Source organism: Rhopalosiphum maidis, chromosome 3, assembly GCF_003676215.2.
Source record: "Rhopalosiphum maidis isolate BTI-1 chromosome 3, ASM367621v3, whole genome shotgun sequence".
Classification (NCBI taxonomy): domain Eukaryota; kingdom Metazoa; phylum Arthropoda; class Insecta; order Hemiptera; family Aphididae; genus Rhopalosiphum; species Rhopalosiphum maidis.
Genome location: NC_040879.1, coordinates 41243093 through 41364988, shown reverse-complemented (window position 1 = coordinate 41364988; position 121896 = coordinate 41243093). Strand labels below are relative to the sequence as shown.

At 24.3% G+C, this 121896-nt stretch overlaps 8 protein-coding genes across 10 annotated transcripts; 6 read left to right on the top strand and 2 right to left on the bottom strand.

Annotated features, from left to right (window-relative positions):
* Positions 1-1038: 1038 nt before the first annotated feature.
* LOC113558933 lies at positions 1039-8056 on the top strand. The gene is made up of 5 exons (XM_026964523.1): positions 1039-1169; positions 4717-4994; positions 5213-5362; positions 6958-7087; positions 7769-8056. The coding sequence occupies exons 1-5, from the start codon at positions 1068-1070 to the stop codon at positions 7982-7984; spliced, it is 876 nt and encodes a 291-aa protein (XP_026820324.1). The 5' UTR covers positions 1039-1067; the 3' UTR covers positions 7985-8056.
* A 422-nt stretch (positions 8057-8478) lies between these two features.
* On the bottom strand, positions 8479-12875 carry LOC113558465 (endoplasmic reticulum-Golgi intermediate compartment protein 2). Of its 2 annotated transcripts, none has more exons than XM_026963921.2 (8): positions 12465-12875; positions 12107-12237; positions 11661-11816; positions 11377-11596; positions 9740-9993; positions 9532-9654; positions 8697-8834; positions 8479-8619 (listed from the first exon to the last, which is right to left on the bottom strand). In XM_026963921.2, exons 2-8 carry the CDS (start codon positions 12216-12218, stop codon positions 8558-8560), a joined length of 1065 nt encoding a protein of 354 aa, XP_026819722.1. In that variant the 5' UTR covers positions 12219-12237; positions 12465-12875; the 3' UTR covers positions 8479-8557. The 2 variants fall into 2 exon arrangements, with proteins under 2 accessions (XP_026819722.1, XP_026819723.1); XM_026963922.2 differs by having other exon boundaries at positions 12107-12227; positions 12465-12874.
* A 1832-nt stretch (positions 12876-14707) lies between these two features.
* Positions 14708-17215, top strand: LOC113555833 (structural maintenance of chromosomes protein 3 homolog). Its single transcript, XM_026960393.1, has 12 exons — positions 14708-14845; positions 14919-14960; positions 15048-15104; positions 15194-15319; positions 15399-15481; positions 15591-15729; positions 15804-15923; positions 15987-16097; positions 16217-16360; positions 16432-16502; positions 16778-17027; positions 17090-17215. The coding sequence occupies exons 1-12, from the start codon at positions 14708-14710 to the stop codon at positions 17213-17215; spliced, it is 1407 nt and encodes a 468-aa protein (XP_026816194.1).
* Positions 17216-21639: 4424 nt separating this feature from the next.
* LOC113558463 (uncharacterized protein PFB0145c-like) lies at positions 21640-26687 on the top strand. Of its 2 annotated transcripts, XM_026963920.2 has the most exons (10): positions 21640-22020; positions 22168-22435; positions 23600-23805; positions 23898-24169; positions 24231-24393; positions 24462-24614; positions 24863-24997; positions 25085-25231; positions 25353-25584; positions 25645-25799. In XM_026963920.2, the coding sequence occupies exons 2-10, from the start codon at positions 22198-22200 to the stop codon at positions 25797-25799; spliced, it is 1701 nt and encodes a 566-aa protein (XP_026819721.1). In that variant the 5' UTR covers positions 21640-22020; positions 22168-22197. The 2 variants fall into 2 exon arrangements, with proteins under 2 accessions (XP_026819721.1, XP_026819720.1); XM_026963919.1 differs by lacking the exon at positions 21640-22020 and having other exon boundaries at positions 22027-22435; positions 25645-26687.
* A 12789-nt stretch (positions 26688-39476) lies between these two features.
* On the top strand, positions 39477-62031 carry LOC113555581 (serine/threonine-protein kinase Genghis Khan). Its single transcript, XM_026960020.2, is given in 33 exon segments — positions 39477-39794; positions 44238-44304; positions 44377-44547; positions 44872-45062; positions 45134-45214; positions 45819-45967; positions 46803-47097; positions 47740-47862; positions 47932-48235; positions 48981-49105; positions 49632-49738; positions 49823-50042; positions 50109-50209; positions 52358-52499; positions 52639-52763; positions 52828-52939; positions 53412-53560; positions 54228-54334; positions 57324-57502; positions 57573-57777; positions 57850-58136; positions 58208-58354; positions 58425-58560; positions 58649-58902; positions 59439-59519; positions 59521-59620; positions 59683-59871; positions 59957-60142; positions 60206-60453; positions 60524-60608; positions 61018-61137; positions 61467-61627; positions 61695-62031. Coding segments are annotated over 32 exon segments (5028 nt in total). The 5' UTR covers positions 39477-39794; positions 44238-44267; the 3' UTR covers positions 61806-62031.
* Positions 62032-85100: 23069 nt separating this feature from the next.
* On the top strand, positions 85101-87035 carry LOC113555836 (E3 SUMO-protein ligase pli1-like). The gene is made up of 3 exons (XM_026960397.1): positions 85101-85113; positions 85766-85972; positions 86047-87035. Exons 1-3 carry the CDS (start codon positions 85101-85103, stop codon positions 87033-87035), a joined length of 1209 nt encoding a protein of 402 aa, XP_026816198.1.
* Positions 87036-95514: 8479 nt separating this feature from the next.
* LOC113555837 lies at positions 95515-96086 on the top strand. Its single transcript, XM_026960398.1, has 2 exons — positions 95515-95804; positions 95876-96086. The coding sequence occupies exons 1-2, from the start codon at positions 95515-95517 to the stop codon at positions 96084-96086; spliced, it is 501 nt and encodes a 166-aa protein (XP_026816199.1).
* A 7764-nt stretch (positions 96087-103850) lies between these two features.
* Positions 103851-111903, bottom strand: LOC113558747 (E3 SUMO-protein ligase pli1-like). The gene is made up of 3 exons (XM_026964274.1): positions 111685-111903; positions 105001-105207; positions 103851-104926 (listed from the first exon to the last, which is right to left on the bottom strand). Exons 2-3 carry the CDS (start codon positions 105182-105184, stop codon positions 103938-103940), a joined length of 1173 nt encoding a protein of 390 aa, XP_026820075.1. The 5' UTR covers positions 105185-105207; positions 111685-111903; the 3' UTR covers positions 103851-103937.
* Between the last annotated feature and the right edge of the window lie 9993 nt (positions 111904-121896).

Genomic DNA, 121896 nt, shown 5'->3' with positions numbered 1-121896 from the left:
ATAATATAATAATTATGTAAAATGTAATAGTACTCACACAACGAAGAACGACAAACCACTGGGCATGCTAAAATTTCATTTGATTTAGCTAAGTTAATAAATATAATAATAATCAATATTTTTAATAATATAATAAATTATCTGGTATCATAGTCGTTTGTGTTGAAGACACATTACGAAAAAAAGCAATAAAAAAATGTAGGCCCTCATCCGGGATCGGACCTGAATACCTGATATACTGTTTTTAGAATCTTCATTCTTCATACGATATATATTCTTCATTCGTATATCTTCACTATTACATAAACCCACATAGTAAAGTGTATTATTTTTATTTTATTTAAATACACACCTAATATCAGTTGCATGACTGAAAGATGATTCACTTTATTCGCGCGTACTTGCTACACGCACAGTTTTTTTTAACCACTACATGGGAGCTGAACTGTTTGCACATTACTTAGCCCCTTAACTATTAAGCTATCATAATTTAATACCACGGAGTTAAATAATATTTTTGATATAATGTTTTAAAAATAAATACATATTTCAAGAGTTTATGTTTAAATGTTTAATAATTGTTTAATTGTATGCGTAAAAAACTGTATTTAGATGGGTAAGTCTTGTAAAATAAAAGAAAAAATACCATATAACTATATAAGCGCCAGGGCATTTCATAGAAAAATATTTCAGTAACATGAAAACAATTTCTAGGACCCGGTACCCCGTAAAACCTTCTAACGGTGATCGACCATGACTTGCCAATTTCTGGCGTTTAGATATGTATCTTAAAAGGATAAGCTAACTGCTGAGAAAATGTAAACTTCACAAAAAAAGGATGGTTGCTCACGGTTATTGTTTGTTATGTTAAATCGATAACGCGTTGTTATTCATGTATCTATATGTATTGTTAATAGGTAGCGTATGCATTTAATTATGGTAAATAGGTAGAAGTGAGATGTAGACCCTCATACTTAATGTTTGTTCTGAAAATGCAAAACGTCTAAGACTATTCAACGTTTATGCCAACGAGGTTACAACACTATCGTTACAATTTGCACTGCCAAATGGACAACATTAACATATACTTCAAAGAAACGAAGAATACGATACTTCCCTGTTTATTTAATTTTATTACCAATGCAAACGGTTTGTCTGATGTAACTGATGTAAGTATTACATTATATTTACCCTGTACGAGCTGTACATATACGTAAAAAAATATAAATGTATACTGTATATGTATAAGGTATAATAAAGTATACCTTATACCTGTATGTTTTTTTTACTTTTTTATTACAAAAATTCTTCAGTGAGATCAAAATAATTTTCTATTGCGTGATATTTCACGCAATAATATACGCTATAATATTCTATATTCTTTTCAACTGTTATGAATATACATTTTTTAACTTACCTATATATTTGTTTATGTATATTCAATGATAGGCTGAATATATTAATAGAATATAATTATTATATCAAAATATACTGCTTGAAATGTACTATGAAAGTATAAACATGTTAATAGAATCGAAGTGTTTATTCATCCGATAGATATATCTAAAGAAAAATTTGAAAAATATTCATGGAATATGCAATTAGTATCCATGCAGATATTTGTATACTATTATACATACAAAAAATGCGCCTTTAAAGTTCTCCCAAAGACGTTCCTCTAATAAATGACATGTTCTTCACCTAAAACAAATTGTATTATTGTTATATTATTTTATTTTAACATATTATTATTTACTATTAATAATAATAATTTTAATTATTAAAACAATATTTATTCTAAAATCACAACAATTTTAACATTTAATAGCAATACATTATATTTTATGATCAAAACGTGTACTTCGTACTTATTAACACCTTATTGATGTATTTTGTACTTAATACTTAATATATATGTTAGGTTAATTATAATAGATATTTGTAATAAACAAATATTATTATAATTTTATTGGCGTATCAATATATGAATTAAACCTTGAGAAAATCCAAATTAAAAAACATTTTTTTTTTTATATTTATTAGTACAAATTATATAAATTTGTTTTTTTAAATAATTACGAAATATAAATTGCATATATCATTAAATACATAAGATCTCATAAATTTCCAGCATCACTTGGTGAGTCTACTTTAATTTTTCGTAAAAAATATAAATATAAATGTTTACTAGCGAGAAGCAAGTAGCCGTTGTACCTAATGTATATCATGTATAATAGGTGCATGTAGTTTTGAACATTTTATCAACAAAATTAAATAAAATAAACAATTAAGCTAAAACGCGTAGAGCTCAACTGTAAGTTTCGTTTAGGTATTATCATGGGTAAAACTTACTTATGGAAATTTTCAGTGATTATAAATATGCAAACACATGAATATATGCTATAACTAACGACAGCAAAAATATGATAGGTAAATAAATTGTTATTATTTAATTAATCGAGTAGTGACTTATGGTTATGGAAACTCATACGCTCATTGACTACATAGTGCATATACATGATGCAGAAAATAACGACATGCATCATAAGAAAAATCCGGACTTTTGTTATTATTGAATAAATTTTGTAGACCTATATTTTATATTTAGCTAAAATAATCAGAAACGTTTTGTATTATTTAAATAATATTAAATGATAAATTTAAAAAAATTGAATTATTAATAAATCATCATACAACTAATTTACTTGTAATACATTTTAAACTTCAAATGTTCACAAAATATATAAAAATCGCAAAAATTTGCAAGGAATTTTGAAGTGAAAAATTCATAAAATGTTTGTAAATTATACTTAAGATTGAAAAATCCAATACAAGATTCTCCATAATTTTTCCTTCAAATAACTGTAAAAAAACTCCAGCGTCAATATAGAAAACATTTTATAAGCGTATGAAATTTAAGTTTTTATGAAATCACGTAAAATAGCAATATATCCTAAGACGATTTAAAATATTTGTTGGTATTCAAAAAGTATAAACCGTAGAAAATTTAAATTTTTACCATTAGTTGAAAAAAATAAATTACTTGTATCAAAAAAAAAAAAAAAAAATGTATAAGTAATAATATAATACATATATCCTAGACTGACAAATCATCTCCGTTCAGAATCGTTTTTCGTAAACAATGGTCAACAATATCTGTCATTTAATTCAAATTTAACACATCTATTGACTATTATATAGTGTACTCTCCACCTCTACTATACAACAAAGCGATACCCACTTGCCCGCCCTTTTTTAAACATTTAATTTATTAATTTTAAAGTTGAAAATCGAAGCACTATATACTACTCTAAAAGGTGATGACACAAAAAACACACATCATTGTAAAACCAATAACTTGGCTCAAAATCTTATACTAAGAAATTTCCGGTATAAGTAAAATACCAGTATTATCAGTATTTATAATAATACCTAATAATTATAATTATTATCGTATTTTACTCTCTAACACTTAAACTCTTAATTAATTTCTTAAAGCGGAGCGATGATTGTGGGTATTAATTAGGTACTATTGGTTTTACAGTAATAAGTCATTAATCAGTGTAATACACATTACACTTATAAGTATCGTCACATCGGGAGTAAAAATATAAGATTTAAATTTGAAAAAATATACACAACAGAAACAAAATTATAATATAGCATAGTATAGACGTATGGTGACATGGCGTATGTCTATACTAAGTATCTAAGTATTAAACAATTTAAATACCTACATTTAATTTATTTTTATGCCTATAAAGACTACGATTTCCTAGCCTTGTTTAGTATAATCATTAATCGTGTATACTATTATAGATCTGCGCGTTAAAATACAACTGCAGATGCTTCAATGCCTGAAAAATTCAGGGTTCGCAACTTCACATGCATTTACATATTTTTTAAGAAATTATGCATATGTATCAAATAAGATATAAATTCGTTTCATAATTTTTGGTAGGTACCATTATTGGTATTTTACAATTATTCAAGTCCAAACATTTTTGTTTTATATTTTTGCATATTTGTATTATATCAAATTCAAATGATGTAAGGTACCTACATTAGAGTTTTTGTTAATTTAAAATAAATAAAAATTTTAACTATAAAATATAAATCTTATTTATAAATATTATTTGATATGAATTTATTTTGTCGGACAAACCCTTTAAGTTTATACTATCAGTCATCGGGGATGATAGCTTTAGAGCTTAAGACGGTAGAATGATTTTCTATAGAATTACGTCTGTATACACTCATCGTGTTAACGCACTTTTCTAACAGTCGATTAAATCGCAAATCCCATCATATGTTTATCAATAATTATTTACTGTTAATATATTTTGATAGAATTAAAATTAAATTCTTCTTAAGTTTAAGAAAAAAATGTTAAAAGTTTTAAACAATAAATAATATTTTTATTATTATCATATTAAACAATAATACATATTATTATATTATAATTCATTTTTGAATAATTATGTATTTTTAAACCTTATATTTCCATATAAATGTAAATTTTATTTAAAAAAAATGATTGCATATTTTACTGATAATTTAACATTTTTAATGCATATGGCATATGGATGCATCTATTGCATTGTTTTTTTAGTGCATATTATAATTCTAAGCTCTGCTGATAATAAATATTATTTTGATATGATTATTTAAAAAAGTATTTAAACAACGAATTTTTTATTAATTGTTATAAAAAAGTATTCCACTGTGAAGCACAACATAAGTTTGAGCATCCAATTTGTTACTGGAATAATTGAAGAACTGGAAGCGAATAGCAAAGCAATTTTTAAACGAAATTTAAAAGGAGATTTCAATAATGTCACCAATAATTATAAACACAATACGATAAATAAGGAACAGCAAAAATATGAACAAATTAAACGTGACATTCAGACGAAGATCGGTAAAAAAAATCAAATTGTACATTACTTCAACGCTGTAGATCGACAATTACAGTTTGTCACGAAAAAAAAAATGTATGTAATTTATTAAAATAAAACGTATTTATTTATTATATTTAGTAGGTACTTTATAAATACTTTATTAATAGAAAGTACGTGTATAATATCTTATGATGAGTTAATATCTGTAGACAGTGTAGACTGTAATTAATATTACCTAGCTGTCTATCAAAACATTATCGATTAGACAAATAAAATGTCTAATATAGGTACATTGATATTATTTTTTTTAGAATGAAATCAGAAGCAGTTATTATTGCGATAATGAAAGAACACGAACATACAATTGTGAATTTACAATTAGACGCAAAAAGCTTGTTAACAAAAATTGAGTCAAATGCAAAAAATAACGAGATTAAAAAAAATATTCGTATGCAAATCAGGTAAATATAGGTACTTAATAGAGCTCTGCACGGACCACGCTAGCCCAGTCCAGCTCTTTTTGGCCCTGTCCAGAACTGGGTTTTTATTACAGTATACACTTGGCGTAAGTTGCTTGGACCGAGTCAGGCTTACGCTTACGAGCTCATATTCGTATTTCAAATAATAACAATAAATGTAATAATTTAAAAACAATTAATTTTAATTAAAAAAAAAAAAATCTATGTTAGGCAAAAATAAGGTTAGGTTGGACTAAATTTATTTTAAAAACGCTTACCAAGTCAGAGATTGGCATGTAAACTTTCTTGATTTTCAATTTTTAGAAATTTATTAATTGTATTCAATATATATGTATAATGTACTTAATTTTCATTTTAATTTAGCGAGATATATCTCTAAAACCAGAGAGCGGATTTTATTGTTTGGGGTCTTGTTAGATTCACATTGGCTAGGAGAAGTTCAGTGATGATTTTCAGAACTTTATCTTTTATAGTTAATTCACAACAGAGTTTCAAAAAAAATGAAAACACATTTTATTAGGCGTTTTTTTTTATGTTTTTCAACTTTATAGGTTTATAGTGAGTTAACGATTGAAGATAAAGTTCTGAAAATCTTCACAGCACTTCTCCTAACCAATGTAAATCTATTAAGATCCCAATCATTATATCGCTTGGGTGTGATACGGATCTCTCTCATTAATATTTTATATTAAACTATCCACCTACTCATTACTTTTTATAATTTTCCTATTTAACAAAAATTCTTGAAGTTTTAAAAATTCAGACTTTTTTTTTTCAAATACCATAATTGATTAAAAATCTAGAAAGTAAAAATGTTTGACCGACTTAGAATTTAAAATAACGGTTCCACGCAGAGCTCTAAGTTAATTCTTGGAATATCAATTTGTAATCCTATCATTTAAATTATTGTTTATTAATGTTTTTAAGTGTATTTATCATTATAAGGGCTCGGGACTTAAAGCATTTGCTTATTTTTATGGATTGATTTAAAATGTAGCAGAAAGCTATGGAAGTGTATGTCATATTACAACACGTTCAATTATGAAATTTTAAAGTGCTACTTTTTGGCTTTTTTGACCAGTTTTTCTACTTTTATAGTTTTTTCAGAAAATCCCCAGGAAAATGTCTCAATAGTGAAGTTTGATTTTTTTATAATATAAAAATTTATTTTAATTTTTTAGTTAGAAACTTTTCCTAATCATTTTGTTTCAATATTTTTTCTAATATTTAATTATATTATTTTTTAGCACAGTTACAAATTATGTCTAGTACTTACCTACATAATCATGTAAAAAAGTTGGTTTTTTCTTATTAAATATTCATGCTCAAATTTAAATTTTTTAAATGCTTATTTGAGTGCTTATAATCATGATTTTAAGCGCTTATTTTAATGATTTTAATTGTTATAAGTCTCGAGCACTGATCATTATTATTGAATAATGTTTTATCGCATAGATAAGAGCAACATGTAAGGAAACAAATTATACCTAATACCTATATAGTATATTATATTATTAATTAATTATAGCATGGCATTTAAATCAAATAAGATTTCTTGTGATAATGTTATATCTTAGGAATGATTTAAAAATCAGAAAAGCTCTAATAGTGAATACATATGATTCAGAGATGATGGAAAAATATAATAATGTGAACAAATTTAATTCAAAAATAAAAAAAATTGAAGATACTATTTTTCAATTGCAAGTAAGTAAAATAAATGATTTTATCAACAGATAATACTTAGATATAGAATTATACTTATTACCTATATAGGTGTCAACCAATAGGTCCAAACTATACAAATATATTATTCCGTTATTATCTATTTATCTAAATCCAAGTAAAAACTTTATAATATAAAAGTAATATCAAGTTGTAATAATGTTTAAATTATTTGTACCTGTTAACCTGGCTATATCTACAACGCCATCTGCAGCAAACACTACTGAGATGTTACTAGATTAATATTAAAACATTCTAAAAATAGGTACATTTATAAAAAGAATGTTAAATTACTGCTGATTGAGAACTCCACATAAGCACTGATGTTGAATAGAATATTAGATGACCTATTTGGTATTGACAATTGATTTTATTTAATAGCAGATAGTCAATTAAGCATGACAATCTTTTCGTTTGGTATAAACAACTCAATGTAATTTGTTCATCTATGGTTAATTATTATACCTACAAATCAATTATAATAAAATTCATAATATTTACTATACATGGCAAACACTAGGTTACTATGGATTTAGTGTTGGTACTTTTTATATTGTAGCTGATTCTGGAATAAAATTAACTTAGATACAACTAGAGACGAGTATGATTAGTATGATAAATGATTACTGTAAATTGGTTTGGAATTTATTTTTTTATTTTTAGGAATCCATTTCATATCAAATGCCATTTTACAATAATGTGGTACTTGAAAAGGAAGAAGAAAATGATAGAATTTGGCACTCAAAATTACATGAAATACAGCGTAAGATAGCAGCTCGAAAAATACAAATGCATTTTAGAAGATACTTAAACTACATTAAGACTCGTGATATTAAGAAAAATAAAAAAGGGCAACATAAAAAACCCAACCGAAAATAAATAAAAACATTTACATTTTCTATAATTTTATAATCTAGATATTTCAAATAAAATTCACAGTTTTACACTTTTCTTGGAACATCAAAACCCGAGTTAACAGGCATTTAATTTTATAATTATTATCAATGTTTAATACATTTTAACGTTTAATTTTCTTAATTTTCATTTAATTTTTTATAACTTCATGAAAAACATTAAAGAATTATTTTTAGTTTAATATTTTATAGTATAAATTTCATATTTTATTATTTGTATTAATTTATTATTAAGTTATTGCATGAAAAACTCAATACATTTGTTTTAATACAATAAATGTTTTGTTTTTAAATAAATTGCATATATATTATATGTTTACATATACAAATACATACATGTACGAATACATGCTTTGAAAAGTGAATATATCACAGCTCCAAAGTCTATCTTAAGTTGATTGTAGCTGCACCCAATACATTTTTATATCCTTGATTAAGTAAAAATAATTTCAAAATAAATTAAATAAATTAGTTTTATTATGTTATAATAATAGATTAATATTTATAATATCAGATCTTTTCTCTTTAAGTGATGTTATCAATTGTAAAAGAAAGAAAATATTTTTTTAGTAAATTTATCTAATAGAATCTTCATAAAATCTGAAACAAAAATAATTATTACAAATAAGTTATAACTCGTACAAGTTTATAGTAAAATATTTTTTAAATATACTTACTAAATAATAAAAATAAACCCCCAATAGTTGATGCTAATTCAATAATTAAATGAAACATAGTAATTTTATTTGCCGTGATGATAAATTTGAGTGCATTTATATCATATTGAAAATATATACCAGGCATGCCATGACTTCCTAAGATTTAAATCTTAAATTAGTTATATAGATATGGATGTATCAATAAATTAGACATAAAAGATAGAAAAGCTTATCATTACATAATTAAACAACAGTATTAATGACTGCAGTGAATAGCAATATTTTTTATCATAATTTAGCTTTTTATTAAATAATTTTTTAGCAATTTAAAATACAAAAAGTAGTACAAGAACAAAATTTCAGATAAAATTTCATAAATATGGAAATAATATCAAAGATATATAATATTTGTATGTTTAATATGTATTGATCTATGCATACAAATATTTCAAAAATATTGTAAGTTTTTAAATATATATACATTGTACATTCTTTTTTTATCATTTCTATCTTAATATAAAACAATTAAAATAGCAATGCATAAAATAAATAGTTAATAATAAATTTAATATTGTATACAATATTTAGAAAATTATAAATTTATATGAACAATATTTTTATTTTCTTAAGTTGAAAATAACTTATAGTAAAAAATGTAAACACATTTTGAAGCTAAATTTAAATTATTTTATTTAATGTTATACTTAATTGTGTTTACTTAAGATTACAAAAATAAAAATTAATTATAAATATATGAATAATAGAATTTAACACAGAACCATGAATTAAAAAATAGAAATATAATTGAAAAATAAGTATTAATAAACATAAAAATCTAGACCCTTATACTAACCAAGGTTATGATCGATTTTTCTTTGTATGTCTTTTGCTGAATACTGATATGTTTTTATTTCGTTTGAATGTGATTTAACATCTGTAGCTACCACATCTATGAAATATTTATAGGAAACAGCAACTATATTAAATACAATTATTTATAAATTAATATGAAGAAATTATACAAAAGATGTGTCAATTTAAAACAGTTTATATTTCTTTACTTTCATTTGTTTCATACAGTTCTCCTTCTAATGGATATATTATCCCTTTAGTCGGAACACCAAATGAAAATTGATTTATTCGATGAGAAAAGTTAATAGCCTCTGATCCAAAAAATGGACCAGTAAGATGCACATGCCCACCTGGAACTATTAGAGATTTTCCAGGAGTTATATGGAAATTTCCAATAACTTTATTCAAGATCAATGACCCATGTATGCGACATGCATCAGGTAAAGTATTTGGTTTATCTGTTCTGGAAAATTTAAAAAAAATATATTTCTGTACATTCTAAACATATAAAAATATAATGTAAAATAAATAATAAATTTAAAAAAATATAACGCTTCAATGTATACTATTATTGAGAAAGTGTACACTTTTTGTCAAAACAAACAAAGCTAATATCTTTACATATTAAATTATTTTTAGTTTTTTCTAATAAAACAGAAATATTATTTAAGATAATATCAGTGTAATATTAGATTTCTCTATGGCCTAAATGCAATATATTTACTTTCAGTACAACTAACCTTATTTTATTGTGAATTAATTTTATATGGTGGCTTTTATACAATATTTTAATTATCCAGCAAGATATGAGCATTTGTAAATTGTATTATTTTTTGTTTACTTTATATTTTTATAACACGCATAAAAATTGAAATATCTCAAAATAAGTTAACATATAAAAGTCAATAATGTTCTTAATTTCAAGTTTAATGATAGGTTAATATACCATTGTTTTTTTTTTTTTTGTAGACTTCATAATGGCTATAAGATATACATACTTAAAACTTTTGAAGATAGTCTTCTATGAATATTTATTAAAGTATTTTTTTAAAATAAAAATAATTAAAGTTTGATAAAAACAAGAAAGGAAAGTAACAATACATTCTATTTTTAGAAATTTAAATTCAGAAAAATTATAAAAAATGTAATATACCCATAAACAGTATAAGGTAAATAAAAGGTCATTGATCTCAAAATATTGAGTTCTCAAAATATTGTTTGATTAATCATCTAATACTTACTTAATACCATCTGAGTATTGAAAATTATAAATAATAATAAAATATTTTGTAACTGAAAATATTAATAGATATTGTTTTAAAAATTACCACATCTGTTAAAGACTTTTTTATAAATTTTAAGTATTTATATATATTGTATGTATATATTTATCAATATCTGATAGTAATAATAAATGCTAAAAAAATAAATATTTTGAGGTAAGCAAAATGTTTTTTTACTTAATAAGCTTTTACCTATCTGTGTGAAAAAAGTATATCTATGAATAGTTTTAGCAATAAATCACTGAATAATAAACAATAATAATTAAAAAATTAATTCACAATCTAAAAATAGTTTAAACACGATAATATATGATAAATGAGCTTATTTAACAAATTGTTTAACAATAATTAGTGTTAATTAAAATTATTTTTCTGTTATGAAAATAGGTATTTTAATCACTAATATCATGTTACATAAAAATTGATCAATTTACTAGTTCAATAAAATACAATAAGCCAATAAATAATTTTAAAAGGACAATTAGCTCACTATTGTTTGATTTAACATTTAATAATTGTTTATGCAATTCGGCATAAATATTATTATATTATTTTTAACTTACCTAACAGAAATTTTATTTTTTAATGTATCATAATCATCAGACATCCATAATATGTCATTCATTGAATGATATTCTTCTCTTAAATATGAACTGAATTCATGCATTTTATCAAAATGCTGTTGCTGTTCTTTTGTCATTTCCCACCAAGTATCATCAGTTTTTAATTCTCCAAATAACATCATATTTTGTCCTGTTGTATCAACAATATCAGCACCTATACCTAAAAAAAAATATACAACATTTGATAAAAACAATATTGTATTTTAAAATTAATAACCACTTACTGTCACAAGTCGATGCAACAGTAATATCTATGTTTATTGGGAGTTTGGATTCATAGTCGGTATCTGGTACAAATCTGTATATATAATGTTCTTGTAAAAAATATTGTATTTCAGAGATCAATAACCATAATCCAAATATAGAAATCAAAACTGTTACTAAAATCATATAATAATACAATTAGTTTTCAAAAAGTGTAATAATTATAGGTAGTTTAGTTTTATTACAATAATGAGAGAAACTTAAAAACAGGTAATATTGGATAAATATATTTGTTGAACGTCAGAAATACTTGTGGAAAATGCCTGAATTAATTTTAGTATGTGTAATATAAATACTTATATCATATCTTAACTTCAAATATAAATATACTACATTTTCTGAAATATTTTGTTTCAATTCAACTATTTAAGCAAATTATTAATTATTTTTTTTATGAAGATCTTACATATAACATTACTATAAGTAGATGGTTCATAAATTTCTTCTTGAACCTTAGGGAATGAATCCAATTCTTTCACAATATTAAGTGCTAATTTTTTTCCTCTGTATCTCAACATTTCAATAACCTACAACAAACTAATATTCATAAAAAATTCATTATTATAAACTTATACATAATTATTAAAATATTAACAGTGTATATGTTGCTGTTATTTCAAAAATAAATCAGAGGACATAACTATTGAACAAAAACAAATAACATAAACCAAATATTTTTTTATAGTAAATATATAAATATTTAAAATAAAAAAAATAAAAACTGTTCAAATAAATTATTCCTTAATAAACTTAAATACACTTACTTATGATGTTATTTAAATACTATCAACTTAATTCCTATAAGCTAGGTGCTTGGGTGTGCTATTTTTTATGTAACAAATGGAACTATAATAATACAATATGAGTGATATAATTAATATCTACAAAAGTTTATAAAATAGGAATACACTTTTAGCAACATTTTAAGTAAATGCTGCATTACTAAAATAGTTAAAATTATCACTAAACAAATAACAAAAACTGAATTTGGACAAATTAATATAGAATATTACGTTATTAATATGTTAAAAAAAAAACGTAGTCGTATAATAGAGAAATCTGAGAAACTGCTATTTGAGTTATCATCGTCAACGTGTTATCATTAATTAACAACGTATTTTGTTTTATTCTGTATATTTTGTACCGATCACCACAAAAAATTTGCCACGATATTTTATCTACATCGTGATTCGTACTATCACAGTATCACATACAATTGTTTACCTACGTAAGTCCGAAATCATATGATTATAATTTAGTATTAGTTCTTCCTATATCTGTATTACGCTGTACAATAAATTTGAACTTGAAATTAATAATTGTATTATAATAACGTCTGGAATTGTACCTAAAAAATAATGATTAATTTCAATATGTCCAAAATTGCCTTCAATAATCAACATTTTGTCTTATCTAGTGATATCACGTCATGATTCTATACGTTTGTCATATCTATACACTAATGAGTAATGTAAAACATTGTGATATAAAACTTAAAACCTGGGAACTCGGTCTACCGTGTAATAAGTGTAAAGTGTTATTGATTACTCATTGTAATGGATGTATTTAAATCCAATGATAAATAGTGATCTATCATTATCATTACTTAACACTTGTCATTTAACAACAATAAGAAACGTTTTTGAGCTTGGTTACTGTCAATCGGTTAATATTTCTAAGAATATTTTGTAAAATATTTAAATTTCTATTATTATTATTATTTTCAATTCGACAACACGCAATAAACTGAATTCATTTTTGGCTAGAACAAATCACATAATATACTTAATAGTTAATAGTATCTAATTATAATAATATTAATATATTACAAGAACTGTACTTATAAGTTATAAGTCAATACCAACATAAGTATACGGTAGAACCAAACAACAATCATAGAACGGTGTACATACATAGTTTGTGATCTTATGCATATTTTAAAATGAATCTAAAATGTTCATTGGGTAGATGTAATTAATAATATGTATAATGTTAATACATTTCTTTTCCTTACAAATAATGTTTTTAAATAGGTGACTACAAAATAACTAAAATCATTATTTTTGTTTAAATATACAATTTTGTCAACATTTGAAATGTCTATAAAAAAGTTATACATACCGAAATCAGCTAACTGTTATTCAGATTTTAAGATTTTTGTAAGTAAAAGTAATGACTTGTAATCCTTATATAAAATTTTTAAACTTTAGATATTAAAATTTAAAACTTAAAAAATAATTTACGTTTATATATATAATAATATGAACTTCAGACATTTATAAAGTAAATTACTTTTCCAATATTTTTAAGTACTCTCTAGTTTATAATTAACAAATTGTTAAACTTATATGCAGCCAAGTTTAACTAGTTGAAGTTTCTTCAGTAGAAATTCAATAAAATAAGTGATTTTTTCATAGGTATCTATTATATACAGTAGTGTATCGCATCACACCAATTTATTGTTCATTAATCATTATACTGTAATAGATTATGAAATAATACTTTAACAGAAAAAAAATGACAACCAATTTTAAAACTATAATATATTCATCATCATTGCCCATCGCTTTGCTCAGAATCTAAAATAAATAACTAAAGAAACGTAGGATTTATGATATACAAATCTGCTATAATTTAAACTTTTAAATATCTAAAACATAATTCTCCCAAAAAAAATTAAGAGAAGATCTTTATACCAACATTATAGAAAAGTAGGTATTTTTATACCAAAAGTCAGAATGCTGAACCTCTTCACCAATAATTATATAATAAAGCACAGCAATTGATTTTAATAAAAATTTCTAAGACAAATTTATATGATTATAAATTTAGTATTTATATAGTTGGCCAAAAATAATTACAATTTTAAACTAATAAGACAAATAGACCTATAAACTTACAATTCCCATGGTAATTTATATAATTTGTTATTATCAATTATGATTTATTATTAAAAAATAACTAATTAATTTTATTCTATAACAAAATATTTATTAAAAAAATTATAATGAGCGATAAATGTAAGAATGAAATAAAAGTAGACATAAGAAATGAAACAATTGAGAACACTTTAAGAGATCTAAGATTACAAATATCATTATTAAAACATCAGAATTCAAAAATCAAATTGCAATTGAATGAAGACGTATGTGTTGATTAAAAACTGTTCAACTATATAATTACTTATACATAGGTAATGACATTTTTGTAATTTATAGATTCAAAAAGGGTTGGCAATGACAAAATTGTTACAAAAAAGAGTATGTTAACAATTAGTTAAAAAGTTTTTGACACTAATAGAATATTATACATGTGTATTTTCATTATTATATGTTTACTTTTTATAGAAACCTTTTAATCGAACAGAAACTGGTGAAATAATATTTCCCGGGAAAAAGGAAATGGTATAAAATACATTTTATAGGGTACTTTTATATCACAAACTTTTATTACTAAAATATATTATATTGTGGTTTATTTATTTTTCATTGAGGAATTTAAACTGGATGTAATGACAAGAGAAATTTTGAAGTTAAGAACAGTATTAAATGGCTTGAAAAAAGACCGTTATAAACTAAATTTATCTGGAAACAATAATAAAACCAAATTCAACTGTTTTGTATGTTTACATTTAGTTAGATACCTCCTAATTAAAAAATTACTATTTAAAAACTATAAGTGATTTTGTTTCTTTCTAGGAGTCTAATAATGAAGATAATATAAATAAAAAGTTAAGTGAAGAACTTTGCGAACAATATAACACAATGAAAGACACATTTGAGTAAATTGTGTTTAACTTAATTTTTTCTTATTTACATATCTATAATTTTATAATAAACTGTATATCAAAAATAAACTTATATACTGCTTTTTTTTTAATTTGTTTAAAGCAAAATTGTACTAGAAATATCAAAGTACCGGGTACTATTAGACATTAAAACAGAAGAAATGAACGACTATAATGCACAGTTAACAAAAACACAAGAAGAATTTAATAATGCAGTCACGACATTAGAACAGATAGAATTGGTAGGTTAAATAAACAGTTTAATTATCGTAATAGCTATTGATATTTTTAATAAAAACATAAAAATTATTTATAGAACACTCAGGGTAATGTGGAAAATGCGCGAAACGAATTTAAAGTAGTCAATGATCGCTTAGATGGTTTGAAATCGGAAGCCCAACAACAAATTGACGAGTTAAACGCTACGAATGAATCGGTTCGTGTTTCAAATAAATTAACCAAATTAATATGATCTTGTAAATTTAATATTGTTCTTTAGTACATGAATGGTCTACAAGAAAAAGAGTATCAAATAGTCCGATCTAATAACCTGGACAAAGAAAAGGCAAAGCTGACGGCAGAATTCGAATCTGAATTCAACCGAGTTAAAGTTAGTTGTACTAATAAATGTTGATTTCGATTATATAAAATATTATATCAACTTAAGTCTTCAAATTTTCAATTATTTTGTTTAGAAAATTTCTAAATTCTAACCCTATTTTGTAATAGGAATATTTCAAAAAACGGCTAAGTCAAATAGAATTTTTACCTGCTGCGTTACAAGCAGTTCAAAAGCAAATGATTGTTGAAAAAGAATTAAGCGCTTCAATTGAAAAAAATATTGAAATTCTCAGTAAAAAACTAAAAAATATTGTAATGGCATTTATATTATTTATTTAAATTAAATTTTAAATGTTTATTATTATATTGTTTATATATTATAGAGCAATGATTCTTGTAGCGACTCTCTTAATAATACGAATCAATTATTAAAATCTAAAGCTAAACATCTTAAGTATGTATATACAAAACAAATAATACCTGTATTATCTTTAGTCTACTTGTACAAATATTATAAAATATCGTTTTGTGTATTAGTTTCGCACGTGAAATTAAAACTCGTTATTTCTTTTCAGATTTTTTTATAACATTAATCGTATTAACTATTAATTATACGAATCCAAAGAAAAATGAATGAAATAATTTTAGTGCGCCTAACATTATAAATAATTTACTATATCTAATAATATATAAATTACCTAAATAATAATATGTTTTATTGGTATATAGAATCAAACAAGTGCAGTTGGAAAAGATTTTAGCAGAAAAACTTCGTTGCTGTGATGAGACAAAAACATATAAGTATCAACAAAAATCTGTGCTAAGCAAGATAAAATCCGAAACAAAGTTAAAATTAAACGATTTACGTCGTATTTTAAAAGCACCAGCTGAGGAATACTTAAATACCATCGATAAACTTCAAAATCAAATATCTAAAATTGAGGCATATTCTTGTTTTGAAAACGACCAACTAAATCATGTAAACACTTTAACTCGCATCGTTGTTTGTGACAACGTATTTATCTTTATTTTTATTATTAGTTGTCTTCAATCATGCAAAAACCAATTGACGCATTGGCCAGTATTTTAAATGAAGCAATAGAACAAATCACCACAATAGGAAATCTACAGAATGTACTTACTGACTGTTCTAAAATATGTTTGTAAAATTTGGAATTATAATCAACTTAAATTAATGACTAACAATAAAAAGACGGGTTAGGTAACTTTTTGTTTTAATATATTCAACTACTTGCAACCAATATCAGTCATTAAAAATATCTCTTCAATAGATAATTTTGTAAATCTTGAATTTTTCGTAAATAAATGAGAAGTATCGTCCAATAATATATTATATAATGTATTGAAGAGTCTTGGTCGGCTTCCGGTAGAAAGTGTTTTATTTTCGAGACTTAACAGTAATACCTGAATTATTAAACCACAGAATATTCTGTGATTAAACTGTATAGTTTATGATACTACTACGGATAAAAATCCAGATTATTTGTACATAATAATGGTAATTTAATATTATTTTCAAATCATAAACAGTATATTATATTTACTTAGGGCATGGACTAAAATAGAAACTAATTAGACCTATTATAGAATAACGTTGTATACGATAGAATTCTTTAGCTTACTTATGTAATATGTAGCCAATTCGTTTGTTAATAAAATAATAATCGTGATAACTGATAAAGTTCATACAGAGAAAAACGATAAATTATTGTGGTGTAATTAATAGTAAACTGAGACATTGAGTAGTGTAGTAGGTCAATAATAACGTATGAAGGTATAGCAAACGTATGTAATTTCGCTTTAATTTAAGTATCTACCTACCTACATAAAACATAATGTTAATAAATTATTAACTTATAACGTATATAAGTCAATATCGAATAGCGGTAAAAAATTCCGGAGTAAAAAAAAAAGTAGAAAAAAAAGTCTGGTACCTATATATAATATTATAGGGCTCGGAAGTTATAGGAATTGCATATTGCTCTGTATGCTCTCAATTTATAGCAGACCTAGCTAGAAATCTGAAGTATACAATGGCGAGTTAAAAAATTGAAAATTAAAAATGCATATTTTGCCAATTTTAGCTAAAAAGGTGCGTATTTCTTTGATTTTATACGCATATTATGCATATTTCATATTTTTCTAAAAAAATTGATTTTTTTTCTCAACCTGTATATTTAAATTTATGTATATTAAATTAAACTTAACAGATATTAGAAAACATTATTTTTTTTCGTAATTTTAAAATACTGAAAAATATTTTTTATTTTATTTTCAGCTCAATAAGATATCAAAATGCCAACCAGATATAATTTTTTTTAACTATAAATAGTTTTTATGTATATTATTAATTTACTAGCAACATCTGATGTATTTTATTTTTGGAATTTAGAACAATTTTTTTTGCATATTTAACATTTTTAATGCATATTTTGCAATTTGTTCGTGCATATTTTGTCTTTTTTAGCTGTTACAACTTCCGAGCCCTAATATATAATAATATATTATATAGAATAATATATTTAAAAAAATTCTGGTATATATTATACAATGTGATCCGGGGAGAAGTGACTGATAAGTTTCATATCTTCCATAATAATATAAGGTATTCTAGGTATTATTCAGTAAAATAATATACCCAAACAAAAAACCCATACTAAATATTGAATTATTTGGAGTAACACGAGATTTATTTTTAAAAATTCTAACTTTTGATAAAAAAATGTTTATCTTTTTCAATTTAATAATAATAATTTGCATAATCTCTGGTTTAATTGCGTATATGTTGTTTGATAGGATAATTAAACAGCTTTAAAATACAAAAAAAATATGTTAAAATTTTGAAAAGTTTTGGAGAAACATAAGAAAATATGTTGCATACAACCTGCTAAAAGTTTGGTTTTGTTTAAAAAAAGTTAAATTGCCTATAATTTAAAAAATAAAATATTTAGACCCCCTTCTTTAAAGGGTATTTCTTCATAATTTTAGGTATACTTTCGTATGACGTCGGCTGGTCACTTCCTTCCGGAACACATTGTTTATGTATGTATAACAACAATATTTAAAAAATAAAAATTACTATAATTATAATGTTAATAATATTAATAATAATGTTACTAATATTATGACTCATTAGCATTTAACTATCGTCAAAAAAACAATATACCTATTTAAAAAAAAAAATATTCGACAGAAAAAATGACTTAAACTTCAGCAAATATCTGACTCGGGTTGTCACAAGTTTTTTACGATCGTGATTTTATTTCGTTTTTAAAATTTTCAATTACTTGAATTTGATTATTCCCTGCGTGGTTGTGCGCAATTTGAATTAAAGGGCTTGTTAACTCACACGATGAAGATTGAAGATATTAAATATTATAGATTTATAGATACTATAGTATTCCTGGGCAATTATACTTTGTTTTCTTACTGCATTTTCACCGTCTTGTTTTTGCTAACAAAACAATTTGTTGTTTTTTGCCTTTTGTTGAAAGGCAGGGCCTAAAATTGTGTGCAGTAGCTAATTTAAGTATGCAGTATTTTTTTGGCTTTTATAAATTTTTATTTAAATAATATTCAATATTGATTATTGAAAATTATTAATTATAGTAGAGCACGGATGTTGTAGTAATAAAAAATTAGTAAAATTGATTGCAGTATTACACTAAAAAATACCTAAAATTGCACTAAAAAATAACAGCGTTTTGTTATAAATGTTTTAAATTTACTGTTTTATCTAAAATTCTACCAAAAACATAAATATAAACAATTCAGTATTCTACTCGAAGTAGCTGAAGAACAAATTATAACAATATAATGCATAATTGTTAAATAGTCATATTTCACAAATTATTTTTTTGCTGTATATTTAATACAGCAGTATTAACTATTAACAGTAGGTATTTAACCTACCAATTTGAAACTATGTTTATTTTATAAGATAACATAGATGTGTCGACTATATAACTAAAATAGTTGTATATAAATGAGTAAATTTAATAAAATTGCAAAACATTGCATTTAAAACTTTTAGATTTTAGTTCGTACTTATATGACACGCATTTAAAACGTACTTAGCGATATATTGAAAAAGTAGAAAAAAAAGTTGCAAATGCAACAACATCCGTGTTCTAATTTATAACTAATTATTAATAAGTACCAACAATAATTATGCAACGAAGTTATATATATAGCATGATGTATTGATGTGCATTATGCACTACTAGGTCTATGTTTATTATTTTAAAATATTTTGGAATTAGGTGTGAAATAACAAAGTACCCTAATTTTAGTCCCTGTTTAAGGGTATGTATGAAATATGAATAACCATCACCCATATCTATTTTGGTGTTTTTTTCGTTGACTTTTACGATTTTTAGGATTTTTTTCTTCGAGATCGACTTACTAATTAATCTACAAAATGTCGATCTAAACTTACAAAAATGACAACTTTTCAGTTAGCCATACGGTAGGTTATAGTACAGATAACTATGTATTAACAAATATCGGATGCAAAGTTGGTTATCATTCGAATATAATTCTATTTAGATAATATTTTATTCGAATAACTCGAAAACAATATTATTTGAATAATTTTAAATTATGATTATCAGAATAAAAAATTATTCGACTAATTTTCAACACATAGTTATTTGAATAATTTTCAGTAATTTTATCTTAGTTAACACATGGTTGGTATTTTGGTAATTAAAAATTTACGTATTAAAAAACAATAGTTATAGCAATGTATTTTAAGTTTATGATTGTAAATCTTCTTTTATTTGAAATAAATAGAAAAATACTATAAATGAAACAAATATAGAACTATCTTAAGAAGAAACTTGAGAGTAAAGAATTCGAATAATTTGTATAGTAGCATTATGTAAAAGTCATTAAATTACATTCTTATTCCAATAATTATAAAACAAAACAAATTTTTTATTTAAATAATCATGTTTGAAAATTATTCGAATAATTTGAAAAAAAAATAATTCGAGTAATTTTTTATTCGTATAATTTATCTATAAAATATTTTGCCCAACTTTGGTTGGATGTGTAGGCTAACCAGTAACGAGTAAAACTCAACAAACCAGATAATCAAGATAAAAGCAATAATAGTATAATAGTATTTGATTGTTAGATGCAACCAAAAGCTAAGAAGTTCATATTTTTAATATTGCCGATATTGGTATCTACCTACAACATATGCGGGTATAACGTCCTCTTAAAATATATTTATAAAAATAAAAAATGTATGTTAATATACAGAATATACCGGTATTAGGTACTATAAGAGCAATAAATATATAAAATAAAATACCTTTAGCAAAAATATAGACGAACCATCTCCGCTCAAAATCGTTTTTTCGTGTGTAATGATTTATCATTGATTTACAATTTAAATATTTAACACATCCAATACAATGGCCTGCTACTATATTTTTAATAAATGATCGAGGGAAGATTTATGCGATTATTTTACTATTGTCGGTCGTAATTTTTAACAATGAACGATATTATTTATTACCAAAACTGAACACCCACAGACAGTGCAGGTTTGGCCACCCCTGGTCTAGACTGACGGCACGTGTACTGCATGGGTGATCCCCGAACCGCAGGCGGTAGACGGCAGACGGCAGACGGTAGACAGTAGACACCTATAAATTACATATGTTGTATTATGCGGGTTCGATAGTAAGAAAATAAACGCGATTGTCGTTGCACGTAACCGCGTATCGACTTTTCCGCAGTCGATGGCGGAGTACAATTTTATTCGACCCAACAGTTGTGATCATCGCGATTCATTATAACATTTTATCTGATATTATGCGCGATAATTTGCGCGGCGGTGCCGACAAACGGTACCGGAAGGCGGACCATTGCGAATAGCGGAATAACGGACGTTTCTGAGTGCTGCTAGCGATAACGGGAAATCACTGTGATAAGCATTTGTGATTACACGATATTTTATTACTTAATAAAATTATTATTATTTACATTTTTATAATTTTAAAACACCTATTTTATTGACATACTTAAATACTGTTACTGGTTACTGCTACTACTATCATTTTTAATACGTATTTAAACTGAATCAGAATTTCAGAACGATAATTCACAAATTCACAATGAATTCAACCTCGGACCTACTCATAAAAAACCTAAAACCGTTACCAATTCGCAATCCATTTGGTCGAGTAAAAAAAATGGGTGTAGACATCGACAGTGTTATAAGCGAAATAAAATTTGATCAAAAGTTAATAAGTGTGTTTAACACGTATAACAAGTATATAAATTTTCGGTTTGACTATGTTATTAGAACAAGTATTACTCAGTTACCTGACGAATTGAATCATAATGTCAATAGTAAGTATTATTCAAAATATTTTAACTAAATAACACTGAAATATTAGTTATGTAACATAAGTAAAAAAAAAAGTCTTAAATTTGAAAACACCTTAGTAACAATATTCAGTAGTACCTTATATATTCTTACAAAATAAAATATAATTGATTATTTTTTTATTTAATGTTAAATTTATATATATACCAATATTGACTACATTTATGTATAAATTTGTGCAAATTATTGGAACTGAATAATAATAATACTAATAATTGTATAATACTATACTAGTTTTTATGATAATTAGTTAATAAATTTACATAATATAGCCATATAGGCATATATTTAAATCAAATTTAGTCCTTTCCCTAAACTAATATTATAATATTTATTAAACGCATTAGGTACCCAACTAACTGTTTCTTTAATAAAATTAAATACCAACCTTAAAGCCCTAAATATAAATTAATTATCAATTATTCTATTATATTATATTAATGTATTATTAAATTGGGATAATTGTTTTCTTGCGTACAATAACAATTATTACATAACATACACAACAACAACAAAACTTATATATACTAACTTTTATTCAGTTTCTAATATAGTATTATAGTAATATAAAGTATTTATTATTAAAATTGGCTTTTGCTATATTGGTTTGCAATGCTTACTTTAAGAAAAATATTTGAAAAACCTATGTAAAAAAAAGGTCTAGAACTCGCTAATATGAGGATTGCGATCATGGTCTTATTAGTTTGTTAAAATGTAGCCAATTGGGAGTTTCTTGATTGTATATCTCTATACATTTTATAATGTAAATGTATAAATTTACTACCTTCTATTATTATATAGTTTGCAATTTTACAATAATATATTGTACTAACATAGTTGTTGATACAACATAGGTCTTCAACATTTTAATTTACAATTTTATTAAAATAGGTATAAAAAATGTTTTTATCATAACCCTCTAAGAAACGAAAAATTGAAATAAAAGCTTATTTCTATAAACATAATTTATGTTCTTTATAATTGTATACAAAAATTACGTTGGTTTATAAGATAAAATTTTATAAAATAAAGAAAAAACATTTTCCAGGCCGGGGATAAATGTACCACTCTGAACCCTTCTATTAATGCCATTGAAATTTTAATTAATTCATTTTTATAATTTTTAGATTCTGAATTTGATTCAAACCAACAAATTTTACTAGATTGTATAAATAGTAATAATAGTTTAGATAATGTTACAAAATTGCGAGAAGAATTAAAAACTTTAACAACAGAAGTAAATTTAAAAAGAAAAGAATTGAGTATAATTACTATTAATGAGGATGGATTAAAAAAAAATATTAAACATTTAGAAGATATTATATCAATAAAGGTAATTATGTCATCATATTTATTCTCATATTATAAAATATTAATTTTTATAATACATAATTATGTAAATCACTAAAATTTAAATCATTTTAGAAAAATTTTATTAGCGACACTGCCAGCTATGCAGAAATCAGATGCAATGCTAAAGAAAAAATTCAAAAAGAGTACAATAGAATAAATAAAAAATATATTAAAATTTTAAGTCAATTAAATAAGTCAAATAAAATAACAAAATCAAATTATAGTAATGAAACTAGTAAAGATATGAATTACGGGGAGCGAACAAATAATAGACTATTACGATATGAAGAAAAAATAAAAAAAATGGATGATATTATAAAAATAGCCAGTGATAGTGCGGAAAAGTATTTTTACATATAAATTGTAAATTGTTCTCAATAAATAATAATGAATGTTTTGTTTTAGATTACTACAATATCAAATTGCTTTAAAAACTTCTAATGATCGTTTAAAAATATTTAATGACCTATTAAATAACCAAATAAAAAATAAACAAGATGTTTCATTACTATTAATACAAAATGAAAAGAGAATTAATCAATTGAAAAATAATTTATCTAATTTGGGAGTAAGTATTTATATTTTATATTTAAGTAATTGATTTTAAAATGTTCTATATATTTTATGCTATTTTAGGTGTTATCAAGCATAGAAAAAAGCAGAGTCCATGTATCATCAAATTTAATTGGAAATGATAATTTAAAAAAAGAATTTTTGGATTTACAAAACATGAGAAACGAAATTTTAAGCTCACGTCCTAGAGGAATGTTTAATCTTAAATATCAAAAAGTAGTTTTTACTATGCTTTTTATTTAATATTATTTTAAGTTAATATATTTTATATACATGCAAAATGGTTAAATCATATCTAAATAAAAATAAATTAACGTTAATTAAAATTTAAGTATTAATAATGATTTGGTTTTAAAGCTACTCAACTTAACATATTATTATTATTATTATTTATTTATTTATTGTATAAATACCAATTTAAAAGCTTAAATAATTGTATTCCTGATAATACTTTTGTTTTCAAGGAAAATAATGTGTTCAAAGAAGATATTCGAAAATATTTAGAAAATGATGAAGCAATTAATTCAATAGATTATTTAATTGAATTAAAAAATAATATGTGCAATAATAATATAAATTTATTAAATTTCATTCAAACGGTAATAAAAACATCATAATAATATGGCATCACCAAAGTATTTTTTAAAAATATTTATAATATGCACAGAAATATTATTTGTTTACAGAATTCAAATGAAACAAAAATTTTCTGGAAATGTCTATCAACATTAAATATAGATGACCTTAAAAAATTGTTGGTGCATTATTTTATTAAAGTTGTGGATTTAAAAGAGTCTGGGCGAGAAAATGATGAATTAATATCTAAACTTGATGTGAGTATATGTATCTACAAATGTATATTTTTTTATATACAGTTTGCTAGTTTGTATTTTTAATACAAATAATTATATAATACACAATAATTTAATATTTTTAAATGTAATACAATTTTAGGCAATAAATGATAGACAAAGGCATACTATTGTATCTTTAAATAACAATTATCAAGAATTCCATTTGTCAATTGAAAAAAAATTCATGGAATTAAAAAAATATTATCAAGCAAAAGTTAATATGTTATTCCAACTAGTTCAAGAAGAAAATAATGCTATTACTATGTTTAAAATGAGACAAGAAATCATAGGACTTAAAAAGAAAATAATTGAATTGGAGAAGTTAAAAATAGGTTAATATTATATATATAACCATATACATTTATTAATTAAATAAATATAAATTATTATAGTAAAACCCAAGGACACTTCAGTGATTCCAGAACCCCATATCTGTCTAAATCTTTTAGAGGCATCAAAATCAGAATCCGAAACTATGTCATCTGCCAAAGTAATATACCATAAAAATAAACTGAAGATACAAAAAAATAAATCCAAATTAATTTGACATAGATTTTAAAACAGAAAATATATAGCTGTGTTACTTGTATTAATTGTATTACTATTTGTATTACTTACTTGTACTAAAAAGTATAGATATTCTTGAGCTTTAGCTTGCATTTTAACTTCAATTCTTTTTCTATTTGGGTTTAAAATTTCTATACCACAAAACATTTGAAACTGCACTATAATATAGATTATTAGTAAGGCTCGGATTTATATGTATTAAAAAAATCAAAATATATAAATGTACATTTAATAAAAATCACTTTATACATGACAAAAAAAAATTAACTTGGAGATTAGAATATCCTTATGTATAAAAGCACAGCAAAAACTGTAATTAAATGAATTTTTATTGTCTGTAAAAGTAGTATGTTGTTTTAATTTTTGTTTTCTTATTTTACTCTCTTTATGTTTGGCGATCCTTATATGTTGTATTACTAAAAAACATTCAATAGAAACAGATTTTTCACTTTAATATAAATCTCATAATTGCTTTTAAAATGTTCATTAGGAAATTCTTGAAGATTTTTTTTAGCTTTTCCATACTAGGATGCTAATACTTTCGGCATGATTTAAATACAAACATTCGAAATTACACATCTAAATATGATTCTAAGAATAATTAGATACATATGTGATACCTTCGTTAATATATTTATACTGTCTCATTGCCAGTACTTCGAGTACAAACGTTATTAATAAAATAATAAATAACAATCAATCATTTATTGGAACTCTAACTCGTTTCGACCATATATTAGGTTCAATAATAATTATTGAAAAAATAAACAAAATACCAATTATTGGTATTTTGTTTACGTACTTTTGGAAACACAGAAAATTGCATACTAAATTAAAAATAAATAACTAATTATCTCAAGATGTAGGAAAAAATTAAATCATTGAAAAATATGTAAAATTAAATATAATTTATTTTATTAAAAATTTTTGAAACAAATTTATCACATCTAAATTAATTTATTAAATCACAGTAAAAATATGTATTTACATATAAATCTGAGCCCTAATTATTAGTATTATGAATTATTTAATATTATACTAGTATACTACTATATTATATTACTGCATTGCAATATTATTAAATATATTATATAAAATGCCCAAGGGTTATGAACTAAAACGTCTTGTACCTCTATCTAGTTACTGCAATATTACCCCAAGCTCAAACTTTTTCTTATATTTTATGATTGTTGTTTACTTATTATACCAATATATAGTTACCAATAGCTATTAAAAAGTTAATACAAATTTATTAGTTAACCATTTAATTGAAAATGATTTTAAAAAATACGCTTATTTAGATAAATTACATATTTATATATTTAATTTTTATGATTTTGTTAATTTAACATTAATAAATTTTTACTGAAATGTAAACATTTTTAAAACCGCTTCCCACAAATATGTTTGCTCGGAGTGATCTTATATGATTTATATTTTATCAGTATTTACTATTTTGTATCTTGTATTTTATTAAATACAGTCATTAAATATTAAGTGTTCTTTTTTTACCTTAGATTTGTTTATTTCTAGCCTTAAATAAAATGAAAACTTCACAAATGTAGTGTATAATGTTGATGTGGTTTGTTTTAAATACAAAATAAGTAGAAAAAATACTATTAAATCATGTTAATTGTTTTTATTAGGTATATATTATAATTTACAATGTATCTAGTTTTGAACGTTTGACATAAACATGATATTTAATCAGAGACAATCATTCTAAAATTAAATAAATGTATAACATACATAAATATATGATTTAAGAATAAACATAGGATTAAAAAAATCACCTTATATTTATGTATGTGTATTCTAGTTAAAATGTATATTGTCCATATACATTTAATTTACTTTATAATACAAGTCACATTAATTAGAATTCTTTAATTATTATATGGTTCTAAATAATTAAATTTAGAAATTTTGAATACAAATACAAATTATTTTCAAATGTATTTTCATTGTAAGAATGCTAATTATTGAGATTATATTTGTTATCTAATTCTATAGATAATAAAAAATATTTGACAAAAATTTGGTTGGAGTAATTTTGAAGTGTGTTTATACACAATGTTATTGCACATGATAAAATTTAAACAATATAGGTATTTAGGTTCTGAAAGTATTCATAACTACAATCTATGTAAAATGAAATGTAAATAAATAAATACTAGATACCCTGATTGGGTTTGGAAGCTACAGAGAAAATCGTGGCAGGCACTCAAATTATGGACTGGTTATAAGTTTTTGGCTGTAATTTTATTTTTTTTTAATAATTATAAATTAGTATAAACATTAGTACAAAATATAATTGAAACAATTTTTTTTCCATTATTTAGATTGTTTACTTCAGATAAAATTAACTAAAATGTATAAACACTGAACACTAGCTATATTAGATCAGCGTCGTCTTCTGGAAATCAATTTAAATATCAAATTAACCTTATAATTTTTTTTTCATATTCATATATGGTATACTTTAATACATCTATTTCCTGTCTCCTGCAATATATTATATTTAATTGGCATTGAAATATATAACATTGTTATTTGTGGTATTACACTTTTACAGTATCATATTATTATATTTTTATTTGATTACAAAATAAGTTCACATCAAAAATAATTACTTATAAGATCTATTATCAGTATAATCATTAATTTATAATTTCTCAAGGTTTTTTTTCAGTAAAACATATACTGTCTAAAATACAACATTAAAGATAAGAATTACTTAAATATTAATTAATTACATCCATAAATTAAAAGTATCAATATAGTGAATTATTTTGTTATATCAATTATAGCTATAGCACTTATTTCAGTCAGGTATAGTTCCAGAAATCCGGTCAACATCTACCATACTTATATATTTTCTAGGTTGTGAACATTTTGAAAATTAAGCAACCAATATAAAGAATTAACAGTGATTAAGAAAATATGAATATACAATCAAACTAATTTCAACGCAAAGGTTTATATTAAAAATAATTATATTGGCTTCATTCTAAAAATAAAACTGTTATTGTTATAATTATCCACTTACTGTAGGTTAAATATTACATTAATATGTTGTAATAGGTAAAATATTATAATTTGTGTAGTTATTTATATTCGTTTAATATGGTAGGTATTAAAGTATGTGATTATTTGAATGTAGAAATTAAAAAATTATAAGTTAACTATAACAAAATAGATTATGAGATTAGGCGGACTACAGTAGGCATGGTGCGCGGAATATTGCTAAAATACGATTATTATCATCATACCTATCTAGTATCTATTTTGTCATGGAGTTAACCTTCTTAAATTATTCAAAAAACAAATTTAGCCATACTTAAGAGATTTTCAAACTTCATAAGTAAAATGTTGCGATAATGAGAAATGATGCAATGTTACAAACTTAAAGCATATTATTATTTTAATACGAATTTCCAAGTTCCAACATTTTGCTATAATTAGAATTTGTAGAAATTGGATGTACATTTATAAATAAATAAACTATGGTTAGAAGTTAATAACAGTATACCTCCTGTTCATTCATAAATCATAACGTTTATTAACACTTAAGAACAAAATAAAAACTCATAAATTATAATTTTATAATGTAAAAAATATAAATTACATATGTACTGTTAAAAAAATATAATTTTTAATATACCTAAAAGTTATTCATGATTTTTTTTTTCAATAAAATTAATGCATAATGAATTTTAATTAGATACGTTTACTTTAGATAACTCCATAACAATTTTTCAAACCAGTTGAACTCCATGTTGGAATAATCTAATTATTAAAAAAAAGTCTGTCCTATAGGTAACATTTAAAAATTAATCATATTAGGTAGTTGATTTTACCTTTTAAATAATCAGACATTATTTTACGCAATTTATATTTATCACAATTACCTAGGTGCCTACCTAAATATAAACGAAACCCTTTTTTTTTATATAATAACAATTAAATATTAATAATAATTGTGTGTCATGTTAATTTTTATTAGATAGGTAGGTAATATTTACTATTTGATTATTAAATTATTGCGTAGGCATATCTTATATCTACAACCTCTTAGTTATTATTTATTATTATTATATACTTATACCAATGTAAAATGTTGAAACAATTGAATTATCAATAATAATATTCTAATATTATTATTATGTTATAAATGATTAGTGCACAATCTATGTTTAAGTTAACATGTTTTCATAAATAATTGTTTGCTGCTATTATAATATACACTTCGTCAGTCGTATATATAGATCGAAGTGACAAGGTGAACTGAAGTTTGATGGATAGGTACTATATATATACATTACCTACGACGTCAGCTAGCTATTAGCTATACTTGTAAAATGTGTATGTTATAACTTAAATTTAAATATGTGTTTTTATTTCTGAACCCTAGACAACTTGTTAAGATATTACCAATATTTTCTTGGCATATATTAACCGACATTTTTTTACAATGACCTAAATCGTAGGTACTTGTCCTTAACATATTTTAATAAAATATAACAATAATATTATGTTTAGGTATATTATACATAAGACGTAATAACAGTATAACATTATGATTTTAATAAATATATTTATTGCAAAATATATTCATATAATTAGGTCAGCTGTGTGAGATATGAATTAAATATAACTAGGTAATAAGATTTTTTTCTATTCATGAACACAATAATTCATACAATTATTAATAAGTAGGTATAAAAACAAATTTTTTTTATAATGAATTTTATTGTGAACTTCAATACTAATTAATTTGCATAATAGTATATAAATATTTGTTCAATAAAAATACTACCTACTCATATTATATCAATATATTATACCACGATACAAAAATATAGCTATAGCAGGTAGGTACTGGTTAAAATATATATGTCTATATAACCTACTGGCTACTATATAAATTATACAAATTATTAGTTGTTTTTTAGTTATTACAATCGCTAATTCTATTGGTTACTTATTCCGATATGCGTGGGTTGAAAAAATGTTCATAACTATCATTTAAACTCCTTCCCTGCGTTTGCGACTGCCGATTGATAAGTGATTTGGTTGTAATATTGCGGTAAGTTTTGTCCTACCAATGTTATAGAATGCTGACCATTGTGTCTAATACTTCAGTAATAAAAAAAAGTGGATACTTTATTGTATAATATAGGTGTCAGCCATTGTAAAGGATGTGTTAAATTTGAATTTAATAATTTCATGTGTATAAATAGTTCAATAAAGAATCAAAATATTTTAAAAATTACAATATGATGATAATGAATAGAAAATGATAATATAACGTTTGATGAAAATTTCAAATATCTATAATATGAAAAACAAATTTTCGAAAAGTAAATAAATAGTTCAAAAATATTTTAAAATTAATTAAAAATAACATTGCGAATAGTAAAATGAATAATAATATAATACAACGAATGTTTTTGATTTATAACAAAATAATTAACATCGTTATTTGTTACACTTAAAATACATTATTATGTTAAAATTTAAATTAAAATGTTTATAAAAATTATAATCTTTATATATTTTTTAAATTGTATGGTTCTATTATGAAATACTTTTGACAAATCTTGTATTAAATTTTCAAATCTTAGATATAAAATGAAAAGTTTTTATGAATTTTTAACTACAAAATAGTTTGAAATTTTTTGCGATTTTAACAAATTTTGTCTTCAAAATAAAGCTTCAAATGTATACCTTAAAAAAAAATTGTGCCTATGTATTTTTCATATTTTTATATAGATGTAAGAAAAACTTATGTGGAATATTGTATTCAAATTTAAAAAAATTTGATACAGCGAAAAATTTTTTATCGACATTTTAGTAAAAAAAAATTGAAAATTTTTTATGCCAAATAGAGGATCAAAAAGAACAAAATATTTGGAAAATATATCAAAATTACTAACATTTACAATTTATTTAGTAAAAGTAATATAATTCATACAATTTTTAATATCCATACTTCGAATTTAAAAATTGAATATATAGATGCAAAATTCCATATTAGTTTTTCTTACACGAATATATAAAATAAAAAATGATCGAAGTTTCCTATATAATTTTTATTAAAAATTTAAATAAAAACTAATAAATACGTTAGATAAAATATAAAATTTAAATTGGATATTATTCACGCGTTAATTAACGATTTCTCACAATTTAAATGTTTTTATTGTGATTCAAAAATTTAAGGTATTTATTGTAGAAATATTTCATTATTTCGCAGTTAGGTACTTAAATTGTAATTTCTTATACTTAATTAAATTTTCAAAATATTTAGATTAATTTTTAGATTTTTATACTCTTTTATTATATTGGCATTTAAAATTTTTGAATTTAATTATTATTATTTTTTTTAGGTGTTGGTATTTATTTATTATTACTACACATTAATTTATCATTTAAAAAATATATTGTGTATATTTTAATAATATCTTACGAATATTTTGTTAAATATGTTATGAAATATTCTGTATAATTATAGGTTTTAGGTTTTATATTTAAAATATTTATTACCTATACTAGCTATACTTATATTATTGTACCTATATTTATATAATTAATCATGTGATTGGAAGCAGTGATTTATTCTATCAATCGGTACGTTGGAAATAGAACACGTCTATAATCCTATATTTCTATGTTAGACAATAGACAAAGACTGAAAATCACCACTTCCAATCCCCTTAATTCACATGATTAATAATATAAGTATAGCCAGTATAGGTAATGTACTAATGTACATCATAACAAATTTTCGTTCAGCAGAATACATTTTGTGATGTTAGCTTTAATATTAGAGTAAATTTAACTATTATCAAATTTTAATGTAAGAATATTATCTAGAAAATGATTTATGCTTTTATTGATATTATCATTTTAAAGTGAGTTATAGCTATGTAAAATATTACAACTTTAAAATGTTCACAACTCACTTTAAAATTATAATATCAATAAAAGTATAACGCATATGTAATTTTCTAATTTTCTGTAATTACTCTAATACTAAAGCTAACATCACAAAATGTGTTCTGTTGAACGCAAATTAGTTATAATGTATACGTTATTAATAAGACAGAGACAACACATGTGGGTATAGCGTCCTCAGGTCCTTTCAAATGAAAATGGAAGCTGGAAAGCTAAACATTTAGTTAATAGGTATAAGGTATTATTATATTATATCAGTGGTTCTTAACCCGTGTTCCGTGGAATACTGGTGTTCCTTGGACTTGGTATAAGTGTTCTGTCAAAATTTTAAAAGCAGTAAGAAAAATATTAAAAAATTAAAAATGTATATAGTTACTGTTGTATTTTACGGCTGTGTTCCGCAAAATCCTTATAAAATGTTAAGTGTTCCATCATTCAAAAAGGTTAAGAACCACTGTATTATATACTTACTACGACTAGTCAACGAATATATTAATATAGGTACATTATACATAAATAAAAATACAATATTTTTTCGTAGATATATTCATATAAAGTGTGATTATTTAAATTTCTGTTAGGTACTGCATTATTTTATAAATATTAATTGTATAATTTAATATTTTTATAATATAATACATAGTCGTAAAAAACATATATACATATTAATATATTATTCATTTATTCTTTTCTGTTTTCCACGAGTAATTGCATTAGCCAAATAGGTATGGCTTCAGTGGTTTTATTATGTCAATGTCAGTACAATTTTTATAATTCTTGAAATTTCTTACAGTAGGTAGCTATAAACATACAATAATAGTTAATATTGTATTATATAATAATTTATTAATATGTAATTTTCCAACTCAGTGGTGACTAACTATACGGCCCGCGATCATTTATTATTAACCGGCCCACTAAAGTATAAAATAAAAACTCGTCAGTACATTGGTATAATTAAAGCTTTTCAAATCTCTAATTGATTTTTCCATTTTTAATGTTGTGCCACTTAAAAAAAAATATGATAGTAGTGTATTGCGGTGTATTTCCAAAACAGTGGAGCATTGGCATTACAAATAAACTCACATATACGCGATTTTAAAATTATTTTAATATAGATAAAGAAAATATTGAAACTTATTTACAATAAGAAATCATTAATTTTCAATAAAATACTTATTTGAAAACACAATTTTAACATTATTCAAGCTTAAAAAATCTTATTGAGTTTTATTCAAATCTATCAAAGAAGATTTTCCAAACGTTCGGCAGTTTGTAGCTAAGATCTGTTGTGTATATTCTATTTAACTTATATTTATGAGCAAGTATTTTCAATTATAAAAATCAATAAAAGCAAACTTCGGTTTCTCATAATAAATAAACATCTATCTCCATGTCGTTCTTTGGGTAAATTCATGCACATTATTAAAAGTATTTAAATTCTTGGCCTACCAAGAATTTTTTTATGACTCTTGGAAAAAAAAAAGTTGATCACTACTACTTTAACTTATTAATATATATTTTAATCTTTACCAAATAAAATAGCACTAGAGTTTAATACTGAAAAATAATATTATTTTAATTTCAATTACCCAATGGCCAATATGAGAATTGTGCCAATAAATTATTATGAAATAACATTGCCAAAATATTCCTCGTCATCGCTCCAACAAATTTTGTAATTTTAATAAAAAATAATAAATTAAATTGAAATGTTAGGTATCTATTATATACATTAAATATATTTTATTGATGAATATCTTTTTTTTTTCGGATTATAAGGTTAATGTATATAAACATTAAACTTATTTTTAATTATTGATACAATTATGCAATAATATGTATTGTATAAATAGATAGGTCCTACTGTCTAGGTCTAGGTACTTTTATTTTATCTAACGTTTCAAACAGCATCATTTTTTTTCATATATCTTAATCTTTCACACAAATTGTAGATGTATTAACCAATAGTTATTAGATAAATTTTCTACTTTATTAAATCATCCGTTAGTGGTTCTTTTAAGTGTTCTTTTTTAAAATATATTTCTTCAGAATAAATTATTTGGGCAATTTCACTATAAGGTCAAATTCGTCTGCATAATGAATAAGGAGTATGTATCTATTATGAGATGTTTTACATAAATTAATTCAAATTGTTTGACAAAATAAATCAAAAGTTCACGAGCATAATCTAAGTAGTCATTCATAATATTACTATTATTACTCAATCAAATAATCATGGCTATATTGAATGTCATAAAATGGTCGAAATTGTGTTAAATAGTTTAAATACAATTTGGCCTGTGTACACTACCACCTAGATTGCCAAACTCAGTTGTCTTAAATCTATATAGGTAGGTACCATTCACATCAAGCTCGTCGTTTACGAGCAAATTTATATGGTACATACATAAGGACGTAATGATAATAATTTTTGTTACCAAACTTGATAAACGAACATTATCACATTTTTTCATCCCACTATTGAGAAATAAAAAAATAAAATATGAAGAACTAATAATTATACATTTTTAGGTAGGTACATAATTTAGCATATGTTTATCTCAAAAGTAGATAATATACTAAAAATGTACTTGATTTCTTATAGTAGAAGTTGCGTTAAAAATTTAAAAATTGCATTATAATAGTTATAAATTATTATTAAATATATATGTCGCATCTATATCGCGTTATTGTACGTTTCATGAAATGGACAACGTATTACGTATACATCCATTTCACGAAATTGAACCACGAGTTCTCCACTTCACGTAATTACACAATATGAGTTATACATCGTAAAATGGATACTTAAACTAGTTAAATTGTCATAAACGGAACTTGTTCCGTCATTTGGATGTCCATATAGCAAAATTAAAAAAAAAATGTTATTATTATTCCTAAAAAATCATTTATAATTATTTTTAGAAATTTTATTTTATTATTACATTTTTTATACTAATATAGATAATAATATATATATTATAACATAGGCGAAACTACGGGTGAGGCCAGTCAGGTCATGGCCTGACCTAATACTGACTAAAAATTTGTATACATATATTATATATTTTAATAATTATTTATGCATTATAAATAATATATTTATACATTTAAACGTGTACATTTGTACGTTTCATATAATAATATAATATCATATATAGTATACAGGTACTACATTTATATGGGTACAAATGAGGATTATAATATAACATAATAAAGGAAGTGATTTTTTTTAAATGACTTATAGTATATTTATTTAAAATTAAAAACTTTATTTTTCGCATATGAAATTTGTGAAATTTTTCGTTTAAATGTTTCGTACCTACTACATGATTATTTTACCGCTCATACCTATAAGAACTTAGAAGTGTACAAATATGTGGACTTGATATAAATTCTTAAATTAAAAAATTGTACATACTACACAATATGAACATAATAATAACATTTATTTTTAACATTGATTATATAAATATGGAGTCGTATAGTCTATTCAATGTAGTCGAATAATCGGTTTTATTAATTATTGTTTAATTTAGACATTTGACGTTTATTTTTATATTATAACAAGTATTATTAGGTAGTTAATTTTACGTAAGAAGTCTTCAGTTGGTAATGTTTGTTACGTGGTGATATACCCGTAGAAAATGATTGTCAATTAAACGTACTTTAATATTTTCATATTATTTCTTTTACTATAAATTCATATTATTATCATTGACCGGCGATAGCGGTTATTCACAAGACTCTTGCGTTTAACATTATACAAAATTATACAGAGGTAATTATTAATTAGAATATTTTTTTTTATAGATAAAGGATAGCCAAATATTTTAATTATTATTTAAAATATAATATCATATTATTGTTATGCACATTAATATATCACCAAATAGTTTATTTATTATTAACCCCCGTTAGTCACATCGCTGTTTAAAAGACCGGGCATTTATAATTTTTCAAATTACTCATTATAAATAATTTACATTATTTCGTGTACTTTAATACCTTCATTGTCCAAGAAGTCTAGCTATCATTTAATGTTATTTAAAACAATTATCTATTGTTTGTTGAATTTATATGTATTTTTAAAGTCACAAACCTGTTAAAAAGACCGCGTGTGACAACTCGGATAATAATTAATTTTGTTCAATATTATTTTCATCAATGATTATTTTTTTAGATATAAAAAAAACGATCATAATCGTTTCTTGAGTTTCTTCTTGATCTTATCGATAGTTATAATTTAACAATTTTATCGCTTTTCTGTTCATATAATTTCATTGAAAAATTCAATATTTTTGTCATTTTTATTTTATATTCGACACGTAATACAGGACAAGCGTGTAAATCATCAAATTTTAAATGAAAACAATTCGGAATAATTTTAAAACTACGTATATAGTAATATAATCTTTCATTTAAAAAAAATTCATATATAATATGTATTTTTTTTAACATTATATAGCCATGGACATTTTAATAATAATTTAAATAGTAAAAAATAAATTATAATTTGTGTATATCTTTAATAAATGTATTAATTATTAATTTTTTTATTTATTATTAAATATTTAAATTGTAAAGAAATATTAATTATATTATATACACCAAATATATCACCAAATAATCATATAATATCATTATATATTCATTGCATATATATTAAACAAAATAGCTATAAAAAGTTGTCAATAGAATTTTTTTTATATTTTTTATTTGGCCTGCCCTACTAAAAGTGTCTAGTTTCGCCTATGAATATATATACACTTAAGATTTATATTATTAGAAAATATAATAATTTTATTTTTTAAGTTAATAATTACCTACATAATTTTTAACACTTGTCTTATTGTCGTATACTCGCATGAACTGCTTTTCATACCATTTTTATGTGAATATATAGTCACTCTGCTGCTTTGCACTTTGTACATTGGTTATATACATAGGCATGCGCAGACCTGAATTTCGGGGGTGCCTACAATATTTTCGGGCCCTTTTCTTAATTTGGGCCCTCTCTTAACAAGACATAGTATTAGCATTTGTACATAGTACATATTTTAATAAATTATAATGCCTGAATAAACATAACTTAAATTATATCACATATTAATCAGTAGTATATTACTAATAGCAAGTTATAAAATATTTCATTAGATAAGTTGGATCTAAAATCTATTTTCAAGATAATTGCAATATATTTTTTTTATTATTTTTACTTTTGTAGTCAATAACATCTAGCTGTTATAATCATAATAAGTTTCACCACGAAAATTTAAAATATTTTATGTTGTATTATTTTTTTTATCCCAAAATATATTTTTTTTTACAACATATTTTAGAAAAAATATAATTTTTATTCTAGTAACATTAGTTGAAATACGGACTCCATATATGCTATAGGACTTAAATTTTAGGGCCCCAATTACACGTCAGGGGTGCCCAGGTACACCCGGAACCCCCTGTGCGCACGCCTATGGTTGTATATTGTATAATTTCCGTGCTGCCTCTCAGAATGAAATACTGAAATACATATTAAATTATTAGAATTAAAATTGGTTGTAATCGTTGTATGATATGCAATACTTTAGAATTTTGTATAGTAGATAATTTAATTTTAATTTCTTAAAATGTTTAAAAAAATAATGATTTGTTTCATACAATGTACCTATATTACGAATATTTGATTGGTACCAGAAGTCCAGAATTCTTATGTTAGAAATGCTATAGCTTATTTTATATTGGTATTTGGCGGATTGAAAACTTTAATTGGAGGCTGGCGCAATGCCACTAATGCCAGGTATAATTCATTAATTGTAAGGTGTTTTTATACGTATAATATACATAGCAATCATACCAAATGACATTTGCAACTATGCAAGTATATGCACTACTGCAGTGTATACACTAGATATCCTAGATAATATTTAGATATATTTAGATATTTAGGCTCTCTAGTATACACTATAAAGACTCATATTATAAAATTATCTATAGTCTATACTGACATAGACCATTATATTTGATAGTGTCATAATTTATCAATACCTCTAGACATTTTAGTACTACGGCTTAGGACCTATCTATACAGCAATAGATAATAGTTATATCTTATATACTTATATATCAGAAATGTTTGGCTAGGTATGTATCTTTAGGATAAAATGCTATTGCTATATAATACATATATTATGTAATAAAGTAATAGAACAAATTGTAGTAGATCTAATATGCTGGTTGATCTATTATTATGGGTATTAAATCTAAATTGGATGACGATCTAAATGGAGAACTGGAGAAGGACTGGTGCGGAGTAATTAGTGTAGATGTACGTCTATAATATAGAGTGGGTATAAGTGTTAAATCATGTACTAATACTATTATTATACACGATTCGGTCATTCGATCACGCCGTACAACCACTGTCGTCTGTCGTGCTAAATATGCGGGCGGGCAAGTTGCAGCAGCAGCTGGTGCCCTCGAGGCCTCGACAGTCGACACCGCCGCGCTATAATCGTTCGATTCGGAGTGGTCCGGTGCAACGCGCACATCAGAATGCGTTTCGAAAGGTCAACGCGCCCAAAAATAATGGTACCGTTGCGCGGCGTTGCGTTGCGTGCCGGTCCGACTCGCGTTGTCGAAATTCCCTCGTCAACAGCGCGCAGCGTATGAGATTATACGACGTCCGAACTCCAAACGTTCGTGATACCGCGGGTAACGAAATAAGAAAAAAAACTAGGTATTCTTCAGTGGCTAACACCGAGCTCCGGACGACGGAGGTAATTAACAAATTACCAAAACAGGAAATACGCGACGAAAGAAACGTAAAAGAAAAGACGTTGCGCGGCTGTTACACGTGCGTCGAATTGTTGATCCTATCAGTCGTGATGGACGCATCGGGTGACTGGTCAGTCGGTCTCGGGATGGCGCGGGGTACCTGAATACATTGACGTCGTCCGAGGCACTGCATACAACGTACTGATCGCAAACAACAGTATAATAATTAATTCCGGTGAGTAAATAATGTATAGTTAGTAGTTTCTGCATCCATAACAACGTTGCATCCAAACGATTAACTGTTGCGACGTTCGCGTCGGTCACCCACCCGTAGTCACCAATAGTGGTCAGATATGGTTTTTGTTTTTATTGGCTCACATATTTTGTCAAACTGTTTCTACACTGATCGTTGGTTGACTATTTAGTTACTACCATGGGCGCTTGCCTCAATGCAGAAAATTCAATTGCACACATAATGTTTGATTAAGTTAAATACAATGCTAACTTTGTAATGCTGTACTCAAAAACGAAATATTTATTTTAACTTTGAATGTATTCTCATGATTAATTGCAATTTCAATAAGTAATAGTATAGTTTTTAATGATGTGTTAATATTATTGTAGAATATAATGACTGAATCGATCAATTATTTAAATGTATGGTGTATATGTAGGTAGAATTAGTTGTTTGAGCTAGAATTTTGGTATTGTAGAAGGTACTAAAATTTAATTTTAATTTGTTCATAGGTATATTTATTGGTAAACAAAACACAGCTCATATATCTTTTAAATTCTATTTAAAATGTAAAAAATTAGTATATTACTAATGTATTGTATATACTAGTATAATATTATCAATAATTAATAGTTTAAAAACAAAATATTCTGTTGTTATTTATTGTAGTGTACCTATTGAAATACTATAATTTATGGTTTTTGCATTATTGAGAGGCTGATATTGGATGAATAGTTAGGTAATAATCTGTTAGTATTATGAAATAAACTGTAATTGTGTTATGTTTGAATTTTGATATTTACTGTTAATTACTTTTAATTTTTTAAAAGTATTCTAAGATTTAATGTACTTATATTTTATATGATTATAGTAGTATCTATTATTAATTGTTATTTATTTAATTTAGTACTACAACTCCTAAAAATATTTGCTTTTTCAATAATAAACTACTTTTTTTTTCTTGATAAAAATAAAAATAACCAATATTTTGATGTAATGGTTCTTAAAATTATTAGTTAGTAATAAAAAGAAAGACTAATAAACAAATTATAAAATATTAATAAATATAAATACACAGTTGTTGTATTTATATTCAATTAAATCAATTACTGTTTTACATAATTAAAAGGAGGTTTATGAGTTCCTAGGTGCATTATTTATGAATTATAATTATTAAGAATTATGATAAAAAAATCTGGATGTTGATTTAAAATATATCGTTTTCTTTAATTATTTTGATCTTTGTGAACTGTGTTCTAGGTTATAAATGTCATAATTATTCATGTAGGATATCTATGAAAAAATAAAAAAATGTATTTAAATTAATTATTATTGATACAATTTTATAAAAATAAGTCGAGTCTATTTATTTGATGATTTTTTTTTTAAATTTATTGTTTTCAGTTTTTTTAAAAAGTTATTGAATCTGTATCATTGTTTATCTGTATAGCTTGAATTAGTTACTTTATTTTTTTTCGGTTTAGTCATTGGAGCTAAACATTTGAAATTATAATTCCATCATTCATATTTAGTCTGATTAAATAAATAATAAAAAAAATTTGAGTATTTTTTTTAAGTTATATTAATAAATTGTACTCTGAATTTGATTTTTATCAACTATAACATTTAGAACGGTTAATTTAAAAATTTTTGAAACAACCATTTTTTAACTAAGAAGTCCCTATATATATTTATTATTTTAGTTTGATTTTAGTTTAACTTTTTATAACCCACCAATAATTTAATTACATAATCTTAAGTGTTTGAAATATAACTTAACATTTTGTTCTTTAATAACTAATATATTTACTTATCAGACAGTTTTGTGTTTTTTATGTGTTGAATAATTAAAAGTGCTTAATTTATAACTTTAGAAGATTATAAACTTATCAAAATAAATTAAAACATGATAAAATTTGGACATCCTCCAGTTGTTAATTTTTTGGTTGGTTAGGAATTCAGCAAAATTTAATATTAACTTATTCACAAATACAAATGGTACTTTATATAGACATAATATTAACTAAGTATGTTCAAGTCTTTTTTCTTTAATATTGCAGTTATTAAAAATCTGTTTTTTAGCATTGATAATGAAGATGTGTCCTATAGTGATACAATTTTTTTTCAGTAAATTATTTAGTGAACATATAATGTTTTAAAATCAAACTTTAAACTATTAGTTTTTGAGTTATTTAACTTTGTTAATAGGTGGATGACAATGAATTTAGAAAATATGAGGGCTATGGCGAATTATACATATTTTAGTAATAAATATTAATCTATCTACATTTATAATTTGTAAAAATGATCAAAGTATAATAAATCCAAGATCCAATATTCCATTTTCAAAGACTTAATCTTAATAGAAATATTTTATTAACTCAAAAATTACTCATTTGAATTTTGGATTAGGTACTTTTTTTTTTTAAAGATGAATTACAAATAATTTTAATTAAAAAAGGGTTTTATTTGTAAAATAGAAATTTGTATCTTCACAGGATACTCCTTAAGTATTACAAAAACACTTAAAATAAATTGTATTTAACTATAGTAAAAAGGAGGCAAAATAAGCTTGGCAAATTAATCTATTTATAGTTTTTATTGAAAAATAAAACATATAATTTCATCATCCTTAGAGACTTTAGAAAGTTATTGTTACTGATAAATATATTGGTATTAGTTTCTAAACTATGTATTTATTAGGAAGTATTTAGTATAGAATATAATATTATGTCTGCGATAATAATATTATGTTTTATGTTTGTATCATGATTAAATGTAATCTACGTTATTATTAGAATATGTTTTAAGTAATTAAAAATCATTTTTTGTTTTTCATTAAGTGTTATAAATATATATTTTATTAAATATGATTGTTATAAATGAGTTTATAATGTATAAAAAGTGAATATTTATTGAATTTTAATTTTTACATTAGAGTTATAAAATAAAAAATATAGATATTGCATACATTGAGTAAATCTCTTAGCATAATTTAATTCTATGATGTATTAAATTAAATTTCATTTTATGTATTCAATTTTAAAATAAAATCTTTTAATTTTTACATTAAGTTATGACTAGGTTAATTTGGAAGGCTGTAGAATAACACTTACCTATTTAAATTTGGTTATTTATTATGAAATTAATTAATAATAAACATAAATAACTTTTATGTTTATAGACAAGACATATTTAAGTTGTAGAGTTTCTAAGATTAGTATAATATATTTAATACTAGAATTTAATAAACCTGATGTACAAGTACAATCATGGATGTATTTAGGTTAGGTTTTTATGTAGGAATTATTGCTTCGACTTAAGATATATTTCTTATCACTTATCATTTATTTACTTATATACTACTATTGATACTAATTTTCATTATTCTCTTGGTTTAATGTCTAATAATTTTTGTCTATTTTTTAATCTATTATGATATAATAGTTTTAAAAAAATGAACACATATATAATAGTTCCTATGTATTGAAAACTGAAACCACCCTATCACATATCAATATTTCATATTTTTAAGGCCCAATAAATTGCATGGTTTGTTCTGGTAAACTTGTGACTTATTGTATTCCCATAGGAAAAAATCACACAATGTCAAATTGCAAGATCGAAGTGGGTAGGTTTGGTGTTTGGACGTGTTCTCTACAAACTTGATGGGCAATATGTGATTGGGTGATGAAAAATTTCATGGACTAAGTGATTGCATGTAGGGCTAGTAGGGGGGCATATGCCCGATATTATTTTTTCATGTTCAAACCTCAACCTCTTCTGAAGAAAATGATGTTTTTTTTGCATAAATAAATTTGATCTATTGCAGTTTTAAATCCTGCATTCTTTTGGAGACACTCGTTAGTTATTTAATAAATAATCATAATAAGCCATTCATGATTTTTTAATCCTTTTCTTTAGTTTATGCTTTATATTTTTATATATTTATATTTTATATGTATTTAACTATCTATTATTTATTACTTGTATGTTTCCACACAGTTCAATATTTGTTTGAGTTCATTATCTTGAGTTAGAATCTCATTTTATAATTTAAAGACATTTTTTAATTTTATAAGCATTTAACAATTGGATGGTCTGGATGTAAAAACATATTATTTAATATTGTAAAAAAAATATATCATAAATTAAGTGCTTAATATAGTATAGGTCTTTAATCCTTAAAGTTTAAGTTATCATTTACTGATTTCAATTCTTAGTTTTATTAAATTAAACTATGATATTAAACATATATTTTACTTACTATTTTTTAAAGTAGATTTAATTAAAAAGCATAGCAAAAATTATGATATATTTCATTGGTATGTGAATTACCTCAGGTAATATATTTTTTACACAAAATTCAATTTCAGTTACTTTAAGTATAATATATCAACTATAAAGTATAAATATAATTTATATAAATGTATATATTTTTAGATTTTTTAGTTGCCAAGTCACGGGAATGCCATGTCGGAAGTTGTGACTGATATAAAACTTTTATCAGGTAATATAGTTCAATTTTATATTTTTATTAATTACATATTTTTCATTTTTTTTTTTTTATTAAATTTCTTAGGCGATAATCGACTGAGACAGTTGGAAGCATTATTTTTAGGAGGTCCAATACAAGGACAAGGAAAATGCTTCAGTATTGAAACCCTTTTAGATGTCTTGCTTGTATTATATGATGAATGTAATAATTCATCGTTACGCAGAGAAAAGACTGTATCTGATTTTATAGAATTTGGTATGTATTAATTATTGATTATTGATTATTGATAAAAAATAATAGATATCTGCAATTTTTTTATTTTTACAAATTCGTTCTTATTAATTATTAGCACTGAATTATACCGAAGTGTTTTGTCAGTTGTTGTGGTTCTTTCTTGATCACGCCTTTAAATTTTTTTAATATATTAAATAAATAAATGTTATCACTTACGTTTATTGTGTCGCATATTATATTATGTACAGCTCATAGAATGATTGAAATTAAAAAAGAAAAAAAACTGATCATTTAGACTATTACTTAAAATAATATTTTAAATATGTGTTTTACTTATAATTATAGTAAAACCTGTGGCATTATGTGTTAAGTCATTGCGTTTGACTAGAGATGATTTTGAGACCATCAAAGTAATTGGCCGTGGGGCTTTTGGAGAAGTATGTGTTGTACATATGAAAGGAACAGATAAAGTATATGCTATGAAAATTCTTAATAAATGGGAGATGCTTAAAAGAGCTGAAACAGCATGTTTTCAAGTAAATTAATGTTTTGAATACTAATATGATAAAATGTTAAATAATTATTTATATATTAAATGAATTTTCAGGAAGAAAGAGATGTTTTGGTGTATGGTGATCGTAGATGGATAACTAACTTACATTATGCTTTTCAAGATGAAACAAACTTGGTAATTTTTTAAATATTATAAAATACAATTAAAAGAATATACCTATACAAGTTATAAACCATTTATATTGCTTATAACTTGATAATTAAAATTTAATATCCTATTAAATATAATAAATGGTTTTTGAACGGTACTAAGATTGACAACAAATTTTTAAAAATGTTGTTTATGATTAGCATATATATATATATTTATACACAGTTAAATATCTCCAACTAGTATCATAGTAAATTTGTGTTTAGTAAAAGCATTGTTGAGTCACTATTTTTATCATTGATATATCTTTATATGTAGATTGATCTTTCATCTCAAAATTATGTTATTAAACACAACTGTGTAAAATATTACAATTTTTAAATGCTTATAATTAATTTTAAAATTTAAATATTAATAAAATCATACTTAATAGTTAATACCCTTTATATACCTTTAACTTTAATAGCTAAATTGTGTATCCCTTCTAATAATCTATTTCACACCGTTAAAAGTTGTAATAGGTTTTATTTTGAAAAGTTTAGTTTGAAATTATTTACTTGTATTTTAACTTTTAATGTGTAGTATGATTATAATTTAAATCAATTTTTTCATTAAAAATGTATTTCAGTATCTTGTTATGGATTATTATTGCGGAGGAGATTTATTGACTTTATTGAGCAAATTTTTTGATCGCCTTCCTGAAGACATGGCTAGATTTTATATTGCTGAAATGATATTAGCAATTAATTCAATTCATGATTTACATTATGTTCATAGGTGAGTTATAACATTTTTTTAGAAATGTATTAAACAACCAAAGTAGAGTTTCATTGTTGCATGAAAATAAAATGCTAAAATTAGATTTATTGAATAGTAATTAAATAAAAACTCTATTTCTTTGTTATTGATACATTGAGTCAAAGTATATAACTAATGTATATACTGATAAAATTTTCACTTCATGGTTGTTATTTGTATTGATTAGAAGCCATATTTTCTAAGGTTTACAAAAAAATTATAGACTTGATTTTAGTTTTGTGTTTGTTCAATATTGATCTTAATGTAGCTCATTTAAATCTGTAAAATTAATATACAATACCACTTTGTAAAAAATATTATTTAATATTAACAAACAAATTAAGTTGTATACTCAATGTATTAAATATTTCTAAGAAACCAAATATATAATATAATAATCGGAATCAGCAGATTTTTATGTATTTTAACAAATACAGTAAATGTCTTACCTTTACATTTGATAATTGGTCATTTACATATTTAATTGAATATTGAAAATCTGTGTCATATTATTATTGTATTATTGCCAATAACTTACTTGTATTGTATGTTATGTATAAATAAATTATATATGATATAATATGAATATTATAATGAAAAAGAACTGTTATTAAAAATTATTTCAGATTCCAAAAATTGATTCTATAATGTCAAAAATATATTAGAAAAATAAATTTTAAATATGCAAAGTTAAATAAAGTTATTTAGATTCATATTTGTTAATACAACACATTTTTTACTAAGAAAATTATCATTTAAAATGTAGTAAATAGAAATTTATTTAGAATCTAATAATATAGTATTAAATTTACAGAGATATTAAGCCTGATAATGTATTATTGGATGCTAATGGTCATATACGTTTGGCTGATTTTGGATCATGCTTAAAAGTGGGTTCAAATGGTTTTGTTGAAAGCAATGTTGCTGTTGGCACACCAGATTATATATCTCCTGAAATATTACAAGCTATTGAAGATGGACAAGGTTGTTATGGACGAGAATGTGATTGGTGGTCATTGGGAGTATGTATGTACGAAATGATTTATGGAGAAACTCCATTTTATGCTGAATCTCTTGTACATACTTATGCTAAAATAATGAATCACAAGGTAATTATATTTATTTTTTAAAGAATTTATCTTATATTTCTCTTCCAATTGTATTAAATTAACATTTTGAAGTATTGTAAAAACTTAACACTGATTATAATGAATTTCAAAGGTATAATATTATTTTTATTTTTCATTGTTTATTTTGATATTATATAATTATAATTTTATAAATGTCAGTATTATATTTTATTTCAATATTTATTAATTTTTAATTTATATATTCAATTATTTATACTAATTCATGAATAGTTACAAATTTATTACAAGATTCATTATTTCTTTCTTTTGCTAATTTTTATCTTATAGATATAGTAATCTGAACGACCCAAAATGTGCGGCCAATAATAATTAATATCATATTTTACTTGCTTTTTATTAACTAATTTAACTATAACTATTGAGAATATACACTAATTTTACATTATATATTATTTGTGTAGTGTCTTATATTTGTTATTTTTTATAATAGATGTATTCATTTTCTTTGATTGATAAATATTTGTCAAAATTAAATTAATTTTTATCCTAATTTTCTTCTACTATATAATTTCATGACTTTTATATTTCAACATTTGACAAATTGAGATTTTAATTGTTATGATCAACAAAAAAATAATTATTTTCCAATCTATGTTCTAGAATTGTTTTGATTTCCCAAATGATCAAGAAGTACAAGTTTCCGAAGAAGCAAAAGATTTAATGAAAAAACTCATTTGTAGTGCTGAACAAAGATTAGGACAAACTGGCATCAATGACTTCAAAGTAAGTTAAATTATAATACTCATAATAATTTTAATAATTATAATTTTATTTTAAAATTAAATTTTCCAGGAACATAATTGGTTTATTGGTGTAGATTGGGATACTATTAGAGACAGTGTAGCGCCATATATTCCTGAAGTGTCTAGTCCAACTGATACCAGCCATTTTGATGTTGAAGAAATTGATATTAAAACTGATATATTTCCTCCTACTCCTTCAAATCCTATATTTTCTGCTCTACATTTACCTTTTATTGGTTTTACTTTTACTCAAAATAGCTTTGTATCAGATCTTGGATCTATTGGAAAGTCACTTTCATCGGGAAAAACAACTAAAAGAATGCGATCTCAAGAAGGAAAAAGTGAAGTAGAAGGTTGAAATAATATTATTTGATTTTTTTACTAATTTAACTTTGAAATAGTTCATCAGTATTTCTTTGTTAATTAATACTATTGAAAAGTTTACTGGAATATATAGTATTCAATATTTTTTTTCTGTGTTATGAATTATTGTTAATAAAATACAAAAGCTAGGTCATTTTTAGTTTAGTTTTATTGCTTAAGTTATATTAAACAATAGAATACTAGTTCTATAATAATTTACAAAGGTACAATTTCTTGGCAATGTTTAACACTAATTAATTGCTTGGGATATAGTCAGTGTTAGATGCAGCAGGAAGGCAGCCACTGTTTTACTGTCTGTTGAGTCTAGATGCAACAATAAAATTGTAAAGAAGTATATTTTTGATTCAATGTTTTAAAGTCTAAGAAATAAAAATAATAATATTTTATAATGATTTGATACTGTATCACATATACATATACCCACATTTTAATTTTAAAATAAATCAATATAATATCAAATAAAATATGTTTTATTTGTTTTATTTTTACAATTAATTTTTAATATAATTTAAAGAACTGGAGGATATATCATTGTATTAATAAATTTACTCAAGTAAAAATGAAAAACAGAATGTCAACTTTTAAGATGTAGTCCTTACTAAAGACAGATTATTTTCAATTACAACATAGTTTTATAAACTAAATAAAATAAATAAATTAATATAATATAATTTACTATATATAAATATTAATTCACATTATATTCATGTTTAGATTCCGAAGATCAATTAAAAAAATATAAAGAAAATAAAAAAATTCATAATGCTTCTTTTAGTGATGAAAATGAATTGGATATTATAATAAAAAAATTTCAACAAGAAAAAGAAGAACTCCAAAAAGTAAGTAATTGATTATAACCTTAAATTTTTATTTTTATATTTTTTTTTGATTGGGTATTTAGTATTTATTATTAATAAAAAAAATCAACGGTCTATCCTAATTGACGAGTGGAACAATAAATTTGGTTTAATAACCACATCTAGCCTGCATAATATAGCAATAATTATTTAGTATAATCAACAAAAAATGTATTTATTTATAAATAAAATATAAAGATCCTACAAAATTGCATTTATACAAATATTGATTGATAGTTTACTATCAATCAATATTTGTAAAGTATTAAATACTAAATGCTTAGAAAACATTTTAAGTATAAATTAGTAAATTACAACTATTGTTCTATTGAGTTTAATGTAAAAATTATAATTACTATTGTTTGAAATATAAAACACTATTATTTCTTAATTCAAAATGTAAGTTAAAACATTTTAGTAATATTAGTTACAAATGCAGTTAAAAATTTCTTTTATTTTTAATACTTTTAAATTGTTTAGTGTAATACAGTTAACATTTTATTTTTAGGAAAAACAAGAAACACAAGAAAAATTAAAAGCTCAAGAAATAGAATTAATGGATGCCATGGGACAAAAGAATAATGCTATGACTGAATATGGTCATGTTACTAATAAGTATGTGTATAATATTAATTCTGCTGATTAAGAAGAATATTTTCTTGTGATGTTAGTGGTTTATAATTGTTTCAATTATTTTAGGTTATCTGAACTCAGACAACATAAACAAAAGCTCTCTAGGCTTGTTAGAGATAAAGAGGAAGAATTAGAAGAGGCTATGTCAAAAATAGATATATTACGTCAAGAAGTTCGTCGTTCAGAAAAAGTTCGTAGAGAACTTGAAAGTCGATTAGAAGAATCTATAGCTGAAGTTATTAATGAACGTAAACTGCGTGAAAAAAATGAAGAAATGTACCATCAAGTAAATAAATTATTTGTAATATTAATTGATATGAAGATAACTTTATAATAAAAATATTATTTTTAGTATAAGAGTGAAATTGAACGATCTAATCCACCGTCATTTGCTAGCAATAATTTTGAAACTAATGAAAATGCTAACCAAAGAGCAATGCAAGAAATAATTCGGTATGTAAAATATAAAAAAAAATTAACACTTGACGTACCTATATAATGTGAACTTAAAATATTTTTTTATTTATTATAAAACTATAAAGAAATATTTTAGATTCAGGACTCGTTGTAAAAGCAATGATATGTATTTTTCAAAAAAATTTTTTGAAGACCTTTCATGTTTTGGTATGCTAACCACCGGGAATAAAATTTCATGTTTAAAATCTTAGATTTCATAATTAAAAACAATTTAATAACTAAATTATTAAATTAAATAAATTAATAAGTATCTGAGAATCTGTAATCCTAACCTATATTAGAAATAAAACAGTATTAAATAATATCTTATAATTCGTTAAAACAGGATTCTTATATTTTTGTCAGTTAAGTTTACATTTAAAAGTGTATATCAGAATTCTGCAAAATGTATGGTTCCATATTTATATTTTTTGAAGCTCTGTTTCTATGTATAATCTATACTAATGGTTCTCAACCTTTTTGTTTTCATTTTTATGGTGTTATTATTAATGTCTACCTCGTTAGTTTCATAAAATGATGAAAAAGATTGAAACATCTCATAATTTCCTTCCCGAATACGAGTTATCCACAGCTGTATTATTTTTTTAAATGCATAAACTTTATTATACATTGTGAAAATTGTTGTAAGCGGACCTTGTAAACTTAAATTAAGAGTATTTATCATGTTAAAATAAAATATCAGATAAGTAAGTAAATTTTGTGATCCATTCAGTATTGTGTATGAATAAGATATAATTGCTTTTTTTTTTTAACTAAAAATAATTCGATTTCTTTTCTTAACTCAACAAATTTAGCCAAGACTTTACCGAGGGATGACCACCAAACTTTTGCATGCATTAATAAAAGAGAATGCCTAGATCCTATTTCCTCTCATAGAATTGAAAATAACCTTGAATTAAAGGCATTGCATTTTATAAAATTAATTATTTTAACTTTCTCACTCAATACTTCATTCAAATCTGGTGACATTTCAGTCGCAATTGAAAACCGGTTTTGTTATTTTGTAATTTGTACGACTAGTTTATAATCAATGATGTCAGAATCTAATAACAAATACTTACAAATAAATATTTCCAAGTGTGAAGTCTGGTTACAATATATAAGGTTTAACTTTATCGTTTAACCACTACTCTGGAAATATAATTTTTCCAATATTATATAGACCGGCATCTTTTTTTTATCATGGCGGTTGAGAACCACTGATCTATACAATATATATTATAATATTATTTTATTATATTCTATCTATTACCACAGTAAAGTAAAATCAATAAACCTATACATTTTACTTCATATTTTGAGTTCATTAAACGTTAACTCACAATATTAAACTTTTCATTATAGTTCATCTATCTAATATTATGATTTTTTTTAAATAGTATAATATTATGATAAAAGTAAATTTATAATTATTTACAATAGTCTAAGTGAAATGTGCAAGTATAAAAATGTTCAACTACAATTATACTAATAATTAGTGTATAGTTTATCTTTCCTAATAAAATTGAAGTTACAAAAAAAATATTAAAATAAAATTTTATATATTATTCAAGAAATCTTTACTTGTAACATCTTCATCATATTGATATTATATAAGGTGGTAAGCAATGACATACCAAGAGCCATGTATTTGTTTTTTGCTCCCTACTTTTATAGCATTTTTGATAATATTTTTATTGTACCAAATGCTGAAAAATGAAATATTTCAATCCCTAATGATCGCAGGAACATTTGTGTTTGTACGATTGAATGCTATAAATGTTGGTAGTTATATTTTGTTGTAATATACACAATGTAGCTTAGTTCTTTGTGCCTTTTTCTAGTTTTATAGTAGAGTAACTTCTCGTGTTTGTTCCAAACATAAAAATGTTACGTTGTTTTATTTGGTAAATGTAAAAGTATTCTAACAAAAATATCCTATTTTATTAATTCTATTAGGTTTTGTCTCATTTACATTATGATTAAATATATGTTAATATTATACAATTAAATATGTATAATATTTAAGATGAGCTGATCATTTCTTTATGATATTAATCTACTTATAAATATTTTAATTATACAGCAAGTATAAAAAATTAATTTGTTGATTTATAAATTAATGGATGTAAATTACTTAAATAGATTGAAAGGAGAGATTGAACGGTTAGAAGTAGAATATAATGAAAATATCAGCAAGGAACAAGCAAAATATAATTTGGATACTAACAAATTGAAAGATCAAATATTTGAAAATGAAGTTATTCAAAAGTCTTTAGAAAAAGAAGTATGTTTGTCTTTGATTTGTTTATAATAGTTATTGAAATAATTTTGTTATAGTATAATTTTATAACTTTGTACTAGAGTTAATAAAACTAATATTTATATTAGTTAGATTTTGTTAAATATAAAAAAAATAATTTCAGAAAAAAGAAAGTAATGAAATAATCCGTTCAATTGAATTTGAACATAAAAGATTGAAAGATGAATTACATGTAAAAAAACAGACTATTAATCAATTAGAATCTCAAATATCAGACATAATTCAATGGTAAAAATTAAATATTCACCTTACATATTATATTATATTTTTATTTTATAAATTATATTTTTAGGATTAGTGATGAAAAAGATGCTAGAGGATATTTGCAAGTTTTGGCAGCAAAAATGAAAGAAGAATTAGAATATTTAAAACAGTGTCCAAATAATAATGGCCAATCAGCTTTAGTAAGAATAATATTTAATACATTACATTTTAATTTATTTCTTTCATTCAAATAGTTTACTTATAGTTCAAAAATATTTGGACTTTTTTTTTTTTTTTAAATTATTTTATATTAATAAAAATATATAAATTTATACAATATTTTCATTATATCAACTTAATCATTATTATTTTGATATTAGTACACTCTAATATGTATTCATTTATTTTTTGTTTTATAATTGTTGAGCATATACTTTTTTTTAGTAAAAAAGGTAATCCTTTAAATCAAAATTCAATTTTTTCCCACTATTTGACTATAAGTAATGAATATTTTGTCGATTTTATTTTATTAATTTTTATAGTTTTAAGACACCTGTTTAATTGTAGAATATTTATTAGTTATTCGTTATCTTATATAAATATAAGCATCTTAGAATCAACTATTGCCGAGTAGATGTATTTGTTATTAAAAAAATTTTATTTTATTTTTAGGATAATAGTTGGAGAAATAGAAGAAGCCAAAAACTTGATAAAATGGAACTTTTAAACCTTCAAAGTTCATTGCAGTCAGAAATTCAAGCTAAGCAATCAATAGGTGAAGAGTTAAGCAAGACTCGATCAGAATTAATTGCAATGCAAAAGTACGATTTATCTTATTTCATATATGTACTCATATTTTGTGAAAGAACATAATATCATGATTTTTGGATAGACATCGATGGGTTGGAAAAGGAGCTATAATATTCTAACAAATAATTCTAATTTATATCATACTATTAGCAATATGCTAATAATATTATTTTTTATTAAAAGTATATTAGATTTTTAGAATTTTTGCTTATACCAAAATACATATTTATGATGAATATTAAAAATGATTAGTAATTTTAATGTGAATAATTACTGGAACCTAACTTTAAGCTTTAAATTGTAAAATTACTTAAAAATATTATTTAAAATATTTTTCCATTACATTAATAAATATAAAAATTAAACTGAAACTATAATGTTAATCCATATAGTTCTAAAAATGTCTATAGATTAAATCATGATTCATGATTTAGTTTAGTAATTTTACAAGTTTGAGTTTCAATTTTGAAAGTAAAATTTTAACTTAAAAAATGTTTTTTCAATAAACAGAAATTCTAAAAAGTTACAAAAAATTATCTTGTACTATAACAAATATTTAATTTAGATGCTAGTAAAAGCATTGTCCAAGACATTCAAAGTAAAAATCCTTATTGATCTTAATTAAACTTAAGTTAACTCATTTACCTATAATAATAAATGTTTTCCATAATTTTTCAGAGAATTAAGAGATTTTCATCAGCGGTATGAATCTTTGGTATATAATATGAAAGATAAAGATGACATGATAAAGGAATTACAAAATCAGCTAGATGCCAGACAATCCTGTAAGATAAAATATTTTGATATAGTTCAATACTATAGCGTTTTCATAGTGTAGTGTCCCAGCATAGTTAATATTTACGCTTTTATTTTCTCCCAATAAATATTTATAGGTTAGAACATCTTTTGTTTCTATGCCATATAATTACAGATTACCTAAGATCTATCTAGGTTTCCTGTTATACTATATTATCATTTAAATTTTATTTTAGACTTATAAATTATATTCAGAACATTGTGTATTTTTTCAATTCCAGATTAGAATGTAACCAATTTACTAAGAAAAGCAAACAAAAAAATTATTTTATATGACTAGTCAAAAGTATAAAAATATTTAGGTAAAAATCTTATAAAAATTCATTATATATTAGATAGTGGCAAATTGTTATGGCTATACGTGGTTGACTATAACTAATTCATACAAATTTTAAAATTTCTCATTTAAAATCTGAAACTTGTTTGTGCACAAAATATTATATTCATTTGTGCCACATTATTTAATGTGTTTATATCTATGTATTATTTTATTATTTCTCAAATTATTAGCTCAGGTCTATAGAATTCAAATTATAAAAAAATATTTTTGTGCTATTTGTATCTTTATTTTTAAAAAATAAACATAAATAAATGATAGAAATTATCAACATAGAAAACTTTCTAAAATTAATCATCATATACATTCTTGATCTGCAAATTATTACTTAAGAAATCCATGTCGACTTTAAATATGATCATAACATAATTTGAAATGTTTTTCCTTTATGTAAAATTCTATGAAGTTGATAATATTTATTCTAATCTTGATTTGTTAAGCAGTCCATTATTACGAGAGTATTAAAATAATAATTTATTGGTCGGTAAATGGCTTAAATATTTTTTGGTTTCCATTATTTGCCTAGTAAAAAATTGAGATATAACTTATTTTAGAAATTTTGGTCTAGGATGATGAATTAAGACTTATCTAATTATGCCTTTAAATCATATATTAAACTAAAATTATAAACAACCAAGACAAATAGAGCTGAAGTTCTGTATAAACAATGTAATAATGAAAATGTATATCCATAATTTGTGTGCCAATGAGTAATTGTATTAAAAATAATCCGAAATAATAAAACTTGTGCAAATAAACTTATTCTCAGTAGATGTGCACAAACTAGGATTGCCCGTGTAGTTTGTCTGCCAATTATGTTCAGAGTATGGTGGTTTATCTATTGTATACATGTTTAAGTTTCCTATTAAATGTGCAAATTTGCACAGCTTAAATAATGTTTTTAATTTTTACTTTAATTGATTTTTCAGCAACCATATTATGGAATATATTTTAATATTTCAATTAAAAATTCTAATACAGGCTTCTAAAATAGGATATTAATTAGTAAATATTTATTTATAATGTAGTATCTATTAAATAAATAGTTGATAGTTATTATTTAAGTTAATTAGATTATTAGTGTGGTATAAAAATAATTTCATTACTTAATCTATTTAATTTGAATGTCCCTTTTAATTAATGGTTTTAACAGATGTAATCGACATTATGGTGGAAACATAGTTTATGCATCTAGCTTTAATACTTAGATATCTTAAGAAAATTGGTATTTGAAACTTGATCCTTGATATTTTCACTATGAGGTCCCACTTACAAGTTAAAGTTATACTTCATTTAACTTCTATTGCGGGATTAAATTATAATTCATGAATATAGATAATATGCGTATGTCTTCAATCTACAGTTCATTCTATAGTCTCCTCTTATTCAACATCAATAAAAAAGGCAATGAGCTATCTAATACCTCATTGAACTATAAAAGTCTAACTACTCTACTTAAAAATATTCAAATATTTAATATTATTTATAATTAATAAAAAAAAAAAATATATGTGTAGTTTGGCTTAACATTTTAAACTATTATGCGATAGATATTGATTCTTTATTTGTTGGCTCATCATATTAGAAATGATTATAAACATTTAAAACTGTACAAAGTTATCTTTTATAATCTATGCTGTAACAATTATTACTATAACGATTATAATAATTTGTTTTATTTAATTAGGCAAGTTGCCTTTGTTTATTGGATTATCGAGTTGTGTTTGGGGGCTCGTCATTATCTTATTTCAATACTATTTCTGACTAGAACTTCTTTTGTCAATAGGTTTGTAATGATTAGATTAATGTGTGAAATCATCTAGCTGTTAACCTTAACATAATTGTTTTATTAACACCACTGACTAGAAGTTTGAAGGAAGTTACCTAATTATTGAGACATTCATTTTAATGTAATTTTTATTAATTTAAGTAATAATTGCTAGACTTGTGTATAATATGTGTCAAATTGTAGTGTGATTATTGATAAGATGCAATGTAGTGTGTATACATTTTATATAATTACCTAATCTCAGTTTGAAGAAATAGTAGAACACAATAAAACTATAAATAAATTAGATAATAATAAAAGTAAATATAAATAAATTATTTATTATTATATTAATTTTATGTGCATGAAATAGCATCATTTCTGCCATCAAAATTTTTTATTTATGTTAAGGTCATTACACACTTAACAAATAAATCATTTATATATATTTACCTTATTTTTAAATTAAACAACTATAAATTGTTTTAATTTTATCCTTAGTACAAATATATTTATGTATTAATTATTTGTCAATAAATAAAATATTCCAATTATTTTTTTGATTTCAAAATACTAGTTACTAATTAAAACATTAATTAAAAACAAATTTTGAATTTGAATGTTCAAACTTGAAATTAAAATATTTTTAAATTTGTCATCGATTCTTATATCTGAATATAATCAATTCATATTAAATATTATTTTATTATCCTTTTAGAGTTATAAAATAATTGTATGTTTAAGTTTTTAGTTATTGTGTTAATTAAATATGTTTTAATTTTTACTAAATCTAGATTTTAATTACAATGTTTCTATTTATTATTTTTTTGTGTTATAATTAATTATTTTACAGTTTTAGGTCAATCTTCATGTTCACCACTATCCTATTTAGATCACTTTTTAAATGAATCTGCAACTGGAAATAGTAATAAATCTAATTTAAATGATAGTATTGATAGTTATGACAGAAGTTTTGATGACAATAAAGCACTGTCAATTAGAAAGTCTAGCTTTTCAGATTTCAATAACACAGTCAGTGGCTTATATTATTATTTAATTTTATTGTTTAATATATTTTTATTATTTAATATTTATATTTTAGAACCCTAACAGTTTAATTTCTGAAAAAGGAAAATGTCATCAGTTTGTAGTTCGAACATTTTCTTCTCCAACTAAATGCAACCATTGTACATCATTGATGGTTGGTCTTGTTCGGCAAGGTGTAATATGTGAGGTGTGTGGATTTGTGTGCCACACCATTTGTTCAGATAAAGTACCATTGCTTTGTCCAGTGCCACCTGATCAAAGTATTTATCTATATTTTACATATATAACATTTATATAAAAAAAACTTATTAAATATACAATTATTATTTTAGCAAAACGACCATTAGGAATAGATCCCACACGAGGTATAGGTACTGCTTATGAAGGTTATGTCAAAGTGCCAAGATCTGGTGGTGTTAAAAAAGGATGGGTGAGACAGTTTGTGGTAGTGTGCGATTTCAAATTATTTCTTTATGACATTTCGCAAGATCGAAATGCTTTACCTGCAGTAACTGTATCTCAAGTGTTAGATATGCGTGATCCAGAATTTGCAGTCTCTTCTGTAAGAGAATCTGATGTTATTCATGCTGGAAAAAAAGATATCCCTTGTATCTTTCGTGTATGTGTTTTGTCAGATTTTGAATTATTTATAAATCCATTGTTTGATTTTTAATTTATTAATTTTTTTAGATAACTACTTCACTTTTAGATCCACCTGGAGTCAAAAATCAAACACTAATGTTAGCCGACACAGAAAGTGAAAAAAATAAATGGATTGTTGCTCTAAGTGAATTACATAGAATCTTGAAAAGGAATAATTTACCCAATACGACGGTAGTAAGAGTTCAAATTATATATTTTTAATTTAAGTTTTTATCTCAAATAGTTATTGTTCTCGTTAATTTAGATATTTAAAGCAAAAGAACTCGTGGATAATACAATTTCAATTACCAAAAATGCCATGGCTAGTGCTATAATTGATCCCGATCGTTTAGTAATAGGAACTGAAGATGGTTTGTACTGTATAGATTTAGATCAATTAGGTGTGTATTGTTTTATAAATATAAATATATTTTGTTACACAACTTTAAAATATATAATTTTACCTAATTTCTGTTAATCCTTCATTAGAAATCGCCAAAATTGGAGAAGCAAAGAAAATTTTTCAAATAGATTATATAGCAGAAGAGCAACTTATTGTTGTATTATCTGGTAAACAAAGACAAGTTCGTTTAATTCCAGTCCGTGCTTTAGATGGAGATGATGTGGAATGGGTTAAAGTAGTTGAAAGTAAAGGTTGTATCACATTTTGCACTGGGCTGATGAAGAAGTATCCTGGTATGACAAATCTTCAGTACTGTTTGTGTATAGCTGTAAAACGACAGGTAAAATAAAGAAATCCTTAAGAGGATTTTGTACTGGTATGTCTTGACTTAGTTATACTAACAGCAAATATTACATTGAGAAGAATACTTTTACTCTATTATTTTTTAATATTTGAGTTAATTGACCTGTTATCAATCGTAAAGATAAAAATATTGTCTAGGGCACCTTGTTATTTTTTTATTTTTTTTATTTCAGAACAAGTTATGAGTATTTTAAAATGTAAAGTATTATTAATTATTTAATTAATATATCTTTCTTATTTATATAAAAAATATTGTGCGTTTGTTAGTACTTTTTAGTCCTAGAAACCACAAAAGCTTTTTCTTTCAATTTTAAATACTCAAAACTCTAATTAAAATATTTAAAAAAAAATACTCTGATAATATTTTTACCTAGAAATATGATAATTGGTCAATTCAGTCTTATTATTAAAAATAACAGTAAATTTATAAGTAAAACAAAGTCAGCATATTTAGGTACGATATTCTCTTAACTTATTTTAATTTAAATTAAAATCTATTTATTTACATTGTAGAATACTTCTCAGGTGATTATTTACGAGGTAACCAGGACTAAATTGAGGCATAAGCGACTTAGAGAAATAATGCTACCATCTACAAGCACAAAGTTTAACTGTATTTACTGATGGACGGTTATGTGTCGGCTACCATTCTGGCTTCAGTGTTTACCATATAACTGGAGATCATCATCCAATCTGTAATATTATTATTTTAGGTGAAGTATAAAGTTTTTTATTTATAATATTATTTGTTTCACAGCTTTGGTACACCCTGATAATCACATGATGGGTTTCTTATCATACTCTGCAATGGATGCAATCAAAGCAATTGAACTTCCTAGAGGAGAATTTCTTCTCATCTTCCAATCTTTAGGTATTTTTGTAGATTCTCAAGGTCGGAAATCAAGAGACAGAGAAATTATGTATCCTAGTGATCTTATTGATGCTAGTAAGTTATGTATTTTTTTAAACCTTATGGTTTATTTAATATATGAAGAATATTTTATACTTAACTTGTTGTTTAATTTCTACAGGTTATTGTGATGGTCATTTATTGATATATAGTGAAACCCATATAAATATATTTAATGCTGATAGTGGTGATTGGATTCAAACTTTGAACTTAAGAAATTCCCATCCTATTAATAATACTGGCTCATTAACTGTGTGTTATATTGATGACCTACCATGTATAATATACTTGTCCAATGTACACCAAAGTATGCTAAAAAAGTATATCAAAAAGTTTTTATAATTTGTAAAATTGAATATTATTGTTATAGGAGAACTAATCAACATCAGATGGAGAGATTTAACTGGCAGTATGTCTATTCCACGAACTAGAAGAAGGTTTTCAGTGCGTGAAGGACAAAAAGCAATTAGAGGACCTGATCGAAGGTCGAAAATAATATCAGCTCCTACTAATTTTAACCATATCAGTCATATGGGACCAGGAGATGGTATACAAATTCAAAGATTGCTTGATTTACCTACAACTGTTGAAACTGCGGATTCTATGCCTCCAACTAAAGTAATAATTATTTAATATTTATCAATAATAATGTCTACAATATAGAAAAAACTAAAATTTTTATTTATAGCCTCTTCAACCATTTACTTCTACAACTAATAAGCATTCATTTCAAATTTCACGAAGTCCATCGCAGCAACATTCCACATTGAGTGGTAATTACTTTTTTATTTTAATAAGTAATGATTAAAAAAATAGTATTAATAAAGGTTTTGATACTAATACATTTTTAAGATTTTAGTAAAAATTAATAATTAATAAAAAATATTGAAATAATTATACAATTGTATTTAAACATGTTGGTCAGGCTTGTTAAGGCTAATGAAAATTTTGTTAAAATAAATTTTATTTTACCATTCATCAACTATAATAATTCAAAGTGATGGGTTAATCACATTCTATTTAATATGTATAAAAATGTTAAATATTAAAACTAAAATAAATAAACTTACCGACATAAAAAAATAATTAAAGTCAACTGCATTTTATCTGTCAACAAAGTTTTAAATGGATATTAATAAAAAATTCAATTGTATTTATTACAATCAAAATATTATAATTTAGACAAGTTCAAAATGGCAAGAGCAAAATATGTGATTGACATGACTCGTCAGTCACCTGAAGAAAGTAAAAATTTAATATTACGATCAGATATTAATAAAACTGTTTATCATCCAATTGTTGGTAAGCTTGGCATGATTTACTATGTAGTTGTATGGACTATTGTAATATTAAATAGTACGTGTAGCATACATTAAAAGTATTACTAGCCAATAAAAAAGATTTTTAATTATTTATTTCACAACATAAATAATAGAATATAATTATAACTATTAATTTTAATTTTTTAATATAATTTGTGTTTAGTAATTTCTCCTTATTAATAACAATTTAAGAATTCTTAAATTTTTCCAATAAACTAAGCTAAAATGTTTTATTTTAATGCACGTTTAAAATAAAAATATTAATTATCTAAAATAAAATATAGTAATCCTTTGTTTTATTTATTTTAGGATCTACTGCAAAAAGATCTTACATAAAAAAGAAAACAATACTCCCACCAAGAACACCAGAATCTTTTGGATCTAACTATTCACACCATCACTCAGATACAGATCTACCACCAATGTCCCATTCATTAAATCGCAGCATTTCATCTTTAAATGAATATAAAGTAAATGATCATAATAATCATATATTATTTATAATACTTCAGACATTATTACTAATATTGTTAATAGGATCATCAGATTGGTAGTTCAAGGCATTCTGTAGCTTCAAACAACAGTAGTAATACAAGTACTCCTCCAAGTCCAAATCGTGAGCACGGATCATCTAGTTACGATAGTTAATAGTTAAATAGTATAATACATGTTTTTTTTTTATCAATATGATAGGTTAAACTATTATTATAGGTATAATGTGTTAATTAATAATGCTATAGTGTACTAACACATAAATAATTTTTTTTTATTAAAATTATTGATGGATATCTGACATCATTGTGCGATCAATTTTTTGAAATTATTAACTTGTGAAAACTAATAATGAAGTAACATTTAAGGATCTCTTTTTACTTTCTTTTTCTTTTTCTAGTTTGAATTTTGTGAATTTAATGAATTACTTATAAAAAAAATTTTATTAATTTTTTTTTTATTTAAAATATAAGTTCAAGTATTTATGTTTAAAAACTTAATAACTTTTTATTATAGGCCATTATACAAAAAACATATTTCAAAAAGACAATAATATCAAGTTATGAATTTATAAAATAATTTTGAACTTCGATGAAAAATGGTATCATTATTATAACTCTTGAATGTTTTTTAGAAATTAATAAAATCTCAATTTATATTTTGTAAGAATAAGGATACAATATTTCACTATGTTCTATAACAGAGATGGGCAACTCAATGTTTCTAGAGCAGTGGTTCCCAACCTTTTTAGTTTCGCGGACCATTAATTTTGTAAAAAAATATTTGAGGTCCACCCATAGCATACCTATATATGTTTTTATAAAATTATAATTTATATTATATATTATATACATATATAGACTATACAACTATATAAGATCGATATTGTATCATTAATTTTACACTTATTGTACACTATAGTTAAAATTGATTAAATATTATTATGATCAGCAATATAACAAAAAATATATAATAATATTATTTTAAATATATATAATATTTAATATTATACCTATGGCTCATGGCCTAGTACCATGCTACTCGCAGCCCATGGGTTGGGAACTGCTGTTCTAGAGGGCCAATTTTTTTGAAAGTATCTTGGAATCCAGAGAACATAGAAAGCATAAAATAATAAGGTCAATAAAATTTACATTTGGCATTTATAGTTCAGTACTAGATAAGAATTATTATCTTCGTTTTTCTATTTACCTTAAACAAGTTTTATTATTATAATAAAATAAAATACAGAAAAATTCTGAAATTTTATATTTTTATAAAGTAATTTGAAATGTAGCACGAGCCACCAGGCCAATTAAAAATATGATATGCAGGCCACCAATTGCCCATCCCTGTTCTATAACAATATCAAACGATTCTGGTCATAAAATTCTATTTCATTGATTTTGCATTTATTTTTATTTTGTTTTTATTTATAAATGCTCATTTTAATTCTAGTCTTGCATTTTCTAGTTTCTAATCTTTTTTAAACTGTTAATTCTTTCATACTGTTAATATTCATCATTAACACATTGATGGACATACACATTTTGTAGTTTATTCCCCCTATGTAAAACCAGACATTGCTATTTTATTTCAAATGGTTTATAAATATTTTTTCGTATTAATAGAATGTACATTTTTAATAATTAACCTTAAGTTCAACTTCTAGATTTATGTACAATTTTTAAATTTATTCCAGTTGATTTTAAATGGGTTACTAGAGTTTTACGAGTATTTATCATAGAGTTGGTAATAACATCTTTATCTTATCTATTTTACTTCTGATGAGTCCAATTGTTATTTGATACATTTAAAATTTAAGTTTCATTTTATCACTGTAACAATAATGATCACTTGATCAATATTTTATATAATATCTCCATCAATGTGTCATTTATACATAAATTTTTATTCTATTATTAAAATCCAGTCAGCAATTAAAAATATATTTTTAGTGTTTAATTTGTCCCAATGTTATGGGGGGGTACTATTTTTGAATCTATTCAATTAATTAATATTTATGACTTGTAGTATGCTTATAATTAATTAATAATTACGAATACAATTTTAAATATTTAAATGACTAGTGTTCAAAGGATAATTTGCTATGATATTTCTTGAATCAACATGAATAAAAAAAAATTAAATTCACTACCAATTATTAATTATTAAACAATAAATATATTTTTTCTAAGTAACCAGGTATGGTTTTCAACTGAAATACATTTAATATTAAAACTGTTATAAGTTATAAGATATGAGTTGTATTTAAAGTTATATATTTTCAACTATGAAATAATTATATTACATTTTTGTTATATGTGTACTGTATAGGATAATATATTTTGGAATTAATTTCACATTTTTATAACAATAAATTTATTAATTGTCAAATAATCAAATAGTCCACGATAATTATATAACATTTTTCTAGACAGTAAAAAATTTTTATTAGAATATTTGGTTTTTAATTTAATTTTTATTTGTATAATTTTATTAAATGTAAATTAATTCTAATTTTATCATAAACATATTCAATTTTAGTAGTTTTATTAAACATAATAGTACATGATACTGCATGTCATGTCTCAGTCTTACAAACATATAATAAATCTATGACCAGCTAAATACATTTACCTTCTTTGTTTTAATATTACAGTGTATAATTATTAATTAACTTATTAACCAATTTAAAGGAAAAAACATATGTGTTCTTTTGTTGGTAATTTATTTTTTATATTTTAAAACGAGCAATAAGAATTTTTAAATTATTATATTTTACATACTTAGAACTTGCTTAAAAATTAAAATATTAAAAAAATCACAAAAAAACACTAATAAATTCTTACATTTAATTTTTTTCATAGATTAATTTACTGTAATATTGAAACTAAGAACACATAATGTATATAGCTACTCAAATTTGCTTTGTTGTACATATTTACAACACATATAGGTATCACATTCATATCCTTTTAAAATTATTAATTAATTGTTTAAGATTGAAATAAAATTTAAAATAATAGAATTACATAATTACAAACTAACTCTTTTTGCTAATGGTCCTTGAACACTTGTCATTACAATAATTGTCATTTGTTGTAAAATAATCGTCATTTTGCTCATTTCTAATTGTTATTATCTATTTGTAAAATCCCGTGAATGAACAAACGAATTTGTTTTATTTTTTGTACAAATAACTTGATTAATTTTTTTTTTTTTAATTAAATTAAGAATATTTGGAACGGTCAGTTATTAGTGTCTTTCTGATATTAATTTAGTTGAATTATTTATTTTATGTAATTGATATAATTGATAATTAAAAATAATTAATATTTTTTTTGTGTACTCGTATTTGTAAAACATTCTTTACTATATTATATTCATAATTTTACAAAGCATTTTCATTTAACGTAATATGTCATGATGTTGATAAACATTTTATTATATACTGTATGTTTATTAAGTAAAACTAATAAATTATAGTTAATTATGGTTTTGTTCTTATGCTAAATAAATACTTATTAAATCACTTTATCATATTAATAAATATTCAGAAAGACACTTTATTTGATCATATTTTGTGTACAGGGTTACCTATTAAGTACATTGTTAAGAAAAACTAATTATCTAATTAGAAGGAAATATTTTTGAAACTATATGACACCATTTTACAATTGAAGTCAACTTATACTATTTATTTAATCATAATTTTGTTAAAAATTAATTTACAGTCAAACTTTGATTGTTAGATAACACATTAAATCGTTTATAGTAATTTATCTAAATTCCAAGAACTAATTAACTATAAAATAAATTTATTCACACCAATTTCATTAACCTAAACTCTCAGTCCATTATAAAAAATTGTTACAATTGGAAGGAACATTAAAAACACTATTAATAAAACAATTTTTTCACTATATAAGAAATAATAAAATTAACTAGGTCTTTTTAGAAAAAACCTATGTTACATCCTATTATGTAAATAACTTGTTTTTTTTTCATTTTTTATAAAAACTAATAAATTAAATTGATAGGACAATATTTCTTGATAATTTTGTACCCTTGTAAACCCACCAGTAATTTAGAAAACACTTGTCTGAATTCATCTTGATTATCAATGTTCTACTATAGCTTATTGGTAAATATATACATGAATTTCAGTTACTCTCTATGTTATTGAATTTTTACAGAGCTCACAAATAAAGCAATTTATATATAATATGTCTAATCTTAATTGTTAAATGTTATGTAGTAATTATATTTTGATTGTAATAATGCTTTTATCCCATTTTCTTTTAAATCTAAAACTTGAATTTTAGAGTAATTATACCATAATAATTCACTGAATTATTTTATTTTATAAACAAAAAAAAAATGTTTGTAAAAAAATAACTAAAGAAAATTAGAATAAAAAACCATAAGTGTTAATATCTAATACTAAAGAACATTGCATAAAACATGTACAGTGTACACCATTATATGGTTTTTATTAGTAATAAAGATACATTTTATGATACAATTTACTATGTGCCCTTTACACACAGAACATTTTTAGATAAGCTTAATCAAAATATAGGAATAAAAACATTTCTTATACATTATTTGTAGACATTAAAAGAATTAACACTTTTTAACAATAATTGATAAATTAGTTTTGTACTAAAATAGTATAAATTAAAATGTTAGCAGATAATTTATTATATATTTTAATCTAAAGTTGGATTTATTCTTATTAAAAACTAACACATTGACAATAACATTTTCGTATTAATTATTATTGTGCAATTAATTTACATATTTTATTTATAATATATTATGTAATTGTAACTTGATTTGATGAATTGACATTTGTTTAGAAGTTTTAAATTTCTACTTTTTCATAATTCTAGTCTTAAAAACCATTTAATTACTGTACAAAATAATATTACCTAAGATTTTGTCGCGGTTCGGGTTTATGATTTAACAATTGTTTTTAATAAATGATTTAATTAAATCAAATATTTTATATCATACAATTAGTATTACTAATATTGAAATTAATTAGTTTATACATACTATTATATGCTCGTTTTATAATTTAGTCTTAGATCAATTATTTTAATAAAATGTTTTATTGCTAGAAATATCCGATTATTTATTATATTTGTGTATTCAAAATATACTATGAATAAAACATACTAAAATATTTTATTTGCTATTTTTATTGTATTATTTAGACAATTAGTTTTAACACAAACTGCTTTATTGTTAAAGTTCATAGAATTTTAACGATAGGCCTATAATCTATAACTGATTCATTGATATAATACTGCACATATATATATATTAATTTCATCAATGATATGAACCTTCAATTTTGTGAATTCTGTAAACTTGTAAGTACAATTAGCAAAATTAGGAGGGATTTTATCTGATTCTTAGCACCATTAAAATGTACTTCTAATAATATATAGTATATGAAAATAAGTTATAAAAAATAAATGAGTAGATTATATTCCTATTTTGGTTTATTAAATAAACCAAGTGTACTTATACAAATATATATTAGATATTAAAAAAATAATCCATTTCTTTTGTTATAATATTGTTTTAAGTTAAAATGATTTATTTTAATAAATACAATATATATAATACAACTATATGCTTTTATTTTATCGAGTCTCTTTTTCGTGGTGATAAGATTGTTCCCCCTCCAACCCAATAACCAATTATAATATTTTCAAATAAAAAAAAAATATATATAAATAATATATAATAAATACGCTTTATTTAATTTACTTGTCTATTGGCCATATGGTTTAAAAGTGGCATTTAAATATTATACTTATTATTATTATTATAGCACTGTTTCTCTAAAATAAACATTGTTTAAGACAAAAATAAGAATAATATAATAATAAATACAATACCCAACCAATCCGAGTATTTTAAATATCTGATATAAAAAAAAAATAATAACATTAATTTATAGGAATCAAATTAAATTTTAGACTACGGCTATGAAGTGTATAAGAAAATGAAATTAAAGACCTTTGAAAAAGCTTTATTTTTAAGGGGTTATGAATAGGCAATTTTTTTACTCATGTACAGTCAATAGTACAGCTAAACTTCATGCATGTTTTAAATGACCGTAGTAGTGTGAAGTCTGTTTTTTGTCCCTTATACATTTTTGTCATTTCTCATCTACTGTATTAATAATAGAACTTTTCATGATTATAATATTTTACCAATAATAAAAATAATGTAATACAGATAATAAGTGCTTATTATATTTGATGTATAAATAATATAAATTTAGAATACTTATTTCGATAACAAAGATATACTTTTTAGTAATAACTGATAATAGTTATAATAATAAGTATACGAAAGTTCATAATAATTCAAACTAATTTATTTGAAAACGTTTAAAACAAATAACAACTAAGATTATAAGTTAATTAAATTATTTATTTTTAAAATAATTCAAATAGAAAACACTTCGATAATCTTTAGCTGTCGATAGATCCTAAGGGATATTCAAGATAGGACCAATCGGCAATCTTCTATAAGTATTTTCATATGAATGCCTACATGAATAGACAGTTTGTAAAATATTCGGTGGGACTTAAGTATCTGATAGCAAACAGATCCGTAGTGGCTACACCCTCAATACCCCCATTTGTCTTTTTGTTATAATATTTTAATTTTTTTATAGAACTTGTTGTTAAGTAAACAAAACAAAACCTAACTTGAATAAATAAAATATTTTAAAAATGTTAAGACTTCTATTTTTAAATACCGTCTATCTACATTCTACAATCATGGTGTAATTCGTATTAAAATTAATCACTAATTGTACTTTTAAACCAAAAGTATACTTAAGTATCAAAATTTTGATTAGAAATGTTTTCTATATTAAAAATTTACAACTGTAATAAAAATCAGATGCTGCTTTTCTACCATTTTTTTGGGCAACTGAACCTTTAACAGAAGCAAGAACAACCAACCATGTCAACAACCTGACCTTTCCATAGTCACTATAACACTCAGTTTTATATATCTCATTCATCTACTTACCAAGTTATACATATTTTATTGGATATTCAGAGCAAAATAAAGCAAAATAGTTAAACAACAAAATATTAAAAAGAAGAAAATATTGCATTTATAATAAATACTCGAAACAAATATAAAAATAATGAGATATCCTTAAATAATTATTTGTTGACATTAGGATCATGTTTTGATCATGTGCTAAAAAGTTATAAGAACTTGATTTCTGTTATATATATATATATATATATATATATATATATATATATATATATGTTACTGTAAATGTCCGCAATTGGTGAGTGCTGATAACCACCTAGTGAATGTCGATATACACATACTAAATTGGTGAATGTTGAAAAATTAAAATAATATAGTCATGTACTAGTGGATGTTGACATACACAACACGGTTTTGATTAATGTTGACATAGGTTACGTATTCGCACATAATATTATAGTATAGTACTATAGAGTATAGACTATATTATAAAATAGAAATGATATGTTTAGTTATAAATATTAACAAATCCTTTTTTAATTATGATTATTATTATTATTGAACAGTATTATACCTGTATTATTAATTTAAGTTATGATTATTTTGCCAATTTGCCATACAAAAATTATTATTTTAAAACAACGGCGAAAATTGTTTTACTTATTGCAACATGACAAACTGTCATGACATTTTGAACTGCATAAAATACCAACATTTCTACAACCATACTATTTTTGGTGCACTTTGATTTGCAATTACATCTTGTATAGGTAGGTACTAGAATTTTACATAAGATCAGATTAAATAATATCGGCATTACCAATATTCACTAATATCGTCATATAAATGTCGACATTCGCTAGTAAATATTTACAAACAGTATAAATTTAATCAATATGCCAACATTCAGCAACGACTTTAGTGTATGACGACATTAACTGGTGACTGTGTCAGCACTCACCAACTGCGGATATTCGCAGTAACACATATTTTTACGCGTAATAATAAATTACTGTGATGTAAGTATTATTTTTATTGTTATATTTTTTGACTACGTATTACATTATTATTAATTTTGGTAAATTTTTTGAATTAATATTCATTTAATATTTGTGTTTGCTCAAAGAAAAAAGGTAAAAAGTGCGTAATCGTGTTGTATTTTTTTCAGGTAAAAAGGTAAAAATTGCACAATCGTGTTGTATCGCGAGGAATATAAACATTTAGATTTGTTTTTCGTCAAACGTATTGATTGATCTAGTAAAACAATAAATTTAAAAATCTGTAAACATTTGAATTTTTCGTTAAGTCTACTTGAGATCAACTTTTCCACATTTTCTATTGTATCCAAAAAAAGTTATATTAAAAAGTATAAATTAAAAATTATCATATTTCAATTTTTGAAGAAGTTATAAGCAATAAAAAAATAAATGTGGAAAAGTCGATCTCAAATAGAACTTAAAAATAAATTCAAATCTGAAAACAGATTTCTCATCGCTTTATTAGATCAATCGCGGTACATCTGCAAAAAAAACACATCTACATTTATATGTGCTGTGTGTGTTAGACAAAGACAAAAAGGATCGGTATCGAATCATTTCAAAAAATGGGATGTTTGATATTTTTAACGAAGAGATGCAGAAATTCATCGAAAAAGAATAATACTGTGGATGTCCGGCTAAAAAATAGCCATTAAATAAATTAACTTCATTGGAAAACTAAAAATGGTCGATCGTGGATTACTTCAAAATCAGGTACAGCTTATTATTTTTTATATTATTAATGCAATAGCTTAACTCAGATATTATGTTCGAGAACCACAGTAGCACTAGCACAGTGTATATAAGATTATTTTTAATAATATAATATGCAATGTTCAAATAATATAAGTAATTAATAATATACGAATATTAAGTATAATAATTATAATAATAATTATTGTAATACCTAAATATTTATTAGAAAATTGTTTACTGTTAAGGTTAATCATTTAATTTTTTTATCATGCGTACGGTATAAACGTAATGGAAACTTGGCTTTAGATTAAATACCGAGTTCTCGGTTTCTCACTTACCTATCATGTAGAACTTTAAATATTTACTTGTCAGTAACGTGTTACAAACACTGTTACTTACGTGTTTTAATATGAAATACGGCTCAAAACTAGTTGAATTTTGAATCTTCTCCTATAGTTCCCCTAGAATATTATTTTATTCGAATACATAATTCTCCGATTCTCTCAATGTTGGGATAAAATTCTATTGGATAATTATTACATACAAATTTAATTGGAATATTTGTTATTTAGAAATAAAAAATTTGCCCAATAAATAATAACCATAGTAATTAGGGTTCGAAATTATAGGAGTTGCATATTGTTCTGTAATAGGTGAATCGCGGACAAAAAGTCCGGGGATGATAAAAAGTCCGTTTTAAAAAAAGTTGGACAAAAAGTCTAAAATTTATAATATTCATTTTAAATAATTAAAAATTTAAAAATATTTGTATACATATTATATTATTATATTTTTGTATAACAAACAAGAATATAACGGAAATCCACTATAGTTAGGTATCTATAGACTATAGTAATGACAAATTTGTATATTTTTATTATATTATATACTATTTTTTTTAGTTTTAGTTTAGTTGACGTAAATAAAATAAAATTCATTGTTTGTTGAAGCTACAAATAAATTTTGATATTATTGTTCTTAAAATATCGTTTAATATCATTACATAGATGGGCGGATAGGGTGGATCGCGATTCGCTTCAAAAACCGGTAAATTGCCGGCATGCCTATGTATTTTGTCATGGTTTGTTATACTATTCTGTGGTATAACTGACGGTTTGACAGATCATCTGTGGATAAATATGCGAGAAGTTGCGTCGCGCATGTGCATGTTCAATACCCAACTCGGTGACTCGTCGCTGATATTGACAACATTTTTTTTTTTTTTGTTTTGGTCAATACGCTGTAACTACATCCATAGTACCTATGCGATCTAAGGAGAGCACCGCTATCGTCTACAAGCAGTCTGTCGCCAATCCACTTGGAGTGGCATATCGATTTTTATATTATCTATGTATCCTTTACATTTTTTTAATTATTACCTGTGGGAAGATACCATCCATACCTGCTACCCGTGGGCCCAATGGTGGATGTACGTAACATTTTGTCATAATATTTTAAAGCTACTGGTTGCTGATATGATGTACGAAACGAGACGTTTGTAGCAGGCTGACTTGTTGGTCGGGCGACCATCTTGGTTTTTGGCGTCCATCGACCGCAATACTAACATTCGATTGTTTGATGCGGTGTTCGATTTTCGTTATGCGATAGACCGTACAATTTAGTAAAGTTTTACTATATTTACACAACTGAAATTGAATTAACGAAAGTCGGCAATCGATAGTTAGATAGGTTGATGGGAACTAGGAAGCCGATGACGGTGCTCGGCGTCGGAAATGGAGTATGAATGAGTTTAGAGTTAAACGACTAAATAGTATATACTGTCTAGTTCACACTGAATTGTAATTAATTTGTATACGTGAAAATAATTGTGACTTGATATGTTTTGATTCATATTTCTTGACATTACTGTTGAGTCGTGATGTGATTGTTATCTACTGCTGGGTTATCCATCATCAGCTTGGTAATTATTATTCGTGTATATTTCTTGTTTATCCGTTGCCAATTGCCATAGTCTGTAGTGTGAAAACTACTCGCAATACTCATCATTATAAATGTCACAATGCATTTTATATCAGCAGTACTTCATTATTAGGCTTAGATATATCTAGGAGGTAGGTGCGGTCATTATTGTACATTTTTTTTATGTGATCGTTTGTTTTTAATAATTTACTTATGATGTGTTGTACGCGTATTGTAGTCCGTTGTTATACTTGACACGGTGCGTTAGGATTTACGTAAATTGTTTGAGCGACGATGGCTGTAGAATACGATTTTACCATAATATTATGCATTTATGCTGTATTTTTGAAAATACAATTTTCTTTCTTTGGTTCAAAATTCAACCAATTTAAAAATTGTTTTTTTTTTTAATTTTACAAATAAATAACGGTGATACTCGTTTACATACATTGAAAAACATGAAAACCAGCTAATACAAATTTTGACCCAAAAAATGACTCATTTGCGTACAACTATTAAATCTCATTCCCAATATAGACTTTTATTGTAACTTGCAGTGCATATTAATGATACGATTTATCTTAAAAATGTTGATTAGATACACATAATCCAAAAAGTTTTTGATTAACTAGTGTGTGGTTCTAAACGATTAATGCAATTTTAGATAAATGTGCATGTTATTGACAAATATTGGATGTTTTGGCAATGTTTTGAGTCGTAATATTACTATATGCCTATTGTTTAGTTAAACGTGTACTGATATTGAGAAACAAGTTAACAGTGCTTCAGTCATTTTATTTTGTGTAGTACCATAGATATTAAAATATCCATGTACTATGTACATGTAAATATAGTCCTAAGCCTGTAAAAGTGAGAAGAAAAATATTTGAGAATAATCCTACAAATCAAGTAAACATTATTTTTTTAAAGTTATTTTGAGTTTTAGTAGACTTATCGTAGTTATATTATATGCATTTGTGTGTACAATTTAGTTGTACATTTGTACATAAAATTTTTAAATGAGTGCAAACGGGTATCACCCATAAATAACTCTACAAAAGTGGTTTATGACTTTTATTTTAGACCATTATAAATAGTATGCTATTAGTCATGTATTACATAAATAAGAACTGTACAACAATATCTGCATTATTTTTTAAATTACAGCTACTGACTTTTTAATTAATTTACATACTATAAAGTACAGACTGATTCGCGTTTCAATTGTTCTGCAATTGATAAAATAGTAAACACCTAAGTAAATTGTCATGTTCTGAGTAGATAGTTAATTTTTTTATTTTATTTATATCATTGAATATTATTTATTTATTAATTTAAAAACAATATTTTCAACAAATTAAATAAAATAAATAAATTAATATTGGTCTTAAATTAGTAAATATATAAAAACTTTAAACATCTATTGAACTTGATTAATAGATATGCAATGTTGAAAAATATTAGTCATTCTTTTAATAAATATTAGCTACTTTTGTTAAATTTTTAGTATATATGTACATTTAGTAAACATATTTGATACTTTTATTAATTATATTGAATTTTATACCTACATTTAATAATTTTAGAATAACCTTATAATTTTATATAAAAAAAAATTGCACCTTTTATTATTAAACAGTAAATGATGCTGTACAAATAACATTTTTATTAATTTAAAGCCAGTTTTCCTTAACTGGCTTACTTGCCAAGTACTTAAATAATCAAATGAGCAAGTAATTTGTGAATAAATTGTTCAGACAATTTTTAAACTTTGTCAAGTATATTCATTAGTATGTTAGTCGTTTCTTTAACTTGTATCAAATTTACAAATTATCATCAAGAAATGCATTATTAATTATTGTTAAGTACACTAGCTGTAGGAATGCAGCTTATTAATATTTTATTATTTTTTACATTATTTAGTTGTAATTGAAAGGTAGCTATTACATTTTCTTTTAAACTTTATGGTAGTTATGAAATTTTTATTATTTAAACTACTTTGGTTATAACCAAGAATAGACAATGTATATAGTTAATTTTTTTAAATTAATACTATTTTTAATAAACACAATTTAAGATAAGTTAGGTTAAGATGTCTAATAAATTTAAAAAATTTGACTGGTAGGCAGAATATTTTTTTGAAAATCATTTACCTATTATTTCAATATAGATTATATTTTGTTTATTTTACTTTGAAAAAAATATTGATAAACAAATCATTAATTCTTTTTCCATAACAATTTATGTGTTTAATTATTGTTATAATAAAAATGTTAAAAGATCTCTAATGTTCTATCCACTAACTACAATTAAATATTATTTATTATAATTAATTAACTATCAGATTTTGTGGAAGCATAGTGATATTGTACGGGTAATTAAAAACATTTTATCCTAGATGAGTGAATAGTGCTGTATGTGATGATGTGATTATTTTCCAAGAAATAAAACAATTTTTATAGTATAAATAATTTTAAAATTTAGCATCTGTTGAAATATTGTTTATATTATGAATAAAAAACAAATATAGTATTATTTAGTATTGTAGGTACTATTTAAAAATGATAAGATAATTTTTACATCAATTTTGTATGTTATTGATGATATGTGATAAGGCATATTGTTATTAAAGTCTTTTCAGGAAATACTAATTTAAGTTTTTGAGATTTTTAAAAAACAGCCATAAACAATATTATAAAATATAATTACTCAATATAAAAATTAAATTAACTAAAAACATAATTAATTGGTAAACACTATTCAATTTAAAAATAGAGCTAAATGGTGTTGATTACAATTATAATTAATCATTAGTCATTTTCTTATTTAAATATATTATATTACTTGTTTAGAATTAAATTTTCATTTAATGATTATCAATAAAAACTATTGAAAATGGTGAAAATACACATTCCATTGTAGCCTTGGATTTAGAAAGATTTAAGATTTTTTTTTTTATTTTTTAGATTTAAGTGCAAAAACATTAAAATAAAATAATAACTGTTCATAAAAAGTATAATTAAAAAATATTATTATCAGGGTTGTAATAATTATTAATTTAAATGTACATAATTGTATTTAAATAACATGTTGAATTTGTCTATTAAAATAATCCTTATTAAAATTAAATATTTATTTCATAGTACTGAAATGAAATAAATAAAAATAAATACTTTTTTGTGAAAGCATTCTTGTTTTTGTCTTATTATTGATTTTATCAAAATAATATATTTTTATTCATTAGTTAGGTACCTAGTTATTCAATAATATAAATTTATTATCTATTGATTTTTTCTGATTACATCAATTCTGATTCGGAATATGAAATATAACAATAATATATATGTTTTAAAAAAAATTATTTCAACTGGGTATTATGCAAAAAAAAAAATATATCAAAAATGTAAATGGATTTATAAATAATAATTGTTTGATAAATTAAATTTCATGTTTATCTATTGAGTCAGTTTTAGCTAAAAAAACCATAAAATATTTGTTAACACTAGGAATGTTTTTTAACAATAATACATAATTAATTTAATTAGTTAGTGGTAATGTTCAGGCACGTATACAAAAAAAAATTTATTTGGGGGGAGGGTTATGTTGAAATCTTCTTTATGTATAAATAATTTATTAATATTATTCAATATGTCACAACTAGTGTTTTATTGTTTTATTACTTATACACTCAATATTTAATAGTCAACTATAAAATCAGTACAAACTGATAATAATTTATTAAGTCCTACTAATAAAAATTTTTTTATACTTATGTTTTAGGAATGAACTTTAATAAAATAACTTCTGTTTCAGTGTAATGAATTATGGAACTTGATAGTAAAATGGAGTACTGTTCTACTGACATAACAAATGAAAGTAAATCTAATAAAAAGTCTAATACTGAACAAACATATGATGCAGAAGAAGATGAAGATGACAATTGTGTTGTTGTTGATAAAGGAGGGAAACAACTATTACCTGCCAGTATAAGACTATTAGCAGGAAATATTTGTGCTATAGATGACGAACCATGGACAGTTGAAGAAGGTGATGATTTCATTGAAGATAATTTAGATAATTCAAAAATTACACCACAAAAAACAGTTGACGATGAAAAACTTGAAAAATCTAGTTCTGTTATTTCAAAAATATTTTCCAATGTCAAAGAAACAGAAGAAAAATTACATTTAAAAAATAATTATGTAGAAATGTTCATTAATACAGAATTAGGTAAAATATATGAAAATATTTTTGAAACAGATAATGCCTTAAATATAGATCAATTAAAAATAGAAGAGAAATCTGAGTATGGTGAAAAATTAATTGTTAATGAAAATATAAGTAATGACCTAGACTTAAATGTAAATGTAACTAATAACATTGCAAAGAATACTAAATACATGTCTGGTATATCTTATTCTACATCATTACCTGGCCCTTCATATTCAATCGACCTACCTATTCCCTCTTGTTCTACATCTTTACCTGATCCCTCTTCTCTTACATCTTTACCTGGTCCCTCTTCTTTTACAACTTTACCTGTTCCATACAATTCTAAAAGTTTGCCAACTAAATTAGATACCAATTTAAACAAATCAAGTATAGAAAAAGACAATGCAATGGAAAATTTAATAAATAAAATTTGCAATGATTTTTTTAGAAAAATAGAAACAACCAAAACTAATACTGATACAAATCAAGATTATTCAGAATTCTCAAAATTAGGAGCTAACAATGAAAATGAAGGGAATTTTGAATGTTTTCAGGAAGACCCTGATACTGTTAACCCTGATATTATGTATAATATTGATCTTAATGAACATTACAAATACATGGATCTATTAGTTCAAAAAATTGAAAATGCCACTTCTAAATCTGAAAAACAAACGGTATTAAACGAATGTATGCAACTTATGCCAATTCCTCAAATTGAGCATGAGCCCCAATTATTTACTGATGATGAACGTTCAAAATTTTCAAATGGCATTTGTGAATGGGAGTATAAAATTGAGCGTGATGATTGGGATAAAATAATGATTAAACGTGCAGTTATATTTACAGCTCATGCTGGATTTGACGAAGCAAATGAAGAAAGCTTGAGTGCATTATCAGATATAATTATTCATTATATAAAAAGGTTGGCCATTATAATGAAAAAGAATTTTGATCTCCAATATCAAAGCTCTTGTCCAGATAAAATTGATCCTATTGATAATAGTCTTCAAGAGGTGAGTTGTGGTCATAAGTATAAGATATAATTTTTAATAAATAATATATTTTATACCTAACTACAAAGGTAAAAAAAGAAAATTATATTATACTTTTGAGATAAATTGTATATATAGGACCTATTATTATATTTTAGCTTACTAATTTTATAAAAAATAATGAATATTAACAATTATTTTAGGTCATAACAGTTTGATATAACTGTAATCATTACCTACATAATTTAATTGTTTATGTATGCAAGTCTTCCTAGAACTATCATTCAGATTTTATTTTTATTCTATTTTTATGTTATTTAAAATAATTAAATTTTATGATTATTTTAAGTTTAAACTATTTTCTAAAAATCAATTAATTATTATTTAAAAATAATACAGTGTTTAATATTATTTGATTTTAATTCAACACTCCTAGCCATAGTTAAATATTTAACTATATATTTTTTATAAAATCAAAGTACAATATAATTAAATTAATTATAATAGTGTTAAATATATTAAAATACTAAATCGCTTGTTTATGGTTTATTTCAGATTGGCGTGAAAGGTGGTTTAAGGGAACTGTTTAAACATCGTGATAATGATATATTTGGTAGACGCAGAGTATTAATAGATAAATGTAAAGAATTGCAAAAGATTATTGACAAGTTTGTTGGACAGGCCAAAAATACACTTTTTGATAAAGCCAATGAAGAAATCTCAACAAATAAAGACGTTATTAATGAGGACATTTTAATAGATAAAAGAGACAAAACTAAAATTGAATCAAAATGTACGATAGGTTCTAAATCATCTATTGAAAGAAATACTGATATTCAGCAAAATTTAGAACGTGTAGATCATTGACAACACAATTTATACTATAATAAATTCTGATCCAAATTAAATTGAATATATTAAATTAATTTTCATAAGGAAATAGTGACTAAAATATTATATAATGGACATTTTTACAAAAGGATTTTATTTCATATGTTTATTTTTATAACTGAAGAATTTCCAAGATTTAATTATTTATTTTATAGAATTCTTATCACATTTTTCTCAGTGTTCCATATTCATAAATTAGAAGCTGTGAAAATGTTATTTATTAGTATATTGATAAAATACAATTTTAAAAATATTTTGATGGACTATATTTTTTAGTAAGAATATTTTCTTATTTTCTTTGTGTTATAAATTACTTTAAAAATTAATAAATCAGCCAAAAAACATGTTTTAAAAAAAAATTAATCGTATTGTGTAAAATTCATAATATAATTAATTAATTTTAGTAATAACGTATTGTAACAAACATACATTTATTAATGTGAATGCAATTCTGAAATGTAATTTAGGTAATTCAAATTTTTAGTTTAATTAAGATGTTGAACACACTCTTATTGCTAATAATTAGAGTGCGGATTTTTATGTTCTAAAAATTATTAAAATATGTTTTATAATAAGCAGTCAAAATTGTAAAAATATACAATAAATATGCAAAAGAAAATTAATTATTTAAAAGATAATTTTTTACAATATTAATATTTCTATTAATATTGGTATTTATATTTAAATATTATAAAAAAGGTATTATAAATTTAAAAATTAATACATTTTTGATATTTTATTTATTATTAAAAGAATAAACATTTTATGCATTTCTAATTATTCTTCAGTGAAGCTGTGACGTTTTCTGTCAACATATTTTTAAATACAGATGAGAACGATCGTTCGATGTCAACAGAAGTGGTTGAGGCATATCTGAAGCAACTATATATAGATAACTGTATTTATATAAATAGTAATAGCTCAAAATTTTTCTTTTATTTCATTAGTTATTAAAATGCTTTTATATAATGTTATATTTTAAGTTTCTATACAGATAATTTCTTTATTGCAATCACTTAAAATTGCAAATTATTATACATAAAATAATAATTCATTGACAAAATTACTATTTTAAAATTATATATAGAACTTTTTAAATTTTTCTACTTGATAAAAATTTTATTTTAATTTAATGCAAGACATTTTGAATTTTGAAAAAATATGCAATAATTATTGAATATGTATGCAGAAATATGAAAAAAATAAATAAAGTGGCCAGTAACTTCAAACTATTATGATTTATAATACAAAAAAAATTACTGACAAAAATTCAAAATTATGCAATTCCATAGAAATCCGCAATTTACTAATAATATATATTACTTGGGTACATTGAATAAAACAGTTATTCATGTAAATGCAAGTTGCATAAGTTATATATTATATACAATTCAGAATGTTCAATTCTAAGATTAATCAATAATGGTAGTTATAAATTTAACGTTTCTACTCAAATTATTGAGCTAATATTACTCTCGGAGTTCTTACGATTACTAATTTATTGAACTCAGTCCTTTCCAATAAATTTAGTATTTGACGAATGATATAAACTACATTATTTATTCTTATCAAAGGTTAATCTCTATTATTTACTTCTTCGGCATAAACTTTTTCTTTCATAAAACTACATAGAAAAAAATTCATATAAGTTAAAATCAGAAATACGAAGTGCCCATATTATGCCTCGACAATACTGAGCGTTGTTTCTTCTCCGCTATCAATAAGTTGGTCAAGGAAAAGAAAATATATTTGTTGTCGAACTACATTTGTATGATGAGTAGGTGCGCCATTTAATACAAACCATAATGTCTCTTGTTCTTTCAATGGTACGTTTTATAATTGTACTTTAATTGTATTTTATATTGTTATACGTTGGGGAACATGAAGCAAACTGAGGACGTTAATGTCTTACGGTTTGTAATTTATTTAAAAATCAATTTTTCTTTAAAATGTTCACAATCTTTAGGTCAGTGGTGTAGCAAGGGGGATAAAGGGGCGACAGCCCCCCATCCATTGGCCGTATTTTTTATATTGTTTTGAAATATTTAAATTTAAATATGAAAATTGTCTTACAAATTTTATTTATTTAAAATAATAAATACGTTAAAGGCAAATAAACGTTAATATGTTATCGGTTTTGTTTTGTTGTTTTTTAGATTTTCAATAACTCGAGTTAAAAGTATTTAGTCTCCTCCCCATATAAAATAGTGACTACGCCTCTGCTTTAGGTTATGGTAATTAATAATGTATTTATTATGAATATTTGATTTGATTTTTTTGTAGTTTAAAAGGATGTAAAAAAAAGTACAGTTTACAAAACCAATAAAAAAAATCATTTAAATTCCATATATTTTAATTAATTTGACAAACACAACAAATTATTTAAAAAAATTATTAATTTACATAAATGTATAACTTAACTTAAAAGAAATAAAAGTATAAATTGTAACTTTTTAAATGTAAAAAAAATATTTTTAGGAACACAATTCGCAGTTAAATATGGTTTCAAAATTGTATTCTTCGATCCTAGCACAGAGACCATAAATGTTGGTTGTTTTTTCTTTTATATTGACTAATCATTCTAAAAATGCATCATTTAGATTTCTTTATTTGAGGCAAAGTGGGGCCGCGGGCCATCTCCTCCCTGCCTCAATTAATTGACCTACCTAGATCTTAATTTGACGGTATACTAGTTGCTGTCGCGGAGGATTTTTAAGATACGTACATATTACAGTTGGCGGTCATGGATCTAGCCAATTGTAGGTAATATAATATTTGCGATTACTGCAAATGTAGATAATATATAAGTCGCAGTCACTGCAAAGATTAAGCTTTTGCAGTGATATTAAAATAAGTTAAAAAAAATTAATTTTAAACTTAGAAATCCATAGTTTTTAAGTAGGACCAATATGAGAAAGTTTTCTTATTTACAAGTTCAATGTTTTGATATTGGAGTTTGGAGTTGACTTAAGAACTATTAAATAATATTTGATATAAGTTTATACTGTATAGATATCTTGGCTGCATTCTAATTGGGTTCCGATTTTTTTTATCAATTAATTATAAAAATACATATTGTACAACATAAATAAACAATAAAATATTGTTCAAAATCACATCTGTATTAGTAAAAATGTATAAGACATTAATTTTACAAAATTAAATCCATTAATTCCTGCATTTTTTTTCATTTATATTAATTTCATTATTTATTTATTTATTTTGTCATTTATACATTTTTCTTTTAATAAAATCTAGTTTTTGTTTCATTATATCTGAGTATCTCATTTTAATATATGTGTAAATTTGTACGTTTTTAAAACTTCTAAGAACTGGTAAGTATTTGGATGAGCTGTGTAAAACATATAATTAAAATGCAAATGAAACAATATTAAATATTTTAACATTTATAACAATAGCAGTACCAGTTCTAATAGTATTTAATATGAGTAAGAATGTGACTGTATTGTGTTTTCTTAGATATTAACTGAGCACTGGCATATTTCATAGAGGAAAATAGCAAAAAAAAAGAATAATAGCTAAATATAACTAATAGTGGATTATGAGAATTCAGAAAAAATTACTAGTCCGTCAATGTTAACATTTTTAATATTTTTAATTTGTATTGTACCTATATTTACTTATAACATTTTGTTACTTACTTAAAATAATCCCGGACCTAACAAGTGTAGTACCCGAAAAAATCCCAGACCCAACTAATGTAATATCTGTGGTTAGACCCTGGTACTTGGAATCTAACTCGGATGCACCGGTTATATAAAATGATTATCAACCGTTGTCCGTTACCAAAATTTGTTACGATAGTTTGTACGATTAGTTACCAACTTTTTTGTCTGTTGGCTGCAACTAATACGTAATTTTTGATTATGATCACAACTAGTAAACACCGTTTAATTTGATTTTATTCAAATAAAGAACTTTAATCATAGAACTAACCATATACTTTTTTAATAAAATAAAACATAAAATAATTGAATATATTACCTAGTTGATATTACAAATTATAAAATGCAAAAATTCCTGATCGTTTAATCTAGCTGGTAATCTGTGTGGGCCTAATGAAGTATTTCCAATTAATAAAAACAAAAAGAGTACAATTATATTGCACTAATAATAATAAGTACAAAATAAAATGTATCTATTATATCTTATAGAGTCAAAATAATTATATTATTGTGATAACCAAAAACTGGAGTTTTAGTAAAATATACAATTAGTTCTTGTACAGTTATATTTGAAACTTAAGACATAGGTAACAGATAAAATATGTTAGTTTTTATTAAATACTTAGTTTACATTATTTAAATTAATGAAAATAAATTCAATCATTTAAGAATCAGTTAACGTCAATTTTGTTATTAATTCATCGACTTTTCAGACGTTAATGTGAACAACTAAGATAATTAGACAGTATGATAAATTACCTACATCAAATAAATATCTCCATTGTATATTTTTCGGTTCTCAAACAGATCGATTTGTCGTATTATTTATTTTTTTATTCTAGTAACTCAAGCATTAAAAACGCTGAACAAGTGTACAAATAATATTATGTCTCGCTCCGTATGAAAATTTTTCAAGAAATATCATTCGAGTGTGGATTTTTAAATTTGAAACATTATTCTAAAAATAACTAAATTTTGAAGATTACAAAAAAATATTTCTTATATGACATTAGCTATGGAATTATATTAAAAAATAGCTAAAAACGTGATTTAGCTCTAGTAAATTAAATTTTTCCAATTAAAACTATTAATGAATTTATTGCACTTTAAAGTAGGTAGGTACTGTAATTAGTAAACTAGCAAGCCAAAATTAATAATGGTACTATTTAAAATTAAAGTTGATAACTGTTGGTAAAATTACGTATTTAAAACATTTTAAATTTCTTATTATTGATCCATTGCCATTAAATATTAAAACATATTTTATTATAAAATATAATATTTAATATGTAATACAATATAAATATTACATATAGTTTAAAACTATAGTAAATCATAGAAATTATATTATTAGGTAGGTACATGATAAAATATAAATATAATTGTTATAAAGTTTATAAAGTTTTAGTTGGGTTTTCTGACCCCCTCCTTCCTCCTCAGCAACAATCGCACACCACCACTAAATACGACCCAAAATCGATCGTTCTGTTTGTAATAAATAATAATACATTCGATCAGCAGACTTACAATAGTCATTGCCTCGATACTGGGAACTACATTTTTGGTAGCACTGGCATAGCTGCAAAAGCCAAAAGGTCTTAACTTACGATGTGCCGACCGTCGAACCCTGGCGGCCGAAATACTCCAGGCGGCGGTGGCAACTAATACTGCCAAATGATTGTAGACACTAGACAGGCCTTGTGAGTCAGAGTAGTCGGACGGATGATTATTAAACGTACGAGATATACGACCGTGAAGCTGGTCTTGTTGATTCCATCTTCAACGAACAGTCATATAAGGCCATGAATACTGACAAGATATTGATTTTCGTGTTTTTGTTCATGATCGTCTTATCTTTTTTGCTGAGCCTCGGCCATTTGCCAACAAATCCTGAACAAAGTAGTTCCATGTTTTTATCCAGCGTTTTCAATCGGTTGCAAATTGTTGCCTTCACATTTTATTCAATGATGCACGTTTAGCGAATAAGTAGTCCAATATTTCGAGTTCAACCGTAATTTTTCAAACATTTTATCTCTCAGTTTTGAATAATAATGGATAAACTAAAATATTAAGCATATTGGAGCAATATCATATCTGTGTTCCGATATTATCTAATAGCGTCAAGGTTAGTATAATTCAATAATAGACACTCTATTGTAACTTTCTTCTAATTTTAATTTTAATGCATTATTGTTTATTATTGTTGATTTAAATAAAATAATAATAAATTAATAACATAAAAGTAGAAAGGTATCTATTTGTTATTTGTAGTTGTTAACCTGTCTATTTAACATTGCCTGATATTTTAATTAATGAATTATAAAAGTAAATTTAAATTAGTGATATTTTGTAAAAAATAATTAATTGATCCGGGTTTGAAGAGTACAGGTAAATTTTTAGCGCGTTCTAGAATATATTTGTTATAATATTATTTTATGTTTTTATAAGATAAGCCATTCATTATCTTTTGAATATTTGAATGTTTAATCAAACAATATACAAATAACTACATATTTATATTTTTATGGTAAGAATGTCATATATAGATATAAAGTATTTAAAATATTAAAACTTCAGTGTACATTATAGAGACGTAAAGAAGGTGACGACAAACACTATAAAAAAGAAAATAACAAATATTGTGATTTTGAATATGATTAAACAACTTTGCTTTTACTTTTTAAAAAATGACATAACATAATTCAGTCGTCTTTAAAGCTTAGAAGATACATTCAGATTTTAAAAGTTTCAAAAATTTCAAGTTGCTAAAGATGATTTTTTAAAGTTTTTTTTTTAAATTAAATATTGTTAAGATTAAAATGTACATAAAGATAATAAAATCAACATATCAGAATTTGTTCTTTCAACTTCAAATTTATTATTTTTTAGATAATTATAATTTTTAATTTATTTTATTCTAATAGTTGAAATTAGTTAAACTTTATATTTTTATAATATTTTCTAAAACATAGTATGGTTATCACAGGTAAATTTAGTATTTATCAAAAATATTATGTTATGTAATTTAAATTATATATATACAAAAAAAAAAATGTAAAGGTAAAATAATGAATTATTAATTATTAATATTTTTGTCATATGATTTTCTACTTATATATTTATATTCAAAGTATTAACTCATTTAAAATTTAACCATTCTTATATGTATATCCAAAAATAGCTATAAAATATTTTTTAATATTATAACTAATGTAACAAGGTAATTATTGAAAAAGCTATGTTTAAAAACTTGTTTTCAAATCTAATGTCAGAATAAATGTTATAAAGTACGGCTAAGTTTAGAATAAGCTGTTTTGGCTCAACAATATGCAAGTGTCACACAAAATTAATTACTCAATATTTTATAGTAAAGAAATATTCAAATATATGTATATGATTGATATACTTTTTTCAATTTAACCTTATAAAATAATAACCATAATTATTCACAAGGTATATTTCTTAGAGTTAACCGAGCAAGCTTAGACAAGTTAATAATATTTTTTAATTGAGTTAAGTTAAGGTGAAAGAAACAATTTAAAAAAGTTAATAGTTATTGATTATTATTCTTTTTTAAATCAATTAAGTTTACAAAAAAGTAATTAAAAATTAAGTTATATATTATTAATAATTTTTAGATAAGAAGAGTAATCATTCCAAAATGTGTCAACGTCAACCATCAAACAAAAAAATAGTTAATCTCTATATTTCGAATGCAATGCCCAGAACAAAATACAATGTAGTATTTCAACCTCAGCCTTTTTTCAAAAAGATACATTCAGTTATTGAACCGATGGCTATATATTGTGAATCAAAAGTTAAACTTGAAAATGGACAACCACAAGGTACAGACCAATTAAAAAATAATATATTTTGAAATTATTAAATGAAATAACAATACATTTTATTCTGTTTTCAGAACACGCTCTGTTTAAAGTTAATTTCACGTTGCCAATGTTAATAAAAAGTATATTATCTGACAAAACAAAAAATTTCCGATTGCAGATCCGATTTGGAGAAAGTCAGGAAGGAAAGAGAGATTTATTAGATAAATTACCAGGACTAACAAAGATATGTGTCAATTCAAAGCTATCATCCACGACCAAAACAAGTCCTATAAATTATAAAATATATAAAAATTTAATCGAAAACAATTATATTTCAGTATTGTGGCCAATTTGTAAAAAACCATATTACATGTCGGTAGATATTGTAGAGATTATCTCGGTTAAAGATTTGGTGGAACGCATACAATTTAACAATAGACTATGTTCTGTTAAACTAAATACAAAAGCTAAGGCCATAGAATTGATGAAAAGTTCAGTTACAGAAATTCTTGATTCAACATCCTTTAAGTTTATATTATTGTGTCCAATATCCAAATTAAAAATGAAATTACCAACAAGATCTCTGAAATGTAGTCATTTACAATGTTTTGATCTGTATACATTCATTTTATTGAATAAGGTAAATCAAAAATGGATATGTCCGATTTGTAAGATACCCATTCTAATCAACGAATTGGTAATAGATTCATTTCTTTTGGATATTGTCAATAATTCAACTCTTCCTGAAAATTGCTTTGAAATAACATTATATGCCAATGGTGAATGGGTACCATGTGTAGAAGAGGCAATGGATGGTATTGAATACAATCGAAGCGAATCTGACGACGAAAATTCAGAAAATACCATTGTTCTTAAGGATTTGGATGATCCCGATTATGAAAATCTCCTTAATGAAAATAACTTTAATGAAGACAAAAAACCTGAAGAAAAACCTATCTTACCAATAACAGATGATTTGAAACCTAGTGAACCAATGTTAATCGATCTGACCATAGATGATACAGACATTAAAGAAGAACCGCTTACTAAAATCATTAAAACAGAATATGCTGATGAATAAAATCAACAGTGATATACAATTTTAAATTTAGTACAAATAATAATCTAACTTTTTAATATTATTGTAATTATAATAATATATTGAATTTAGACGCCTTTACTAATCTATCAATAACGTCAGTGGCATTTCCAGAACTTTCTTTTTCTTATTATATGGGAGTATAAAGTATAAAAAAAAAAAAAAACTATTTTAAATTTTGTATGGTTCTTATTGTAGTTTTACATTTTATTACTCTGATTATGATATAGAAGTTAAAATGTGTAAATATTTACACATATATTATATATATTTACATTTATATGTGAGTAGTTAATTACTGTTATTAGTTATACTACATATACTATGTAGAGTAGGTTGCAGTGGTTTATACCTACTGGCTACTGCTTACAATTAGTCGAATACAATATCTTACTTAAATCTTATATTTATTTTTTAGTTGTATAGTAATGACAGGTTGGCATCACACTTTGCGTGAACGATCATTAGATTTAATCCAAACCAAAAAAAAATGTTAAAAATAATAAAAATAATTTTTATAGAAATAATAACCGACGATAAAAATTAAATTTTTATTTTAGTTTTAAATTAGATATTGATTGTGTTTTATTTGTACAACTTTATATTAATAATAATTATAATATTTGAATGTTAAGTAATTTTGTTTTATTTTTTTTTAGCATTTATCAGTTGTCAGAGATCTATCCTAGACAACTTGTAATTAACTGTACATATCAATCGAATAATTATGGTAAAACATATATTATGATATGTACAGAAGAACATAAACCAATATATTGCAGGCTGTAACTTTTCTTAAAAAAATCTACACTTGTTTGTATACCTTTATCCTTTATAATAAAATTTAAATACTTATTGATGTTTGTAGATTTTATTTTCATTAAAATCCTCAATCTACATTTTTTTTTTTTAACATCGTGCAGTCTATTGTTGTGTTGTGTTTTTGTCAATCAGAATACAGGTCAAATCTAGGAAATTATATTTTCCTTGCTGAAAGTGCATGCTGATATTGCAAAAGCAGTACCCAAAATTACTGAAGACTGCTTATTCTTATCCAACATTATGAAAATGCGTATATATTCAATAATGTTATATGTAATGATCTAGTTATCAACTATAGACGCAGTGATAAATTTTGTACTTGTAATTATACCAATGCCTCCCAGCCGTAATAATCTGTAAGATGAACACCTAAAAACTTCAAACTACCCAACTTTGAGCAGCTATAACTCACTAACGGTCGAATCAAAAATAATGATTTTAACGTTAAAATTCATAAAAAAATAGCACTTCTATTTCATGACATTTTAAATATAGGTTAACATTTAAAAATCAATAGTTGATAATGGTTTCACTATTAAATAAAATGATGAAAAAAATAAAAAATGCATACAGTTTGAGAAAAACATGATATAAACTATTTAAAAAAATGTCAATACTTGATGTAATAATTAGTGTATAATTATAAAAGAATCATTCTGTATACACTTATACATACATATTTTAATATACATAATAAAAATCTAAAATGAAAAAAAGACATCACTCATAAATAATAATCAAAAATGTATTTGAATAATAATATTACATAATGACAACATATTAATAATAATATTGTAATATTTATAAATGTCTTAATATAATATTTAAATAAAACAAACAGATTTAAATAAATTTTGAAAACAAAATGTTTTAATTTTTTGATTTTGTATGTTATGTTTTATACTTTATGTTTTTTCACATAAAAAAATGTTTGTAAAGTCAAATTTAATTTTTGTATAAGATTAAGATACATTGTATAATTATTTACTTTAAATTGTACTTTTATGTTGCATAAATTTAATATATTAAAAATCTAATTATATTTGTTAAAACTAAAAGGAGCACACTACACCAACATTTTTTTTAAAATTATTATTAAATGTTAAATCATTCTAGTAAGAACTACTAAAAACTGTTTTATCAAAAAATTCAATCTGAAAACAAATATTATTTTGTATTTTGTACATTTATACGGGTTCAGGACTAAAATTAAGTGAAAATTATTTAACCATTAAAACAAGTTACGTGGATATAATATAATCACTTTGTGATGTTAAAATTGTTTAATAATCAATTAACATATCAATTATACAAAGTGAAATGCAAACATTTTATAACTACTAAATTCAGAACCTTTGAAATACTATATAGATCTAAAACCAATTTATGAAATCATTTAAAAGTGGGTACTTGAATACTCAATATTTTTACTAGACAAAAAGTGTTCAATACATATTTTGAAAAAACTTAACCAATATGTTGTCAAAATAATTTGTATTACAGAACAAAACTGAAATATCCATGCTGTGAAAAAATTGCTTAGCTTGAAAAGAAATTATATCGGTTTAAATGATAAACTGCAGGATTTCGCTATTTAAATAGTATTAAAATATCAAAGTTGGGAACATGTAATTAACCTTTTCTGTTTGAATTGACAGATCTTAGTAAAAGTATTGTTTCTCAAAATTAGTACAAAAATTAAAATGTTATGAGATTTTGATATTTATTCTAAGTTTTACTGAGAACAAAATTGTGAAGGTCTCAAAACTTAGTTTAGAGACAAAATTATTTACTTTGCAAAAAAATAGAGATATAGAGGTTTATACATGTTGCAAAGTTTTTGTGTTTGTGGAATTAAATATTTTGTGTATATTATAAGTGAAGATATATTATGAAACTACTTGTTTGTAAATTATTAAAACTTACTTATTAAAATGAATTGTTTATACAATATAAATACAAAGCTTGGCTTGTTTGAATAACCAAAAAAATTATTTAATTTAAGTGTAGTTAAATGAAAAACAGATTTCAATCAATTTTATTGTTGAATTAATAAAATTAACTTCAATTTACAGCTGATTTGATAAATTATTTATTAGATGAATATGAAATTTACTATTTATCAACAGCAAAATTTAACAAGGACTCATTAGAAGTGTTAAAAAATATAAGAATTTTTAATATATTACTGAATATGTACTATTAAACATTTATGATATCTACATTACAAAGGTTTGTTATGCGTATGATGTGAACTATTTCCATATTTGTTTTTAAAGTACTTACAAAGAAAACTTTTCTGAAATTCTTTGGGATTATCAGACAAGTTTCAGGTTCCAATGACCATTTATCCACTCTTACACTACTTCAACTCTAAGCTTTTATCAACTTATTTTTTGGTAAAGACATCCAAAATAGGATATTGATTGTTATCTAGAGGTAACTTAAAGTTAATTAAAATGTCTTGATTGATATTTAATATTTTAATAACAAATTACAAGCTATTATTTTGTATTACTTAATTAAATTGTTATTATATTTCTTATATAATAAATTTTTTTTTTATTTATTATTTTAAAATGTTTCAGCACTTTAGGTGCTATTACAAGTATAGTACGTTACATTACATTTACAATTACAATTTGAATTTGATATTTTGATTTATATTAGTGATTACAATGGTATAACAATTCTTAATTAAATTTGACATTATTTATTTGTATAATAATAATTTACTTAAAATATGCAATAAAAAAAAAAATATTTAACTCAAATTATAAATGCTCAAATTTCAACTCTTAAATTGCATTTTGACAAAGTGATTGAAGAAAGCCATTGAGACTTTAATGATATTTTAGAAACAACGATTTTGCTGATACTGAAATATTTAAATGTGTTGCTTGTTATGCAACAGGATAATGATGGCATATTTTTTAATATCATATCAATATTTTTTATAATTCAAATGATTAATTACTATTTATATAACCATAGACATTTGGAGAAATTTGCAAGTAAGAAGACGAGTAGTGTAATGTAAGTTTATTTAGAACCTGGTTTTTACCTAACCTTTCTAATACATAATATGTTGCAAAACTTGTCAACTGAAGTTGTGGTTACTTAACACTGTTGGTAATTTGTTTATGCTTCTAAAACAAATTTAGAAGTGTTTTTTCAACTTAAAGACGGCCAAAATTTACATGACAATACTGTTGAAGAATTTTTTTAATAATAATTACCTTATTATTTTTTCATTTGCAATCTAAGAAGATACTAGATAAGATTTAATTTATAGCCAGATGATAATATAATATAATGATGAGAATGAGACAAAATATACCCATGACAAATCACAAGACAATAAGCATTAATAAGACCAAGTAAAAATAGAAAAAATTGGTATCGAAATGGTTTTGAAAGATTTTAAGCGATATTATTACACTAGTATTTTAAAAATCTATAAACAAGTATTTTACATATCGTATTGTTATAAAATTTTATAATATTTAATATTTAAATCAATGATAACATGTATTATATTATCATAGTTGTTTTTTTATTGTTTATATTGTGTATATCTACTGATAATCTATCACAAAAAATTAGTTATGGATTTCGCCACCGCACCAACTATTCTGCGTCATGAGTTAGTTTGGGAATAGAATCGAGGGCGGTAGTTTGGAAAACTGGAAACTCTCTAATCATATAAACACTGATAACGGACTGTCGTTTGGTATCCTGTGGATTTCAATTATTGCTACGTAGTACGTTCTTTGATTGGCCGTCAGAGCGAGAGGATAGTGGATAGTGTCGGATTGTCACGTATTTTGCCTGTTTGCTTTATACGTCGTTTTGTTAATTGTGTTTACGGTTTACTCATCACCGCCTAGTGATTACGGGATTGTTGCAGCTCGAACGCCCAATATAGTAAGTCGCTGAATAACTTTTAAAAACTCAACCACGGGTTAATATTAATTGTACATACTATGGTAATTCATGTAATATAACCTACTTACTTTTAAGTCACCCGTTTTTTACTACCGAATACCAATACTAGCTTGAGTACCTGCAACTTCACGGGTGTCGTTAGGCGAGTCAATATATATTTAATCAATATCGCAATTATTACTAAATTTAATAAATAATCGTTAGTAGGGTTACCAATTTTTATAATTTCAAAAACCCTACACACCTACTGAAAACCTTGATTTTTTTTTAGTCATAAGCTATTGTTATAATTTGGCGTCCAGTTGAACTGGACACGTACCAGAATACCTGGACGGTTGGCAACCCTAATAATTGGGCATAAATGTACTTGCATTATTTTTTTTAAAGAAAATCAGTTACATACTAAATAAGAAAAAATTGTTATTATCGCTCGTGTTGCGTGTTTTGGAAGATACGCTGATGGGTGTCAGGGTTGTAAAAACTAATTTTTACATCCAATTCGGCGTCATTGCGTGAGATTTACGCCCGAGATTCGGCCGTGTGAGCGCGTGCCTACTTGTTGAGAACCCCTGGGAAACAACTCGTTATTAGCTATCGGATCGATCGCAGTGACCTGCACAAAGATCAACAATTCACTTTTGTTTTCTTTCACTATCTTGCACGTACCGCTCCTTATCACGGTTACTAAGCCTTTTTACCACTCTTACTACTCTTCACTCCCCACGACCAATCGCAAATCTATCGTACGCAGCGATTATCATGAAATCATTTTTAGAAGTATTATGTAAATATTTCACGATTTTTTTATCACCTACTGCTCGTTACAACTATACCAACCGCCGTCCAATCACTTCAAGCTGACTAAGCTCATAGTAATTGAGATCATTTTGATCGTTTTCGGTGTCAGACCCGACAGACACTTCAATTTAAATTACAGGGTCTTTTTTCCATCATAATTTGCATGTGCTGTTCACTTTGGCTCCACTTTTAGCTCCTCTTGAAAAAAAAATATGTATATATGAATATTTACATTACTATTCAACATGCAAGACAAAGGCATAAAATCATAGATTAATATCTAGGCTCATGAAGTCATGATAAGTTGAACAAAACAATTGTAACAATATTGTACACAACATTGTAAACTATTGTATTGAGTACTTATATCGTGAATATAATATATTCATAATATTCCGTAGGTAACATTTTGAAGAAGGTGTGGGTCAAAATAAAAAAATATACATATTATCTTACCTAGTGTCTACATATATTATTAATACGATAACGATTAACGATTGTATTTTATACCAAGTTCATATTCTAATGTAGTTAAACAATTTATTTTATGATATCTAACTCTAAGTCATTAGGTAATAATATTATTGTAGCAGTGCCGCAACTTTGTATATATTGGTGGGTGTGCAAGCAAATTTTATAGGGCCCATTTAGCCAAGGACCTAAATACCTAATAGATCCTTAAAAATATAACTTTCTGTTTGTAGCTATATACATTATTGTACATAGATGGATGAGGAATAAAATGACCAGTAGTTCCTAAAACAGTCTATTGGTTTTACAATTTCATTGGGATACAATTGAGACATTGAGAAACATCAAAAATGTTTTGTATAAAACTATTAATATGAAAATATGTTTCTTGTACTATTATTTTTTTGTGCTTATTGTATTGTTATAAATGTCACTACACAAAGTGATTTTTCAAATATGCTTACTCCATTTTTATGCTTAAATTATGCGTATATTCAAATTTTGATTTATTTTTAAATTTTTAAATGTAATTATAGACGATATTTTCGAGTACTTATATTTTTCACGACATTTAAAGAATATCTTGTATTCCTATGACGATACCACCTTAATTTTTTTAAATGAAAACATGTATGTTTCATGTTTTAAAGCAAAATGTGAATCAGGTCATTTTTCTGAAAATGTTGACGTATTGTAATCGAAATTTGAAAGAAAACTTTCGGAGTTATTTATTATACTTTAAATACTAAGGAATGAGGATAATAGTCCATGTTTTGAAAACTGTCAGGTGCAATATTAATCTATAAGCATTTAGTAATAAGTAGTAACTATTAACGAATAGTTTATATTGCATACCGAATTATAATTATCGAGCTCGTATTCATTTACAAATCATTTTTGTATAATAGATTATTATCCTTAATTTTTAGTATTTAAAGTAGAATTACTCCGGAAGTTTTCATTAAAATTTCGGTTATAATTACGTCAACATTTTCAGAAAAATTACTTGATTCACATTTTGCTTTAAAACATAATATATGTTCTCATTTGAAAAACCAATGTTGTTATCGCCACAGAATACTTTTAAAATGTTGTGAAAAATCTAAATACTCGAAACTATCGTCTTTAATTACATTTAAAAATTCCAAATTCAGAAAGTGTACATAATTTAAGCAAAAAAATGGGGTGAGCATGCTTAAAAAATTACCTTATAATATATAGTATACTTATATGAAACGTGTTGTGTCGGGTGGCACGGTGCGATAAACTATTCGACATACATTAATTATATATAAAATCCTTCTATTTTTAGATAATAAAAAATTAATTTAATTTCTAAATAAACATAATTGTTATTATCAACATTATTGAATAATAATGCTCCTATAGTCTAAAAATTTTTCATTCTGATCAGACGTATAATAAATTGTAAATTTGTAACCATAATAATATTTAGAAAAAAAGTTCCAAATAGTTCAGCCATAGGCCTATTATTATAAATTAATTTAGGATCTGGGTGTTTTGTGCACCCCTAGCACCCCCGGTAGTTGCGGCACTGTATTGCAGTATTTATTAAGAGGATGCCATACCCACATGTGTTGTCTCTGTCTTACTAACATACATCATAACAAATTTGCGTTTAGCAGAACATATCTTCAGGGGGGCAGTGGCGTAGCCAATTTTAAATCATTAAAATTCAATTTATAAGGCGTAAGAAATACAATTTAGTTTGAAGTGCAAGGGGAGGGCACTTCTCCCCTGCCCCACCCTTGCTACGCTCATGATATATAACAGGGGTGGCCAACATGACTATATACGCGAGCCACATATATTAATGCAATTATATCAAAAGCCAAATTATTTAATCTGTACTTTTATACCAAAAAATGAATAACGATAGCTAACATCCGATAAACATATCAAATTACGAAATATGAAATTATAAAATAATAATAATTACAAAACATTTTTTTTTTATAAATGTATGCAAAAAAAATTAAAATTATTAGTTTTTGTAAATAAGACCGCGAGCCGCATACGTCGATATGTCGGCCACCCCTGGTATATAAGGTATATTATATAATATAAATAAAGCGAATATATTAAAAAAATATATATTTATCACGTATAATTAAAAAGAAGAAGAAATTTGATAGACTGCAACTAAATTGTCTAGTGTCGTATGTGCATCTATGTTTAAATAGTAAACACAATTAACTTAATTGGCACCGGTAATAAGAATCTGTTACTTAAGTTCATATGTATAATTTCAATTATAACTATATATTTCAATCTAATATTTTATAATGAAAAAAGTACCAAATCTGAAAAAAGTAATTTATATTAGATTGAAATATATAGTAATAATTGATTAAATAAATTACTTTTTTTTCAGATTTGGTACTGCTTTCATTATAAAATTATGGATGATAAACCATTTTCAAGTAAAAAATTACTAACTGTAAAAAAAGAACCATATGTAAAGCAAGTTAAGGGCCGAGGGCGTCCTAAAATTGAATGTCAACAAATACTATTCTGCCCTCCGTTTATGATCAGATACGACAATAATCGACCACATTTCAACTATTCTACAGTATGGGCATGTAGAATTTGCAGCAAAACATTATTAAGCAAAGCTGCCGCTATAAGTCATGCGACTAAATGTAAGCTAGCAATTACAAAAGAAGAAGATATTTCAATTGAAGATTTGGAGTAAGATTAAGTGAACATTTCTGTTTATTAGTTACAATTTCAATTTCAATTTCACATTTTTATTTTTATAGGTTTATGGAAAAAAATATGTGTTATCCATGCAAATATTGTGATAAAAAAATGCGGAGAAAAGTGATTTGGCTCAAGCATTTAAACGAACACGAAACACCAGAGTATGATGAAAATAAATGGGGAGTTGATATACCAATAAAACATTTTAAACTACCAAAAAAGGTTTCTATAAAACAGGACACTGATTTATCATATCCTTCCACTTCCTAAGGAAATGAATTAACCACAATAATATGATGTTTCATGAATTTATTTATATATTTATATTAATTTCATCCTAACTTTATCGGATTTACCATAAATCATAAGTTTCTAAATACCCACTTGAAACAAATTATTATACACTAGTAAAAACTAAAAATATTTATTCATAAAGTTAATATGTCCTATAAAATTTAGAGAAATTTACTAAGACTACATAATTTTAGTTCTAATTAATTTAAAAAAAAGGAATATTTAGTTTAATAATAATAAAAAAATGTACTTGATAAAAATTATATGTTTTAGAATTTTAGATTCTGAACGGAGTGAGGAATGTATTGATTTTACAATGGTGTTTTTTTTTTGTCTGTCACCACGTTTTGGAGTAGAAATAATGCTTTGATTTGACTTCAGCCCCTCTCTGAAAAGTAAAAAATGTCCAGTAGTTTTCAAAAGCGTCAAAAGTAATGGTAAAACGGGAATTTTTACGCATAATTAGTTTTCAACAAAATCGATTTTTTGATTTTGTTGTACCTAACTCAAAAACGAATCATTGTAAATACTTAAAATTTTCACTAAATGTTTATATTAGCGTTATCTATTTCCGATTAAATTTTAAAAATATTTTGACTTTTATTATAAGTTGTACTTATTGTATAAAAAAAAAAAAAAACAAAAATCGTTAGTCACAATTTTTGTTGATAAGCATTTAAAGTTCTAATGTTTACAAAATATGTTAAAATCGCGAATATTTGCAAGGAATTTTAAAGTTGAAAATTCATAACATTTTTGTGATTTATACCTAAGGTTAAGAATCCCAATACAAAGTTTTCCATAATTTTTTCTTCAAACGATTGTGAACAAAAATTCAAGTGTCAATATAGAAAAAATTATATGAGCGTATGAAATTTAATTTTTTACGAAATCGCGTAAAATATCGATATATTACAATTTAAATATAGATAATAATATAATATATCCTACTAATTATTATTGACTGACAAATCATCTCCGTTCAAAATCTTTTTCGTATACAAAGATACCTGTCATTGCATTCAAGTTTAACACATCCATTATAAGTGACCTACTCTCCATCTTTACTATACAGCAGAGCGATACACACTTGCCCACCCTTATTTTTTTAAATTGTATCTTCCAAAAGTATTATTTGTTATGTAATGATAAAGATTATTTCATAAATTAACTTTGTACGAATTATATTATGTTGTTTGATGTAAAGGTATACAATACAATATTACCTAATTATAATTTTTGATAAAAATAAAATATATTTACTACTTTTATTATTACTAGTTATAAATAGTTATTTTATCTTAAAGTGTAATCGGAGATAAAATAAAAGTACAAGTATTTTTATCCTAGCTTTTGAGGTATGGGTATTTTTTTTCTTAATTTTTAAATTTTGATTAATTTCCGGGACTTGCATTGAATTTCCTTATCTCCTAATCAACTTCGATGGTATATCGTCTGCTCTAAATACTACATTTTTCCTTTTCCGATCTGCTGCATTAAGATTCCTTAACATTGTTTTCTCCCTTTTGTAAGAAGCATTGCTTTTCTCCATTATAGATAAATTAACTGAACTTATAGTCATATTTAATCTAGAACTCTCGGGTGCACTTTTCATTAATTTCAAGGCATAGTTGAGCTCAAAGTAGTCATCATTTAGTAGCACCGGTGGTCCAAAAAGATAATTCGGCAGCCAATCGCTTAGAGCTATAAAAGGTGTGTGATCGTCCATTCTGTTTCTTATAGTCTTTTCGAAAAATAGAAAAGATTTCATTTCTTCAGAATACCGGAACACTACTGCTAGTAGATTTATAGACAAATTCTATATTGTTCTTCAATTGTCCCTATAATGTGGTTTTATGGTATACGCTATATTTGTCTATAGAAAATGTGTATAAGAATGTGCATAAAATTTCCTAAATAAGTTTAGGAAACCACCGATTTTTGTTATCCATTCACTATTTTGTCCATTATCCAAGTGGCAGTGTTCCTTATTGAGTATCCAGTCTCTTCTTGAAACCTGCCAGCAGCATATCCTCTCTTTCAATATGGTATTTTATTGTTTCTGGTAGGCTTTCTGTAAGGTGTAAATAGGGTACAAGGAGACATGATTAAATTTTATTTTTGGTGAAAACGTATATCCTTTAGTTTTTTTGTTTTTATCTATCACATAAACTATTTTATTTTGGTGGTCTCTTAAAACAGTTCCTTTGTCACTCGCTTTTTCCCTCAATACATAATTTTTTTCTATTTTTACTTTTATCCCTGTGGAAGTGTCAAACTCTATTGGTGCTGGGTCTAAGTTCATTTTCTTGTAGGATTATTTGTTACACTCCTTCAGTTAGTCCTATTATCCCTCTATTATGCTACATAATTAAGAAAACTAATAACCGAAAAGGATTAAGGATCGTTTTTAAAAATACTTGGATTTTTATCTATTATTTAAGGGCTATACATAAACTCTGGTTGATACATTTTTTTTAAATAAAATATATATTTTTAAATATCAAACATAATAGATTATTTTTCCTGAAAACTTTTTATACGTCTAAATCAAAATTTGAAATATTTATTTCTACTTTATTAATATGTATATACTTAGGATAATATTACTCAATAATACTTGTATAAAATATATATAGTCTTATTGTTTATTACTGACTATATTTAAACAGTTTTTGTTAATTATAAAATAGATTATTACAATAGTTGAGGCATGCTTGTTCTGATTTATTTGGCCACCTTTTTACCGTAAAAAAATAGCTGCTTTTTTCTTTACTGTCATAATTAGACTTGATCAGCTTTAAAAAAATATATATTTTTTATATCAAAATCTATCTTAATTTACTGTTTAAAATATTTAAAATTAAATTTATACTCTCAAAATAACATCATATTATATTCATACATCATATACATTAAATAAATAATTAATAATAAAAAGTATTAAAATTAAATATAAATGTTTAATATACTACAAATATCTTATTTTTAAACCTAAACCAAAGGAACTTTTAGAAATTTTATTGCTGTTAGATTCAATTAATGATTTTATATCTATATTTGCACATATTTGATGTTAAATAGTTTTAATAATTTTTAACTTAAAAAGGTTCATTACTGTGTAGTAAAATTAACAGACATTAAGTTTATGTTTGGGTAAAAAGATGATAAGTCTTTTTAATATAGCTTAGAACATTGTGACAGATGTTCTTCTGATTTTAAATAAATTCTTAATTATTTCATTTTTTCATATAACTTAAGATCACTACTAATATCAGATTCATTTAGAATATTATAAGTTAATAGTATTTATAAATTGTTGCAATTTTGAAAATTAGTTATGAGTTTATCTGCAGTTCCATAATCAAGATGTTTTTTTTCCCCCAAGTATATATTTTTTTGAAATATATTATAAACATAAACATATTCTATAGATGATATTTTTTTTTCTTTTTGGAGATAATATCTAAAATGTTTGTCACTTTTTTGATTGCTTAATATTAAATTATCTTTAAAGAAATACCAATATTTAATTGTCCTCAAATATTTAATTTATAAAATGTTTGTACCATATAAATATTGAGAAAATAAGTTTAAATTATTGTATTTTATATATATAATGTCTAGGGCTAATAGTTAAATATTCATATTTTAAACTTTTAGTGGTCTAATGATTAAACTCTTCTTTTAAGCATCAGATAAATGTTTCAATGTTAAATTTTAAATATTTTGTTAGTATGTAAAATATAACATTTAACTCCTCAAAAATATTAAAGAAATCAACAATTTCAAATGAAATTTTATCAATATCATTTACAGTTATATTCAGGGAATATCAATTATATATCACGAATTATTGAAATGAATAAACTTGCATGATTCATCCCATGCTCAGCTCACTTTTTAAATTTAATTGGTGTTAATTGTGCCAAAAGTATACCTAAAGTAGAAACATTTTTCGGCACCGTACAGAAATTATTTAATTTCTTTTCAAGTTCAACGCAAAAATGGCATATTCTAATGAATAATTTAAAGTTGTCATTGAAAGGGTATAGTACAACAAGGTGGTCAGCTAAATATCGTACAATAAAATCATTAAATACTCAACTGGATGTGGTTTTTAAAAGCTTTGACGTTCTAAAACAAGAAAATTTATATGAAAAAACAAAATTTGAACAAAAATTCTCAGTGCAATGGACAGGATTAATATACGAGGCGTGTCCAGAAAGTAAGTGTACTGAGGCTCTCGCGGCCATAGGGAATATTTTTCTACTATGTTGGCTACACTGCCGTATAGCTTTACTCCTCTTCTTTATAACAAGACCATAACAAGTTCAGTACGTTGAAAACTGTGGTCACAAGAAAAATTCTTGTGAATAATGTCGATCGAGTCTGCCTCCACCTCCTTTGTCCACTTCTCGACCGCCCCTTCACCTCCTCGTCAGTAAACAATTTTTTTCCATCCATGTGCTTCTTCAAGGAAGTGAACAAATGGTAATCTGAAGGCGCTAGGTCGGGGAATACGGAGGGCGGTTCAAAACATCTCATCCAAATGAGCTCAAAAATTGTTTCACGACATTGGCTGTGTGGGGTCTGGAGTTGCCGTGCAGCAGGCAGACTCCTCTTGTTAACAGACCCTTCCTTTTATTTTGAATAGCTCTCCTCAATTTTTATAGGGTTTCACAATACCTTGCTGCTTTGATGGTCTTACCCTGAGGTAAATATTCAATCAATATGACGTCTTTGTGGTCCCAAAACACTGATGCCATGATTTTTTTGACTGAAATCGGAAAAAATTCTTGTGACCACAATTTTCAACGTACTGAACTTGTGATGGTCTTGTTATAAACGAGAGGAGTAAAGCTATACAGCAGTGTAGCGAACATAGTAAAAAAATATTTCCTGCGGTCGTGAGAGCCTTAGTACACTTACTTTTTGGATATGCCTCGTAGTTTTACAAAAATCAAAATTAACAATTGATGTAGCTGTCAAACATCTTCAGTTTCCTTAAAATAGTAGAAAACTTTCGAGAGCAAGGTATAAATGAGGCTTTATCCGATGCAAAGAATAAAGCTGAAGTATTGGATATAGAAACAGAATTTCCAAAAGTCAGATTACGAAAAAAGAAACTTTTACCCGGAGAAATTGCTGAAGATGAGTTTTGTAACATAAGTGAAGAAAATAAATTTTTAATAATGATTAAAAATGTTATTGACAATATCCTAGGACTACGTCAATGATTTAAATCAATGGAAAATATCGCACAAGATTTTTTATTTTTAGATCCAACAATTATTTATTCTTGGCCTATGGAAAACTTGAAAAGAGCGGGAGTCGATTTATGCAATAAATATGAATATTACTTCGACAAAAATTTATTTATTTCAGAACTAGAGAGCTTTAAAGAGCATGTTAACAACATAGATGATAATTTAAAAAGAGCAACATTTTTTGAAATGTTAAATTTTATTTTTAAAAATAAACTTCAAGATGTATATCCAGGTATACACGTTGCTTATCAAATATATCTTACAATACCAGTTACTTCAGCTTCGTGTGAACGAAGTTTTAGCAAATTGAAATTAATAAAAACGTATTTACGATCTAAGCAAGCAAGACTTAATCACTTTTCCATTATATCCATAGAACATAAAATTGCAAGATACATTAATTTTTAAATTTTCAGAAATATAATTTTTTTACTTAATTAAAATAACCAAGAGATTTTTTATTTATGGTTTGTTTTTATATTTTTTAATGGTTTTTAAATATAATATTGACTATAATCTATAATAATATAATGTATGTTAAGACAATTTAAATAAAAAATATTTGTAATATAAAATTTTAACTTTTGATTTTTTCCTTCTTAAAAATGTTGTTTTGTGTTGATAACTTACAAACTTAATTCATGGTACGTTACGCTTATCGTTTGAATTTAAAGGAATGGGTAGTAAGCCATGCTGCGCTAGATTAGCTCACGTACTATTCCCCATTCTACATCTCTCTCGCGGACACTAAGCGGGCCGACCTCCAGTCACCCGCCTCCCTAGACGTTTCCAGTCCAGTGTAGTAGTCCGTGGTTTCTATAGTTCGATAATGTATGGAATGATAAATTATTTCTTAAATGTCTATTAGTGCGGTCCGAGTTGTGGACATGAGAATTGATGATTAATCAGAAATCCTAATGGTGAAATAATTATCCCATGTGTTTTCATTTTAAAATTGCACCATAATTCTAAATGTTTTTAAGTTATGCAATAAAAATAAAAACATCATATGGTAAATTACTTTAATTTTGATTTACAATTTTTTTAATACATACAACATATCTGCGCGTTCAAAAGACGCTTAAGCCTTTAAGTTGAGTCTCGGATTTAATGAATTTAATGTTGGCCCCCGACTTTGTTTGATCAATACGAAAAATATATTTATTATGATGGAAAGTTTCAAGTCTCCACGAATAATATTATATTGAATTATAAAAAAATAATAAAACCTTTTTTGTCAAATCATTTTATTACATTAATAAATGTAATTTACATTTATAATTTTGTTTATCATCTTTCAATAATAGAAACCGCACAAAAGCTTGAAAATTAAAATACTTTGAAAAATATTATTTTTTTAAATAAAACATAAAATGGAGTTTCTACAACCTGTTGGAGCATAACACACATGCCTCTAACGGATTTCAAAAATTCTAATCAGCGGTAATTTATTATTTTTACCTTATTTACACCTAATGTTGGATAAGAATAAGCAGTCTTCAGTAATTTTGGGTACTGCTTTTGCAATATCAGCATGCACTTTCAGCAAGGAAAATATAATTTCCTAGATTTGACCTGTATTCTGATTGACAAAAACACAACACAACAATAGACGCACGATGTTAAAAAAAAAAAATGTAGATTGTGGATTTTAATGAAAATAAAATCTACAAACATCAATAAGTATTTAAATTTTATTATAAAGGATAAAGGTATACAAACAAGTGTAGATATTTTTAAGAAAAGTTACAGCCTGCAATATATTGGTTTATGTTCTTCTGTACATATCATAATATATGTTTTACCATAATTATTCGATTGATATGTACAGTTAATTACAAGTTGTCTAGGATAGATCTCTGACAACTGATAAATGCTAAAAAAAAATAAAACAAAATTACTTAACATTCAAATATTATAATTATTATTAATATAAAGTTGTACAAATAAAACACAATGAATATCTAATTTAAAATTAAAATAAAAATTTAATTTTTATCGTCGGTTATTATTTCTATAAAAATTATTTTTATTATTTTTAACATTTTTTTTTGGTTTGGATTAAATCTAATGATCGTTCACGCAAAGTGTGATGCCAACCTGTCATTACTATACAACTAAAAAATAAATATAAGATTTAAGTAAGATATTGTATTCGACTAATTGTAAGCAGTAGCCAGTAGGTATAAACCACTGCAACCTACTCTACATAGTATATGTAGTATAACTAATAACAGTAATTAACTACTCACATATAAATGTAAATATATATAATATATGTGTAAATATTTACACATTTTAACTTCTATATCATAATCAGAGTAATAAAATGTAAAACTACAATAAGAACCATACAAAATTTAAAATAGTTTTTTTTTTTTTTTTTTTATACTTTATACTCCCATATAATAAGAAAAAGAAAGTTCTGGAAATGCCACTGACGTTATTGATAGATTAGTAAAGGCGTCTAAATTCAATATATTATTATAATTACAATAATATTAAAAAGTTAGATTATTATTTGTACTAAATTTAAAATTGCATATCACTGTTGATTTTATTCATCAGCATATTCTGTTTTAATGATTTTAGTAAGCGGTTCTTCTTTAATGTCTGTATCATCTATGGTCAGATCGATTAACATTGGTTCACTAGGTTTTAAATCATCTGTTATTGGTAAGATAGGTTTTTCTTCAGGTTTTTTGTCTTCATTAAAGTTATTTTCATTAAGGAGATTTTCATAATCGGGATCATCCAAATCCTTAAGAACAATGGTATTTTCTGAATTTTCGTCGTCAGATTCGCTTCGATTGTATTCAATACCATCCATTGCCTCTTCTACACATGGTACCCATTCACCATTGGCATATAATGTTATTTCAAAGCAATTTTCAGGAAGAGTTGAATTATTGACAATATCCAAAAGAAATGAATCTATTACCAATTCGTTGATTAGAATGGGTATCTTACAAATCGGACATATCCATTTTTGATTTACCTTATTCAATAAAATGAATGTATACAGATCAAAACATTGTAAATGACTACATTTCAGAGATCTTGTTGGTAATTTCATTTTTAATTTGGATATTGGACACAATAATATAAACTTAAAGGATGTTGAATCAAGAATTTCTGTAACTGAACTTTTCATCAATTCTATGGCCTTAGCTTTTGTATTTAGTTTAACAGAACATAGTCTATTGTTAAATTGTATGCGTTCCACCAAATCTTTAACCGAGATAATCTCTACAATATCTACCGACATGTAATATGGTTTTTTACAAATTGGCCACAATACTGAAATATAATTGTTTTCGATTAAATTTTTATATATTTTATAATTTATAGGGCTTGTTTTGGTCGTGGATGATAGCTTTGAATTGACACATATCTTTGTTAGTCCTGGTAATTTATCTAATAAATCTCTCTTTCCTTCCTGACTTTCTCCAAATCGGATCTGCAATCGGAAATTTTTTGTTTTGTCAGATAATATACTTTTTATTAACATTGGCAACGTGAAATTAACTTTAAACAGAGCGTGTTCTGAAAACAGAATAAAATGTATTGTTATTTCATTTAATAATTTCAAAATATATTATTTTTTAATTGGTCTGTACCTTGTGGTTGTCCATTTTCAAGTTTAACTTTTGATTCACAATATATAGCCATCGGTTCAATAACTGAATGTATCTTTTTGAAAAAAGGCTGAGGTTGAAATACTACATTGTATTTTGTTCTGGGCATTGCATTCGAAATATAGAGATTAACTATTTTTTTGTTTGATGGTTGACGTTGACACATTTTGGAATGATTACTCTTCTTATCTAAAAATTATTAATAATATATAACTTAATTTTTTAATTACTTTTTTGTAAACTGTAATGTAACTGTACAATGTAATAAAAAATAATTGAAAAATTATATAATTTTGTATGTCAAATGGAATACAATTACCACTGAAAAATCAGTCTAGAATTAAATTATAGTTAAAAAAAAATATAAATGTTACAGTTGATTTTTATATAATTCTATCTAATTGTTAATTTAAATCCTAGATTAAATCAGAAAGTAACTACAAACATTTATCATAAAAATAAAGGAAAATATTTTGTTTGATTTTTATGAAAATTTAACTTTTTTTATACAGGTAAGTTTATAATAAAATGCAAGTTGATTATAAGAAAACTTTATTTCAAATTTTTTTAATATTTAGAATTTTTCTTGTAAGAAGATTGAAGATACATGCAATTCTATAATTTTTTGGCGTTTTACATGTTTTTCACCTTTATATTTATTTAAAATTAGTTTTCATGGTCTTAATAATCAAATGTTTTATTTTCAAGATTATTATAGCCTTATTATCAAATCTTAGATCAGTTAACAAATTTATTTATCTGGATTTTCCAGTCCTATTTTTTTTTTAAATGTTTTCTTATTTAAAGTTTGAAGTACAGTAATACTTTACAATTGTATAATATTTAATTTGCATCAAAATTATTAAAAATACAATATCTATCAATATTACAGAAATATATATTACCTATATTCTCCTAAAATTAAATTGATTTTATATGAAATACTATATAAATTTTATTCTCAATTGATTTCAATTTTAATAAAATTGTTCCAAATAAGTTACTTTTAACATTTTTTCATAAGGGCAATCAAATGGACAGATCTTATCATAATATTATGATTTATATCTTTACAAATTACAAATTTATGCAATATTTAGTTATTTTAATCTACTCTAATAAATTGTACAGTAAAGAGTTGTGTTGGTTCCATTGGTGAACAGAAAGTATTATGAATATAATCAGAAACTCAAAAATTGGCAAAATAAAATATTTATTATTTTTGTTGACTATAAATTTCATAATTGAAATACTAAATAATAATATTTATTAGGTAGTGGAATTGTACCTTAGATTTTATTTAGCATTGGATGTTAACAATTCATTTACTTTTTAATCTACAAAAATAACCATATGACATAAGTGTTAGGCTAAAATTAAATAATAATTTATAAAGAGAAGAAAAATATTATGTTATTCTACTAGACTGGAAATAAATAAAAAATTAAAACTTTTAAAAACAAATTACTTTTACCAGAATCTAAAAATGTTTGTTGTTATTATTTTTTATTTCATAATGATGTGAGGTGTAATAATTCTCTCTAAATGTAAAAATATAAACAAAGAATATTGAATAAACATTTTTTGCATAGAAGTATTAAATTCATCGATGAAATAGCATATTTTTTTTTAAATCAAACATTAACATTTCATCATAAAATGTTACAGAAGTCTTTTGCAAATTAATTAAATTTATCAATAATCATTATGTAATAAAAAAAAACATTATAAAATTAAAACTACCAACTACAAATTAAATTAAGATATTATTTTTCCCCGTAAATTCAAAAAATTAACCAAGCAATAAGTGTTGTGTACTAAAATGTTATATATTATCAATTCTACATTGAATTTAATATATTAGTATTTATTTATTATAATAATATATATTAATAACATATTATCGTTATGAGCTTTGAAATTAACAATAGTAATACCTTATTATAAATACTGTAAAAAAGAGTGAATAGGTTTATACAATTAATAGATAATATGTTAAGTTTAATCTACATATTTTAAAAACAAAATTGCATATAGCAAAGTAACAAGAAATAATATTTTTTTTTAATTAAAATGTCTATTAAAAATAGTTGTAAAAGTATATTTTTCAGGATGATGTTCCAGTATAAACTACTTAAGAAAAACATTCTATTTCAATTTCAAACCTCACTTATAAAAATTGTAGATTTTAAAAATTGTTTATTATAAAATACACATAGTTTGTAAATTTTTGTAATTTTGAAGAATTTTATAAAAATATAAACTTTAAATGTATATAAAAAGAATATGTATAAATCTTTTTATTATTTTATACAGATACAAGAACAACTTATATGGGATCTTCTATTAAATTTTCAAAAGTTTTAACCCAGATAATATTATTTAATCATCATTTAAAAAAACATTTTTGAATATTTCATATGTCTTCATATAATTATATAAGTGTCAAAATATTTTGAAAATTATACCATGTTTAGAAAATGATAATATAAAATTTTATAAACGTTTCAGGTTATTCATTTTTAAATTTACAACTAAAAACAAAAATCGTTTGAGAAGTTATAATTATTTGACTGTGATGAACATTGAATGTCATAATAATTTGAACTTTAAAGAGTCATAAAAATGTAATTTAGTTTTCTGGTAAAATTGTCTCTTTACATATGCTGAAAAACTTGGACATTCTATTAAATTTTCTAATGTAAAAAAACAAAAATTTTTATGCATAAATTTATAATATAAAATATAATTAAATTCTTATAAAAATATTGTGACTTGTTATTTTTCTTGATGTTAATACAGAAAAAAAACAAATTATAAAAATCATTATATTATATTTGTAAGTGTTTCATATCAGTAAATAATTTTTAATCCACGTTTATAGAAAATTATAATAAAATTCTGAAATTAGGTTAAAATTTCAACTATCTACAGTTTTTTGTTTTTGAGTTACATCAAAAAAAAAAATAAAATTGATTTTGTCAAAAACTTAACATGCTTTAAAATTTCTGTTCTTCTTAATCGTTTGCTTTTCTTGATTATACCTGATTACTTATTAAGTTGTATGGAAGTTATATTACCAAAAATATCTTATATAACTAATAGTAATCGTACTTGTAATTATAAATATTATATGTCTGTGAACAACATAAAGAAAACCGTTTGCAGAAGATTTCTGTTAAATACTTTAGGTATATCTGAAAAAGTCCTTAGGTATACTCATGATAATAAAGTTGATTTATATACCTCTAAACCTGATAGCAGAGGTAATATAGGTAATAAAACTCCAACAAATAAAACACCACATGAAAAAATGATACATTTTGAAGAGTTTATTAATATGTTACCAGCTGTTCCATCACACTATTGCAGAAGTTCTAGTAGCAAAAAATATATTAGCTGTGATTTTAATAGTTTCAATCATGTCTATAGTTTTTATGTTGAGTACTGTAATATGAAAAATATATCTCCAGTTTCTAATGCAATATTCAAAAATAAGTGGAGTACAGAATATAATATTGGTATACATGCCCCAAAGAAGGGTAAATGTGAATTTTGTGAAGGTTACAAAAATAAGAACACTAAGACAGATGAAGATACATTACACTACACTTAATAAATAGAAAAAAAAATATTTACCACTGAAGAGTTTAAAAAAGATCAAGAAAAGAGTGGCCAAAATGGATTTTTGTGCTGTAGTTTTGACTTACAAAAAGTGCTTAACACACCACGGGGAAACAGTATGTTACTGTTCTATTCTAGAAAGCTAGCATATTATAATTTGAGCATATATGAAAGTAAAACTAAAAATGGCTATTGTTATCTATGGTTAGAAGTAGATGGTCAAAGAGGGTCAAATGAAATTAGTTCAATTTTATTCAAATATTTAAAAAGTATTGATATGAAAGGAAATGTATATGAAATTGCATTTTACTGTGACAATTGCCCAGACCAAAATAAAACCAAAATAAAAACCACAATATGTTATCTATACTACATCATTTTTTTTTTAAATATGCAGAAAATATCAAGATTATTACAATTAACTATTTATAAGCTGGTCACTCATAGATGCCTGTAGTTCTATCTATGCTTACATTGATAAAAATATTTAAAAAAAAAAAAAACAATTTGGGCCCCATTAGAATGGCCTACAGTTATTAGAAATGCAAGACCAAATGTTGGACAATATGAAACAATAGTTTTAAATTATAATGATTTTTTTAACTGCAATGCTACGTTCAATAAAGACAAATTAAAAGATACAATGAATTGTGATGTTGAATTCAAGTTTATCAGATAAGTTAAATTTAATAAAAACAACCGGGAAGAATAAAAAATTTCATATACTATTAAACCAGGAGAAAACGGTGAAGATGGTTTTAAAAATGTAAATTTACATAGTAATGCAAGATTAAGATCAACATGCAATACATATCCAATTCTAAAACATCAATATAAAGAAAAGTTTCTTGTTACAGCAGCTAAATACAAAGATCTCAGAAATTTGTGCTTAAAAAAAATTTTACCTGAAGAAGTTTATCATTTAGAATGTCTTTCTATTCCTTTCAAGCCATCTATGTTAGATGTTTTGCCTGAGACAGATGATGAAGATGAAATTGACTAGTCAACATTATTATTTTGTTTTATGTTATATTATAATATTGTTTTTTATATTTTTAAGTAAACTTATTTTTTATTATAACTTTTAAATTCATGTTAAATGACAAGAAGTCATTATTTTTTTTATTTTTTTTTATTCAACTGTTACTGTTAAATAATATTATTCTATTACTTTAAAATTTTGATTTATGTTGAACTAATAAAGAAGTCATTATTTCTATTTTAAATGAAGTACCTACTAATCTCATTAAAATATATACAATAATATGTTAATGTAGATACTTAATCTTTAAAAATTTTAATTTTCATGTTTTTAAATAAGTAGATGTAAAAAAAAATAAAAATGCTGAAAGGGCATATACCATTAAAAACAATATGTATAAAAGGACGTTTGTAGAGAAAAAAAATGTTGAAAGGACTTATACCACTATTATTTCATGTTCTCAGATTAATGTAAAATTAATATAACATTAAATATAAATTTAATTTAAGAAATTTAATAAGCAATTTTAGTTCCATGGAGTCTCGTGTTTAATATAATGTATAAATTAATGTTCTATCTTAAAAATTGAGTATTTAATCAGTTTTATTTATTTCCTTATTATAAATTAGGTATACGCCCTTTTCACAGAATACCGTCAATACTCATCGCTCTACTCATAAACATTGAATACATTATATAATAATATATATTTATAAATAATCAGAAATTAGAAATTATTTTTTTATTTTTTTTTTTGATGGGTATAGTATTAGAGTAAGTCCTCTCAAAGCACCCCGTCATCATTATCGATAATATAAGTATTAATTTAACTAAATAGATAAATAATATTCAAATCTCATCTACTCAATTTATTATTAGTTTTGTCAAATCATAAAAAAAAACATTTTATACATATTATAGATACAAAATATTAAAATAATAAAGAAATAAAATTACTAATACAGTAATACTATAGCTAAAATCAATGTTATTTATTATATTAAAAAGTATTAGGTAGGTAACCATATTATAATGTAATAACAATAAAATATTCATAACTATAAATTTTGCTATGCACTTTTTATACCTAGATAATATCAAATAGATATTATAAATTTTTTATCTTAAAAATTTTAGATGATGTTACCTTAATTGTTAATCTTCATAACAAATTTTTATCACTTATTTAAAATAATAACTCCTGTAATCTGCATATGTATTACGTCACAGTTCTATGATTTCAGTTGCTCTTAGTAATAATCCAATTAATTTGATTCTTAAAACCCTAATTTTCATACGTTTGTATAGGTAATTAATTATTTCTTAAAGAACCGTATTATCAACTATCAGAAAATAAAATATAGTCATTAACGAGACCTGTTTGCAACAGCAGATATTTAGATTTTGGAGGTGTAAAATTTAGAAGTTCAATCGAATACAAGATAATGATTCCATCGTCATAAGAATACTTGAGTAAAATTTTCAATTTTATGATGCATGGGCCACAACGTCAATACAAATGTAATACTACAATCAATAAGCGCCGATAAGTGACAATAGGATCAGATATTATCGTCAATTATTAATACTTATTAATAATGAAAATTTGGGTATAAATAATATCTACGATTTACCACCCAAACGAACGTGTTGATACTTGTATTAGGTTTGTGGTTTGGCAAATGTTGTGATGACGAAGAAATGTCTTTGGAACTGTTTTTTTGACGTTAAGTCGCCAATGGTACAATACAATAATTAGTGATAACTGATTAAAAAGTAGGTAGCACAAAAAAAAAATGTATAATTGAAAATTATACACGAATGTGGGGGGGGGGATTTCAGGTTTAGGAACTTTAAAGATATTGGCTATTGAGACCACCTTCCGCCGTAGCGGCAGCCATTTAAACAGAGACAACTCTTCGACTAAACGGACACGCCAATAACAAAAGAGGCATGACCAGGATGAGTGATCCTGATGACACTCATAATAATTATAAAACTATTGAATAAACATATCAATATATCATAATATTATAATAATAAGGACGGCAAACAGGTACCTTTGCAAAAACTGAAAGACGGCTGTGTGACGACCGTGGTAAAGTAGTTTTCGATAACTTTTCTGTGAATTGACGCAGACGAAAAAACAGTGAGCAGCAAACGATTGCGAAGACGAGTCACAGTGCGGTGAATCTGGACGAGTGGACGGTCGAAACGGCAACGGGGCACAGCCAAAGGCGCGGTGATACTTATTGATTTTGTTATACCTGGAAATAAGTGCGACCCGGGCGCGGTAGTCGGTGGTTTGTTAACAGTGTTAACGCCGTTTTTTTTTTTGTAGTAGTAGAGTAACAGAGTAGCTGCAGCCAGTGGGTGGAAAGTGTTTCGAGTCGATGTTCTCGTCAAAGACAATAGATTTGGATATTTTATTGATTATTTTCTGAGAAGACGCCACACTGAAAGTGAAACAAACGTATGTCAACGCCCTACGGTTTTTTGTACGGCGTTGTACGACTGCAGCGAACTGGTGTCGATAAACGGCAACTTGTTGCAACAGTGTTGCATCCGTCTTGACGTAAAATTATGGTATACAAACAACAACTACAACAACAAAAACGCAAAAAAACATAATAATACGGAGCATTAGGACTGTGATTTCTATCACGACTATTGTAGACGCTATGCCAGCTGTACGGTAGCGCTTTTTGGACAAATATGAGGGAACTTCAAAACGCATTAATACAAATTTTTAGGATAGCTTTTTTTTTTTTTTAATGCTAATAAATTAATTAAATAATATAATATTTAATGATTACATTGACTAGGTTATAGACAATTAAATACAATATTCTACTTGATAATAATTTGTGATAAAAAATCGTACACAATAACATATTATTTAATATCAATTATCATCTCTTATTCAGTATCTATTCTCTTTATTTTGATACCAAAGTAGCTAACTAAAAGTAATATGTATATTGTACTTATTAGTTTTACTTACTAGTAATTTAATTTATTTTATTATTATTTAAAAATCATAATGAATAATAAAAATAAATATAAAATGTAAAAAAATCTGTTGTGTACTGCTGTCACCTATCAAACAGGACATAAATTATTCAGCTTTCCAAATAAAAGTTATGAAAAATAACTAGAAGCGAAATGAATAAATAGTATTGAACGAATCAAGTATGTTTATGACTTTTAATTTACTTATTTTTAATGTATAAAAATTGTTGTACTTAGTGTTGATGGATCACCGTGGCAACCTAAAATACATGATGTTGTGTGCAGTGTTCGTTGGAAACATTTCATCTAGAAATTAATATATATTTATGCAAACAATTATTTACTTTCATTAGTATTAATATATTCAAACAAATTTTTATCAATATAATTGTGGTGCTTCAGTTTCTATAGTTTGATACTGTATGGAATGATAAATTATTTCTTAAATGTCTGTTAGTGCGGCCCGAGTTGTGGACATGAGAATTGATGATTAATCAAAAATCCTAGTGGTGAAATAATTATACCATGTGGTTTCATTTTAAAATTGCATCATAATTCTAAAAATTTCCATAGCCCTGCCTGTATTCCAACATTATTTCCTAATACATTCAAGAAAAGGTCAATTAATGAAATGTAGCAAAATGATAGACATTGTCGATACGGAGCTAGATAAACAAAATGCAATACTGTAATACCATTTACTTTAACAATAAATGATTACAATTTAGAATTTAATGAAGATGATCTACTATCAATTATTTCTAGCTTTGACAATATATATTTAAAGTTTTTTATTGTAAGAGGATTATAATGTGGATCAACCAAAGGTAATATAAACAACACAAATTGTTATTTGTAGTAATTTTTCAGCACTTAGTGTGCTCTTCAATGTTTATCATATCATAATCAGCAGAATATTTTTTTATACACTCATAGTTTTAATAATCAAAACTAGGGTATTTATATTTTGGTCATCTAAAAAAACAATCCAAGAAATTCCACCTGAAGTATTTAAAATAAATTTTTCTGAGTGTCACTGTATTATTGATTGCACAGAATTTAAAGTTGAGTAATCATTGTCAGTCGATCAAAGAGTTTATAAGTATTCTAGATACAAATCTTGCTATACTGCAAGAATCCTTGTTGGAATTACATCAACTGATTGTATATATTTTTGCTCAAAGAGTTAAGTAGGAGAAGTATCGACTCATGTATTACTAATGATTGTGGGTTTCGTGAGAAGGAACATTGTTTTGGCTGACAAAGGGTTACCAGGTATCAAAACATTATGTGATGACCAATATATTAGTCTATGGTTGGTAATGTCATTTATTTTTCACAATGAGAGATTTACTCAGGAAAATACAATTAATACATATTCAGTCTTTAGTGTTTGTATACATATAGAACATTTGTTTGATAGACTAAAAACTTATAAAATATAAAATAATATAAAAATTGATTTTCTTTTGCATAATGATATTATTAAAATATGTTGTGTCTTAACAAACGTACAGTCTCAAATTACCAAACAATAATCAAACTTTATTATTTTATTAAATATATATGTATACTTAATTTGTGAAGACAAATTTTTTGGCATACCTAAATGTACATTTTTATTAATTTTTCAAATACAGAAATTAAAAATAAATTGTATCCATAATACATCATAATTTTGTTGTATATTGTCTGTATTCAGTGACGTAATTTAAAAGGTTCTAGGTCCCTTTGTACGGTCAAGCATTAAAAGTGCGAAACACGGACACTTTGTTCGGTCAGGTAAAAAGGTACATTGCAGAACGCTGACACTTAGTACTATTATATACATAAAGTATATACATATATATATCTTATATAAATTTTATTAAAAATGTTATTAAGATTAAATATTATTTAGTAAATATCTAAGTATCTTATGCATTATCCGAGTTTTTGGACAATTTTGCGGACAATACCTATAATTGGACGAATGTGGCAATAGGCTACATAAGAAACAATAATTATTAGCAATAATAATTTTGAATTTTCAAATTTAATATATTATTCATGTCAATTTTAACATTATTTCTCGTTTTTGATATAGATTTTTTTTAAATATTATTTTTTATTTATATTGTACACATTTTTAATTGATTTAAACTGATTATTTTAACTAATAGTAATATACTATATTTTATAGCGTTTTTAATAAATTTACTTTTTTTTATATTTAATTTTTACATTTTAATATTTTACTTTATATACACTTAACACTTAGGTATTTAACTATACACATTAATATATACTTTATGTATATAATAGTACAAAGTGTCCGCGATCTGCAATCTAAAATTTTACCTGACCGTACAGTGTCCGCGTTATGCAGTTTAAACAATGGACCGAACAAAGTGATCGCTTACCAATTGAAAATGTTTCATGAGGAGAGGGGATATAAATATACATTTAAAACCAACTAAATTTTAACGACCAATATCTACATTTTATATCTCATCACATATCAATATAATTATTTTAAATTGCATATAAAAATGAATATAAAAGTTTATCAAATTAGTAATTCATTTTTTTTATTTTTCATAATATTATGTTCAAATTTCTTAGCTACTTGGCAAGTTCATCAACCTCTTCGTTTAAAAATTTAACATCATCATGAATCGTCAACAGCTGAACAGCTATTATAAATTTAAATTACCAACCTTTGACATATTGTTTCAAAGATACGTTTTGATTCTTTTAAGGACTGAAAACATTTACTGTAAAAAATTGTGAAATTAAGAAATATATGTTCTAAAACCTAAATATTGCTAAATATGTAAAAATATGCATTGTACATTTTTAATAATTTTATTCGTAGTGTTTTGAAATGGATTTCTAGCTCACTTAGCAATAAATCTAATAGTAAAAAACAAAATGCAATTGCAATAACTTCCGTGCCGTAGTTTAAGTATCACTTATTATTTAGATCCTTATTAGCTATAATATTGTTATACTTATTTTCTTTATTTCACACAATAAAATAACTTTTAAAAATGTTCATTTACAAATTTACGAGACTATAAACTTTTAAACATAATAAAATAACTATGAAACTTTAAAACCCTATAAAAACTAGTGTTAGCTATGTCGGAAACATTGCTGAATTTATATTTTTCATTTTTTAAATGAAATTCTTCTTCTTAATATTTAATTTGCAAATTAACAACATTTATTTGATATAAATAGTTAATACAAGAAAGCAGACTCATAAAAAATTGATGCATTCATTTATTTGTCTAATTTTATTTCATCACCTTCGTATTGTGTAGGTAAATATATTGAAATCATATTTCATCTTATTATTATAATACTTAATAAGGACGATCATTTACAACTATTATTGTTATGTGAGATTTATTCTTATGTCTATAATTCAATTATGTTTAGATGTCGATGTTTATATACCAATATTAAAGCGGTGTTGGTGGCGGTGGTGTTAACAGCGGGATCGTGGATGTGGTGGCGTTGCCCCTAGGAATAGTAAGTACATATTTTAACACCTATTAATTTTTCTATCTACGGAGATGCATTATTAAGGTATATAAAACATTGTAAATTATAATATAATATTATGTTAAACATGTGTACTATACATTTTCTATTTTATACTAAGGTATTCAATACTCATCAAGTACTATATTGATTTTAATTAATAACCATACATTTTTTTTATAATTTTTATATAATTTATACTTATTACTGTATTCAGTGTAACCAGAGAAAAAGGTTAAGGGTTCTATCTGTGCATTGTCCATTTTTAGTTGACCTTTAGAAAAAAAGTTATTTTTTCAATTACAAAAAAAAATATTGTGTATAGCGAAGGTTCTGTATACTTATACAATGTCGTAGAATTCGATTATTTATTTATTATCCTCTTATTGATTTTAGTGTATTCTATTTTGGTATATTAAGTATATTTATAAAAAAAAATAGCACGGAAATAATTGTTCATGTTTTATTTTCATTTTTAATAAATAAATAGGAAAATAATAATAATAGCAAGTGTATGATTAATTCTTTGAGGTTTATAAGTTATGTAATCTAATAATATCGTATACACTATTTTATTTCTATTATACCGTTTGATATGATTGTATGATCACAAATGTGACCCACTCGGTGCATACTACTTGCGTCCGAGATTATTATCAGTAGGTGATTTACGACCCACCAAAAAAAGTTCAAAAAGGGTTTTAGTATATTTTCGTCTAATAGTATCTTTTAGACAACCTAGTTGCGTCCCAGCATAGCTTATTCACGTCCAAGAGTAACTTTTTTGACAGTTTTGTTGCGTTGCATAAATAAAGTATAACCATAGCATAAATTAATTATTACAAATTATTTTACAACAGAATAGATTAATTGTATGTAATTCCATTAGGTAAATTTGATTATATTATACATTTCATTATTGCATCAAAATTAAATAAATAAAATTATCCGAGCATTGTACATATTTTTACGTACAAGGTTAATATCTGATTATCTGACGATTCTGACGCCGTTGGTAATACATCCACCACTTAGCTTAGTACAAATAAGTTTTGATGGTTTATTGATATGTCTGTAATAGCTTTTCGTTTAAGTTCGTTGCTTAATTTTTGTCGTTTAAGTCTTAAAATTTAAGGTGTTCAAGTTCATTTGAATCGTGATTATCTATTGTTGGTTCAGAAATCATATTTTTAGATCATCGAGCTTTAAAAAACTTGCAATTTTTACTCGTGTACTTCCACTGTTGTACTTCATTTTTAAGCATTTTATGGTTACTGAACTTATAGTTACGAATTATAGAAAACATTTTTTTTTCGCGCACAATTTGGATCTAAACGCTTTTTGCATTTTAAATTGTCGACATCGCTTAACGAACTCTGTAAAACGAGACGTATATACATGTACTGAAAAGTGTATATTTTTGTGCAAAATACGTTGTGTTATTCTGATAAATCATAATATATACGATATATCTACCAAAGTATCAAATCAGATCAGTTGTTGGTTTTTCAAAGCAGTCAGTGAAATGTTTGGGTAACATGACCATAGCGCGTATTCCAGTATCCTTTTTATTAAGCGCGTAATTGCTAATAATATTTTATTATTAGTCGCAGATATAACATAGATCTAATATTTATGGCCGCAACTACGTCACAACTATTATGGAAGGTAAGAAGAATAATATGGTTGAGTTGCTTCCCTAAAACAGGACACAAGTTACCTGTAAAATTTACCTTTTTTGGGGACGCAATTTGTATGCAGCCGACCCATGGATCTGAGTTATATGTCGCATTTGTTTTCATTTGAACTATGTTGTCGTTGCAACGTATTCCTGCCGTACTGTATGTAAACGTATATATATTATTATTATTTATATTTTCTTCTATAAAAAAAAATGTTTTGTTAATTATTAGAATAATATAACAATTTAAAATTATTTTCGGATGGTTATAAATTTGAGGTTGAGAGTATAGATAATGATGTCGAATTTTTTCTCGTTTATGAGTGTATAGAATAGTTCTTTGATTTTTGACTTCAGCCCCTCTTTGAAAAGAAAATTGAATCTAGTTGGTTCAGTGGGGAAAAAAAAAAATTCAAAAGCGTCAGGAAAAACCCTGAAAAAGTAACGGAAAAACGTTACGGAAAAGTTTTACGCATAACCACTTTTCGACAAAATTGATTTTTTGATTTTGCTGTACCTAACTCAAAAACGAATTATTGTAAGTACTTGAAATTTTGACAAAATGATTTTATTAGCGTTATCTATTTATGATTAGATTATTTACGAAATTTTTTATTTTTCTAAATTTTTTTTTTTTGAAATACTAATAATAAAAATTTGGCTTTCCAAAAATTTTTAAAATTTAATACAAGGTTTATTATAAGTTGTTCTTATTGTATTAAAATTAAATTAAAAATCGTTAGCCACAATTTTTGTTTCTAAGCATTAAAAGTTGAAATATTTACAAAATATGTCAAAATCACGAAAATTTGCAAGGAATTTTTAAGTTGAAAATTTATAAAATTTTTATAATTTATATCTAAGGTTAAAAACCCCAACACTTTTAAGAGCGTATGAAATTTAATTTTTACAAAATCGCATAAATTACGATATATTACAATTTAAATATAGATAGTAATATAATATATCCTACTAATTATCCTAGACCGACAAATCAGAATCGTTTTTCGTATACAATGATACCTGTGACCTGTCGGCAATCATTGCATTCAAATTTAACACATCCATTATAGTGACCCACTTTCCATTTCTACTATACAGCAGAGTGATATCCACTTGACCACCTTTTATTCAATTCAAGCCGATGGATAATTTTTGTGACCCTACTTATTCTATTGGTAAAATAATTAATGAAGATGCCCGATTGCAGCCCTAATACAGGTAGTCGTACTTTGTCCTAAATATAAATATTTCAATTGCATCCATACACGCATTGTTTCATAAAATAACGTAAAATTAATAAAAATAGTTTTATAAACATATAGGTATTTTAATAAAAATGCTTCATAAATAGTATATTTTAGTATAAAATATAGTCTAGTTCATAAAATGCAAACAATTTTTACAGTAAAAAAAGATATAATAAAGTAATAAAATAAATATGAAATTATAAAAATAAACATAATGATATTAAATTACTAACTGTATAGAACACTTGAATAATATATAATTTTTAGTAAAAAAAATAGAATAAAAAGTTCTCATAGGAAGAATTTTATAACTTATTATTTTTACAATCTCAAAATTGCATACCTCTTGTTTTTAATTTTCCAATTTGGATTTTTATAAATTTGTCTAGTTGTTTAAGTGTACAAAGTATTTACTGCATTCTTATTTTAGAATCAATTTGACATTGTTTTAAAATTTCCAAAGATTGAAATATACTTGGATGTGGAATATTAAATAAAGAACTGAATTTCGAACGAAAAATGGCACAAGTATTCGTTGTTAAATATATAATTTCCGGTGACAACTCTGAAAGGACTTCATCGTCGTGACTTTTTCTCCGTTTATAATTCCAAAATATTTTTTTATTTGTGATAATCCATGATTTTTTGATAATTTAACTTTGATTGTTTTATTCGGTTGTATTATATTTATCAGAAATATGAGCATGTGCGAATATATCAAACTTTGAGTAAAATTTAAAATATGCACATTTTATGTAATTATCCAGAAATATGCAATAATTATGCATTATAATGCAAATATTAAAAAATGTGAAATTGCGCAAAAAAAAATTAATTACAGAACCTACGTAATAAGGCTACTTTTGTCCGCAGGTGACGTCCATAATTAAAACAACCTAAAACTTTGTCAATATTTTTTTTCTTAATTAAAAGATTGATGAAAAAAAATTTACATAAAAAAAATTTAAACCTGAAAGGTCTAATTAAAAAACAATCAATATTTTATCATAGATATGTTTTAATTTCAAATATTTTGATTTTCTAGAATGCAAAATTTGTCACAATCATGGGCATAATGTTGCTGATTACTGGATTAACCAGCATCCTCAGAAAGTGCAGCAAAAAGTGCTAAAAAGGTAAAAAAAAACAATAGGTTTTGCTGAGGCTACTTCTACTGCTGCAGCAGCTTTACTCATGGTAAAAAAGTCACAACAATAATAGCAGCTTTTTCTTAGTGAAAATAAAAATTTTTATTTTATTAAATATGTATTTTTATTTCCTGGTTATAATTATAACTAGTATTATATATTATTTAAGGTTACTAATGATTTCTACGGGGTTTTAATTTAAAAATATGAGTAAATACAATGATTATGATGTTATAAATAATCATAACTAGGGTTCAAATTTTAACGCATAATAAATAAAAAAAAAACATAAAACTGTTTTAAAAAAGCAAAAAAGAAGCATATTTCTTTTATTGAAATAATCAAAAATTAACAGGAACTAGCTATAAAATTAAATAAAACAAATTGAAAAATCAATTTAAATTAAAAAAAGAAATTAACTACCATGTATTTTGCTAGATTTACAGTAGTGAAATTGGTTCTATTGTCCGATTTTTATACATAGAAAACGAACACTCTACGTCTACTGAAGTAATCGGTGCATACTTCAAAAAAGAGGTTTCGTAAATTAAACCCATGATAATAAATTTCGTTTGATGAAACGCCACACAGTATGTTATTTAGTAATTGTTTCTAACCTTTGCTTTTTAAAAGAACACGATTTAATGTATTCGAAATTGTAGTTGCAATACTCCATTACCGTTATTTAACTTCTGTTTTGCGTTTAAGACAATATTTATATATTTTGTCAATGATACACTTAAAATTATACATATATTTTAGTATTATGATATTAAACTGTTTCAATACTTTGTTAAAAGTTATCTTTTCCATCTAATGTTGTAAAAATATCTGGTAGAAATCCAAAGCTTGTTGAAATATACACTAGATGTAATTGAAGAGATCATTTTGAAATAGTGTTTCACTACTTAAACATATTGAGATTCTTCTTCAAAGTCTTCAATTAAATTTTTTAATTAATTAAAATATTCGCAATAATAACAGCTTTGATCTATATACTCCATTTGGTTGTTATTGGACTTTGTGGATTTGGCAATTCTGGGCATTTCTCATTAGAGATTGCTGTACGTTTGGGACATTTAAAAATGTTTTTTTTCATTGTTCAAATCAACTGATCTATATCTTGATAGTGGCACATACTTCTTCGCAAAAATTGTGTAATGCATGTGCTATAAGCAAGTCAAATGTATACATTTTGGAATTTTTGGATAAAGCGCTTTTATACAATCACCAGCTTTTTTCATATATGGTGCCGCATCTGAGATAAATAGCAAAACATTGTTATGTTTTACACTATTTCCTCACAAAATATGCATAGTTTTTTCGAATAGTTGGAATATTGTATTATGATTAACTTTATCCAAATATTATGTATTTATGTGTGAATATCGTATAATATATTACTTGGATGTTGTGGTTGTAATGTACTCACTATTACATTTGCAATATTACAGCATGCTGAGTCCGTAGTATCAATAGATGACCCACATTTTTTTTTATCAGTTATTGTATCACAAATTTTTGCCAATGTTTTTTCGAAATGTCGTTTACGATAATACAGCAAACAAAAATGAACATGCATTAGTTAAAAAAATAACAAAACAACTTAATTAACCACTGTTCATTGGTAAAATTAATAATAATAATAAT

What these genes read in the sequence shown, in the direction of transcription:
- LOC113558933 (XM_026964523.1), top strand. Translation starts at nt 1,068, where the DNA reads ATGGACAACATTAACATATACTTCAAAGAAACGAAGAATACGATACTT. An exon ending in GTTTGTCTGATGTAACTGAT is followed by an intron (nt 1,170 to 4,716) that starts GTAAGTATTACA and finishes GTTATAAAAAAG; the next exon opens with TATTCCACTGTGAAGCACAA. An exon ending in TTTGTCACGAAAAAAAAAAT is followed by an intron (nt 4,995 to 5,212) that starts GTATGTAATTTA and finishes TATTTTTTTTAG; the next exon opens with AATGAAATCAGAAGCAGTTA.
- LOC113555836 (XM_026960397.1), top strand. An exon ending in TGAAAATGGACAACCACAAG is followed by an intron (nt 85,973 to 86,046) that starts GTACAGACCAAT and finishes TTCTGTTTTCAG; the next exon opens with AACACGCTCTGTTTAAAGTT.
- LOC113558747 (XM_026964274.1), bottom strand. Translation starts at nt 105,184, where the DNA reads ATGTGTCAACGTCAACCATCAAACAAAAAAATAGTTAATCTCTATATT. An exon ending in TGAAAATGGACAACCACAAG is followed by an intron (nt 104,927 to 105,000) that starts GTACAGACCAAT and finishes TTCTGTTTTCAG; the next exon opens with AACACGCTCTGTTTAAAGTT.
- LOC113558463 (XM_026963919.1), top strand. Translation starts at nt 22,198, where the DNA reads ATGAATTCAACCTCGGACCTACTCATAAAAAACCTAAAACCGTTACCA. An exon ending in AAGATATTATATCAATAAAG is followed by an intron (nt 23,806 to 23,897) that starts GTAATTATGTCA and finishes AAATCATTTTAG; the next exon opens with AAAAATTTTATTAGCGACAC. An exon ending in GCCAGTGATAGTGCGGAAAA is followed by an intron (nt 24,170 to 24,230) that starts GTATTTTTACAT and finishes GTTTTGTTTTAG; the next exon opens with ATTACTACAATATCAAATTG.
- LOC113558465 (XM_026963921.2), bottom strand. Translation starts at nt 12,218, where the DNA reads ATGTTGAGATACAGAGGAAAAAAATTAGCACTTAATATTGTGAAAGAA. An exon ending in TGTTGCATCGACTTGTGACA is followed by an intron (nt 11,597 to 11,660) that starts GTAAGTGGTTAT and finishes ATTTTTTTTTAG; the next exon opens with GTATAGGTGCTGATATTGTT. An exon ending in AAAAATCGATCATAACCTTG is followed by an intron (nt 8,835 to 9,531) that starts GTTAGTATAAGG and finishes TTTAAATCTTAG; the next exon opens with GAAGTCATGGCATGCCTGGT.
- LOC113555837 (XM_026960398.1), top strand. Translation starts at nt 95,515, where the DNA reads ATGGATGATAAACCATTTTCAAGTAAAAAATTACTAACTGTAAAAAAA. An exon ending in ATTTCAATTGAAGATTTGGA is followed by an intron (nt 95,805 to 95,875) that starts GTAAGATTAAGT and finishes TTATTTTTATAG; the next exon opens with GTTTATGGAAAAAAATATGT.
- LOC113555833 (XM_026960393.1), top strand. Translation starts at nt 14,708, where the DNA reads ATGAGCGATAAATGTAAGAATGAAATAAAAGTAGACATAAGAAATGAA. An exon ending in CAAAATTGTTACAAAAAAGA is followed by an intron (nt 14,961 to 15,047) that starts GTATGTTAACAA and finishes TACTTTTTATAG; the next exon opens with AAACCTTTTAATCGAACAGA. An exon ending in AAACCAAATTCAACTGTTTT is followed by an intron (nt 15,320 to 15,398) that starts GTATGTTTACAT and finishes GTTTCTTTCTAG; the next exon opens with GAGTCTAATAATGAAGATAA.